Below are 144,179 nucleotides of genomic sequence, written 5' to 3' on the forward strand. Positions count from 1 at the left end.
GTATGGCGCGTCCTCCCTTTTTTCTTTAACAAATTCTTACCATCCTTTATCTCTAGACAAAAGAGTCCAGAAAGAACTATCAGGGAAAAGGAAAAAGAGGGCAGACAAGGTTCTCCAGTATGCAGAGAAGCATTTTAACCTCAAAGACATGATTACAGAAGACAACCTCAAGCTAGTGGGCGCGTTATCACCCCGGGTTGGCTCTATCTGCAAGTTCCGTGAATTTCATAACGGCAAACCTGTTCTCACAACTTCAGAAAAAACCAGGGGCCTCAGTGCCGCAGAAGTGGTCAAGATTGACATTAGTAAGCAATTTAACTTAGAACAAGGTAAGTTTAAGTGAGGGAGGACGCGTCATAAATTTTGGACGCGTCCACAGCTACAAAAATAGGTCCCCATTCAAAAAATGTTAACTTACATAAGAATCAAAGGTGTTTCATGCATATATATCTGCTAAGGGCGCATTTTTTCACAGGACGCGTCCTTCTTGTTCTATATTCCTACAGCTCAAGTTTTTCCATAACCTGTCACAACCAACATGTCTCTAGGAAGGGCGCGCCATATGTGTAGGGCGCATCATTCTTTGCTTGATACATATATGCATTACTCATGTCTTTCATTTTCCTAATTATACCTTTATGCATTTACTCATTTTGGTTACCATCTTTTCATGTACCTTCTTACTTTTAATCTGCCATGCATGTAGAATTCTATATCACAACATGGGCGCGTCTTGCTCCCTAGACGCGTCTTAGAGCCTTTAACTAATATCTTTTCCTGTTTCTATTACAGATATGGCCTCACTCCCCAAAGGATTCGCAATTGGGGCTTCCAAAAAACTAAGGGCAAGGAAACAGACTCCTACAAAGGTCGATCCAAAGGCAAAAACCCCAACTCCTATTGCAACTCCTTCTCCTCCTCCCAAGATAATCGACACCACTGTGCTAGACATTCCTGAAAGCATGGAGGACGCGCCCTCAAAGCGTCAAAAGACTGTCCCTGATGACCAGTCTTTCGTTCTCAGATACCTAGGCGCGTCTTCTGTTGGAAATTTCACAGAAGATGAAGTCAGAGGTTGGACTTTTAGAACGGAGCAGCAAACGAAGGAGGCTATGGTCAAGGCTGCAGCCGAGCTTCACCTGCATGCTAGGCAGAGCGCTAACATGGCTGCCAGGCTTAGGGCGCGTCTTGCTGTTACAGACACTGCAAAGAGCCAGGCCGATGACAAGGTCAAATCTCTGGAAAAACACATTGCCCTGCTTACCCAAGAAAAAGATGCTGAAATCAGACGCCTGGAGGGGGAGAGGACGCGTCTGGAAATGGAAAAAGCTGTGTTGGAAGGCAATGTCTCCGCAATAGAGAAGCAAATGGACAGCGTCATCGCCCTGAATTCCACCATGCAGCTGGAGCTTGACACCCTGAATGATGATAGGCTGCATGGATGGACAGAGGAGAAAAAACTGGTTTATCAGCACGGCTTCCAGGCTGGATTTGAAGAATGGTGCTCTGGGTTCATTGCCAATGACCCAGAGTATACATTCTCAAAGTTTGATGCAGATACCCAGATATGGGTAAATGATTTCAGGGTCAGGGCCGCAGAATCCATCAAGAACAAGAGGATTTTTCTGGGCTTAGAGGCAGAGGACGCGTCCCCTGATCCTGCTCCACTTCAGACTCAGCCTCCCCCTGCAGAAGGCCAAGACAAGCCACAGGACGCGCCTCCTACTTAGGACGCGTCCTTTATCTTTTATGTACTTGAACTATTTAAGGGTGCGGGCCCCTTGAAGCCTTGCAAGTTGTAAAGACTATTTTTGAACATTCACTTGCACTTGTTTTTTTACTCAATCATTTACATGGGCGCGCCTTGTGTTTAGGGCGCGTCGCCTTTGACTAATTTGTTATTATTTTTACTCCCGTCAAGCAAATATCCATTATGGGCGCGTCCTCTCTAGTTGGACGCGTCTTTGTTTGTTTTAGAAAGTGCATGAGCACGGCACTACACTGTACTTGTGTGTTTAACCAATGCACAAGGCATGATGGGGCGCGTCCTAACTATTTGACATGCCTTAATGTTCTCTTAGAAATATTTTCTGGTAGGGACTTGCTTTTATTTTTAAATTAAGAGCATCAACCAATATTACTTGGGCGCGTCCTTGGAAATAGTACACTTCTTAGTTACATTTTTTCTCAAGTTTTATTGTTCCTTTTAGCAGCCACTACTTCAGTTAACATCCACATAGAACTATCAATCAAGACGCGCCTCACATTTGATCCAAAATAAATCATCCTTCACGCAGGACGCGTCTTTGACAAGCACTTTTTCTTTTTTACTTATGTTGTCAATATCATAGTAACATCCAATCTAAAGGAGCATCAATCAAGATAACTTGGGCGCGTCCTTGAAAATAGTACATTTTTCTTGAGTTTCATTTATATAAAACCCTAGTTTAGGGCGCGCCCTACATTTAGGACGCGTCATGAGACTAAGCAAACTGAGCAAATATCCCTTAGGAAAGTTTCAAAATTTTATTTATAATGCGGTCTGATGTCAAAAGTGCACCAGTCCCACGGCTACTATGCTCTGTGGGGAAATTATTTCTAAAAAATGACCCTTCAACTAGTCCCAAGGTAAGTAGTACATGCACTACCCCCTAGGCTAGGAGGAATTTATTTAATTCTAGCCTATAAACTGGGCATAAACCAAAATGATAAAAGAAATATGCAAGGGGCCAAAACCACGCCTTACTGGTAATACTTTCGGAGATGTTCCGCATTCCAAGCTCGCGGAACTAGCTTCCCGTCCATATCTTCAAGGTGATAAGTCCCCTTCCACATGATAGACTTTATTCTGTACGGTCCTTCCCAATTAGCTTCAAACACTCCATGTTGGGGGTTCTTTGTAATGGGCATCACTTTCCTAAATACCAAATCTCCCACCTTCAGCAATTGTCCATTTACCTTCTTGTTATAATACCTTGCGGCGCGTTGCTGATACGCCGCTAGCCTTAGCTGAGAATTTTCCCTCGTCTCCTCTAAGAGATCTAAATGAAGCCTTTGATTAATCTCGGCATCTTCTTTCCTGTAACAATCTCTGCGAAGTGATCCTGATCCAACTTCCACGGGGACCATAGCTTCATAGCCGTAAGTCAGCATAAACGGTGTTTCTCCCGTAGTAGATCGTGGCGTAGTGTTGTATGACCACATCACCTTCGGGAGTTCTTCAGGCCAATTCCCTTTACGTTCCTCCAGCTTGGTTTTGAGGGTATGCTTTATTATCTTGTTAACAGCTTCTGTTTGTCCATTACTTTGAGGATGATAAACCGCTGCAAACTCCTTCTTGATTTTCAATTCCTCACATAATTGTCGCAACTCCTTGCTATCAAACTGCTTTCTATTGTCGGAAACAAGCTTGTAAGGGATTCCAAACCTGCATACGATTGAGTTAAAAACGAAATCCCTGATTTTCTTTGCGATGATAGTAGCCAGTGGCATAGCTTCCGCCCATTTAGTAAAGTAATCAACCGCAACCACTGCATACTTGACGTCTCCTTTAGCTTTCGGCAATTCTCCGATAAGATCAATTCCCCACATGGCAAACGACCATGGGCTTGCCATAGGCGTCAAGAGTGTAGCCGGCATAGACGAGTAGTTTGCAAAGCGCTGGCAGCGATCACATGCCTTGATGAAATTTATAGCATCTTCTCTCATTGTGGACCAATAATACCCTTGGCGCAACACTTTCATTGCCAACGAGCTACCCCCCGAGTGATTGCCACAGATTCCTTCATGCACCTCTCTTAGGATGTAATTTCCTTCTTCTTCTTCAACACACCTGAGCAGAGGTTGGTTGAACCCTCTCTTGTATAGGACTTCATCGTATATCACATATCTTGCGGCTTGATAACGGAGTTGACGAGCCATAAACTTATCCTCGGGGAGTGTTCCCTTGCGAATATAAGATAGAATGGGCGTCATCCATGTTTCCTTGGGAGCCTCATCCACTTGCATAGTTTCTATCTCTGGGATACTAGGAACCTCCTGGATTTCAAGAGGGATGGATCCTAACAATACAGCCTCTTGTTGCGACCCCATTTTTGCCAGAGCATCCGCATTATTGTTTTTCTCCCACGAAAAGCATTCCAATCTAACTTTTTTGAACATTCCAATCAGGCGATGTGTACATCTCAAGTATAATTCTGTTCGCGGGCCTCTCGCTTGAAATCCCCCATTCACCTGATTCACTACCAACTCTGAGTCACTTCTTGCAATTAAGTTTCGCACCCCCATTTCCAAAGCGATTTTCAGGCCATTAATCAGCGCCTCGTACTCCGCATCATTATTAGTTGCATAAAACTTGAAATGAATTGCGCTCATCAGGTGGTGGCCTTCCGGAGACACAAGTACTATACCCGCACCTGCTCCTCCATTGTTAACCGCCCCATCCACATGCAAGATCCACCAAGGATGCGGAAACTCTTCCAAAGACTCCTCGGCATGAGGTGGATGTAGCATTACCAAAGCTTTATCATCAATTTCAGAATCAAATTCCAACAAGAAATCGACTAAGGCTTGCCCTTTTATCGCTGTTCGAGGCACATATTCCAAATCAAACTGTCCCAACTCCACAGCCCATTTCAGCATTCTGCCTGATGACTCTGGTTTGTGCAGGACCTGTCGCAGCGGGTACGCTGTACGAACTTCAACTCTATGGGCTTGAAAATACGGCCGCAATTTTCTTGACGCAAGAATTAGGGCGTAAACCAGTTTCTCCATATTTGTGTAGCGAGTTTCAGCGTCGTGTAACCGCTTGCTCACGTAGTACACTGGTGATTGCTGCCCATCTTCCTCTCTTACCAGAACTGCACTGATCGAATATTCAGACACTGCGAGGTACAGTATTAGATTTTCCCCATCCAACGGCTTTGACAACATGGGAGGATGTCCCAGTTGCTCCTTGATTCTTTTGAAAGCCTCTTCACATTCTGACGTTCATACAAAGTCATTCCCAGCTAATTTAATCACCTTGAAAAACTCCTTGCATCTATCAGACGACTTGGAAACAAATCGATTTAACGCGGCGATTCTCCCAGTCAAACTCTACACCTGTTTCACATTGATGGGTGACTTCATATCCAATAATGCCTTGATCTTTGCGGGGTTGGCCTCAATTCCTCTGTGGTTGACAATGAACCCGAGAAACTTGCCCGACTCCACGCCGAACACACATTTTTGCGGATTTAATTTCATGCGAAACCTCCTCAGAATATTAAACATCTCCATCAGGTGCTTGATGTGGTCACTTGTCACCTCAGATTTCACCAGCATATCATCCACATATACTTCCATAGTTCTCCCGATTTGATCTTTGAACATCATGTTTACCAACCGCTGGTAGGTTGCGCCAGCATTAATCAAACCAAACGGCATTCCTATGTAACAGTATAACCCCCTGTCCGTAATAAAGGATGTATGTTCTTGATCGGGGTCATACATCGGAATTTGATTGTAACCGGAGTATGCATCCATAAAACTCAACAACGCATGCCCCGCCGTCGCGTCAACCAACTGATCGATTCTTGGCAGCGGGAAGCTATCCTTTGGACAGGCCTTATTGAGATCCGTGAAATCCACACATGTCCTCCACTTCCCATTCGGTTTCTTCACCAGTACTGGATTTGCAAGCCATTCGGGGTAGAATGATTCTTTGATCAACCCCACCTCCAACAACCGGTCTACTTCTTCTTTTAATGCTATCGCCCTTTCTCCACTTACTGGGCGGCGTTTATGGCGTATGCCCTTGCAATTCGGGAGGATATTCAAACGGTGACACATTACTTCCGGGTCGATTCCTATCATATCTGAATGACTCCATGCGAAAACATCAAGATTTGCAATTAGAAAGCGGGTAAGACTTCCTCTCATCTCATCATCCAACTGAGATCCCACTTTCAAAACCTTGCTCGGGTCATTTTTATCAACTGGAATGGATATTGTGTCTTCGGCCGGTCCCGCTTTTTCGGTGGGCATAGGGATCCTGGGATCCAAATCGAAATCAAAGTCTCGGGGGTCTTCGACTTCCACTTTTTCATCTGAGGGCGCGTCCTCGTTTGGAGGAGCATCAACCTCAATTTCATTCAAGGGCGCGTCCTTATTTTGAGGAACATCTACCTTGAGGTTATTCCCGAGACCTTGCAAAATCTCACTTCTTCCTCCCAATTTTTTCCCGTTAACCTCTTTCTGTATGATTGCCTCGATATGGTTCACCACCACTTCCTCTACGCTACGGATCCTCGAAATACGCCCCTGCGTCAAAAAAGAATTACCAGAGACATTGGTTTCTTCCTTCCCAGGGCTTTCAACGAAATAGTGGGCATGAACCTCTCCACTTGGTTTGACATGAATATCTTCTGCATCCTCAAATGGGAGACCTTTCCCTTCATACCTTCTTCTACGAAATTCCTTGACAGCCTTATGATAGCAGTCGTGTGACTCATACTGTGACCCTCTCAGACTGCCAACCCCGTTTGGCGTTGGGAACTTTATCATCAGGTGGTGTATCGAGGTTATCACCCTGAATGCTCGCAACCAAGGTCTGCCGACTAGCACATTGTGCGCGGAATCCTGATCTAGCACCTTGAAATCTATCATTTGGGTAACCGACAAGGCCCCTTCCCCGAGTGTGACGGGAAGTCTGACAGAACCCATGACTCTCACTGCTTCCCCAGTAAAGCCATAGACGTGCGCATCTTCGAAATACATGTCACTATCTGGAAAACCCAGCTTTTTGTAGGTGCTGTAGTACAAGATGTTTGTGGAACTCCCATTATCTAAGAAGACTCGATGTACATTCATCGCCCCAATGAGCATGGTAATTACCAGCACATCGTTGTGGGGATGATGCACCCGCCTAGATTCTTTTTCCTTGAACGTAATATCAGCGGACTCCCCCTTAAAGACCTTCGGGGGTCTATCTTCCAAGTTGTGGATGTTGGTGAGCGGTGGATGTCGCGCTTCTCTCGCGTTTTTTTCCAGTGCTCGATTACTATCACCAATAAAAGGGTGTCCTCCAAAAATTGCCCTGATACTGCCAGCCCTCTGAAACTTGACCTCTGCCGTTTTTTCGACATCCTCCGCCCGCGGGGTCAGTTTTTCATCCTTACCTTTGTCGTCAAGTCCCCTGCGTCGTTTCACCTTGTCAATCCATTCTCCTAGGTATCCTGCCTTGATCAATTCCTCAATCTCATCCCGTAAGTGGCGACACTCATGGGTGTCATGGCCAGTAGACTCATGGTAGTCACAATACTTCTTCTTGTCTCTGCTCTGCCATGAAGTTAAACGGTCGGGCTTCTTGAAGATTCCTCTATCCTTATTTACCTCGAAGATATGATCAATGGACGCCGCCAGCGGTGTATAATTGCTCACTCTTCTCTCGTAGTTCGATGGTGGGCTCCATTCTCTCCGCGAGCTCACAGTATTTACCCTGTTAGGGCTTCTGGCGTTTCGCCGATAATCTGGGCTCAAGGATCTGTCTCTTCTCTTGGATCGCCCCTTGGAGTTATGGGTATTGTCATTCTTTTTTATTTCTGCAAGCGACTGCTTGATCGCTTTGAACGACTCCGCCTGCGCAAGCACATCAGCTAGCGACACTGGGTCCTTCCCTTGCAGGTGCTTCCAGAAATCCGTCCCCACACGCAACCCAGCTATAAGCAATATTTTCAATATTTCATCAGTGGCACCCCTCACCAAAGTAGATTCTGCATTAAACCTCTTGAAATATGAAGTCAAACTTTCTCCTTCCTTTTGTTTCACATTAGCCAGCGTGGTAACAGGTGGTGTATACTTCACCGCGGCTTGGAATTGTGTCAAAAACAAAGTTTTCATCTGTTCCCAGGATGAAATCACACCCGGACCAAGTTTTTGGAACCACTGCTGAGCGCCCTCTCTAAAATTAGCTGCCAGGAGACGGCATCGAGCCAAATCAGGTACTTGATATACATCCATTTCAATGTTAAAACGCCCCAAGAACTTCACAGGATCAGAGTTCCCGTGGAAACGCAAGTCATTGGTTGTGTTCCTGTATCCCGCGGGCAATTGCGCCTCCCTCACAACAGCAGCAAAAGGAGAAGGAGTTTGCGCAGTCGCCGTTACTCTTCCTCCCTCAAGATGGTTGAGCAACCTCTTGAGGTCGTTCACATTAAACGTCCCTACCCCAGGAATGGTCTGAACATTAGGCTGTTGGGGTTGCTCTGCGACTTGCTGAAATTCCCCTTAATTACCCCCCGGGTGTGGCGGAGGATCTCGCCGCCCCTCGCCCTGAGGCTGCAGCGGTGGCATGTTACCATTTTGGTCCTGTATATTTTCCCGTACGCGAGGTTCATCTTGACCGCGTTGCGGAATTTCATCATTATTCTGCATTCTTACTTGAATTCGCCCGCCGTCCTGGTCATGAGGACGCGCCCCAGACCCATTACCAATAACGCTGTGGGAAGCTACGGGAATAGCGGCGGGGGCTTCTCCAGCGGAATGTGCTCCACCTCTCCTATCATTGTAAGGGGCTCTTCCGTATTGATATCCCATTCTTCCTCGTCCATTCCTTTGGTATCCCCGGTAGTAATTCCCGGGCCTTCCTCGCGGAGGGGCACGCTCGTGCTCGCGGTGCCGCACCCCGTCATCCCTTTGGAATGCGGGGGGCACACGCGTCGTATCACGGAGCTTTGCTTCTCCGGCGTTTCCTTCCTTTTGCCATTCTACCAGCAACATCCTCAAATCGTTGTCCTCCAACCTTATGCCAAGCCTCCTTTTCAAGGCTGAAAGATCCCTTCCTCCCTCATCTTGGTTTTGAGCGTTCTCCGTACGACGACGCTCGTCCATCGTACGCCCAAACCTATGCGGGTGTGGCACTACCTGGTTGCCCAGGCGAGGCCTTTCTCTGCCTTCAGTGTCCTCATCCGCAAGCTCCACAATAGGTTCTACATCATCAGAATACTGCAAACGCCGTGGAGTGATTCGCGGGTTATCCCCGCTCCCATGGGTATCTCCCTCAACTACAGGGGCTTTCCCCAAGGCATGACCATGACGGGGGAAACGACGACCTCTCCTCGTCTTTCGGCGCTCCACCGTGTCCAGTCTTGAGTTAAAACTGTTAAGAGTATCCCCCATGCGATACAATTGCTCCAATATATCAGCGTTGCTGATGAGAACTGGAGGTGTCCCCCCCACATCCGGAGTCCTCGGTGGATCCGCCATGTTTCTGGGAACGTAAGGTTCGTGGCGAGTATAGCGCCCCCCGCCTTCTCCTTCAGACCTGCTGTCACTTCCATCATAAGAACTTCCATCACGATTGTAAGACATCTTTTCCTCCTAAGATTGCGACCTTAATTAGCAGCCCTCCTTCTAGCGCCAATTTGTTGACGGAGGAATCTGGTAACAACAAAGATTGAGGTTTCTCGCCGGAACTAAGATCTGTGACGGTGGTTCTTTGCCGGGAACTTAAGCGGTGTGTGGTTGATTGTGGTTGTTTTAGGCTGAGATTGATCAGAGTAAGTGGTGGCTCTCTTTTCAGCTCTCAACTTCTTACCCTTTCAATGTGCCTACGTACCCTTTATATAGGGATCAAGCCTGACGTAGTTCTCGTAGAACAGGAAGTCTAATGAGTTTAGACTTCTTACTCCTAAGCCCAGTAGAAGCCTATCCGATATCCATCTTCCGCTAGGTTTAGGAATGTCCAACTATGAGGCCCAACCGCAAAGGCCCAAGGCTCGTCCGTAATCGTAGGACTTCACGGATAGTGCATCTCCCTGCGCAAGGATAACACTCCGCTACAGCTATCTCCCTTGATTTACGAACGCAGGTATAACCACGGTTCACCCCAAATGCCAGACGCGTCCCTGTCCCCCGAATGAGGATAACCCACCAGATAGCAGGACAGGTGATCCCAAGCTCTTGGGTGCAAAGTGCAGGATGACTCCAAAGTTCTCCAACGAGGACACCCGTTGAATACAAGAACAGAGCTCCCAAAGCACACACCAAAGTAAACCCCACATCCCCAACGAGGACACCCGTTGAATACAGGAGGAGGCCTTCAATCATCAGGCATACCCCTGGAGGCCTTCAAGCTTTTCACGGACATCCCCCTCCTTGACCGTCTCAAGGAGGGAATTCTTCAAAGAGTACCTGCAACAAATACATTAGTAAAAATAATCCTCCATTGCTCCTCTCCATGCAAGCTTTGTCCTGAATTCAACATCAAAAGTATATAGATCAAACACAGGACGCGTCCTAACCAATTGGGCGCGTCCTAACCTCCACAAATCCAACCCTGCTTTAATCATTTCTTATAACATGTAAAGTCACAGGACACGTCCTAGAATATAGGGCGCGTCCTTAACCTTATTAGACTTGCACCGTCTCCTCTAAACCATCATGCACAACATTTCACTTTCAACGAAACATCCTTGCTAAGGTAGGCGCGTCCTAGAGCATCCATCACCATAAGATTTCACCTCCCAAGCACTTTCATAATTATTGACGCGTCCATAACGCCTGGGCGCGTCCTTCCTTGACCATGCACTCTTCTCGCCTCGTAACATATCCCTTCCTAAGTAGGCGCGTCTCGAATACTTGGACGCGTCCTCACTTTCACAACGCAATACTAAGTTTGACTGTAATTAGCCCGCATTTGACCCGAGTCAATTCAATGCCAAATTTTGGGTATAACATAGCTTAACAGTTTTTTTGTTATGCACTAGTTTTTAGTTATTTCAAGTACTTTTTTTAACTATTGACTGTGTAGCTAGTACAAGGTAACATCTTCAATTAATTCTGCAGATCTTGTGTTTTCCCATTTTGAAATCTTAATAAGCATTTACCTCAACTGAGTGAAGCTGTGACTGAAATAACTTACAGAAGCTATACATTTTACCTTACTATTCTTCATCAAGAATTCATTTTAGCCGAGTCATCAACTACCAGGGCTAAAGGCCTCTTAGCACAATTATCAGTCCAACTTCTTAGCCCACGAAGATAGTAACGATATATTGTACCCGAGACTGTTGTTAATACCAAATGAAATGAGGACTGCAAGTTTTCAGTGAATGCAGTAAAGAGCAAGTACTGATATGAATGGATGTTTATTGTTGAATTAATACCATTTAACTTGCGTTTTATATTATTGTTGTAATTATTTATTTTCCAGAAAGTTATGTATCAAGCAACTCCAGATTTATAATCTGAGTACAAATATTCTTATTAGTATATTCTTTTAAGTGATTAAGATGTCATTCCAAGCAAAAGTGAAGACCTGCAGATATCGAAATCACAAAACATTCTTGCATAATGATTCTACACTTAGATTTTATAGACATCAAAGGGCACCAATTTCAGTTTAGCACAGTATTACAAAACTTGGCCTATTTATCCACTTGGTTCACCACCATTGCAACAAACAGATTAAATCCGAGTATGATTCTTATTTGGCCGTGTTAGTTCTGAAGGCAGCTACTCCTTTCTACACAAAACCAGATCTATCTGGCTCAGGATGTTTGAAAACAATCACAACAAATTTGAGTCTTGAAATCAAGAAAATGCCACAAGGTAGTAGTAGACAGTTAATCAGATAATAACAGGAATATAAGTCTTCGCGAGAGAACAAGATGGGGAAAGCCGTTCCCAGCAATGCCACAGCAGCAGCACCAGCAATGCTTGTCAAAGATCTATTGTTTTTTTTTTCTTTCAATTTCTTTTCCAAAATGTATAAACTTTTCAGGCCAAAAATGTTGATCTACTACCAAAACATTTACATTCATTTGATATTATTTCTAGAAACTAAAACTTGTCGAGAAACTATTGATTCCATTCTGTTGGACTGATCGTCGTAAAATATTTGATACAGCTGGAATTCGGAAGGGGATCCAATTTGTATGTACTCGTGAATATGTCATGTGACTCATGTCCATCAATATGTGTGTTCCTGGGCAAATCCACATATATCAGGACCCAAGAGGATCTGGATAAGTATGGTCCCATATACTCACCAAGGACCAAGGCAAAAAACTATTCTGTGGCTATATTGAGATTACCGCAATATCCACATATTTGCATTGGTGTCAATGTGGTTCTATGAGTTGTCTTTACAAATTCCAGTATATGCAGAAACAATCATGATATAAATTCAATTGGCCAAGTGGCCAACAAGAATAAATCAGTGAATATAAACAAGGCGCGAGACACATAAGGAATCCAGAACATAATATGTTCTGCTTACAGCCTAGGCTGATAACCGCGCGTTTAGATAAATTTTGGTGACAAATTTGAACCATGAACTCTGATAAACTAGTTCTACCTTGTAGATATGCACAGTTCCATGTGAAATAGCAGATAACTCTAGTTATACCAAAACACGAGGAGACTTCTTGCGAAAGGGATTGTTAGAACTTGACATTATAAATTGATGATGAACTTATGTCAATGTTAGCAAGTGCTGAATTGATTTTAGTAAGCATTATCCCAATGCAGTGCTGCAGCTATAATGCACAAGCTAATCATGAACTAACAATTATATATGAAAAAATGAATAGTAATAAACTTAAATTTTCAAGGTTAACATCTTTGCATATCAACATGTAATCATAAACTTCAAGTAAAAACTATAATTGCATAACTACTAAAGAATCAAAAAAAGTCTCAAGCATTAACCCCAGCCCTTCTTCGACTGGTGATTCTCGACACCTCGTCATCAAAGCCAATGTCAGCATTCAATTGCCGCGGGGAGCTTCTAGACCTGCTAAAGAATGACCTGATATTGTGGAATGCCTGACTGATCCCCCTCCCTCTTCTTCTACTTCCACTTTCACTTCTGGACCAAATTACCCTCCTCTGGCTGCTACCATTAACATCAGCCACATCATCCGTTTCATTGTAAACATCAGGCACCTCATTCTCACCTACTTCCCTGCCACCATTAAATCTCCCAACCGCATATCCCCCACGAGGCAACCTCCAGATAATTAGTCCCATTGATTCCTCACCAGGCGCCAATCCATCCATATCCGCTACCTCACCTGGCAATTCATAACGACAAACAGGGCAAGAATTCCGTTGTTCAAGCCAGGGCATAATACAATCAGAATGATAGAGATGCTTGCAAGGCAATTCACGCGCCTTTGCATTAGCCTCAAAAGGCTCGGTACAAACAGCACAATTCGTGTCACTCTTAACATGGTCCAAATTAATCTCAATTGTAGGCAAAGCATCAACTGCAAGTTTAGATGCTGGAGGATGACTAACTCTTAACATATCAAAATGAATAAAATGTTCAAGAATTCGATCAAACCCCGGTCCCATAACCAACTCAGACATCCCGCGAACTAATCCTCTTAAACCAAGACCACAACCATCATCATACAACAATTCATAAGTCCCGGTCTCATCCGTTCTTCGAAGCACAATAAACGGATAAAAAAGAGGCCTAAAACTGGTCGCATCCGCAACACTCTGTCCTAATGCATGACTAAACTCTGGTGCATGACTTCCAACTCTCATATCAGAATAAGGACTATGACTATGATTATGATAATGGTGGCGGTGGTGATGGCGACGACGACGATGCCTGCGGTGTTGCTGATGATTTATTTCCTCAACAAATCCGCCACCGCAGTCCACGCAAACAACACCATCTTCTTCAACTCTAACAAAAGAGTTGCAACTATGGCACCAATGTGAAGGCTCTGTAAAATCCATAAGAGAGTTGTGAAACAAGTTTTTTCTAAAGAATGTGTGAATAAAACTATGGTTGAAAAAAGAGCAATATATATACATGCAGCATGTCAAGGGTCAAATAAAAGGAAAACGTGTGGGGAGATTGCTACATATTCATGTGCGTGAGCGTGAGAAATTGGTCATACAAGTTTGAACATTAGCTTAAATCTAACACCTTCCGGGAAGGTAACAAATATTGTGAAAATGATTCAATCTTTGTTTATCCGGCATCATTTATTCAGAGTAAGTCTAAATAATGGTACCATTAGTTGTTTTTATTGTTGTGTTATTTAAGGTCCATTATTGGGTCTACTGCGCGTCAGGTTCATATTTTCCATTTTTTAATTTTTGTGAATCAACACGGTCGAAAAATAGTTCACTCGTTTAACTTGATCTTTGCCATGTCTATAACACGTTAATATCATTTTACTCGGTAAGTAGCCTCTTTTGTTACATTTATTTTTACCATAATTTTTAGTAGTATTTTTCACTTTAATAAGTTACATATTCGAAAAATCTTGAGCAAATTTTGTTATTGAAAGGAAATTCAGTCTAAAAATTTACTATGTCTCGAATTACTAAAATTATCTAGACGGGTAAAAGTTATAGCAAGATTTTGATATATCGATAATTTGACATATATATGTTTTTGAACATTCAATTTTTGATTTTTTTGTGATATATCATAAAAAATATTAAATTCTAACTTATGAGTAGGCTTGTCAATGGAGCGGGGATCCGGTCCGATCCGATTTGATTCGGAACTTGATAAATGGATATGGATTGTATAAAAAATGTCCGATCCGCTAAAAATCCGATCCGATAAGGATCCGATCCAGTAAGAAGCAGATATGGATTTTACGTGATCCGATATGTTAAAAACTCGATCTGGCTTATATTATATATATATATATATATATATATATATATATATATATATATTTAAATACAGGTCCAATCAGGAGCCAACGTGGGTTGTGAAGGAAGGGCAGCAACCAACCGCAATGTTTCATTGCGGAAGGGTACAATGTTCCAATGCGGGCCTTGACCTCCGCAATGATTCATTGCGTCAAGTGGCCATGCACAGGGAACATTGTGGCCTCCGCACTGTTTCATTGTTGAGCCGACTCACAGTTTTTAATGACACAACTACCTCTCTCTTTAACTTTTAACGCCCCTTTAGCTTTAAATGTCACACTTTTTAAAATTAAATATAATTTCCTATTTATATAGCTAATATTAATATTTCACTTATTTATTAAAAGTATAAAAATAATATTAATATTCAACAGTAATTAATTTTTTAAAATATGTTAACATTAAATATAAGTAAAAGTAATATTTTAATATTTTATCAATTTTAATAATAAAATTTATCAATTTTATTTTTTCTCTAATTTTTCTTTAAATTATTCTATGAGTTATTTTAGTTTAAAAAATAATATTATTAATTTTATACTTTTTTGTAAATTCAAACTTATTTTTTGTGAATTCAAACTTATTTTTTGTGCAAAAGTTGAGAATTGACTGGTCTCCCCCAATTTATGTGCCAATATTAATAAGAATTGACTAGTGAAAAGTTGAGAAGGTTGACCGACCCACCGCATTGTTTCATTGCGGCAGTTGTTCCTGCCGCAATGTTTCATTGCGACAATTTATTCAAGTCCTACCCTCAGCTTCCGCAATATTTTTTTCTGTGCCTAAATTTAATTTTTGAATTTTAAAATTCAGATTTCAACATATAAATAGCTCTTGTAATCTCATTTCTTTTCAACATTCTCTTCTCTATTTTCATTCTACATTTTCTTTTCAACATTCTCTTCTCTATTTTCCAAAAAATGGTTTTCTACTATGATTTGGACAATAACAAGGTAATTATCGATGGTGTAGCTTACGACGGGTCCGAATGAGAAGAAGACATGGCAATAGCTCTCCGCCGTATTCAAATGGCGCTTGGGCGCAAGGAAAAAAAAGAAAAAAATGAGGCAAAAGCGAAGGCGGAAAAGTTGAAGAAAAAGAAAGACGACGATAAGGGTGATAAAGGCGGTTCTTCCAACACCGTTAAAGCTTGATCATTTTCGTCGGAATAAAATATTTAAGTTATTATATATTTTATTTAAAAAAATATTTGAATGTACTCCATATATATTGGAATGAAATAAATTATTTAATGTTTTATTTTTCTTGTACTTGTCCAATTTATTTTATCAATTTTAAATTTTAATAAACAAATATAATGCTAAAATTTGAAAATTGAAAAACTAAAAAAATGAAATTTTATAGAATTTTCATTACCTATAAAAAAATAATTCTATTTGAATGAAATAAATTATTTAATATTTTATTTTTCTTGTACTTGTCCAATTTATTTTACCAATTTTAAATTTTAATAAACAAATATAATGCTAAAATTTGAAAATGTGAAAAACTAAAAAACTGAAATTTTATCGAATTTTTGTTACCTATAAAAAAATAATTATATACTTTTTAACTTCGTTATTATCGAAAATAAATTAATTCATTAAAATATGATTTTTTGTTATTTAAGAAATTAAATCACTACTTCATTGTTTCATTGCGTTGTTTCATTGCGGAAGGTGCAATGAAACAATGTTGTAGGAAAAAAATGAAAAAATATTTAAATTATTGAATAGTTATTAATATTAATAATTTAATACTAACATATATTAATAAAAAAATAATATTATTTATATATTTTAAGAGAGGTGTCTTTAATATGTATTATTATCATAATTTTTTATATGATTATAATCATTATATTTTAACATCCGCACAGTTGGATCGTCAATTTTTTTTATTTTATAACTTATATGTCAAGAAATATCATCTGACACAACTATTGTGTCAAATATTAACAAAACTATGTAAAATAGTTGCATATTATAATTAAGTTACTCTTATAAACATTTATATTTTGAAAATAAAATTTAACATATTAAATATATAATTATATTTTAACATCCGTATAATTGGATATTTGAAATTAATAATTTATAACTTATATGTCAAGAAATATCATCCGACACAACTATTGTGCCAAATATTAACAAAACTTTGTAAAATAGTTGCATATTATAATTAAGTTACTCTTATAAACATTTATATTTTAAAAATAAAATTTAACATATTAAATATATAATTATATTTTAACATCCGTATAATTGGATATTTGAAATTAATATTTTATAACTTATATGTCAAGAAATATCATCTGACACAACTATTGTGCCAAATATTCACAAAACTATGTAAAATAGTTGCATATTATAATTAAGTTACTCTTATAAGTATTTATATTTTGAAATTAAAATTTAACATATTAAATGAAATATAATAAGTCTATAAACTATTTTTTAATATTTTTTTGATTAATTTTGTAATTTTAAAGAAAATAACAAAAATAAACAACCCAAACGCAATAATTCATTGCGGGTGGTACTATCCACCGTAATGAAACATTGCGGGGGTGTGTTGTACAATTTTTAAAAAACTGTAAATACTTACAGTTGTTGATTTGTGGGCGTTTACAGTTCCGCAATGAAACATTGCGGCTTCCACAATGAAACATTGCGGCCGTGCATTAATTGCACACACCTACCTTAATTTGTCTGTACCTTTGATCTTATACTGCTGTTTTTACTGCTGCTTAACATTCTGCTCAAATTTATTTTTCTGAAAATCAAGGTTAGTATTCAAAATTCATGACTTCTTATTTATTTGATTATTCAAGTTCATATAGTGATCATATCAATTTTAATTATGTAACCCCCCCCCCCACAAAAAAAGAGGGTTTATCGTAAAATCTATAATGATGATGAAGTAATAGATGTTGATAGTATTGAAGATAAAGTTAATGATCCGGGGAAGGGAAAAACGCATAGTGATGATGATGTTGGTTTCGGTTGGAAGAATCACGATGTTCACGGTGATTCCGATGATAGTAATGATTCTTTTAATGGCGATGATGATGATAAAATTAATGATGAAAATTTTATTGGAAACATGACTGATGTAGTTCCTTGTGTTGGTATGATATTTGATTCATTGGATGAAGCGGAAAGTTTTTATCGAGGTTATGGTCGAAATATAGGGTTCGAGATAATTATTCGAAGTAGTCATAGGCATTCAAGAAATGATGGTATATCATCACGTTTGTTTGTATATATGTCGAAAGGGTGGAAGATTGGGCCCAAAACCCTTGGAAGTTGAAGATAGGGTTAAAGGAAAATGACCTCGAGATGTCATTCCTCGAACTTGTTGTCGTGCTCGTATGTGTGTTGCTCACAAAGTAAGCTCAAACAAATGGGAAGTAATCAAGGTTAACCTAGAGCACAATCATGCTATGGTTATATCGGATAAGGTAAAATTCATGCAAAGATCATGCAACATAGATCCGTTTACCCGATCTTTGATTGAGTTAATCAACAAATCGGGTATCGAGACCCCGAAAGTGATGAATTTACTTAGTGAGACGTGTAGTGGTATTGAAAAAGTTGGTTTTCCCGCTCAAGACGTACGAAATGTAATACGTGACATTCGAAGACGGGTTTTTTATTCCGGTGATGCGGAGTGTGGATTGGTTTTGTTACGAGACTTGCAAAAATAAAGTGATGGAAATTTTTTCTACCGAGTGGATGTGGATGAGGAGAATCGGGTTAGGGGTTTGGTGTGGGTTGATCCTCGTTCGCTTAACGCATACAAAAATTTTGGAGATGTGGTAACTTTTGACTCGACATATCGGACTAATAGGTATGACATGCCTTTTATTCCAATTACGGGAGTGAATCACCACTACCAAAATATTTTGTTTGGATTTGCACTTATAAGGGACGAGACTTATAGATTGGTTTTGAAGACTTGGTTGGAAGCGGTCGATAACAAGCCACCTATTACCATTATTACAGATCAAGACATCGCTTTAAGTAATGTCATTGCCGAGGTTATGCCTAACACCAACCATACATATTGTGAAAGAAATATGTCCTAAGTCCAATCATGTATTAGAATTTAGGAATAACTTTTTATGTAATCTGTTTTGATTTCATTGATATTAATAAAAGACTTGTTTTGTTTTTATTACGGGCTTTATCTATTTAAGTGTTTAAATAAGATATACCATAGTTTAAAGTAAAGCTTTTTATGGATTATGATGAGATCATAATAGTGAGACCTAAAAAGATGATAACTCTAAACTTAAATAGTTCCTGGTCATAGGATTACTAACTGGTAATTAATAATCCGCAAAGATCGGTACATACTATGCTTGCTTCATTATGAAGGATGTCTGTTCTCATAGACATTTGTGTGGTGACACTATAGCTAGTATGTAGGTGCTTATTATAGAATAAGTTCACTGAACATGACTCGCACAGCTGAACAACTGATGGAGTTCACTCACGTGTCAGCAGTTGTTCACATAGTGATAGTTGTACAAGTATCCTTAGACTTGAGGTCATCATAGTCATCTTGTGTACACTGAACTATGCTTTGGTTTAGTTCTTAGTCTCCAGGGACAATTATTAGGGCTCTACTGGGTATAGGAATTTGTACACGAAGATAGTGTATGATCAATAAAGGATCTACCCCTTCCAGTGAAGGAAGCGAATGTTCAAGGCTGATCCACTTATGCTAGTTCAGGAATCTCTAGCCAGAGTGAATGAAATTATAAAGGAGTTTCTAATTTGCATAGAACTACGCATAGTAAATGGTAAGCAAGTAATTAAATTAGATAGGCTTGACACGAGATCCATGCCTTGTATTTAATCGGGACATTGTAGGGTAGAAGGAGTTTATTGTACGGTAACTATTCACTGAATAGGTTCTTGGTATTCTAAGCAGTGAATTCATATTATCCGGATAGTCGCGATATGCTGAGAAGTATCCCTCACGATATAGAATAAATGTGATTAATTAATTAATCATATTTAATAAATTAGAGAATTTATATAAATAATGATAAAATAGTTTTATTATTATTTATTTCTACTACCGGCTTAATATTGAACCTACAGGGTCACACCATAAAAAGAGAATGATTTAATGGTGGAGGAATTAATTAATAATGGCTAATAATTATTTATTTATGAAATAAATAATTAATTGGCAAATTTAATAATTGATTAAATGAGATTTAATTGATTATAAATTAATTAAGAAAAATTCTTAATATTATTAATTAAGGATTTAATTTTTGGAAATTAAATCAAGAGAGAGAATTATTTCTAAAGTGTTTAGAAAAAAGATTAATAATTAAAAGGTGTTTTAATTATTAATGAGAATAATAAATGGGATAATAATAATAATATTTATGGGAAAATTTCAGCTGAAAATTTTGCCTATAAATACACTATTATAGACCCTATTTTTATTGGAACCACAAAAAAACCCAAAAAGTTTGGAAAACCCAATTCTCTCCACCTCCTTCCTCCTCCTTAACATCGTTTTCTTGGTGGATACCGGTGGAGTGCTTCACACTTGAGGAGCAACTGCTAAGGATCTCTGATCGTTGTCTCCGAATTATTTTAAAGGTTAGATTCGATCCCTCGAATTTTTATTCATGATCTGTATGCTTTTATTTGGATTTTATATGTGTAAAAAGTGTTTTGTCATGCCCCCGCTGCGATTAAAATCCAACAATGGTATCAGAGCATAGGTTGTATGCATATAGATCTGTGGTAAAAATTTCAGAATTTTATGTGCTTGTATGAATTAATTATGATTTTTACAAGTTATATCATGGATTAATTTTGTCTGATTAGAAATCGTTTCTCAGAATAATTTTGAATGTTGATCTGGGTTCTACAAGTGTTGTAGATCGTCTGGGTATTTTTTTCATATTTTTAGGATGTATAGATTTTTTATTATGAATTTTTGAAATTTTTACAATTAAATTCATAATTTAATAAGTATAAATATATGTATATATAGTATATATATATATATGTTTGTATTATGCATCTGCCTTTGCTGTTTGTCTGCTCCTTGTCTGTCTGCACGGAGATCGAGAATGTCAGGCGCACGAAATTCCGTGCGGGAGCATGTCAGGCGGCTGTATAAAATAATAATAATAAAAAAAATAGGGGTGTCACGCATTCCGGGAATGCGTTACACACCTGTGGCGCATTCACGGAATGCGTTACACCTTTTAATTGGTTAAAAGGGTTGTAACGCATCACCGGAATGCGTTACAGGGCTTGTAACGCGTTCCTGTAATGCGTTACAGCCCGACTATTTACATTAAAATTGATTTTCTGGGAGTTTCGTAACTCCGTTTTAGGCGTGCAATATACTGTTGGATTCGTTTTTCCGAGACGGATCTAATGGAGTGATCAATTTTAGTTTATATAAAATTTTTGAACTATTTATATTTCTATGAAGTGTTTTAAAGCTGTTTTTGACTGTTTTAATTACTTTTAAATGCTTCATGTGATACATAGAGATGTATAATGCTTAGACTAATGTGCTAGATGATATAACATGCCTACCTTGATGTTTATTCATGTTTATATATGTGATATATGCTTAGTTTATCATGCGATGATAGATTTAGGTGAACTTAAATGAACATAAGGCGTTTGTTAGACAACCTAGTATAGTGAAATTGTTTCATAACCTTAATAACAATATTATGAATACAATCATGAGATTCTTGTATTTGTGAAACACGTAATTGAATATGAATTTTCAATATGAGAGAAAGGATGATTCTGTCAACAACAGATTTCTATCTGTAAGAAAGGGTTTTTAAGTGACGCCTCTTGACAATGCTCCACCCGATCTGGGAATCATCTGATTATTGATTATTGATTTGAAATATTTAATTTAAAAGGAAGAATCTATTTATAATATGATTATGATTGTAACGTAAAATAATCCCTCTAAAATTAAATAATATCAAGTAGTAATTGGCCAATGACACAACGGGTTTGTGTCGGTCATAGCCTTCCAACATGATAGAAAAGTAGTTCTTATTTTTGAATCATTGTCGGTTCGTGCTACAGCCGAGGGCTTTGATTTCGAAATAAGAAATACTTGTCTATTACATAGAGATGTGTACATTGAATAAGAATCTAAAGGTCGGTACGTGCTACAGCCGTGGGCCTTTGGGGACTGATTCAACTGTACGGAATGTTGGGTTTGACTTGACTTAGAATATTGAGTTTGTCGTGCCACAGCCGAGACTCAATTATTCAAGAGGCTAAAGTTTGATTAGGGAATAACATAAGATGTAATTGACAAGAGTTGTCTGCCTATTGAACATTACATGGCGGTTCGTGCTACAGCCAGAGTTGTGTAATGGAATGTAGGATCCCTATTCCCACTAGCATTATGAATGCTTAATTTTTCATGTAGAGGGTTGAATAAATTAGGTAAACTAGTGGGAGCCACTTATGAATAAAGACCCGATTCATATAGTGTTTTAAAATGAAATCGAATATTTGCTAAGTGTTGTTATGTGTTTATCATTTACAGATTTACAATATATATTATGTCTTCTGCACTATCACTAAGGAGCATACTGGATGCTCACAAATTGACTGGTCCTAATTATGCTGACTGGCTTCGAAACTTGAGAATTGTTCTTAGGATTGAGAAGCTGGAATATGTGATTGACTCACCTAAGTCTACTGAACCTGCTAGTGATGCACATAATGATGAACATGTTGTGTATCGTAAGTGGATAGATGATGCAAATGTTGCTCAATGTATCATGCTAGCTTCCATGAACATTGAGCTACAGAAGCAACATGAGCATATGGATGCTCACACCATCCTAATGCATCTACAAGAGTTGTATGATGTGGCGGGGAGGACAGCTCGATATGAGATATCGAAGGAGTTGTTCGGTTGTAGTATGTCTGAGGGATCATCTGTGAATGACCATGTACTTAAGATGATCAATTTGATTGAACGTCTTGGACAACTTGGTTTTGCCATGGATGGGGAGCTGAGCCAAGACTTGGTCTTGCAATCGCTTCCGAGTTCGTTCTCGCAGTTTGTTGTGAACTTTCACATGAATAAGTTGGATGTCAGCCTGCCTGAACTCCACAACATGTTGAAGACTGTGGAATCGAATTTTCCCCCTAAGAATAGTTTTGTTCTTTTAATTGGTGAAGGTTCCAATCCTAAGAAAAGGAAGAGGAACTCTTCCAAGAAGAAGAAAGTAGGTGAGAAAACGCCGGTTCCACCAAAAGCTAAAGACCCCAAGAGCAAAGTTGTTTGCTTTCACTGTAACAAGGTGGGGCACTGGAAGAGGAACTGCAAGGTTTACCTTGCAGAATTGAAGAAGAAGAAGAAGGGTAGTGAGACTACCGCTTCTGATTCAGGTATGTTCATGATAGAAGTGAATATGTCATTAAATCAAATTTCTACTTGGGTATTAGATACCGCCTGTGGTTCTCAAATTTGCAATTTGTTGCAGGGACCAAGGAGAAGTAGGACTCTTGAGGAAGAAGAGGTGATTCTACTGATGGGAAATGGAGCAAGAGTTGCTGCTGAAGATGTAGAATCATTTCATTTACATATGCCTACGGGCAAGACTATTGTTTTAAATAATTATTATTTTGTTCCCTCGATTGTGAGGAATATTATTCCCATGTTAGACTTGGCTGGATTTTCATTTATTAATGAGAATAATGAATGTTCTATTCTTAGAGATAATATTCTTTATGGACGTGGTACTTTAAATAATGGTCTGTATAAATGTGACATAATTTACTTCAGATTGAACAAACTAATAAAAGAAAATGGATGATGAAAATCTCACTTCATTGTGGCACTGCAGTCTCCATTTAGTAGACATGGAGAGATGGCTGCAAATTTGCTAGAAATGGTACACACAGATGTATGTGGACCAATGTCTAAGCAAGCCATGTGTGGATTTTCATACTTCATTACTTTCATAGATGATAGATCTAGATTCGGATATGTGTTGGTTGATACACAAGTCTAAGGCCTTTGAAAAGTTCAAAGAATATAAGTATGAAGTGGAGAAACAACCAAACATAGTATTATAACTCTTCGATCAGATCGAGGTGGTGAATACTTTAATGGAGTGTTTCTATATTATCTCAAAGTAAATGGTATAGTCTCCCAGTGGACTCCTCCAGATTGGTATCTGAAAGGAGAAATCGAACTTTGTTAGACATAGTTCGGTCCATGATGAGCTATGCAAATCTTCCAGTATTCCTATGGGGTTATGTATTGGAAACCTCAGCATATTTACTGAATATGGTGCCTTCCAAATCTGTTCCTCAAACTCCGTATGAGATATGGAAAGAAAGGAAACCGAGTCTTAAACACGTTAAGATTTAGGGATGTCCAGCTTATGTCAAGAAAGTTGACCCAGATAAGCTGGAATATCGATCCGTAAAATGTAGTTTTGTGGGATATCCTAAAGAGACTTTAGGGTATTACTTTTGCACCGATCATCGGGTGTTTGTCTCCAGACATGCTACCTTCTTGGAAAAGGAGTTTATCCTTGAAGGAAACAGTGGGAGCAAAATTGAACTTGATGAAGTTCAAGAAGCACAAAATACTATGGATCAAGTGGAAACACCTGTTCTGACTGAACAACCTTTTGTGAAACAGCCCATTCATAGATCAGGGAGAGTGTCTCGCCAACCTGAGAGGTAATATGGCCTTGTCATTGAGAATGACAATGAGTTGTCAATCATTGATGATGACGACCCTGTGACCTATAATGAGGCTATGAGTAGTGTTGACTCAGAGAAATGGCATAGTGCCATGAAATCCAGAATGGAATCTATGTATACGGTATACAAAAGATAGATTATAGCAGATGGCCAGGTGGAGACCTATAAGGCCAGGCTTGTGGCAAAAGGATTCAAAAAAAGGTAATTGATTGACTTTGATGAAACCTTTTACCTGTAACCCTGTTAAAATCAGTTCGGATTTTGCTTGCGATTGCCGCTTACTACGACTATGAGATCTGGCATATAGCCAGATGGTTTTCTTTCCAAAGGAAATAAAAACCTAGTGTGTAAGCTACTGCGAACCATATATGGTTTAAAGCAAGCTTCTCGAAAGAAGGAACATTCGTTTTGATGAGACAATCAAAGAGTTTGATTTTATCAAAAACGTAGATGAACCATGCGTCTACAAAAGGGTTAGTGGGAGCGCGGTAACATTTCTTGTATTGTATTGAATTAGAGTTGACACACATAACAACATAGCAGACTCACTCACAAAGCTACTTTATGAAAGTCACTTTGATCGTCATAAAGACAAGATGGGTATTAGATACCAGAGTGATTGGCTTTAGTACAAGTGGGAGATTGAAAGGAATATGTCCTAAGTACAATCATGTATTAGGATTTAGGAATAACTTTTTATGTAATCTGTTTTGATTTCATTGATATTAATAAAAGACTTGTTTTGTTTTTATTACGGGCTTTATCTATTTAAGTGTTTAAATAAGATATACCATAGTTTAGAGTAAAGCTTTTTATGGATTATGATGAGATCATAATAGTGAGACCTAAAAAGATGATAACTCTAAACTTAAATAGTTCCTGGTCATAGGATTACTAACTGGTAATTAATAATCCGCAAAGATCGGTACATACTATGCTTGCTTCATTATGAAGGATGTCTGTTCTCATAGACATTTGTGTGGTGACACTATAGCTAGTATGTAGGTGCTTATTATAGAATAAGTTCACTGAACATGACTCGCACAGCTGAACAACTGATGAAGTTCACTCACGTGTCAGCAGTTGTTCACATAGTGATAGTTGTACAAGTATCCTTAGACTTGAGGTCATCATAGTCATCTTGTGTACACTGAACTATGTTTTGGTTTAGTTCTTAGTCTCCAGGGACAATTATTAGGGCTCTACTGGGTATAGGAATTTGTACACGAAGATAGTGTATGATCAATAAAGGATCTACCCCTTCCAGTGAAGGAAGCGAATGTTCAAGGCTGATCCACTTATGCTAGTTCAGGAATCTCTGGCCAGAGTGAATGAAATTAGAAAGGAGTTTCTAATTTACATAGAAATACGCATAGTAAATGGTAAGCAAGTGATTAAATTAGATAGGCTTGACACGAGATCCATGCCTTGTATTTAATCGGGACATTGTAGGGTAGAAGGAGTTTATTGTACGGTAACTATTCACTGAATAGGTTCTTGGTATTCTAAGCAGTGAATTCATATTATCCGGATAGTCGCGATATGCTGAGAAGTATCCCTCACGATGTAGAATAAATGTGATTAATTAATTAATCATATTTAATAAATTAGAGAATTTATATAAATAATGATAAAATAGTTTTATTATTATTTATTTCTACTATCGGCTTAATATTGAACCTACAGGGTCACACCATAAAAAGAGAATGATTTAATGGTGGAGGAATTAATTAATAATGGCTAATAATTATTTATTTGTGAAATAAATAATTAATTGGCAAATTTAATAATTGATTAAATGAGATTTAATTGATTATAAATTAATTAAGAAAAGTTCTTAATATTATTAATTAAGGATTTAATTTTTGAAAATTAAATCAAGAGAGAGAATTATTTCTAAAGTGTTTAGAAAAATGATTAATAATTAAAAGGTGTTTTAATTATTAATGAGAATAATAAATGGGATAATAATAATAATATTTATGGGAAAATTTCAGCTGAAAATTTTGCCTATAAATACACTATTATAGACCCTATTTTTATTGGAACCCCAAAAAAACCCAAAAAGTTTGGAAAACCCAATTCTCTCCACCTCCTTCCTTCTCCTTAACATCGTTTTCTTGGTGGATACCGGTGGAGTGCTTCACACTTGAGGAGCAACTGCTAAGGATCTCTGATCGTTGTCTCCGAATTATTTTAAAGGTTAGATTCGATCCCTCGAATTTTTATTCATGATCTGTATGCTTTTATTTGGATTTTATATGTGTAAAAAGTGTTTTGTCATGCCCCCGCTGCGATTAAAATCCAACATATTGTACATGGCATATTAGTAGCAAGTTTCCCGAGAAACTATCTACTTTGTATACTCAATACTCGGAGTTCAAGACAGATTTTAATGCATGTATATACAAGTCATTGTCACCAACGGAATTTGAAGGTAGGTGGGAGGATTTGAAAGAGAAATATGATCTTGAAAATCACAATTGGTTAAATGATATGTATGCAATTAGACGACAATGGGTTTTGGCTTTCACGAAACAACATTTTGCCGCTGGTATGACTACCACCTCAAGGAGCGAGTCTATGAATTCATTTTTTGATGAGTATGTGAAAGCGTCGACCGGTTTGAAAGAATTCATTGAGAATTCACAAAAAGCTTTGGAGTCACAATATATACGGGAGGTTGAAGCCAATTTTGACACCGAGTACAAGAAAATGAGACTATTCTCTAACTCGTCAATGGAGATACATGTCTCCAAGATATACACAAAAGAGATGTTTAAGCGATTTCAAAAAGAGTTTCAAAAAAGTCAATCTTTTGTTGTGAAAAGCATGAAAGGTTGTGGAGATTATCTTTCAAAGATGTATTTGGTAGAATAGTCCACCTTGCCGGAGATTTATAGAAGGAATTTTTTCTTAAAGGTTTCCATCGACGGGAGTTATTCTTGTACATGTAAAAAATTTGAACATTTCGGGATGATTTGTAAACACATGATCCGTTACCTTAACAAGAAACAAAAGATGATGATACCGCCAGATCTTGTCACAATGAGGTGGACAATAAATGGAAACAAAGTTACGGGACCTCTACCGTGTACCCCTCGGATGCTTGGTAATGTTGTAGAATCTCAAACATCAAGATATAGTGGATTGTGTAAAGCTTTCCAAGGTTTGTCCATTGTTGGTAGTTGCTCCGTTCCACGGTACAATTACTTGATGAGCGTGATCGAGAGAGAAAAGGAGTATGTGATTAAGTCTTTTCCGGGAGAAGAGAGAGATAGAAAAAAAAATGAGGACTATAAAAGTGAAGATGAAGAAGATGATGAAGAAGATGATCCGTTATTAGATCCTCCAAGGTCACAAACAAAAGGACGTCCAAAAGCGGGTAGATTCAAAAATGGTATCGAGACGTCAAGTTCAAATAAACAATTTCGAAAGTGCAGTTTTTGTGGGGCGAGGGAAGAAGGCCATGATAGAAGAAATTGTCCCTCGAGATTATTAGGAAAAAAAGGAAAAAAATGATTGTAATTTCTTATCATGTACTTTGAAATATTAATAAATTTTATTTAAATATTTTCAATGTTGTTAATGTTAGTATTGTTGGCATTATTAATAATCCCAAAAAAAGAAGTGACTCCAAAATTTTTTTTTGAAAAAAAGTTATTTTTGAAGATTTTTTTTTCAAAGTTGGGCAGAAAGTTTTCTGTAAAATGGAAAACGTATTATATAAAAAATAAATCATTTGCAAGTGCAGTGACCAATTTGCAAAATTCTGCAAAACTCTATTTACCCCCGCAATGTTTCATTGCGGCATCCGCAATATTTCATTGCGGGGGTTAATTTTACAGATTGGTCAATGCACTTGCAAATGATTTATAGAACGAGCTAGGAGTGCTGTGCATGTGGATCATGTATGTCGTCTTCATAGCACTCTCTAACTACGAATAAATAAACAAGTAAAAACTGTAAATAAGTCCTTATTTTCATTTTTTATCCATTTTACAAGTAGTTATAGGGAATTAATGATAATTCACGGGAAATTAACCAAAATAAGTTCTTATTTTCATTTTAATCTATTTTACAAGTAGTTATAGGGAATTAATGATAATTCACGGGAAATTAACCTAAATAAGTCCTTATTTTCATTATTAATCCATTTACAAGTAGTTATAGGGAATTAATGATAATTCAGGGGAAATTAACCTAAATAAGTCCTTATTTTCATTTTTAATCCATTTACAAGTAGTTATGGGGAATTAATGATAATTCACGGTAAATTAACCTAAATAAGTCCTTATTTTCATTTTTAATCCATTTACAAGTAGTTATAGGGAATTAATGATAATTCACGGGAAATTAACCTAAATAAGTCCTTATTTTCATATTTAATCCATTTACAAGTAGTTATAGGGAATTAATGATAATTCACGGGAAATTAACCTAAATGAGTCCTTATTTTCATTTTTAATCCATTTACAAGTAGTTATAGGGAATTAATGATAATTCACGGGAAATTAACCTAAATAAGTCATTGTTTTCATTTTTAATCCATTTACAAGTAGTTATAGGGAATTAATGATAATTCACGGGAAATTAACCTAAATAAGTCCTTATTTTCAATTTTAATCCATTTACAAGTAGTTATAGGAAATTAATGATAATTCACGGGAAATTAACCTAAATAAGTCCTTATTTTTATTTTTAATCCATTTACAAGTAGTTATAGGGAATTAATGATTATTCACGGAAAATTAACCTAAATAAGTCCCAATTTTTATTTTTTATCCATTTACAAGTAGTTATAGGGAATTAATGATAATTCACGGGAAATTAACCTAAATAAGTCATTATTTTCATTTTTAATCCATTTACAAGTAGTTATAGGGAATTAATGATAATTCACGGGAAATTAACCTAAATAAGTCCTTATTTTTATTTTTAATCCATTTACAAGTAGTTATAGGGAATTAATGATAATTCACAGGAAATTAACCTAAATAAGTCCTTATTTTCATTTTCAATCCATTTACAAGTAGTTATAGGGAATTAATGATAATTCACGGGAAATTAACCTAAATAAGTCCTTATTTTCATTTTTAATCCATTTACAAGTAGTTATAGGGAATTAATGATAATTCACGGGAAATTAACCTAAATAAGTCCTTATTTTCATTTTTAATCCATTTACAAGTAGTTATAGGGAATTAAAGATAATTCACGGGAAATTAACCTAAATAAGTCCTTATTTTCATTTTTAATCCATTTACAAGTAGTTATAGGGAATTAATGATAATTCACGGGAAATTAACCTAAATAAGTCCTTATTTTTATTTTTAATCCATTTTACAAGTAGTTATAGGAAAATAGGTAAAGACTGCAATTGGAAACAAGTAAAGAATATCATACAGCATCACCCATCATCTGCCGAGGGTACCAGTCACGGGGCTGTATGATATCGCCCTCAGGGGGTACAGAACGAGCGATCCTCATCTTACTGACCTGTATATACTACTGCATATACTCGGCGAGAGATACAAATCCGCCCTCAACAATCTCTGGCCCGCCCGTAGCCACATAACTCTCCCACTCGGCAACATACTGCTGATGCATAGCATGACGGTGAGGCCGCTGAAAACAAGACTGTCTCTCCAACCTCAGAACAGTGTGGTCAAACGGATCATCCGGTATATGCTAGCACATCCTAAACTGTCTCAGTACCCTATTAGAATACTGGTACTCTATGATCTCAGATGCCACCAGTGGGATACGACCATGAGCCATATGACTGCACACCAGGAAATGAGTAGCATCAACATCATCAGGATCAGCCTCTCTCTCGTAAAGTTTGGCATACGGCTACCATGTCACCCAGTGTAGCTGTAAACTGTCCAAATCACCCTGGTAGTTACGTGTATGGTGGTGGGGGTTTACTCTACTAACCTTCACTGGCTCGGCCCACGCGCACGCCCTCGGCCACCCAATCTCCTTCTGAGGCGCAATCTCCGTCCTCCCGGGTGCCAATCTCTCGTAAGCCCATAAAATCAATAGCAGACTACACCCTTTAAAGGTGCGAACAGACCTATCAGTCGACAAAGTCAGTGATCTGTACAAGTGTGCCAAAACAGCTGCACCCCATGCATAATCACGAAACTCCGACTCCTCCATCAACAGCTGCATATACCGGGGATGCACCACGTCCCGCGAAGATGTAGGGAAAAGCATGCCTCCAATAATAAATAACATATAAGCCCGTGTATGCACTCTGCACTGCACCTCAATCTGAGCAGCATCCATATCTCTCTGGTATCAGCTCTCGCCCCGTACCGGCTCCTTAATTGGTTAAAATGCAGCCCATCCTTATAGAACTCCCTGCGCTCCTGCTCTGACATAGACGGATCCTCCCAGTTTTTCATGAACCACGCCTTCGGGTGCTCAAGCTCACCGTGGGTGAGAGGACGGCCAGTAACCGGTAATCCCAGAATCATATAAACATCCTCCAAAGTAATAGTCATCTCCCCACACGACATATGGAATGTGTTAGTCTCTGGCCTCCACCTCTCAATCAAGGCCGTAATGAGTCTGATGTCATTCTGTCGAACCACCCGGGGGTTGCCGAACGCCCCAAAACCATATGCATCCAACAGAGCCTGCTGATCTGGAAGTATATGCCACTCACCCATCCTCGCTGTCAGCTGTCTAACATCTACAGTATTCATGTCCCCGCCCTCCCAGATCAGACTGCTAATATGGCAGTCCTGCATAGTCAGCAAGGATCGATCAAGAGGTCCACACTCCATGTCCATAGTATCTACAATATTTTAAACCAAAAAGCACATCAGTACAACTCCAAACAAACAGTAATTAAGAAAAGGAAAACAAACAAATGCGTGGAAATATCATCTCAACATAATCAAATGATTACAACACATGTTTTCTAAATTTTTAAGTGTACTACTTTGCACGTAAATTCACATAAAATTAACAAAAACTATTATATATTTTCCATTTTTATTCGAATTATTCACTCAATAAATCAAAATATTACATATAAAATATAGCAAATTCAAATTAAATTTACACAAGGGGAAAACACGTATTCATTAGGTATATTGCTCTGCAAAATTTTAAAAGTGCGGAACAATTATTCTTGCTTGCATATCTAACTTAAAAGAGTTAGTACAGAAAATTACCGACATTACGATAAATTAATCTCGCAAGCGATCCAATGCCTTAACAGCAGCCTTACATTCCGGCTCGACTCGATATTTATAATTCAGTATAATTCAGATTAGTATAATTCAATATTTATTAAGATTTATGTAGTTAAATACATAAGACAACTTCAAAATGATTTTTACATACTAATTACATAAATTGTGCAGATGTAGGCACTCAGTATTAATACGCATACAAGACTTGTCTATCCTACTCATTCTGCCACTATGCATCGTCTTCCATTGTTCATTTACAAAATAAACAAATGCAGAGAGCATCAACACCTTTTGAATAACAGACGTACAACGTTTTAGTTCCTAATTAAATCCTTAATTCCAATCACCTCGAACAATGTCAGATATGTGTCACACATAGTCTTTCTCTATTAACTATTCAAGCTCAATCATACAATTAAATTTACATATAAATAAAAATGTACATCAAAAGCCACAAAACTAGCATTTTCCTAAAAAACAAATTATAAACACACAATGCGTGTGTTGCCTAGCATATGTTGGTCTCTGTGATTTGAATGTCCCTCGAGCCTTCGCTGGAGTGCACAATGTCTTACTAGGAGAACACAATAAATTCCCTTCTCCATCCTTATAAATGGGTGCTGGAATTGTATAATTTGAATTATCTCTCGATTCAATTGCTTGAATTTTTTTACATCATTTTCTTTTCGAGGAAGAAGATTCAAGATTTAAGTTGCATACTTCTCTTTTACTTCCATTTGTTCTAATTTCAATGTTCCAACTTCCATAAATACTCTTCCACAGATAACTTAAAATTGTCAGCAACAACCTCACTCACCATCTCCATCCAAACATCATCACACGGAGAAGTCCAGTCTTTTAAATAACGAAAATTATTTTTGGCGCGCACATCATACCAAATCTGCTTAACGGACACCATAAGCGGTCTCTCTTCTTTAATTTTATCGATTAATTTAAGGAATTTCCACTCTTCCCGTGGTTTCCAACTTTCATTAACCACATCCCAATCCTGAGTGATTCTCAAATCACTTCAAATCACATATACTTCCACTAGTGTTAACTATGCAACCTCAATCGCGCTACTAAACTTACAGAGTAATCAAAATGTACATCAAACACCACAAAATAATATATCGAATTCGCTAATCCAATCCAAATCCAAGGCATTCCATTACTCAGAACTTCAGAATATTTTTCTGAAACAACTTAATTAACTACCTCAACAAGTTAATTAACTACCGAAATGTAAATTACGATTTCAAACTCAATCACGCTACTTGATTTACACAGTAATCAAAATGCACATCAAAGACCGCAAAATAATATCAAATTCGCTACAAAATGGATTGATTGAGGCTACAAAGTAATCAAACCTGTTTAGATGGATTGATTGAGGTTACAAAATGCCGATTAAAGCTTAAAATTCGACTCCAAAGTGTAGGTCGATTCCTGATTAAAGGTTGATTTCGTGATAGCTGAACGGGTTTACCCGATTTGAATGATGGAACCTCGATTAGGCGTGTGTATAAGCGGAAGAACAAAGCTGCTTGATTAAAAAAGATAGCACGAGCTGTTTCATTTCGTTGAAATCGCTTTCGATCGCCTGTGTTTTGCGTTTGGTTCTGGGTTGGGTCGGGTATAATGGTAGTTTCCGCGTGTCTGTGTGTAAAGGCAAACGACTACCGCAATGAATCATTGCGGATTGCGCAGTGAAACATTGCGGTCGATGATATTTGTTATTCGATATAATATTTAATATTATTAATATTTTCAAATATTCAAATATTTTCATTTATTATTAAAAATATTGAATAATTAAAATAAGTAAATATCAAAATATTTTCATTTATTATTTTAATATTTATTATTAAATATTTGAATATATTAATTTCATTTTAATGTTTCAATACTTTTAAAATATTAAATATTAAATATTAAATATAATATTTAATAATATTATAAAAATATTTATAGTATTGTTTAATATACAATCTTTAATCAGAATTTTTGAGCTCAGGTCATTAAAATATTATGATGAATTTTGCCCTTTATGATGAAAATTTAAGCTTTTAAAATATATTATTATGATTTTAATATTATGTTTGAATTTGAGCTTTCATATTATTAAATATTAAATATTTTAATTATTAATATTATTTTGTGATATTTGATATTATTATTTTCATATAATTTAATTTGTTTAATATCAATAATTTATAATTTGTTTTTATTTTAATTGTTTAATAAATCCTCATTATTAAATATTAATTTATGTTTAATAATGATTGAGATATTAAATATTATTTGATATATAATATTTAATTGAAAATATTAAATATAAATAATATTATTTATTTATAATCATAATATAATTATTTTGAGATAAATGAATAAACATAAAGAAAGGGCAGAAAAGGAGGAAAAGTACTGGACCACTCCCGCAATGACAATGTATTATTGCGGCCCCGCAATGTGTCATTGCGGCCGTAGCGTCTCCAGCCGTTGCTTTTTTTAGATTAACGGCTCAGATCTGTTGGTTAATATAAATATTATCCACCCATGGCTGTGGATAGGCCCCATTTAAATATTTTAAGTTTCTAAGTACAAAATTTTCATTAAATTTAAATTCCTAAATATTTTTTCCTTGCAATTTATATATTGAACCTGGTACATAAAATATTCAAATGTATTTATATATTTTCCGGTTATGCAACTTTCAGAATATATCTATATTTAACCGTAGAAAAGTGAAATTTTACATAATCAATTTACTAATAATTTAATTTCGCTACATGAATCCTCAAAACTGAAGCTATGTACAAATTTTTGTGATGTAACTATATCGGTGCTATATTTTAAAATTCATAAATTTGTGACTCGTTTCAATATGCAAAAATAAATAAATTGAAATTGGATGACACAAGTCTTTGAATGGCTTGCACATTTATCTAAACACACATTGTATCATTTCATATTTTTCTTCGTTCGTTCTTTTTTTAATGTTATTCTCCCGACAAAAAAGATGATATCATGTTTTTTTCTCACATTTTTAGCTTTATACACTTTATTTTACAAATATTTTTCTTTGTTCGTTCATTTTCGATGTTCCTCGTGTGATAAGTTGAATAATTAGTTTATTCCATTTCGAGAGATTTTTTTTCATTAGATGATAAATTGATTTTACGCACATTATACACTTAATTTTACAAGTATTTTAATTTTCTTGAAGTTACTTTTCGTAACTTTTGGTAATTTAAAAAAAACGTATAAAATTATTGTGCAATTAAATTACCTAATTAATAAATAAAAATTAATATTTTATATCATAAATTATTCTATAATCTAATAACCCTTCTAAATTCTAAATAATAATTGAGTTTTAGAGTTCTAACTCCCACCAAATATCGTAATTGCTATGTCATTGCATATTTGCAATATTATATAGCTTTAATTTCCAAATATTTTTTATTTTCATTTTTAGAAATCAGCATGTAGCAAGAATAATTTAATTTATGAAATTTTATATATTTAGATCTAAATGGATTGGAGTTCCTATCCGAAATTCGAAAATCCTAATAAAACGGATATGGATTGAGCTATAATTTATCCGACATGCGATCCGATCCGAAAAAATCCTACCTGTGAGGCATACATTCAAATATTCATATTATTTATCCAAATAAAGTTATGGGATATCCATGTTAATATGTTATATCATGACGAAAGTTCGAAATTGTTTTTTGATATTTTCCAATTTATATATGCATGAACCGTGCATTTTTACATAAAATTCCTAAAATGATGTCAATCAACGAGATCATATCTCCGGTCAAAAAATATAAAAATTGAGATCATATCATTAGATAAACATCAACTAAATAAAGAAACATCGTGCAAAATAATGCAGGATTTGACCCTTGCATACAATGATGGTTAGCCGGTTTGACTTTGAAGTTTCTTTTTTTTTTTTCTAATTATTTAGAGACGAACAGAGAATCGAACTCCTGCTATGCATTCCTTTTTTTCGTTGGGAGATCATCTTTGAAGTTACAATTCAAAGGTACTCGTGATTCAATTCTTAGTTATGTTAAAGATATAATATTTTTTGTATTACAAAATGTTCTAAAATCAGTTCATAAATCACTTCTTTGCTGAATATTTGATCGAGTACTATTAGATCATGATCCAAATAATATTTATAGGAGGGTAGTCTTATTTTGAAAGTCAATAAAACTCATAATCAAGAATTTAATTATTTATTTCATCAAATACGGGGAACATGTTTTTTTAGAATTGATTTTATTATTCAACCAGGTGGTGCAATGGATTTTGTTGAAAAAATGACAAAAATAGCCGATTTTTGAAAAAATTTAACAAAAATAGTCATTCTGAAAAAAGTGGCCAATTTTGGCCGATTAAATACTCCACTGTCAGTTGGGTATCCCACAATTTGTATAAGATACTCCACTGGTAGTTGGGTATTTCATATATGGGATACTCCACTGGCAGTTGGATATTTTATATAAAGTGGATACTCCACTGATAGTTGGGTATCCCATCAGCCAAAGTTGGCCAAATTTTCAGAAATTGGTTATTTTTGTCAATTTTGTGTAAAAATAGGCTAAATTTGTCCTTCATGTTAGGGGACTACATATATAGGCATCTTATAACATTTTATTTTCAATTTTTAAAATATTTATATTATAAACAAAATAACACTAAATAAAATAAATCTTGAACGCGATAATTCAAGTAATTAAGTGGGTTAAAGATTCAGGTTTTTGGGAACAAATACTCAATTATAATATCTAAACCCAATAAGTTAAAAAAATTGAAGCTTTGGATCGGGTCGGATCCTTTTGCCCCTTTCCCACTCCAATAAAAACTCAAAGGTAAAAAATCTAGGGTTTTAAACAAGTCAAAGTGCTAGATTGTTCCAGAATCATCCACCACATTCCCGCGATTGACAACTACGCATTCCAACTTCTTATATATATTGTATAAACAAATTACACTACACCACCAATTTTAAATTGCTTCATAAATTTAAATTGAAAATTAGGGTTTTATATATTTGAAATTTTAATTATAATGGCTAAAGAAGGACCCAATTGGGATGGTTTGCTTAAGTGGAGTCTTGCTCATTCAGATGGAACTCAACCCACTCGTAATCTCAGGTATATAATCATATTTCTATGTATTTATGTAAAAATCTTGAATATTATGATTCTTGTTATAAAGATTTTATCTTTTTAGTGTGTTGCTGAATATTGTTGCAAGATTATGTGAAAAAATAGGGTTAATTAGTGATTAATTTTATGTATTTATGTAAAAATCTTATATGTTTGTGATTTTTGTTCTTAAAGATTCAATCTTTTTACTGTTTTGCTGAATATAATTGCAAGATTATGTGAAAAATAGGGTTAATTAGTGATTTCTTGGTGTTTTATATATAATGGGGTTTGTGTTTTTGATAAAATAATTTGATCTTTAGTTGGTTTGGTTCTAGTAATTAGTGATGTCTTGGTGTTGTATATAATAGGGTTTGTGATTTTGATAAAAAGATTTGTTCTTTAGTTGGTTTAATACTAGTTGTTATGAATGTGTAGTTTGTTTATGGTATTGCTGGTTAGGAAAATTACAGGGTTCTGTGTTTTTTGTTGATTTACTGTTGTTTAGGGAAGTTAATAGGGCAATGATTGGTTTTTGAATGTGAGATTTCGTGTGGATTTGTGAGAGTGGAATCAAAGTATATTTTCATCAACATGATTATGTGTAAGGTGGACTAAGAAGTGGGAAGTTAGTTTCGAATGAGTTTTTATTTAATGGTGGGAGTTGTTTTAGTTTAACGATGTTGCATAATGTAGGGTTTTTTTGATTGATTTGTTACAATTTTGAAATATAATAGGCCAGTAGTTGGTATGCGAATGTCAAGATGAGACTTTTGTGGGAGTTGTGAGAGTTAAAAGGTTTTGATCATATGCTTGTTAGTATAGTGTTATCTTTGTGATATATGTTGGGCGGTGGCTTTCTTTTTTGAAGTGGGAATAAAAGTTGGTTGAATTAGTTTCTTTCTGGATTGAAAGGCATATTAAATTGCTAACGTTATGCTGTTGGTATGGTACTTTTGATTTAAAGTTGTTGCTCAATTTTCATGTGATTTAGGAGCCTGCCTTGAGGGCTCGAGTATTTTTTAATAAATTTCTAGTAGGATTGTTCTTAAATTTGAAATGATTTTATTGTGTGATGGTATAGTGAGGAGGACAAGAAATGGTTCATGGAGGCAATGCAAGCCCAGACCATAGATGTTGTGAAAAGAATGAAAGAGATAACACTTGTTATGCAAACTCCCGAAGAAGTCTTGCAGGAGCATGGAGTGACTCCCACTGATATTGAAGGTCTGAACAATAATATAGAACCAGAGGGAACATAATATAAAATACTAGTATAACCCGTGGTCGGAATATTAAGTTTGTTGGTCTTGATTATTTGCAGATATGTTAGATGAGTTGCAAGAGCATGTTGAGGCAATTGACATGGCCAATGGTGAGTATTTGTTGGCCTATTTTTTTGTAGATAAGTGTCCATTGAGTTAGATTGGAAAAGTTATCTTTTGCAGTTTTGCTACATCTGTTCAGTACAGTATTTAATTTAAATTGTGAAAAGCTTTGACCTAGGCTTTTAGTCTTAATGCTAACATCGTGTTAATAAATATTAATTTAAAACATTTGGTAGTGCGTGTTGTAGATTGAGATAATGTGTAGCGTACTGACTGGAATAAACATTTTAACTAGAAGTGTATTAACACGTCACTGATGGCTTGGACTGTTGATCATTTGGCAGATCTTCACTCGATTGGGGGTTTGGGCCCATTGCTCAATTATCTGAGGAACTCTCATGCTGCTATTCGAGCAAAAGCTGCTGATGTGGTGTCTACCATTGTTCAGAACAATCCCAGGAGCCAGCAACTGGTCATGGAAGCAAATGGTTTAGAATCTCTTTTATCTAATTTCAGTTCAGATCCTGATATTGCTGTTCGTACACAAGCGCTTGGGGCCATTTCTTGTGAGTATTATTTCCTAATTATATATCTATTTATGTGTGTGTGAATTACATAATGTTGTTTATTATTTGTTCTGAATATAATACAATGTGAATTACATAATGTTGTTTATTATTTGTTCTGAATATAATAAAATGTGAATTACATAATGTTGTTTATTATTTGTCCTGAACAAATTGTTGTACTCTTGTGTTGTATTGCAATATTCAGCTTTAATCCGGAACAACAGACCTGGAGTTGCTGCATTTCGCCTTGCAAATGGTTATGCATCTCTTAGAGATGCATTGAGTTCTGACAGTGTCAGATTCCAGAGGTATCTTTTAATAACTACTTAAGAACATGTACAGATAATTCTCCTGTATGCTTATGCTATGTGCATTTAATGCATCATAAATTGAGTCAGTTTACCTTGGGATATAACTCAGCCGTAGAGTGTCACATATTTAAGTAGGACTAATATAACCTCTCTATTCCAGTGTCGTATTGTTATATATAGTAGTCTGTTTACTAGCTAATGTTTGAAATCAACGATCTTTCAGGAAAGCCCTTAGCTTGATCCAATATCTTGTGCAAGAGAATTATGCAGACTCCAATGTAATTACTGAGTTGGGATTTCCTCGTACTATGATGCACCTGGCCTCTAGTGAAGATGCTCAAGTACGAGAAGCTGCACTTAGTGGCCTTCTGGAGCTTTCTAAACACAAGTCAGATGAAAATGGCAGTAGTTCGAGTGATGAAGATGCAAAACTCAAGCAAATTCTTCAAGATCGCATTGAAAGTATTAGCTTGATGTCACCTGAAGATCTAGGTGCTGCAAAAGAAGAGAGGCAGCTGGTGGACTCCCTTTGGAGTGCTCACTTTAATGAGCCATCATCTCTTCGACAGAAGGGGCTTCTTGTCCTTCCAGGAGAAGATGCACCAGCACCAGATGTTGCCAGCAAGCATTTTGAACCTGCTCTTCGGGCATGGGCTGCAAACTCACCAGCTGGTGGTGCCCATAGTTCTAGCTCTGAAAAGAAAGAGGCTCCCTTGTTATTGGGTCTTGGTCCTCCATCCCAGTAGGTCACCCGTGTGTACTAAAATGTTTTTCAGTTTGTATTTGAGCAATTTTATGTGCCCCTGCCTTGTTTTATTTGCAGATATTTTAATTTTTTGTAAGCAGCAAATTGATATTGGTATATGTTTCTGCTTATGTAGTGACTGGCCAAGTGCAATCTTAAGGTTTATTAGTTAATTACTAGTGAAATCAGTGTTGTTATAGTTTAAAAACTGCAGTTTCTTTAAACAAATTGGGGGATGAAACCTATGAATCTTTATTTGTTTAGAGTAGGTGTGTATTAGCATTTCCTTGTGAATTTCAAGAAGATCATTTTTTTTCCCATTCCCATGATCAGGATAAAGAACTAGTTGTATTTTAGTCTCTGGCGAACGATGAAGGTATAAAACAAACCCGAGTTGTGCTGGCCAAAGCTCAAGGTTCTTAACCTGTACAGGACTCATACGAAGCATTAGCGTATCAGACCAGTGTATTATTTTGATCCTTGGAGACAGGGTTAGGTCTACCATAACCTCCTGAAAGCGATCCTTTCTATTAGTGAAAGGTAGAAGAACTTTGATGCAACACTCTTCAAACTTCTAGTCTTCGTCCTGGGATTTCATGAATAATGACTTATAAAATAAAAAAAAACAGGTATTAAAATTCAATATTTGACAATAATAAATCACATTTCTATATCAGATCGACAGATCATTTATTTACATAAAAACATACGATCTTATACCAAAAAGAAGCCCCCAGTACTTGCAGGCTTCATTCAGTAGTTTGTGCTCTTCCGCTTGGCCATTCGATAACAATGCCAAGTCAAGAACTGGAATATTCACATTCAGAAATGCTTGTTGGATACAATATTTTCCTGTCAATATATCTTTTCAGAATGAATGAATGAATTAAGGATTGGGACTAGATATTATGTCTTATTTTCCATATTGCACACTGTTAGCTTATGGATTTTAATTAGGTACATATTTGCCAAAATTTAGATGTAAAACTGCTTTGGCAATTTTGTCTTCTCTGTTTAGATTTGTTTAAAGATTTTTTTTTTTTTTGTCATATAGATTTGTTTAAAGATTATGTTTATTAAAATTCTTAGGTAGTTCTAATATAATATGTGAATGTGGTATGCAAAATAATTAGGAATATCTAATCCAATCCAATATAGTAACATTTACTAGAATTGAACTTGCAACATACTACTACAAGGTTACATGGTTTCAGAATGAAGTTGAGATGTATACATAACTAAAAGACATACTACTTAATCCACTCTGATCTATAAAACCAGTACACTACGAAATGAAAAACACCAGTATCACTTCCACGACATGGCTGGCTAGTTCAGACCGTGACCTTAGTTTCTGTGAGGCACGCACACGCTACTCATTTGGGTGGGCAGAAAGTAATAACATACCGCGTAGCCCTGCACTTGTTAAGGCTAGAAGAATCATCAAAAGCATAACTATACGCTTTAGGACAGATAGCTTTGAACAAATGCGCGAAAAGAGTGGGCTTGCAAGTTTTCGGATTAGCATACTCCCCAGTGCAACAATATTTAGGAGATCCCATGGCTAAACAAGCACTTTTACACCCCACAACTTTGCCATTTACCTTAACTTCCAATGCTGAGGGGCAACATATGTTCAAATCAACTTCACACGCTGCCCTGCCACAACCAATGCCACCACCTACAGGTGCCATCGAAATAGGCAAATTGAAGCCATCAACTAGACTAACATCATAAAAATGCAGAGGAGAAGTGGAGGTTCCAAGTGTCATTTCTACAACTGTTGCTGGTGGGACACCTCCCATGCCCTGACAATGCAATAGGCCAGCACAATCACCAGTGTCACATGAACCTTTTCCATTCAGATCGAATCGACAACCTTGCCTAGCCCATATACGCCCTGACCATTTATCAGGCACATCCATAACTACTTCCTGGCCACTGCTCAGAACAAAACCACCATTGTTTGGGTAAGGATGCCCTGCACCGCCTTGAGTTCCGGGCCATATTGTTTCTTTGCAATTGTTTACTAGTATCAGCTGAGATCCATCTGCATCCAAAACATTGATATATGAAATTAATATATAAAGTTTTTACACAAAAAAAGAATCAAAATAATAGATGTGCTTAGATAAATGTAAGTTGTACCTGTTGCAACCAGGGAAAGGCATATTGTAACAAATAAAATTGAAAAAATACAGGAAATTATCATTGTTGTAGATTTGATGCGTATATTGCAGTAAGTTCTGGAGCAGGGAAAGCTTGTTAGGTTTTATAGAGAGATAAACAGTATCATTAGCCATTGTAATGCTCTCTACTTTATGATCAAATCAAGCTTTTGCACTTTGGCTTTTGTAATGAACAAAGAGCATATATGCATTGCTTCCAATGTTGGGTTTTGTCAATCTAATTTTAAAGATACACATACATATGCAAGTGTTAATGAGGTAGTGCATTCTAATATGAAATCAATCTAAGAAAAATTTACCAATGGTTAGATCCAAATTATCGCAAGGAAGCCAAATTTGCCGTAAACTTAACAAGACTTGCTGATATCATCAAGATGCAGAATTGCTAAGTGTTCACTCTATGGACAAGTGAAAACACTATATTCTGGAAAGATTACTCAAGTAAAACTGATATGGGTTCAGGTCCCCGGTAAACATCTATCCGCCACAAATTTTCGCGATTAGGTTTAATACTTTAACATTGAAAATCAATGTAAATGCATAGATCACGTTGCTCTATCCGCGTTTTTTTTATGCTCGACTCATTATAGTCTTTCTTGTTTGTATATATAAAGAAAACGCAATATCCTATATATTAATCAGAACATAACCCATTCACGCTTCTTACTTTTGCATCCTTATGGGACGATGCGATGCCATTCTTTTTCAACAAATATTCTTGTGAATGCATGTTTTGAGGAATCAAAGATTTGAGGACCAACACTTATCCAAAACAAGAAAATTGAGCACCACTACACCTTTATGCCTATTACTTCCAATGGAGTACTAGCCAACTTCTAGCCCGCGTATACTGTATATGTCAAGCTTACGAGTTACGGTTCTATTATTATCACAAGCTCAGTGATCAGATGGTTGATGATCACCGGAAATCACACGTGGACATTTAAGATTATCGCAAAAAGAATGTATGACAAGGATCATACAAGAAGGGCTCATCGCGGAGTGTCTAGACATTTAACCAAAAGAAGAAAAAAACAGGAATTGGCTTTATGATTTAGCTGTTCAACTCTGCTACTACATGAACTTGCAACCTTTACAAATTATTTTGTTGTCAAGTTCTTCTGAATGCGAAATCTTTTGTCATACGCTCCTTCTCACCTTCTTCTGGCATCTTCTTTTCTCTTTTTTGAAGTGCCTTATGGGCCAACAACAATGGCCTATGCTACTTATAAAGCGTTTGTAATGGCACCCTGTACTCTATAAATATGAATCTTACATATTATATTGAAACTTTTCATAGTGGTTTAAACTTTAAAGTGTAGATTAACATCCCTAATAGTGCTTTGGTGTAGATCCCCCTTTTTTAACACCATAGTAATTACATTATGTAACGATAATCTTCTCCAAGACTTTCTTTAGTCACAATCCATGCACAATGTTTAAAGCACTTAACAGATGACACTTCTGGGTTAATACCAACTTGATCCTGGGCAAGGTCAGACAGAAACAAAGGCAAGGTTCTAGTGAACTAAACAGATTTCACTAATATTAGGATCCATAATAACCACTTGCCTAAACAAGAAAATACACCACGAATAGAAATGAACTGTTTTCCATCAGCATTCCAATGCAGTTGTCTGTAACAGGATCGGACGATAGGTACTTTTCACTAGTGTATATGATGGGCAAAAATTATATACCTATGAGATATGTAAAGTATCATCTACTCTGGATTCTTTTACCAAGTGCCTGCACTAAAAGATACTAGATTATAGTTGCCTATAATTATTTCCCTTGGTACCCTTACGAATTTCTTTGCAAGTCATCTCTCAGAGTAGGCTTCTTTCTACTGAACTTACTAATTTCAGGGTCATATATAGCCTGTTACCGGTGTACAGATCAGGGAATTGACAAGAAAATATCCCACAAGCAAAAAAAACTGTTTTCCTCCGCATTCTAATGCAGTTGTCTACAACACAGAACAGGCATCTGATGGTACTTCATTTGCAGTGAATTTATACAATATGCAAAAGCTGTTTGCCTGGTACTAATATATGAAAATTTAAGTCTACTCTGAGGCTGTTACCACTTGTCATTGCTAGCAAGTAGCAATTAAATTGTGGTTTCTCGGCCAATGGTGCTAGGTGCTCCAATCAGTCTTTCACGCCAACTGCACAGTACTACTTCATTGCAATTGATATGATGCAAAGCTGAAACCTGTATCTTTCTCCTGAGCTGATTGCAATTCGAGTTTCTGAAATGGGCTGGAAACATAATGGAAAATATAACATCATTTACTGAGGTTTATTATAAGTTTTCGCAAATAAACAACATATGCAAATCAGAACAAGTCTGGTGCCAACCTCAAGTGTGTGAATTATTTTTACTTTAACAAGACCAGTATCATGAAAAGGTGCAGTGCACAGGTATAGAACGGAAACCTTAGTCACAAGTTTAAAGAGAAGACAAATAACCTGCTGTTTGGATCATAATAAAAGCCATTAACTGATCCATCACTACATGAGAAGCACACGTAATAAAAACCAGCTATGGTCAATCCACAGTCAGTTCCCACATTTACAAAGTACTGCTCTTTCCACCTCTGCGCATAAGTAAAAATAGCTTCTATAAATTTGATTTAATAGGACCTCTTTGACAATCTATTGAATTGAGTTTCTGTAGATTACCATAAATATGTATGGGTAATTACTCAAGTTCAATGATTTTCCACCGTCAACCTCCACTTGGCCCTGAAAAGAGCATACAAATTTGAGAGAGAATTTCAGATGGAGTTTATAGAATCTGCTTGAGTACATACCAGGAGGGGCGAGAAGGATGGGAACTTGGTCCAGTGTTGAATGTCAACTTCAGATCTGAAAAATGTCAAAAAACAATTTATATGATAACCAGAAGAAACAGAAATTATTCAGCATTACAAAAATAAATCGTACGTTGCTTTCCATTTATTAGTGAAGAAGGTATAGTTCTTGGTATCAACAATCTCTCCCTCCCAAAATGTGACTACCTGTTATTACAGACAATCAGTTAATTTAATAATTAAAAATACAGAGGAAATAAATTCACAAGCAGATAAGCATCAATCCTAGTACTCTGCTCTATATTTAGTAACGAAGAATTAGTAATCTAGTAACAGTTTTGGGTTGGACATGTAAACAGAACTATTAACATACACAAAATTAAAAAACTAATTAATCGAAAAAGTTGTGATCCTTACCGGTTCAATCCAAGAGTTTGGTTCTTATTTCTAAGTTTTACATACCAAATGAAGAAGATAGTTTAGGCAACAAAACAGTATACGAAAGTCACAAGCTAAGCCATAATTCTGCCAGATAATAAAAAACCTAAGAAGCATGGATGCGGGTGAGGCGGTGCGCGGTAAAGGTATACGGCAATTTAGCAAATTCGAAAATATAGGGATATGGGTGCAAGGGGATTCGGAAAATAATAAATAAATACAAATATACATTTTATATGTAATTATTTAAGAAACCAAATGGAACATTCAATTTGAATTAAACCAAATAATCAAATTCATAAGATAGTCAGTCTTGGACCTTATATATATAATAATATAGAATCAAGCATCATGTACATAAATAATGTTTGATTTATAATTTTAAAAACAAACAACATCCGATAAAAAAATTACTAATAAAAGAAACAGTTGTACAATAAAGTAGTAATCGGGTAGGTGGCTCCAGTCAAAGCACAACAGAGGTCGTAGTGCACAGATATCAATCCATATACAAACATATATACGCTTAAGGCTTATCTATATACATCAAGACATCTTACGTCACAATATAAGTATACAACATATGTATCTGAAACCTAAATCCATACGTATATATCATATAGGATACAGCCGCCGCCTCTTCAATTAGGTCACATCTTCAACTAAGGGAAGTTTTACTTGGTAAGTAAAGTCTCATTCTTTTTGTTTGTTTTATTTTTAAACCAAGTGAAATTACTTTATCTACCCCCTCCCGCACCCTAGTGAACTACCTTGCTTTAATAAATAGATATGCCATGCGGCACACTCGGAGCTCGCCCGCATTGCGCGCATATCCCATACGGGATTCTTCCCGCTTTATAAACGGAAGGCAATTACTAGTAAGAAACATTGTAATTTACCTGCATATTTTAATTGGCTTTCAAAAGATTTAAGCTTAAATGCACATATAATAGTTGGTATATGTTACTGAATTACTTGTACGTGCAATTTTAACACATTAGTGAGCAATGTGAAAGACCACACTGTATCTTTCTCTTCATTTCATCTTTAAGAGGCTTCTATAAGATTTCATCATTTAAATACAGAATTCGAGTATCTTCTGCCTAGACAAAGGCTTCATATACACCTATAACACAATCACAACGATCATATACATTTTAAATTTGATCCTAATATTAACTGAAGTTCCTTACTGGTGTGTCTGCCATTGGAACATTGAGCGCCTCCATAGTGCCACAAAGATATCCATGCTCTAGATCAAAACCTTGGATTCGTACATTCACTCTCCATGCCTCTTCCTTTTGTGGACTAGAAACATTCTGGGTCCCAGAGAAAGCCTATGAAGTTGACGGCTTGAATAAATTAGATCCAAGGGAAGAAATGCCAAGGGGTAATTAAGCATAGCTTTATCAAATCTTAACGTTATACATCATAAAAGACATAAATAAAAAAGAACGAAGGACAAACATAAACATAATTACAACGACAATGTCTTTCGAAACAATCTCTACTACGAAACACCCGTTTTTTTAATAAGCACTAAAACTAGAATCAGTAGTTACAAGAAGTAAAGCTAGCTAACGAACATAAAACGGAAAACAAGAAAAAGGGTTCAAGAATCACCTGTCCAACACCTAGAAGTGTACAAGCTGGAGGTGATTTGTTCTCAACATCCGCATCTTTACAATTATTCCAAAAAAGAATTATTTCATAAGCAAGCTAAAACATCTCGAAAATTAGCTTTCGTGTCACTTAAAGACATAGATAGAAGCACATACTTGCAAATTAAAAGTATTACATAACTGATAACTCATAGAGCAAAAAATACTCACATATATAGCAAACTATCATTGACACTACATTAATCCCCAACACATTACTAGTACATATTCGCTATTCGCAACTAACAAAGTACATTAAAGCAAAATTACACTTAAACCTCGGTAGAAGGTAAACCCTCTAAATGATAATTATATTCTGTCGGGACCAAGAAGATATTTTACTTAATGGAGATTTAACTGTATCATTCATTTCTATAACATTAACACACATGTAAGGAATTAAGCTATATACGCAATCACAACTAACACATTATTCACCAACAGATTACATTCATTTTCGCTATTAATGACTAACACAATAAATTAAAGCACAAATACAGTTAAACCTCAGTAAAAATTAACCCTCTAAACGGCAATTTTATTCATTTATCAAGATCATTCATTTACCGAAACCAAGATATAAATTATCTTATAGTATTATGTCGGGACCAAAAAGACTTTATACTTTATCGAGATTATTCATTTATCGAGATTAAACACACGTTTAAGAACATAAAGTATACAAGTAATCAGTGAATTAACACACAAACAAACATTATAATTACATGGGTGTGTGTATAAAGTAGAGAATTAAAAAGGGTTGGGGTTGAATTTGATACCAGAAGCAGAAGCTTGAGAAGGAAGTGAGGTCTCCACTACTCTCACCGGCATTTCTTTGTTTTCTTGATTTTCCGGCTATCCTCTCCCTTGATTTATTATTACAGTTTCGGTTACCGACCCGACCCGATTTCAAAAGAAATGAGTCAATCTGTCGATGACTATAATTTGTATTTTGTCTTCACTATATATTCATTAATATTTTCTATTTGTGTAGTATAATTTTAGACAAACCTCTTTCCTTGCCACCAAAATTACAGATTTTGAAATTAATTGGTTGAGATATTAATTTATTATTTATTAGAATATTAAAAAGTTTAAAATATTTATAAACAATTTGTTAAATTGTTTTTAATCGATTTATCGACAAGATATTAACAATTTTGAATAATTGGTTGATTTGTATAACCATGCTTATAATAAATATTTTATATTTCTCTTGAGTTAGTTGTTTATATTGAAAAATATATATATAGAACAATTGAGCTATTTCTATATTTGTGATATGTATTTTTGTTAATGGCGTTTTTATCATATGTATTTGAAAAAGAAAATATGTATATTATTTAAAAATGAGAAATTATTGAAAATACTAACCTTTTTATGTTTTTTTGTGATTTTACTATTTTCTGAATTTTTTTGCAAAAATATAAATCAACCAAAATCAAGTAGAGATGCAACTAGTTGAATTGAGTTTTTTTTTGTTGCATGAGATTGCATGGATTAGTAGAAATTCGTTTAGATTGCATCTAGTTGGATCAAGTTGCAAAAAACCGTATTTTTATAAAATAAATTTAAAAAATAATATTTTAGCAAAAAAAAGAAATTACATTTTTTTTAAAATGATAGTTTTGTAATAATATTTTTAGACTTGGGCCCTTTAAAAATTTATATTATTTTTTAAAAAATAGAATTTACCGATTTGGGAACAAATTGGGATTATGAAAAGCTTAATAAATTTTGAGTGTATTCTTCTAATCACACTTCAACTTGTTTTGATAAATACATGAATAGTTTGAAATTATATGTATTTTTTGTTGTGCTCAATACTTGAGCACAACAAGCCAAGTTTCAGCACCAACTCCACTTCCTCTACATCATAATCTACCCCCAAACTGCGATCAACTTCCCGAAGAATGTCACCGTTATTCCATAGCCAAAGCACCTGATCTACCAAAAGTGTTTGGTCTTGTACATCAACGGGCCTTCGACCACAGACAACCTCTAGTAAAAATGCCCCAAAAGAGTAAACATAAGTTCTAGTTGTGGCCTTTCCGGTTCTAACATGTTCAGGGGCCAGATAGCCGATTGTTCCAACAACATGATTAGTTTCAGTGTTTGTTCCATGATCATGATCGTACAATCTTGCTAGCCCAAAGTCTCCTAATCTTCCATTCATCTCACTATCTAACAGAACATTACTAGTTTTAACATCTCTGTGAATGACTACTTTCTCCCAATCTTGATGTAGATACTTAAGTGCTGCTGCCACACCTTTCATGACTCGAAATCTTTGTGTCCAGTTAAACCTAATCTTTAGATTGTCATAAAGGTACCTATCCAGACTACCATTTGGCATGTAGTCATATACTATAAGTAATTCATCTTTTAAACGACAATAGCCCAAAAGTTGTACTATATTCCGATGTCTAAGTCTACCCATGGTTACAATTTCCGCTATAAATTCTCTGATTGCTTGTCTTGATTCATGGGAAACTCTCTTCACAGCAACTTGTATATTGGAGACGGGCAAGACACCTCTATAAACCCTACCAAAACCTCCCATTCCCAAGAGCCCCTTATCTTTAAATCCTCTAGTGGCAACATAAAGATCCTTGTACTTGAATCTGTGTGTGCAACGAATGAAACAAATAGAAATAAGCCTTTTGACTCTTTGACCTTTGTACGTAGCCGTTTTAAAAAGAAAGGGTAATTTGGTCAATTGACATAAGAAAAAAAGGGGAGAATAGATAAAAAGAGAAAAAGGGGGAGAAGGGATTTTCATGCGTTGTTTAGTCAAGAAACCCTAGCAGAGGGAATTGGGAGTTATCCGGCGATTCGAACGCTCGGGAATTGTAATCAGTGTTAGGGTTTCGAACAAGTCCTTTAATTCATATTGAGTTCTTTTGTGTTTCATTGTTCTATCTTTGGTGTGAAGTTGAGTAGTTATTATTGTTAAATTGAGTTCATTACAACTTGGTATCAGAGCGAGTGGATCCATGGCTCCTCAACCCGAAACCAGACAAACGCAGAGGCTCGAGCAGATTGACGAATCTGTGACTAAATTACGGCGAACATTACTCGGAGAGGTCGCAGAGGCGGTGAATCGCGTCGCCATTGAGATGCAGCAAACCCTAGTGTCTCAAATCACCACTACCCTTGATCAAGTCACACAAAAGCTACAAATCCGTGTCGAACGAGTTAGAGAAACCAATGAGACCCTAACCGGAGAGATCCAGAAGAAACAAGAGGCCTTTCAATCGGAGATGCTATCCACAGTCTCGCTACTACGATCGTCCACTATATGAGGTATGAGGGGTAATGGGCATCGTATTGTTAATGAGGGTGGAGGGTCTGGTGGCAGGACGAGGCTATACAGAAGTGGTATTGACGGAGGCCAGGGGGAAAAGGGGGTAGAGATGAAGATTTGGGAAAGGGGTTCAATGAAAATTATCGGAATAACTGGAAATACCGTAAGCTGGATCTTCCCCAGTTTGATGGAACAAACCCAGATGGCTGGATACTCAGGGCAGAAAGGTATTTTACGTTCTATCAATTAAATGACGATGAGAAATTGGAGGCGGCGGTAGTAGGGTTTGAAGGGGATGCCTTATTGTGGTATCAATGGGAACACCGCAGACGTCCGATTCGAGGGTGGGAGGATATGCGAAGTTTGATATTAAAACAGTTCAGGCCCTTGCATTCAGGAACGTTGTGTGAGCGGTGGTTAGCTGTCAAACAAACGGGGTCGGTGGCGGAGTTTAGACGGAGTTTTATTGAGATGGCAGCTCCCTTGGAGCAAGTGCCCGAGGCGATTTTATTGGCTCATTTCATAAATGGTTTGAAAGACGACATTAAGGCGGAGGTGCGTATGTTAGGGTTGTATACCCTAGAACAGGCCATGGAATTAGCCCTTAAGGTAGAGGAGAAAAATAGGGTGCAAAATTTTGGGGTTGGAAACAGCAAATCCTCGTCGTTCACAGCTTTACGGCCAAACCCAATCGTACCAACCACAGGGGGTTCAAGGTTTGAAAGTTCCGCTTATTCACCATTAGTCACGAAAGTCTCTTCCTTGGGGGCGAAATCAGAGTCGGGGTCAACGTCACCGAGCTCCTGGTCACCAAGTGGGTTTAGCCAGGCCCCTCCAGACGGTCCCAAACACGCTAATTATAGCATTCCATTGGCCAAACCTTTGGGGGAAGTTAAAAGGTTGTCTCCGAAAGAATTGCAGCATAAACGTGAGTGTGGTTTGTGTTTTCGATGTGACGAGAAATGGGCCATTGGGCACCGTTGTAAACAGAAAGAGCTGAGTGTTCTGTTAACTCAGGAAGATGAAGACGAGTTGGAAGCTGGGGAAGAGGGAGTGACAGTGGCCACAGGGGAAGAACAAACTTGCACACCCGAAGTGTCCCTAAATTCAGTGGTGGGTTTATCTTCGCCAAAGACGCTGCGTCTTCGGGGATTAATTGCTGGAGAAGAGGTAGTTGTCATGATCGATCCTGGGGCAACCCATAATTTCATATCTTTAGCATTGATAGAAAAGTTGAAATTGCCAATGGAAAAAACAAAGGGATTTGAGGTGTCATTGGGGAATGGGGAGTCTATAAATGGCTCTGGAGAGTGCAAGGGGGTACGCGTACAACTGGATGAAGTGGACATTGTGGAGGATTTCTTGCCGTTTAATCTAGGCAATTATGATGTACTGTTTGGGGTGCAGTGGTTAGAGAAACTGGGGGTTGTTACAACCAACTGGAAATCGCAGAAAATAAGTTTCAGGATAGGGTGGGAAACTGTAGTTTTGCAAGGGGATCCCACCCTCACTCACACACACATCTCGTTAAAGGCAATGATTAAAACAGTGAGAAAAACTGGGTGTGGGTTGCTGTTGGAACTTAAACAAATCGAAAGAGCGGAACAGGGCAGGGAGGAACATTCACATAAAAGAGTACCATTATATTTGCAGCCTGTTTTGGGTAAATATGACGCTGTTTTCAAGAACTCCACAAGGTTGCCTCCGTTTAGAGGTCATGAGCACAATATTATAATGAGGGAGGGGAGTAATCCAGTCAACGTCCGGCCCTACCGATACCCCCAAATACATAAAGATGAGATAGAGAGATTAGTACATGAGATGCTCGAAGCAGGGGTCATACAACCATCCACCAGTCCGTATTCCAGTCCGGTCCTGTTGGTTAAAAAGAAGGACGGATCGTGGCGTTTCTGCGTAGATTACAGGGCTTTAAATAAAGAAACTGTGCTTGATCGGTTCTCTATTCCTGTCATAGATGAGCTGTTGGACGAGCTACAGGGTTCAAGGGTTTTCAGCAAGTTGGACCTTAAGGCAGGGTACCACCAAATTCGAGTAAGGAGTGAGGACATGCACAAAACCGCATTTCGTACTCATGAGGGACACTACGAATTTGTAGTAATGCCTTTCGGATTGTGTAACGCGCCCTCAATATTTCAATCTCTCATGAATTCGGTTTTCAAGCCATTTCTCTGAAAATTTGTCTTGGTTTTTTTTGACGACATCTTAGTGTACAGCAGTAATGAACAGGAGCACGCAGCCCATGTATCTACTGTTTTGGACACCTTAGAGAAGCACAGTCTGGTGGTTAATCAAAAGAAGTGCGAGTTTGGGAGTAAAAAAATTGAATACCTAGGTCACATTATTTCAGAAAAGGGCGTCTCGGCGGACTTGGGAAAGGTTCAAGCTATGGTTGAGTGGAAACAACCTAAAACGATAAAAGAACTCCGGGGATTCTTAGGGCTCACCGGATACTACCGGAAATTCGTGGCAAATTATGCTCAAATTGCTCAACCTCTAACCAACCAATTAAAAAGGGATAAATTTGGGTGGAGTTCCGAAGCCACGCAAGCTTTTGAAACCCTTAAACAGGCGATGGTAACCTCTCCTGTGTTGGCATTGCCCGACTTCGAGGTTCCGTTTGTTATTGAGGCAGACACATCTGGTTTTGGCGTAGGCGCGGTGTTGATGCAAAATAAAAAACCAATTGTGTTTTTCAGTAAAGTTTTAGGCCCAAGATCTCGGAACAAGGCTATCTACGAGAAGGAACTCATAGCCATTTGTCTAGCAGTGTTGAAGTGGAAAAGTTACCTGCTTGGACGCCATTTTTTCATCTTCACAGATCAGCAAAGCTTAAAATACATTATGGATCAAAGGGAGATAGGGGCGAATTACCAGAAATGGGTTAGTAAGCTAATGGCCTTCGATTTTGAGATTAAGTATAAGCCAAGGGCAGCGAATAGAGTGGCCGACGCTTTATCTCGGAAAGAAGAAGGAGAGGTGGTGTTAAATGCTATAGTTTCAACCAACAAGATTGATTGGAGCGGGTTATTTCGAGAAATAAACAAAGATCAATTTATTTCCAGGCTTAAAGAAGAAGTTGGACGAAAGAAGGAAGATTATTCGGGTTTCGAACTGAAGGAAGGGCGACTCATGTATAAAGATCGACTGGTAATTCCTAAAACCTCCGTCTACATTCCTATTATCCTTAAAGAATGTCATGATTCAGTAGTGGGGGGCCACTCGGGCGATATGATAACTTACTTGAGGATCACCACCGAATGGTTTTGGCAGGGAATGCGCAAAGATGTAAAAAATTATGTCCGGGAATGTGTAGTGTGCCAACAGAACAAGGCCTCAAATCAGCACCCATCCGGGCTTCTTCAACCACTGCATGTGCCCACTCAAGTATGGGATCATATCACATTAGACTTCATCGAAGGGCTACCTAAGTCGAACGGTTTTGATACTATCTTGGTGGTCGTCGACAGACTGTCCAAGTATGGGCATTTTCTCAAGCTTAAACATCCGTTTTCTGCGATGTCAGTGGCAAAGGTGTTCGTGTCGGACATCGTGCGTCTCCATGGGTTTCCAGTAGCAATCATCTCAGACCGAGACCGTGTTTTCATGAGCCATTTTTGGGGCGAACTGTTTAAACTGCAAGGCACTACTTTGAAACGGAGCTCCGCTTACCACCCCCAAACAGATGGACAGTCCGAGGTGGTCAACAAGTGCCTCGAAACTTATTTACGCTGTTTCGTTTCAGGACATCCACATACCTGGTCACAGTGGATCGCTTGGGCGGAGTATTGGTACAATACTTCTTCCCATATGTCTACCAATATGACCCCTTTCTAGGTGCTCTATGGAAGGCAACCACCTCATTTGTTAAGGTTGGGAGCAGGGCACACACCGGTGGACAGTCTGGAGGAAGAGCTCATGGCTCATGACGCAATTTTAGATGAACTCAAACTGTACTTGTTACGAGCCCAGCATATCATGAAGGATGCAGCAGACAAGAAAAGGCGAGAGCTCACCCTGGAAGTAGGTGAGATGGTTTATTTAAAGCTTCAGCCCTACCGACAAAAATCGGTTGCACAAAGACCGTTTGAGAAGTTAGCACCCCGTTTTTACGGCCCTTTTGAGGTGACAGAACGCATTGGGGAAGTGGCATATCGCCTGGCCTTACCTGAGGGAAGCAAGATCCATCTTGTATTTCATATATCACAGCTTAAAAAAGCTATAGGAAACAAACCAGTTGTCTCTATTTTTCCCACTCGACTTACTGCATAAGGAGAGTTAAAAGCAGAGCCTGAAAGGTTATTGGCTGTGCGAAACAAAAGCAATGGAGAGAATATTATAGTGGAAGTCTTAATCAAGTGGGAGGGCCTGCAGGAGTTTGAAGCCACCTGGGAACAAGCAGAGGTCATCGCAGAACAATTTCCATCTTTCCACCTTGAGGACAAGGTGGCTGTTTTGGCGGGGAGTATTGCAACGAATGAAACAAATAGAAATAAGCCTTTTGACTCTTTGACCTTTGTACGTAGCCGTTTTAAAAAGAAAGGGTAATTTGGTCAATTGACATAAGAAAAAAAGGGGAGAATAGATAAAAAGAGAAAAAGGGGGAGAAGGGATTTTCATGCGTTGTTTAGTCAAGAAACCCTAGCAGAGGGAATTGGGAGTTACCCGGCGACTCGAAGGCTCGGGAATTGTAATCAGTGTTAGGGTTTCAAACAAGTCCTTTAATTTATATTGAGTTCTTTTGTGTTTCATTGTTCTATCTTTGGTGTGAAGTTGAGTAGTTATTATTGTTAAATTGAGTTCATTACAGTGTGGCCCGTATTGAAGTTCCCAATCTTCAAGAACTTCTGCAAATTTCTTTTTTCTCCATGCATTATAAAATATGAATGAAATCGTGATCAACACTATAATCAACAGAATGAACGGTATACCAAATATTAAAAAAATCGATTTCTTTTTTGGTCCATTTCGGGGAGGCTTAGGAAGTTTTGAAAGATCAAGCTCTCTAGCCATGCCATCCATCATTAAGCTTCATCCAAGAACATAATGAGTTGTATAAATTAATACACCCGTTGTGGATGAAAAGCCAACATACATTTCTCCTTTCATAATTGGATCAAGATCGTAATGCAAAGATAAAAGTGGTCTTTTCAGCTTACCAATATTCACCGGAGCTAATGTTACAATCTGTGATTCAAAACTCTTGTTCTTTGTACTTAATTAATGATTGATAAATTGCATTTGATCTCTGAATTGCTTGTGAGATAAAGATGTAAACTAGAGAGATAAAAGAGAGAGAGAGAGAGATCTTGTGAATGTGAAAGTTTGGAAAATGAAGAAGTTAGTTACAACAGAATTGAGTTCTCGGCTATATAGAGCCACAGACTAAAACAATGTGAAAATACTACACTGCCCTTTACTCACTACAAACAAAGTAGTAAAATTAACAGTAATGAAAAAATCCAAATGTAGAATATTCCAACAGCCCCCCTCAAGCTGGAGGAGGTGTAAACATCCCAAGCTTGGACTTGAGATCAGATAGCTGTGCAGAAGGAAGGACCTTAGTGAGCATGTCAGCTAGTTGAGATTGAGTGGACAAATAAGTGAGCTGAAGAAGACCTTCGAGTACCTTGTCACGAGTGAAATGACAATCAATGTCAATGTGTTTTGTACGTTCATGAAATACGGGATTACGGGCAATATGAAGGGCAGACTGATTATCACAGTGCAAGGTCACAGGACAGAGATCAAACACCAAATTCAGTCAACAAATGAACGAGCCAAGTGACCTCAGAAGCAGCAGCTGCCATGGCTCGATATTCTGCTTCTGAGGAAGAACGAGAAACAGTAGATTGCTTCTTGCTTTTCCAACTAATTGGAGACTTACCCAGGAGAATAACATACCCTGTGACAGAACGACGAGTATCCAAACAAGCAGCCCAATCGGAATCCGAAAAAGCTTGAAGAGTAAGCTTAGAGGCACCTTTGAGGAGAATACCTTGCCCAGCTGCACCAGCCACAAAACGAAGAGTGTGAAGTAATGCTTCATAATGAGGTACACAGGGCTGACTCATGAATTGACTGAGTGTTTGAACTGTGAAAGATAAGTCAGGACGAGTATGACAAAGAAAGTTTAATTTACCAACCCAACAACGGTATAAACCAGCATCATGAAACAAAGGACCAGAATCTCCGATGAGTTTCAGATGGAGAGGTAAAGGAGTAACAACAGGAGAAGAATCCAACAGTCCAACATCAGTCAACAACTCCTTTGTAAACTTTCCTTGAGTTAAGGTGATACACTCAGGTATGTAATTAACCTCAAGACCCAAGAAGAAATGTAGAAGACCAAGATCCATTGCGCTAAAAGTGACATCCAAATACTGTTTGAGAGAAGAAATAGCAGGTAAATTGTTACCAGTTAAAATGATGTCGTCTACATAGACAGCCACAATAGTAAGGTCTGCATTAGATCCTTTGAGAAATAAAGAATAATCATTCTTAGGCTGTCTATATCCTTGTAACAATAGAGCATGATGCAGTTTGGAGAACCATTGTCGACTAGCTTGCCTCAAACCATACAAGGATTTATTCAACTTGCAAACCAAATTAGATGGATTAGGCACTCCTTCTAGAAACCTCATATACACCTCGTCATGGAGATCTCCATGAAGAAATGCATTATTTATATCCAACTGATAGAGCTTCCAATTGTTACTTGCGGCCAAAGCCAGAATGCACCTAACAGTAGCCATTTTGACTATAAGAGAGAAGGTTTCCTGAAAGTCAATGCCATATTTCTGTGTGTAAGCCTTGGAGACCAACCTGGCCTTGTACCTCTCAATCGTTCCATCTGATTTAAGTTTGGTTTTAAAAACCCACTTACAACCAATCGCTCTTTTGCCTTTAGGTAGAAGAACAACAAACCAAGTGTTATTCTTGGCTAGAGCATCCAGTTCAAGTTGAATAGCAATATTCCAATGATCATGCTTAGAAGCTTCAACATAAGAAACTGGATCAGTAGCAGCAGCAGAAATAAATGCATGATGTGAATTTGGTAAACATGAAGATGATACCAAATTACACCAGTGGGAAGAAGTCTGAGTAGAATTGCAGATAAAATCATTATATTGTGTTGATTTCTGAGGTATTCTGGTGGATCTTCTCAGAACAGGTGAATGAGAATGGTCAGATTCATTTGAAGGTGCATTAGAAAAATGAGAAGAAGATTGATGAAAAATGTCAGGAAGTGGAAAATCATCAAAAGTTTCAGGAGTTGGAGAATGAACTGGCAGAAAGAAAGACATATGGAATTAAAGGAATGAACTGGCATGTGAAAAGGAAAATTATTTTCATGAAAAATTACATCTCTGGAAACAGTGATCTGATTTGTGGAAAGATTCAAAACTTTAAAACCTTTCTGAGATAAAGGATAACCAACAAAAACGCCAGGTTGAGCCCTAGGTTGTAGTTTGGTTCTATTCTGATGAATGGTAGAGACAAAACAAAGACAGCCAAACACCCTCAATAAAGAATAATCAGGTTTCTTAGAATAGATGATCTCATAAGGAGACATGTTATGAAAAGATTGCATTGGCATTCTATTGATAAGATAGGCAGCACATTGCACACAATCACCCCAATACTTGAAAGGAACCTTTGACTGAAAGAAAAGAGATCTAGTAACTTCTAAAAATGCTTGTGTTTCCGCTCAACAATTCCATTTTGTTGAGGAGACTCTACACAGCTAGTTTGATGAGATATACCATGAGAATTATAAAAATTCACAATAGAACCATAACATAGCTCCTTAGCATTATCAGTTCTGATATGAGCTATATTAGCAGAAAATTGATTCTTTATAATCAAAGCAAAATTTTGCAAACTGTCAGCAGAATCAGATTTATTAGCCGTCAAATATACCCAAGTTGCTCTACTGAAAGCATCAACTATAGTGAGAAAGAACTTAAAACCTTGATGTGTCACAGTACTGTATGGGCCCCACACATCAACATGAAGCAGCTCAAAAATTCTGGTTGTCTTAGTAACACTTGAGTAAAAGGGTAATCTATGTTGTTTGGCAGCAGGACAAATAGAGCATATATAATTGCTAGAAAAACCTTTCACATCTAAATCAAGTTGTATCAAAGACATTTTTGAAAAAGCAATATGTCCTAATCTCAAATGAAGCAATTTGGCCAATTTAAGAGAAGGTGATTCAGTATGTGTACCAGAAGAAGAATCAGATCCACAAGTTGCCATTCCTGCATGATGACCTGAAGATGAAAGAGACAAAGGTAGTGGTCCTTTGATAAAGAGAGCAATGTATAAACCATTCCTCAATTTACCAAAAACTGTTGACAAACCCTTTGATGAATCTTGTAGGAAACACACGTCAGGAGTAAATTGAACCGAGAGATCACTATCTTGACACAATTTAGTCACAGATATCAAATTGAACTCTAACCCTTTGGAATCGAAGCCATTAAGGGTGAATCCAAATTCTCGATTGGCTGAGGTATGCATGAAATGAATTAAAAGGAATGCAAGTTCAGCTAGCATGTTTGTAGTGTGTTGCATCTTAGTAGCAGCAGTATATAGGAAATATTATATTCTTAAATACACATTTGAGTTTGAAAAGTAGCCCAGTTCAGTTGAAGAATGAAGTATGTCGTATTGAAATTTGAACACTGATATGCCATGATCAATTGATGGTGCAAAAGAGAACAATAAGATTTAGAACAGAAAAAAGACAGAGGAGAAAGCTGCTTTCATTCTATGGAAAGAGTAGTCTCTAATCTTGTCTCAATCATTACAGCCTTAACCTTAAAAGGTCCAAATAAACATTAAATAGCAAAATGCATAAAAACAGCTCATTAGTCTAACAAACTTTGTCTCATATGTGAGTCATACGCTCCATCTGGGAAATGCCATAATAGCCCTTCTATACGCCCCTTCAAGCTGGAGAGTGAGGTGTGTCCGAAGTGCCCAGCTTGCCGAGTAAGTACTGATGCTGCTGAACTGAGATGATCTTTGTGAGGACATCTGCAATCTGCTCACTGGAAGAGACATGTGAAGTCTTCAAGTGACCAGCTTTGATATGGTCCCGTATAAATTGGCAGTCTACTTCAACATGTTTTGTACGCTCGTGAAGAACAGGATTAGCTGTTATGGCCAAGGCAGCTTGACTGTCACACTTTAGTTCTGTTGCTGGTAAGTTTTTGATGCCCAAGTCTTTGAGAAGGGTGGATAACCATAGCACTTCACATGTAGTTAGCGCCATGGCGCGATACTCCGCTTCTGCAGAGGAACGAGCAACTACATTCTGCTTTTTTGATTTCCAGGAGATGGGTGATTCACCAAGTAATACACAATAGCCTGTAGTAGAATTCCTAGTGATTGGGCAGCTAGCCCAATCACTATCACAGTAAGCGGTGAGAGTTGCAGCACTTGAAGAAGCTAGCAGAATACCCTGTGATGTTGTTCCAGCCAAGTAGCGAAGCAATCGCTTAGCAGCCTGCATATGCACAGAAGTTGGTCGATTCATGAATTGACTCAAAGTGTGTACTGTGAAAGAAATGTCTGGGCGACTGATGGTGAGGTAAATCATTTGGCCTAGTAGACGCTGAGAAGAAGCTGGCTGTGGTAGAAGATCTCCTTTGTCAGCAGTGAGTTTCATATTTGGGTCCATGGGCAGATTCACTGGTTTTGCCTGTGCCATATTGTGTTCCTGCAGAATATCCAAGTCATACTTCCTTTGTGATAAAAAGAATCCAGTGGGTGATCGATCCACCTCCAAACCCAAGAAATACCTCAGTGGGCCTAGGTCTTTCATGTGAAAGACAGATGATAGCATGAGTTTTAACTGATCAATCTCAGAAGTTGAGTTACCACAGATTAAAAGATCGTCCACGTAGACTAGCACAACAGTAGTGAAGGAATTATTGTTTCTAATAAATAAACTGTAGTCGGTTTTCAGTTGAGTAAAACCAAGTTCAAGAAGGGTGGATGACAACTTAGAGAACCAGAGTCGTGGTGCTTGTTTGAGTCCGTATAGTGACTTCTTTAGTTTGCAGACGAGAGATGATTTACCAGACTTTGTTGAGAGAGCACCAAGTTGAATTCTGCAACCTTTATGAGTGTAGCCCTGGGGTAATGTCATATAGACGTCTTCAAACAAATCCCCGTGTAAAAAGGCGTTTGAGACATCCATGTGGATTGTGAACCAATTTTTAATGGCCGCAACAGCAAGAAGAGCCCGTACAGTTGTCATCTTGGCGACGGGGGCAAATGTCTCTGTGTAGTCTTCACCATATTTCTGTCGACATCCCAATATAACCAAACGGGCTTTGTGTTTTTCAATGTTTCCGTTTGGGTTGTATTTGGTTTTGAATAACCACTTACAACCAATAGCAGCCTTGCCAATAGGCAGTTCAGTAACTTCCTATGTGTTATTGAGTTCTAAGGCCTCGAGTTCATTATTGATGGCTTGAACCCAACACTGGTGATTTACTGCCTCTTTAAAGTGAACAGGGACTTGATTGTTAACCAAAGTTGACATAAAGCAAGAGAAGGCAGGGGCTACCAATGTAGAAGTGAGATGTGATATTGTAGCAGCATTGTTGGTTATGTAATCATGGTGCCAAAGAGGCTGGATGTGTTGTCTGGTAGATCTCCTTAGATGTGGAGATTGATCATGAATGGGGGATGAAGAGGAGGTAGAGTGGTGATTTGGTGATTCTGGGGTTGGTTGAGGAGAATCAAAAATGGGTGAAGGTTAAAATAGGTCATCAGATATAGTGTTAGGGGTTGGATTGCTCATGGAGATAGGGGTGGGTTTTATGTATTGTTCTGCAGAGGTTGGGTGAAAAGGGAATACTTCTTCAACAAAAGTGACATCTGTTGAAACAAATTCTTGTCTGTCTTGAAGGTTGAGCAACTTATACCATTTTTTAGTAGCTGGATAGCCTAACAGTACACATGGTACCCCTCTTGGATGGAATTTATCATTGGAGAACTGAGGGTTAGTAGCAAATGCTAAACAACCAAAGACTTTTAAAATTGAATAATCAGGAGCATGACCATGAAGCACTTCATAAGGAGTTTTAAAGTTAAGAACACTATTAGGGAGGCGGTTTATGAGGTACACTGATGTGAGAACACAGTCCCCCCAATAGGTAATAGGGATATGAGAGTGAAACCGAAGTCCACGAGCGGTTTCAAGGACGATCTATGTTTTCTTTCGACACGTGCATTTTGTTGAGGTCTCCGAGTACATGAGGTTTAGTGTAAAATGCCATTAGATGAAAATAATTGTTGACATTGCTGAGAAGTGAACTCAAGAGCATTGTCAGATCTAATGGCTTTAACTGTGGTTTGAAACTGATTTTTAATAAAAATGCAGAAAGATTGGAGAATTTTCAGAGAATCAGATTTAAAAGCAAGTAGGTACACCCATGTATATCTAGTGTTATCATCCACAAGGGTCAAAAAGAATCTGCAGTTACCTTTAGTGGGTTCTTTGTATGGCCCCCATATATCCATGTGAACAAGGTCAAAAGGGTGAGTAGCATGTGAAGAACTAGGTGGTAAGGTGATTTTAGTGAATCTAGCCATAGGACAAGTAATGCAGACTTTCTTGAAAGGTTTATTGACTGATGGCAGGTGAGGAATCATTTTGACTTTAGGAATAGGTGTGTGTCCTAGTCTAAGGTGCCACATTTCGAGAGTGTGATCAATGGAGGTTTGAGTATGGTGAGCAGAGGGGGTTGGTGCAGAGTCTGTGCATAACTAATAGAGCCCATTCTTAGCTATGCCTTTCCCTATAATTTCTTTAGAAGCAGTGTCTACTATGTAGCAGTGTGTTGGGAAGAATTGAACCTTATATTTATTATCCTTGATAAGCTTTTGCACAGACATAAGATTATGCTTAAAGTAAGGCACACAAAGCACTTATCAAGGAACAGGTTATTAGGTAACAGAGCAGTACCTATATGAGATATTGCAGCAGTGTCTCCATTTGGTAGATTGATTTTTGGCAGTTGAGTAGCTTGAACATCATTAGACAGAGTTGACAAATAGGGAGTCATGTGATCAGAAGCTCCCGAACCAATAATCCAATCTTGATTTTGCACAGATGTCTTTTGTGATGACAGCATACCTGAGAAATGAAAATCAAAGTCTTCTGCAAGTTCTGAGTTGGACTGATTGATCTGCAGCTGAGGCATCAATTGAGCTAGTTGTTCCAACTGTTGAGGTGTGAATAGAATTCCACTTGAGTCTTGTGGTGAAGGAGATGTTTGAACCACAGCTTCCATCTTTGGGGTAAATGTAGATGCAGAAGGCTTTGAGCTAGTCCATCTGGTGCTGGTTGCAGAGTTCTGTGCAGTAAAAGGTGCCCTTGATCTATTGTTGAAGATTGGAGTGGCATTGCCTCTGTGTTTTGGATGCCATCGAGGATAGCCAATGACAGTCCAACACTTGTCATTTGTGTGGCCCCTTACTTTACAAACACTACAGATCATGGTTCTGTCTTTGACCTCCATAGTTTTACTATACATTACCATCAATTCAGTGCTATTTCTAGAGTTCTGTAACAATTCCCTTTGTGCTTCTTCCTGTTGCATGGATGCAGAAGCCATTTCTACTGTGGGCAAGGGATTAGTCATGAGAATTTGGCTCCTCAAGGGACTGTATGCTTCATCCAATCCATTAAGGAATTGGAATAATCTAGCTTCCTCTTTTTTGTTGTTCGATGGTATCTAATAATTTATGTACTTCTGCAGATGGGTTGTTAACAGTAGGAAGCTGGTTCATTGCATTCAGTTCTTCCCATAGAGACCTCATAGAGGTATAGTACTCATTAAAAATCAATGAATTTTGTTTGATTTCATACAGATCTTTATTAATCTTGTATTTTCTAGAACCATTTGTTAAAGCAAATCGCTTTTCAAGATTTTTCCAAATATCAGAAGCAGTTGACATATACATTATAGATTGACGTATAGTAGAAGACACATTAGAGGTGAGCCAAGCGATTACCATATGATTGCAGGTCTCCCACATTTCTACCTTGTTGTCGTCATCGGTTGGTTTATGTACTGTACCAGTTACAAAACCCAGTTTCCTTTTCGAGGCTAAATGAATTTCCATGGATCTGGAACAAGGCCTATAATCAGCTGAGCCTTGCAGCTTTTCCACTTGAATAGACGTTGCATTGTCGGAGGGATGTAGGAAAAGAGGGTTCAACATTTCTTGATACGTTAAGCGAGCTGGAGTGCCCATAATAGTAGAGAAGATGGCAAAAAGACAGTAACCTTAAGGTTTTAAGAAGAGTTTTGAAAGTAGATCTACAGATCTTGAAGAAACATAAGAAGGGTTTCAGGAGATGAGAGGATTAAGAAATTGAGAGGTTATAGAGAGGATTTCATTATTCCCTGTTGCACGCACCTTAGCTCTGATACCATGAACACTAATATGCCATGATCAATTGATGGTGTAAAAGAGAACAATAAGATTTAGAACAGAAAAAAGACAGAGGAGAAAGCTGCTTTCATTCTATGGAAAGAGTAGTCTCTAATCTTGTCTCAATCATTACAGCCTTAACCTTAAAAGATCCAAAAAAACATTAAATAGCAAAATGCATAAAAACAGCTCATTAGTCTAACAAACTTTGTCTCATATGTGAGTCATACGCTCCATCTGGGAAATGCCATAATAGCCCTTCTATAAAATTGATTACGTTGAGACCAAATTTGCACCGTAATCATTGATAACTACGTCAAGGACCATGACTGCGAGTCATGATACACTGGTTAAATTACGAGGAGGCAAGAATGAGAGGGTTAATAAGTAGTCCGTTTGTCAGAGACTTGTAAAGTTATATATAAATCAGAAATATACATTTTTTTCAATTATAATTAAGTTTCTTATAGAATTTTCTAAATTAGTCCAGAATTTTACCACGTTTTCTTTAAAACTATTAGTAACAGCAAATATGAAAAAAAAATGATCCTACGTGCTGATACTAGTTGCTATTGTATTGCATCTTCTGTCATTTACAAGTTGTAAGATCATTAGGAGGCAAGCAAGCTGGGAAGTGAAAGTGTAGGTTTAATCAAGATTCAAACAATTTGTTATAGAAAATATGGAAGAGCTGATCAATGAGTTCGTTTCATACCAATATAGTTCGGTGTCAATGTTATTTTGTTTTGTTGAAAAAACTGAACTCATTCAACAAGAAATTGAAAACCTTATAATGCTTATATCGATCTTATTCAGGTTTGTAAGTGCTACAGCCTACAAGCATTCGCATGTTATTTTATAACCAAGTACACAGAGATGAACTCTATATAGTACAACTTGCAATTTATCTGCCACTAGAGAGAAAGGATTCGACAACAGAATATGGTTGAGTAGACGTGGTAGAAACATTAACAGTGTCATTTCCAGATGTAAATCCAGTCTGAGAAGCCCCGAGATCAGATAATTCTGGCAATTGTTCGTAACCATTCAAGTACTGCACAACTTGTTGCATACTTGGCCTAACATCAGGATCAGCACAAGAGCACAACAAGCCAAGCTTCAACACCAACTCCACTTCCTCTAGCACATAATCTACCCCGAGTTTACAATCAACTGCTTGAAGGATTTCACCTTTGTTCCATAAAGAACTAACATGATCTACCAAAAGTATTTCTTCTCGTACATCTATAGGCCTTCGACCACAAACAACCTCTAGTAAAAAAGCCCCAAATGAGTAAACATCGGTGCTAGTTGTGGCCTTGCCAGTTCTAGCATGTTCAGGGGCTAAATATCCAATGGTTCCAACAATGTGAGTAGTTTGAGTGTCAGTTCCATGATCATACAATCTTGCTAGCCCAAAGTCCCCTAATCTTCCATTCATTTCAATGTCTAATAGTACATTACTGGCTTTGACATCTCTATGAATCACCACTTGGTCCCAATCTTGATGTAGATACTTCAGCCCTGCTGCCACACCTTTGATGACTCGAAATCTTTGCGACCAGTTGAGCATGATCTTTGGGCTATTATAAAGGAACCTGTCCAAACTACCATTAGGCATGTAGTCATATACTAGAAGTAATTCCCCTCTTCGACGGCAGTAACCCAGGAGTTGAACTATATTCCGATGTCTAAGTCTGCCAATACTAATGATTTCTGCGACAAATTCTCTCATTCCTTGTCTTGATTCATGTGAAACTTTTTTAACTGCAACTTCTATTTTGGAAGTCGGCAGGACACCTCTGTATACCCTACCAAAACCTCCTATCCCCAGGAGCTCTTTATCATCGAATCCTTTAGTGGCAACATAAAGATCTTTGTACTTGAACCTATGCGGCCCATATTCAAGTTCCCAATCTTCAAGAACTTCTGCAAATTTCTTTTTCCGCCTTACATAATAAAATACTCCTGAAAATGTTAGTAACAGCGCAACTGCCAAAATTAAGGGTAATCCAATTGTCAAAAAACTTGATTTCTTCTTGGGTCCAATTCGAGGAAGTGTGGGAAGTTTGGAAAGATCAAGCTCTTTAGGCATGCCATTCAGCATAAAGCTCCACCCAAGCACATAATGAGATGTAAAAATTATCGTACCCGTAGTGGAAGAAAAGCCCACGTACATTTCTTCATTGATAACTGGATCAAGATCATAATGCAAAGACAAGAGTGACTTCTGTGGCTTACCGATTCCTACAGGAGCTAATGTGACATCAATTTGCTTCTCCAAGCCATTATATTCTACCCATAGTTGCATTATTTGTCCACTGAAAAGTGACAAATTCCGGAACTTATTAGTATCATCAAAATAACCTGCTTGCCTAGAGATAGTTGAGTTTAGGCCATTGATATCTATTCCAATATGGTCAAAATTAATATCTCCGAATAGGTTGTTTTGAATTGTATCCAACTCCACAGCAAAAACATGATTGGTGGCATTTTCGTTGTTTGTGGAGTTAAAAACACCAAAATACTCGTATGAAGGAGTATTTGGAAGGTTTTTTGTTGGTGTGATGACAAAAACAATCCCGTGAGCGCTCAATCGGGAAACTTCAGGAACTATAGCAAACACGAAAGTGGTAGAGAAAGAAGAAACAGAAGGAGTTTTAGTACCAATTTTTGATGAGTAGTTGTTTTTAAAGTTGATTTGGTTGGAGTAAAAGGCCCGGCCTATTTGAGAAGTAGAATTTGTTAGCTCTAACAGACCATTGGATGTGAGAATAGCTACACCGTCAAGAGTGATGTTTTTGGATTGGAAACCATTGAGGATGAATCCAAATTCTTGATCAGCAGAAACTAGTATACACATGAAATGAATTAGCAGGAATGCAAGTGCAGCTAACATGATTATGAAGTGTTGTTAGTGAGTACGAGGGAACCAAATGCATGTATATATAGGTACTGAAAAGTATTAGCCAAGTCATGGTGTCAAACTAGCTAGTGCCGTGGCTAGACTTCTACTGATATCTGCCTCAGAATTGCGGTCTTCATGTTCTTTTTTGTTTTTCTCGTAAGATATGAAAAGATTCAAACCCTTATTATCCGCTGCAATTTTCCACCACACGTACTAGCCGAACCTTATAAGATCTATCGTCACATGCACGTCACATGCATGACGCACATATATATAGTGTACGTTTGAATTACGAGATTTAAAGCTGCTGGTTAGCTGGTAATGTAGTATTAGGTCCTCGTTTCATTCCGATTCACCATTTTAGAATCCCATTATCCAAATAGCCGTATAAATTATTACATTTTTTCTGCAATTTTGTGAGATTAAAGAACATCATCCGTGGTTATTTAGTTATGAGCTGGTTACCTTACTACTCGACTTCTTACATTTTGTAACTATATTTGCAATAGTGTACTAGATTAATAAATTATTCTAGAAATTCTAAAATTCAGATTAGAACCTTCTCAATAATAAATCACTGAAGTACTGATCTTGTAGGTCAATAATAACGCAACTTTTGAAGTTGACGACGACAGAGTCATCTCGCGGTGCCTGTGCCCTGTTCTTTCCGCCATTTCTCTTTCATTTTACCCTAGTTTATAGGGTACGGCTATCTAGATGTAAGTAGGTACTCCAATTTACGGGGTCCATGGCCCCTTACAATTATGATATAATTTAGCTGCTTATGGGTTAAGTAACTCACAAAACCCAACCCAACCCTAATGTGAATCGTTTAAATCCATGAGTTAGTTGATTTATTTTTTACTTGAACCGTTTATAATGGGCTGGGCCAGATTTTACCTATTTGAAACCCTAAACCAACCCAACCCGATTCTATTATTATGTCCATCTAATTTCAAATTTATTACACCTGAACCCATTTTAATTTCATTACATTCCTAACAAAAAAACCTAGAAAATTATTCATATAATAATGATTTTAGTATACAACTTATAATCTTAGTAATGACAATCGCACTCATCATTTTGCAAATGCTTGAAACTATATAACTCGTATAATTAGCCTTGCAAAACTCTACTTGAACTTAAAAAGGAAACCTGAATCATAGAGCCGAGCTAAATAATATATATAGTTCACTACAAGAAAAGGATGAATAGACATCACCCTTTAGACATCGTTGTCATTAATGACCGATGTTAAAAATATTTTTAACATCGGTTTGTTCCAAAATGATGTTAAAGACCAGTTTTTACATCAGTTAAAATCAAAACTGATGTCTAAACTACATTTTAAAAAAACACGGGAAATATTTCCCCACTTTAGCTAAAAACATTTCCCCCCTTACTAAAAACATTTCCCCCCTTTGCTAAAAACATTCCCCCCAGAAACATTTCGCTGCCGTCTCTCTCTCTCCATCCTCTCTTCCTCTCTCCCGATTCTCTCTCACTTACTCACTCTCAGCCTTCGACCCTAACTTATACTACCTAAAACCCCTAATTTTAAACCCTAACTTAAGAGAAGCAAGCCTGAAACGTTACAAATAATTATCAATTAAGATAGTTATAAATTATGGCATGTTATTTAAGATCCGTGAGAAAGCTTTGGTCTAACTTTACTCGTATATCCATACATATTTTTCTAATTCGAACCCTAATTCGAATTAGAAATCAAAATCGTAACTTACTAAACCCCTAATTCGAATTCGAATTAGCTATAACTTTACTCGTATATCTGTGAAATCAAAATCGTAACTTACTAAACCCCTAATTCGAACCCTAGATTTGAAATTTCTAATTCAAACCCTAGATTTCAATTTATCAAAACCTTGGTTTCGACAAAAATGGTCGATTAGCTGCAAAAGAGGTTGAAGATTGGTCGATTTGTGCAAAAAAGGTTGAACCATAGCTAAAACCTGCCCTCAATTAGAAAGTTTTATTCTAATTTCTTTTCAAAATTCAATTTTTGGTTTTTAATTCATCTTTTTTCACCTTGTCCTTGTCGCCTTGTATTGCTCCGACATGCTCATAGTCTTTACCCCAATGCTTCTCTTCGAGGTATTGAAATTCTAATGTATTTTCTCCTGTTATGTATTTCTTTTGATTTTACAGAGCTCGGGTCTGATTAGTATGATTTTGACTTTCAGGGATTTAGTAATATGAATTTGTATGTCGGAGCTCCTATTCAGAGCTTAGGGGTTTAGTAAGTTTGAATTTGTATAAGCTGACATATTCTTAATAAGAGTATATCTTCAGCAAACAGGCAATTTTTTATGTTTCTAACATACAACTAATATGATCATGGCTTAATTTCCCGTGGGGCCATTCTATGTAGTACGAAATCTGTAAAGTTACAAATACCATTCGAGGCTATGATAAGGTATTGTCTGATGTGTTTAATGTTATGTATAAAGATTATTAGTTTAAAGCTCGCCAATATGAACAGATATCCATCTGGTTAAATTTAAAAATTATTTGTTATCTTTGCACTCAGTTTTTCCCCTCCGATGAGTAGCCATCTTAGCTCTGGACTAATTAGGCTTTAGTTAATTCTCTTGGTACCTCTTGCTTTTCCCAGTTAAGCACTATAAATTACCTTATGACTTTAGAGGGTTATCATATTCAAAGTTAAAAAAATTCTTCCTCATAGAGAGTATGGCAACTGCTCTAACAGTAAAGCGAGAGCTATGTATTAAGAAATTTTACGTGTTTATTGTTTATGACTTGATATTATTCTGATACATTTGAAATGGATTCATAACTAAATAGTTAGTTTTGCAACACTTGTATAATTCATAACATGTGGGGCTACCACTTTCCAGGTTGACTCGTTGAAACCTGAGAAATCCATACCATATGTTATATTGAAGCAAGCAAAAGGGCTTGCAATTCTTTCAATTGCCAAAGTTGGAATGATGGTGACTTACAATATTGGTACATGGATAATTTTTTTTATGTGTAGCTATGTTTCTTTCTTAAAGCTTACTGCTTGACAGTATCGTCGTCTATTGATACATTTGTTCATGCAGGATAAAAAGGGTAAAGCCAACAGATATATAAAACAAAGGACATATTTCCCACATCTTAGATTGTAAAGCTTACTGCTTGACAGTATCAAAGGCTATCTAAATTAGAGATACAATTGAAGAAAAAATAATAATTTTATTTGTTTTAATTTTATGTTCTATAGGGAAAGTATTTCGTGTTTATTATCCTTTAATTATGATTACTGTAGTCTATACATGCATTATCAGGTTTTTCTTAGAATGTTATCTGTGTGGAATTTCTTATATATTACCTAGCAAGGTTTTAATATGATTTGTAGGCATCTGTTGTGTTGAACTCAAAAGTGCTATGTATCTTGTGTCAGACATTCACCTAGCTGCAATTCATATTTTCTTCTTGTATATTCGGTCACTCCAGTTTAATATCCGGAGTCTCAGCAAATAATAGATTATAGCCTTCTACTCGGGTTACATTTTCGAGCTCCAGAGCATCTGAAAGCCTTCTTGGAAACTGCCAAGTCTATGCACCAGCCATAGCACACATTTTCTAGTGACGGTAAATCTTGTATGTTAACCACTTTTAATTCTGCTAGTTTTTCTCTCAGAATACTAGCATATACTATTTGTAACTCTTTCTTGATATGAATGTAATGCTTAAATTTCTCAGAAATTATTAGGCTTGGATATATATATGGATATATATATACTACTTTAGTCATGTGATTAGAGTATTTTGTTACTTGATTAGAGTATCTTATGTATTTCGTTCATTAATGTAAGTTTCTCTCTTCTCTTTTATTCTTTGGCAGCTTGATGATGGTTTGAAGCTATATTTTACTGATAAGAGACGTTTTGAAAAAGTTTGCTTACTTGAAAATGTATCATAAATTCCTTCTCCAATTTGCTGGACTTGTATATTCAATTAATGCTTTTAATGTAGGTTTATAATTCTTAAATTTTTACTAATTTAATTTATGCATCCAATCTATGTGCTTTCTATATCTGAGCTGGGTCTGGATGCACTCTTTAAACCTATGACGGTAGAAGACTTCTTCAAATCTCTAGCAATAAAAAAACCCGGAATTAAAGCTCTCTTATTGACCAGGTAGAAACTGCCTTTATTTAAGACTTATTTAAGTGCTATCGAACGATAATGGTTATGCTAACAGATGCAAATCACCAGTTTGGAAGTTCTGGTAAAAGAAAGTAACAAAAGATATTTTAGATTAACATATTATTTTGATAATGTATGATGCAACTATTTGGATATAAAGGATACTGTGGTCGGGTGTATGTGTTTGACAACTATTTACAGTTTTATGAAATGATCGCATGTGCTTGTGAAAGTCTTATGTTGATGAATATTTGCAGGATGATCATGGAGTTGATGAATATTTACAGGAGGATTAGGGACGAGTGAAAAGCAGAATGGTGTCAACAGAGGAAATTTTCCTCCTTCTCAGCATAGCTTTTTATCTCCCACTTGACTTGATAATGTTTTATATTTGAGAATTAAATTTTTGATTTCGACAATGTTATATGTTGGGATGCTATGTATTAGTTTGATAATGATAAATCAAAGTTTTGATCATTTATATGTGATTGATTTTGCTCATTTTTTTGGTATTTTTGTTATATATATAATGGGTAAATATGTAACCACAAATATCAGTTAATGACTGATGTCTTAATATGTCAAATACATCGTTTCTATGTACAGAAACGTTGTTGTATAAATACAATTGATATCGTTTCTTTTTTTACACATCAGTTAGTGACTGATGTCTTAGTATATCTAATACATCAGTTATTATTTAGAAACAATATATTATACTGTCTTTCACATCGGTCCAGAATCGATGTGAAAAACAGGGACCTTTTACTACACTCACTTAGACATCGTTTTTTTTCCATTTTTCACATCAGTGCATAACCGTTGTTTATTGATGGTTTTCTTGTAGTGGATATAGACATTATTAGAGATCCGTTCAATGACAGGAATCAAAAGTATATTTTAAATGTCCCTGTAAGCCAGGACCGAGAGATTGATAGAAGATTTTGGAAAGGGGAGGTATTGTGACGCTCTCCAAACTCGGGTCAGAAGTTTGGGGCTCACAACACACACACACAATATATAAACCTGTATATAAAATATAATATCCATTGACCTACACAACCACAGATCGCAACAGGTTAAAGTATGAAAACAAGCCACAACCTTAACTTTTATCACATCGTACCAAATCCCAACTAGTTCAACTTACAACTGATAATGGTATTATTCTTACAATCTTGCATGACTCATCTACAATATAAAGCTCCTGCTAGCTCGATCTAACTTAACCTGGAATCCTAGCGCGCACACTGGACTGGGAATCCTCGCTACCAACAATTTCCTTTTCAACTGTTGAAAACATAACCCTGTGACGCCCTCCAAACCCGGGTCAGAAGTTTGGGGCTCACAACACATGCACACACAATATATAAACCTGTATATAAAATATTATATCCATTGACCCTTCTTTACACAACTCCGGATCGCAACAGGTTAAAGTATGAAAACAAGCCACAACCTTAACTTTTATTACATCGTACCAAATCCCAACTAGTCCAACTTACAACTGATAATGGTATTATTCTTACAATCTTGCAAGACTCATCTACAATATAAAGCTCATGCTAGCTCGATCCAACTTAACCTGGAAGCCTAGCTCGCACACTAGACTGGGAATCCTCGCTACCAACAATTTCCTTTTCAACTGTTGAAAACATAAAAAGGTTTGCAAGAGTGAGTTCGTTCAGCAAGTCATAATAGCAATAACTGAGGTTAAACAATAACCAATTGAAATGATTCAGAAGAATCAAGTTTCTGGATAAACAATCATTATAATTGGATATTCACTTTTCATTTAAAAAAACCAAGGTTAGGCTGCTGATCATTCACGCACTAACCCCGAGTAAGGCACACAACTCTGCTCTCTATAATGGATCCAAGGCACGCATTGGCCTAATATGACCACGAATCTGATCCACATTTATAAAACCATCCAATTCTAAAATAATTCAATATGATAACCATTGTAATTCAATAAAACAGAATCATAATTAACATTGATAAAGCATTTATCTCGGAGCATAAAACATTCATGAGTATCACCAGGGTATATCAAGGTATATATATGAAGAACGGCTTCAAGCCTGTTGAAGAATCAGGTATTTGATGAATAATTGTTCAATGATGATACATGATATTAATCTTTGATGTTATAGGGTATTATAGGGTATATAGGTTTTTGTATGCTCAAGTAATTCTGTTTCAATATTTTATTTATATTGGGTGTGTATTTGTGGAGTAGTATTGTATTTGTATGGTTTAATAACTGGGAAATCAACCGTCGGTGATTTACAAGAAATAAGGCTTACAGCTCAAGTTCAATAATATGATCAGGGTTCAAGGTTGAATAGTTTAAAGCGCTTGCAATATAAAACAGGACTTACTATGAATACTAGCAACATGTTATGAGAAAGTTCAAAAATATTTGTAATTTATCTCAATAAAGGTTCAGAAGTACTTGCCTTATCTCAGATGATTTCCAACTTTACTTGAACACATCTAACAGTTTTACTCATCAATCACTTTCCTTCTTATTCTATGTCTTGCTTCTATTCATCAATCACTTGCCTTCTCTTTCTACATTTCAGTTCTATTTACGGATCATGGGCTTTCTTTTTCTATGCCTCGCTTACTCTGATAGGTATCACAAGTATATTTCAATATTCAATCTCATATTATTCTAATAGTCACATAGACGTCATAAGCTTCTATCTACCCTTCATTTTACCAAACCCAATTTACGGATTGAACGTTATGACCAAAATAGTCAAACAATAACCACATAGGCATATAACACATCAATCAGATAGCACATAGCACATAACACGCAAGATATTCAATCAAAATAATTTTTCAAAGAAGATTCGGGGTCAAAATAATTTTCTAGATATTTAATACGAATTTTTGAACATTTGTCGGAATTAAAACGGGTCTCCGAATCATTTTATAATTAAATAATAGGGTTCGAACACCCGAATCTGACTTTAAAACAATTTAATAATAATTATCGAACCTTGAAAATAATTTAAAATAATATTTTAAATCTCGAAACTATTTTTCGGAATGTTTAAATTCAATTAAATAATTAAATCTAAATAAATAATTAATTAAAATTAAATAATAACTAATTAAATTAATTAATCAATTAATATGCAAATTAATTGACTAATTAAATAATTAATTATGAAGTATAATTAATCAATTAATTAATTAAAAATAATTTTAGAATTAAAAATAATTTTCAGAATTAAAAATAATGATTTTTGGAATTTAAAATAATAAAAATCTAATTTCTGAAAATTAAATAAACAGAAATATCAAATTTGAAAATTTTAAAACAGAAATACAAAATTCAGAATTTATGAAAATTGTAAGGACTGTTTTGTAAAAAGGAGGAAAGAACGATGGCTAAACTGTAGTTTGCCATCGTCTTCCCCGATTTTATACTGCGGTGGCCGGCCGCCACAAACGGCGGCCACCAAGCTTTCCGGCAAGCTTCACAGCGGTCCAGAACTCACTCACGGGAAACATTCTACACGCTTGCAGGAACTCATCTACAACAACCAATCATCCAAACAATCGACGAATCGATTTGAAAAGCCGGTGGAAAAATTTGCCGCCGTTTGAATCATTTTTCCGATCAACACTTTCCAGAAACCGTCTGTTAATTTTAAATATACCATTCGATTCGTCTCTTCACGATCTACATATTGGTACAATCAATTTCATCTAATAACCCATAATAAAGAAACGCCTAATTTTCAATTAAGAACATTCAAACACATAAACCCTAATTTTTAATTTCGAGAATCAAATATCAATTTGAACATGTTATAGAAAAATATTATGTTCAAATTTTAAACTACCTAACTTGTGAGTCAATATTTTACTCTAATTGCAATTAATGGAAGAAATCTCGTACAATTTAGAATAATAGCTAGGAACGATGATAATATATTTATTAGAATATAAGATAATTGTTGTTGTTGATATTTATTAATTTCAAAAAATTGAGAAAAATAGAGACGCCATCTCTTTTACATGAGTATAATTGATTTTAATTTTTAAAATTCCAAAATTATTTGCACGCACTTCGATGATGCCATAAAATATAATTTTATAAATTTTTTTTTTAATTTTTTTTTTGAATAAAAATTTAAACATAAAACTTTTATTCAGAAAAAAAATTGAAAAAATATTATGAATTTATGTTTTTAAGAAATATCGAAAAGGTGCCCAAGTATAGAATTTAATGGGAGAGGAGGAGTAGAAAAAAAATGCACATCTAAAAAGAAATATTTGACAAGGACAAAAGTATATGTATAATACCTCCCTCTACAAGTAAATACAAATGAATGATTTTAGATCAGGATCTTTATTCCGAGTAGCTACAAAAAATCTTAGCTGCACAATTTTCAACACTCAACCACCCATTTGTAGTTTTCTACAACAAACATGACTCATGTGCTCCCTACAATAAGCATGAATCATTGGGTCTCTTACCGAAACTTGAGATCACAGTTTTTAAAATTCATAAATCCTGCTCCGATTCGGTCCACAGGCATCATCTGCTGCATATTATTCCCTCTGTACCTCCCAATTATTGTCATTTCTGGGAGAGTGTCCGGCACGTATTTTAAGATGAAGAAAAAGAATAGTTCTTTAATTTTTTTTTAAATTTTTATTTTTCTGAATAAAAGTTTAAACATTTTATTTTTATTCAACAAAAGAAAATTTTTAAAAAAGATTATAGAACTATATTTTCTATTAATCTTAAAATGTGTGTCGGTCACTCAACGAGAAACGATAACAATTGGGAGGGACGGAGGAGGGAGTACATGAATTTGTACATAAAAAGTAATATAATATTTTGATATCCCAAAATTTTGGAGTTGATCGCTTTTAGTGGTACAAATTTAGTACAAGGTTGTGTATGTCAGCCTATACTTCAAGGTTGTGTATGTCAGCCTAATTTCTTGATCCTAAATGCAGTCATAGATTGCAAAAGCCCAAGACAGAGACTAGATTTATCTTTAGGAGAAATGATTGTTATAATCGTTTATCTTGTTATAATTTTTGGCGAATAAGTTTAGCGTCAAAAATTTTTATCAGAGAAAAATTATAATACACAAATGATTATCGATTCTTTAAATACGTTCAATTTTTGCCAGGGACGCAGCTAGTACCTTTCAACTTATTTCAGTGGCCAGATAAACAATCCCTTTATATTCAGTAAAAGTTAGCCATGAACACAGTTAACACCTTACTAACTATATTCACTAGCCAGATACACAACCCCTTTATATTCGGTAAACTTAATGAAGATCAAAATACATACATTTAGAGGCACAAAACACAAGCCCTCAACATTACTTAAGATTATTATGGTGTAGTTGATGTGACTTACAAACTGATAAACCCTTTGAGATGATATTGATCACACCATAATTTCACTAAACTACCTTGCCTCCCCTTTTTTATATAGTAATGCCATTGGTGAAGCAGAAACAGAAACAAAACTAAGATCAGCATCTGCTTGAGCCCCATCAGAATATAAACTTCCCTTATCAAAAGAAGATGATGCAAATGAATTGATATAGTCATCAAACCCTTCTCCACCACCCTTCCCATCATCATAGCACCCTCCAGGTGGTCTTACCATCCCCGGTAACCCAACCTCGCCTTCCAAATACCTTACAACCTGCCTCATACTAGGCCGCGAGTTTGCAACATGATTCGAACACATAAGTCCTAATTTCAACACTATCACTACCTCATTCTCATCATACTCACCCTCAAGTCTTTTATCCACCACATCAAATGGTCTCCCTTGTATCCACTTATCCCATACCCAATCTACCAACACAAATTCCTCTGGAGGCGCCCTGTTCTCGATTGGCCTTCTTCCACAAACAACTTCTAGCAACAATGCTCCAAATGCAAATACATCAGAACTTGTTGTGGCCCTTCCTGTGCGAGGTAACTCAGGTGCAAGGTACCCTAGAGTCCCCACAACACGCGTGGTGGTTGGATTCTCACCGTGCTCGTATAGCTTAGCCATCCCAAAATCACCAACTCTGCCATTCAAATCAGCATCGAGTAACACGTTACTAGCCTTAATGTCTCTGTGAATCACAATCTGCTCATACCCTTCATGCAAATAAAATAGCCCCGACGCAACACCTTTAATGATATTAAATCTCTGCTCCCAACTTAGTACTGATATAGGCTTCTCAAACAAGAATCTATCCAAACTTGCATTAGGCATATAATCATAAACAAGTAGTAAATCACCACGAAGACGACACCATCCTTGTAACTGAACTAAATTCCTATGACGAAGCTTACCAATTGTCGAAATTTCAGAAACAAATTCACGCAGACCTTGCTTTGATTCATTTGAAATCCGCTTCACAGCCACTTCCAATTTCGAAGACGCAAGTGTGCCTTTGTAAACTTTACCAAATCCACCAACCCCGAGTAACTCACTTTCTTTAAAACCTTTAGTAGCTTTCTTTAACTCTTTATAAGAAAATCTATGAGGCCCAACTTCAAGCTCCCAATCTTCAATTATATCTCTGTTCTTGTACTTCTTGACAGCATGCTTAGCCAAGAAAACTGAACCTATTAAAACCAAAACTGAAAGTATAGAGACAATAATTATAAGAGCTGGGCTTCTCTTTTTATGACCAGGAAGTGATGGCAATGACTTGAAGTTCAAAGTCTTTGCATCTCCATCAACCTTAAAACTCCATCCTAATACATAGTGAGAACTTGCAAGCAAACCAGTGGAAGCTGAAAAACCAATAAACATGGTCTTTTGAAAAATTGGAGTAAGATCTAAGTGGTAAGATATGATTGGCAATTTTGGTTTCGAAAAAGTTGGAGAAAGAGTAACATTCACCAAATTTTTAATCGAATTGTATTCGATCCAAGCTACAATAGTCCTACCACTCTTGAGATTCAAATCTTGCTCAAATAAATCATCAGAAAAGTATGCAACTTTAGCTGATTTATTTGATACTAAACTGTTAATATTGATCCCAACATGATTATCATTTATATCACCGAACTCAAAGTCTTGAACTGTATCGAATTCGACTGCAAAAAGATGATTAGAGAAGTTACCAACTTCTGTTGCATTAAGAAGGCCTAAGTACTGACTTGGAAGAGCTGATTTGATGAAATCTTGAGATGGTGCAACAGCGAAAGCCAAGCCATGGCCTCCTAGTCTTGGATACTCAGGGACAATATTGAACACAAAACATGTAGAGAAAGACATAACAGGACCAGAATCTGAGTTCTTGAACTGTACTGGTGATGGAAAAAGAGCATGACCCATTAATCTTCCAGTGTTGTTTGTTAACTGCAGGATGCCATGTTTGTCAACTTTTGCAGTTCCACTCAAGCTTAAATTTGTGTTTGGTTGTTTAAATCCATTGAAAATGAAATCATCTAGGCAAAAAGCTTGGATTGTCAAGAAAATGAAACAAAAGAGAAAGATGAAATTTTCAAGCATGGTTTAGAAAAGTGTGACTAGATTTTGTGACAAGTTTTGCAAGGATAATTTTTTAATGTGATGAGATTCTGGCTAACATGGAGGGGAAAATGAGATTTACTATCAATTGTAAGATGTGAAAATGATAGTTTAAGTGCAACAGAAGAATGCATGAAGACACAAGGAGTGACATGTGAAGGTGACTCTGTAACGTTCACACAACTTTATCAAGAAAACACTACTCCTGCTCAATTTACATATCTATCCAGGAGATGTATAGTTCAAGTTTCAAGAATGAATTCATTGTATTTTGGTATTTTGTGTGGAACTTATATAATCTGTGCCAAACATGTTTGTGCTAATCAATATTTTGGAAATGAAAGAGGACTAATTAGATATTTTGGTTTTTAATCTACTAGTATCTTGCAAATTGTGGTTAAAAAAAAAGATAAACAATGCTATTGCAACTATAATATAATTCTCCAATTGTGTAATAAAAAATGTTGTTAACAGAATAATTTTTCTTTTTTTTAACAAAACTAAATTTGAAAGATAAGGATTTTTTGACAAAAAAGTTAAATGCAATATCAACTTTTTTACAAGAATCAACCATGATTAGGGGAACCAACTAGTCAAGATGTATATTACTAGTATATCGTTTCATTTTCTTGGACCTCATGTTGTTTAAATTTACTAAATGAAGTGAAGAACGTCAACACCTGAACCAAGTTGATCAGACTTGAATCAACAAGTTCGCGTTATTGGTATGCAATTAAGTCATGTGGTGCTCCCACCAACCTCGTGCATAACTCACTAATGAATCATAGAGTAAATAAAATAAATATAGAAAAAACCCTTTTAAGTTGTTTCTCAGAAAGTTTAAAGATTGGTATTGAAAACAACAGACTGACTTGAGTACAGCAGACTGCAAAGTGCTAGTCTTCTAGATGAACCAGGAGCATATTTCCATTATTCCATATTACCATAATTTTGGGCTTTATTTTTGAGATAATTAAAAAAAACTTAATTGCATTATAAAAAAATTCAAATCAAAATTTAATTGCAAATCATCGTCATTGTTGTCGTCATTTTTAAAATTTGATTAGAATATAATTCAAAATTTTAAAATAAGCGTCACAAATAAAAAATTGAGAGTTAGATTTTCACACGCTTACCTTCTTACTGAGCATATTAATTTTACAGTCAGTCACTGCATACGTCATTCTGTATGTCTAGATATGAAAAAAAAATTCCCAGATTTTTTCATCATAACGAAATATTTGTTCTGATAAGGTTTACAAAAATTCTTGCATAATATAAACGATTTTTCTATCATAAGTCCATTCACACATAATAAATGCAAAAATTCATAAGTGTAAGTAATTTTGATTGGTTCTTTCATCTTAATAGCGATAAACCTTCTTGTATACACAAAAACTACACAAATTAATATGGCCAAAATTTATAAATTTTCCTATTTATTATGTGCATATAAATACATGATAAAAAACAGTTTTTTCACTATCACTTTACCACTTGTTTATATACATGATATATTACTTAATATGTGAGACCGTGAGCTTGCGCAGAGAAAAAGAGAACTAGATTTTCACAGATAAAAAATTTAGAAATAATGCGTCACAAATAAAAAATTGAGAGTTATATTTTCACACGCTTACTTTCCTATTAATTTTACGGTCAGCACATACGTCATTCTATATATCTAGATATGAACAATTTGTTTCAGATTTTTCCATCATATGTGACGAAAGATTTGTTTCGATAAGGTTTACAAAAATTCTTGCATAATATAAATGATTTTTCTACCATAGGCCCATGAACACACAATAAACACAAAACTTTATAAGTTCAAATTATTTTGATTGGTTCCTTCTTTTTAATAGTGATGAATTCTCTTGAATATATAAAAATTACACCAATTTATATGTCTAATATTTATAAATTTTCGTATTTATTGTGTGCACACAGATACATAATAGAAAACGGTTTTTCACTACCCTTGTTTATATACAGAATATAATACTTATTATGTGAGGCTGTGAACTAGTGGTGTGGAGAAAAGGAGAATTAGATTTTTACAAATAAAAAAATAGAAATAACGCGTCACAGATAAAAAACTGAGAGTTAAATTTTCACACGCTTACATTCTTATTGAGCATATTAATTTTACGGTCACCGCATATGTCATCATATATCTAGATATGAACAATTTTTTTCAAATTTTTCCATCGTAATTGTAACGAAAATTTGTTCCCGTAGGGTTTATACAGGGCGCATCCGAAGGGTAGCGGCTGCGGGTTACCTACGATAAAAAAACATTCTTGCATAAGATTTTTCTACCATAGGTTCATGAACACAATAAACGCGAAAATTTATAAGTTTAAATTATTTTGATTGGTTCCTTTTTTATAATAATGAAGGACCCTCTTGCATATATAAAAACTACTACAATTAATATGACCAAAATTTATAAATTTGCGTATTTATTATATGCACGTGGATACATGATATAAAAGCGGTTTTTTCACTAGCACTTGTTTATATACAAAAAATATTACTTATTATGTGAGGTTGTGAGCTGGGGTAGAGGAAAGGAGAGTTAGATTTTCACAAATAAAAATTTAGAAATAACACGTCACAGTTAGAAAATTGAGAGTTAGATTTTCACACGCTTAACTTTCTATTGACCATATTAATTTTACGGTCACCGCATACGTCATTCTGTATATCTTGATATGAACAGTTCATTTCAAATTTTTCCATCGTAACGAAAGATTTGTTCCCATAAGGTTTACAAAAGTTCTTACATAATATAAATGATTATTCTATTATAGGCCCATGAATACACAATAAACTCGAAAATTTATAAGTTTAAGTCATTTTGATTGGTTCTTTCTTTTTAGTAGTGATAGACCTTCTTGTATACACAAAAACTACACCAATTAATATAGCCAAAATTTATAAATTTTCGTATTTATTGCGTGCACATAAATACATGATAAAAAACAATTTTTTCACTACCACTTTACCACTTGTTTATATACATGATATAGTATTACTTATTCGGATTTTCTAGTATGTGTCAAAGGGCATATATTAATAAGTTAGGTGGCAAAATTTGATTGACTCATTTTCATTAATAATGATGAACCCCTGCATACACAAAAATCCCCACAAATCACAATGAACCACATCATCAAAAGTGCATAAAATTTAGTGTATAGAGTGTGCCCATGGGCACACACTAGACAAACCCTTACTTATTTGGTGAGGCCGCGCAGAGGAAAAGAGGGCTAGATTTTCACAAATAATTTTTTTAGAAATAACGCGTCACAAATAAAAAATTGAGAATTAGATTTTCACACGCTTACTTTCCTATTAATTTTACGGTCACCACATACGTCATTCTATATATCTAGATATGAACAATTTGTTTTAGATTTTTCCATCGTATGTGATGAAAGATTTGTTTCGATAAGGTTTACAAAAATTCTTGCATAATATAAATGATTTTCCTACCATAAGCCCGTGACGACACAATAAACGCAAAACTTTATAAGTTTAAATTATTTTGATTGGTTCCTTCTTTTTAATAGTGATGAATTCTCTTGCATACACAAAAATGCATTTATTGTGTGCACACAGATACATAACCTACATAATATATTACTTATTATGTGAGGCGGTGAGCTGGTGGTGCGGAGAAAAGGAGAGTTAGATTTTCACAAATAAAAAATTGGAAATAACGCATCACAAATAAAAAACTGAGAGTTAGATTTTCACATGCTTACCTTCCTATTGAGCATATTAATTTTACGTTCACCGCATACGTCATCCTGTATCTAGATATGAACAATTTTTTTTAAAATTTTCCATCATAACGAAGATTTGTTCCGATAAAGTTTACAAAAATTCTTACATAGTATAAACGATTTTTCTACCATAGATTCATGAATATACAATAAACACGAAAATTTATAAGTTTAAATTATTTTGATTGGTTCCTTTTTTATAATAGTGAATGACCCTCTTGCATATATTAAAACTACAACAATTAATATGGCCAAAATTTATAAATTTGCATATTTATTGTGTGCACGAGGATACATGATATAAAAGTAGTTTTTTCACTACCACACTTGTTTATATACAGAAAATATTACTTATTATGTGAGGTTGTGAGCTGGGGCGCAGGAAAGAAGAGTTAGATTTTCACAAATAAAAATTTAGAAATAACGCGTCACAAATAAAAAATTGAGAGTAAGATTTTCACACGCTTACCTTCCTATTGAGGATATTAATTTTACGGTCACCGCATACGTCATTCTGTATATCTAGATATGAACGGTTCATTTCAGATTTTTCCATCGTAACAAAAGATTTGTTCCGATAAGGTTTACAAAAGTTCTTGCATAATATAAATGATTATTCTTTTATAGGCCTATGAATACATAATAAACTTGAAAATTTATAAATTTAAATCATTTTAATTGATTCCTTCTTACTTCTTTTTAATAATGATGAACATTTTTGCATACACAATAATTATATCAATTAATATGATCAAAATTTATAATTTTTCGCATTTATTATGTACATTTGCATTACATGATAGAAAAACAGTGTTTCCCTACCACTTGTTTATATACAGGATATAATACTTATTATTATTATTATGTGAGGCTGTGAGCTGGTGCGGAGGAAAGGAGAATCTTTATCATCCCACCAGCAAAACTGGGTCTACCATTACTTGTGCTGTTCAATTATTTAATTCAAGGACACAAACCCAACCAAACATTTGAAAGTTACAAACATTTGAAAGTTATATATGCTCAAACAAAAGAATAACACCACTAGCTCTACTTTTGATATTTTATTTATTTGATTATTATTTTTAACAGCATCAACTTTTTTTGGATGAGTAGCAGCTTCAATTATGATTAGGGTATTACCTATATACGACACGTGAACACAGTACGAAATGGTATGAATAATTAGTGTCTGGGTTCGAAAATTTGGTATACGAACACGAAAAAATACGAATATAATTAGTACCGGGTTTGAGTTTCCAATACAGGTACCCGACACAGAATGAAAGTACACGAAATAAATAAAAAATTAAATTTTTAAAAATATATAATATACATATATATACTAAATACCAAATATGAATTTATCTATTGTAAATAACATATATATAATTGTAAATACTAAAATATATTTTATTGTTCATCGACTACGTGAGAGCACCTCACCCTTTAATTATCTATTGTTTGACTACGTGAGTGAGCACTTCATCATTTAATTCTATTGCATTTTATAACAATTAATATTTTTCATATATAATCCGTGTACTTTAGTGTACTAAAACGGGTAAACATGAATATATTAGTTCTGGGTTAGTGTCACCAAATTGGTACACGAATACAAATCTGGGCCGGGTTCGTGTTTAAGATTTGGTACACGAAAACACGAAAGTACACCGAACGTTTGTACACGACATGAAACGTTGTCAGGTATAGGTATAGTATTAAAAACATCAAGAATATTAGAATAATTTCTTACTGTAATAATTTTGAACAACACATTATGTGACAACAGATTAGACTTATACCAATAATTAGGTAGGGGAATTTTATTTTAGCATGTCTAATTATAAAAAAATTGCTGCCTAAGACCTACGCAGATTGCCAGATTATGATACTTGGACGTGAGAAAAGGCCAATTAATTATATACATAATTATATTTTACATAGAAAAAATTTAAATGATGGTTGCATTAATGAATTGGCCTAATTAATATGTGTAGGTCAATCTTTTAATAGATTTGTGTCGTCTTTAATTGAATTACTATCCTCCAAAAAAAAAACTCTAACGCTGGATCTTGTAGTCGATAAGATATTAATTCTATCAACTCATCACTTGGTCCTATTAACTCCTTTTTGGTTTCTAGAAAATGGGTAATCTATCGATATTTTATTCACTGTGGACAAAAAATACAATAAATCTTCAATGGATTCTCCTGGTGCAAGTTAATTATTCGAGTGCAGGTAGTTAGAAAATGCAGTCAACAAAAGATTCACGGAGGAGACCTAATAATCTTTTATGGCTGCCAAGTGCCTATAAATATAATGCTCTCAGTCCACATTTTAACTTGTTTATTTCTTTAGTGTCTAAGTTTATTGACATCTGGGTCAAGCATACACTTGAGCAGCCCAGGATGATACAAGAGCTTCAGGATGTAGTTGTATGATACCAAGTACTAACCATAGAAAGTTCCTCTTTTTATTGCATCATCATTGGCATTTCCCAGGGCAGCCTCCTTTAAGTACTTCTCAGACAATTGTACTCTATTTACATTTTCCTGCTCTTCTACTAGCATTTTCCCATACTCAAGGAGCTTCTCAATGCTCATCTTTGGTTGATCCAATTTCGGAGGTTCTTCCTTCGAGTTCACCAGCCTTTTTCCTACATTTTCGACCCCAATGCCCGAAACAAATTTCCTAACTTCGTCGTCGTACACCCTTGCCCTCAGTGCACCAAAGAAGTCTGACAAGATAAAAACATTGTGATGGTTAATATGTTGTTCACTATCGAATCGGGGCACCACACGAAAAATAAAAATTCAAAAATTTGTTGAGGTGAAGCTTACCAATTGATTGCCCTGAAAATCTGTCAACAAGCTTGATAATGTCCTTCTTAGGAACATTATCAGTTTTAAAGATTCCGATGCAGATCCCTATTCGGTCTTCTCTAGTAGGTGCCCAGTAGAACTTTTCCATACGACCATCACGGATAAGAGGAGCATACAATGTAGAGAAATCATTACCAGTAACAATGACAGGAACACGAGGATTATCCTGCTTGTTGTACATTCCAGGAAGCTGGACATTGGTTGGATTGTCAGCAATATTCATAAGAGTAGCATTCACCATCTGGTTGTTGACAGTGTACTGTGTTGTGCCTCCCATTCTACCAGCCCCTGCATCGAGATCATTGATGAAGAGAGCGCACATTTTCCCTTTCTTGATTATATCTGCTGCCTCGCGGTACCTTTGCCTTATTAGTTTTGCTGGCTCTCCTGCATTACCACTCTCCAATTCTCCAGCACTCATCATTATTGGACTGCAATTTACAATCATAAGAATATGTTAAACTAAAAAGAACCTTAATAATAAAACATACGTGTCAGAGATTAGTATTTACACATAACTTACTTGATTCCCATTTTTGCGAGAACAAGCTCACACTGAAATGATTTTCCTTGACCTTTGCCTCCCCAGACACCGAGGATTAGAGGCACCTACATATATAAATTTAAACACGTTGGTTTTCTTCTACTTATAAACTAAGAAGGTGAGAGTAAATGATTAGTGAAGAATTACCTTGATATTAGGCAGGTTGAGGAAGTTCTTGGTGACGTGAATAACAAGCTTGTCCATAAAAGCCGGAGCAATATATAATCCATCCATGTAATTGTCGATATTATATCTAGACATGTCAAAATTACCAACATAAATAAATGGAAGGTGATAATAATGTTAGCACAACATAGTATAAAAAATGTAACAACTTCTTACTGTCGAATACCGGCACTGAAGTAATCATAAGAGCTCATGACTGCATTATGAGTACCAGAATTCATGGGAGCTTGAAAGAGCGAATCCACCATTCCCTTTCCTCTGGTAATGTCTTGTTGATCATCGGATATATCAAACGCCAGACCTTTCCATCTATCCTTGCTACTCTGCTTTTCTTCATCAACTTCTGCCACAACCTTGAGATTGCTACAATAGTTCTTAAGGCAAGAATTTTTAAACCTCACTTTTCTCAAGCTTTTGCCATTGAAAGTTGAACGAAGAACAGAGGTTCCAACATTAGACCTATTCTGCAACACATAATTTCCCTTGTACATGCCCAATGAGCCACATAATTTAACACAAATTACCGACTCCATGATCTGTATTCGATAACTACACAAACTACACGAAAAACTAATCCAAAGTAAGTTACACTAACATCAATCTTAATATTGAAGGACACAGAAAACAGGAGAGACGAACGGAGAACCCTAAATTTAGAAAACAGACAATGTATTCGATGATAACGAAGAAACAAGTACTTAAATACTTTTGGCTTACGTACGAAAAACCAAAGTACAAATTTAAATAAATATTTTCAGTTTCGAAAACAAGAACAAGTATGTCAGCACACGGGAGCTAAGTTAGCGGCTTGAGGGGAACCACCAGTATTGTAACCATTGTGTTGGTGTCAACAGAATGAGATGAGGCGGTTTTGTCATAGTTAAATTACAAGGGGGGGGGGGGGTGCGATGAAATTAATAAGAAATGGACATAGATATTGAAGTAGCATACATAAAAAAGTCAAGTAACGTGTGTGCATACATCAAAATGAGGTAATCAATCAAGTGGGATAAAAACAATAAGTGGGGAACAATTGAACAACAATAAGTGGGGAACAATTGAACAATATGGCCTTCATTTGAACCTTCTTCCCATAGATGATCAGTATGGTTCCTAGAAAGAAGAAAAAAGTATGGCAGTTCCATATGGTGGCACACTTATATGTAATTTTCATGACGTCTTACTTTATCTTCAATTACCTATTTTTTTCTTCTTTTTTTTGAGTTTCGGTCTGGGACCGCATCTCGTCTCTTTAATCAATCATTTTTTAATATAGTAAGTTTACACCTCTTCATTAAAAGCGTGTTTGGATTTACGGTTGGGCCTCCTCAAAACCAACTTATTTGGGTAAAAACCACCTATGAACTTATTTGTACACGTTTAAATATAAAGTGGATGCTCATTTAATAGATTTTGGTTGAAAGTAGAAAGATTAGAGCACTTAATTTGTCAAACAACATGAAATGTAAATAAGTATAAACATCCCTTAATTTATGAAATGTGAATTATTAGAGTCCTTGTAAAAATCAATAAATCAATTGAGGTAGAGAACAAAAATGAGAAATTTCATTTGAATGCCGTTTAATTACTTGTCCGATAGAAAGCAATTGAACTAGAGATTCACAAGATGAACAATTTCTTACAAATGCACTTTATCCGAGGGTCCGTTTGATTTCTTAAAAAACATAATTTATAATTTAAAATTGGAAAGTACAATATAAGTGATATGAACTTATTAATTTATAAGTTATTTCGGTATTTGGATAATTTTATATATAAATTACTTATAATTGATAATGTGTTTAATAAATCGTAACTTATAAGTTAAAAAATTTACTTTGAAAAGTTAAAATTTTAACAATTTTTTTAATCCATAAATATACATTTGAAAAGACAAAAAAATAAATACATAAATATTTGATTTTTTATGATGATTCGCATTTGTGCATGTATTTTAAAATCCACCGACCACATATTTAAATTTTTATAAATAAAAATTATAATTATTTAAACTTTATTTAAATACTAATTTTAAATATATGACCAAAGAAGTTTAAAATATGTGCAAAAAATTAGCAATATTTGGTTAACTCAAGTAGTTACGAGTTTATCTTTTATCGTTTCAGATCTGGGTTCGATACGCGTTAATACTGACAATTTCCTCGAACTACTCATTTATAATATTATAAGTAATATTTGTTAAAAAAAGTATGTGCAAAAAGTATAAAAGGAGTGAGTACTATGCTTAGGCACAATTGGATAATTCAAGTTGTTAAAAATTTATCCTCCGTCATCCTAGGTCCTGAATTAGATAATACGCTTACCCTCAAAATTTATGAGAATAGATACTTATTTATAAGGTTAAAACCATATTTGTCAAAAAATAAAGAGTGAATACTTAGTAATGAGTTGTTCCGAGGTTGAAAGCTTACTAAAAAACCGAAAAAAAACTAGAAGATCCACAATAATATTTAAATTCTGTTGCTTTTTATTACAATTTTTAAAAAGGCTAACGTATGAAATATTTTTTTTTTCAGCAAGATTATTAATGCAAGACAAAAAGCTTTAAAAGAAAGGCCTAACGTGAAAATATCGGGAAGCTAACTTTTTAATTTCTCACATTTTTATGTAAATATGCACGTTCTAAGATTTAACCAAACAGTCTGCTCAATACATGTACTGTATGATATTTATGCCCACATAAGTTTATTTACATTGCACCCAAACACACACTAAGTGCCTGATCCTCAGCTACTTTCCGGAAAGCAATTGCATTGGACCTCCTCCCTTGCATGCTAGCCTAGTTACTTACATCATTTCTATCTTCTGCGGTCGAGCATCTTCCATCTTCACAGATGTGCCATAATAAATCAAGAGATGGCCCAACATGTATACCATAGTTATGACTCGAGCCACTGGTAAGATAATCTTAATAAATTTAAATAAGTTGTCATTGAGTTTTGAGATGCCTATCCTCTCTCAAAAAAATTTGCCTCCCAATTTTTTTGATAAGATATGTTGTAATTTATAATATATATAGCATAGTAAAACAAAGCAATATTATAAACAGCCTCGATTTAAAAATTATCATCCTCGCATTTTTCTAGCAAAACCTTCGATCAAATCTTTAAAATAAGAATTTGTTTGCATCTCGATACATCTTTTAACCCCCATTTTTTGACATAACAAAATTTAGATACAACCTAATTGATAACTCCGGTGAGCGGGCGGCTCCGTCCGACGCCGTTCCTAGACCTTCTGGGTAAAAGCGAGGTGTAGCTGCTGGTTGGGCGCCTGCAAAACAACACCGGAAGGGGGGTTTGGCTCCCACGGCGTCTCCGGTGTAAGAATAAGAACATGGTTTTGGAGAAGATGAAGATGTATGTAATGTAGAGGCTGCTGTGTGTGTATGAATGTATGAGAGAGAGTGAGTGTGCAAGAGTTTATATTTTCTAACCCCTAAACCCTTCAGCCTTGGGGGTATATATAGCCCAAAGGTAGGGTTTAGGGGTGGTTACCTCTAAATCAGGGCCGTTGGATCTTGGGAGTAGAGGACGCCTGGCTTGGGTGGATTGCTTACACGTGTCCAGGGGAGGACCACCTCCAGAGTGCCCTAACGGCCTTCTGACACGCGCCGTGCTTGTCTGGTGTGTTGGTTGTTGATAGCTGTCATAGTCACGTGCCCACGTACCCTTCCTTGGCGGATTGTGGGATGTGCATGTGTTTACTGGGACCCCCTCATGGTTGTCTTAGCCTTGACCCGGATCCGGGTAGGAAGGTGGTCCGGGTCCCGGGTTGGGTCCCGATCCGGGTCGTGGGATGGACCCGGGCCTGGTCTCTCCATCTAATTGTTCTGGGAGAGGGGGGTCTCGGTCCATCGATCGTGCCTGGCATCCTTTAGGTCCAGGTTGAATCATAGCCGGGTCTCTTATACCCTATCATTTGCCCCCACTCCCTTATACAGATTTTCTGGATGAGGGAGTAGAGTAGGATTACATAGTTGCCTTAGGAGAAAATTTTCTGCTCCTGGTTGCCCCCCAATCCGAATTTGGTGTAGTAGATGCCAGTCCGGATTGAGGTAGAATGGTTGCTTTAGAATAATTTTCTGCTCCTGGTTGCCCCCAATCCGGGTCTGGAGTAGTAGATGCCAATCCGGATTAAGCTAGAATAACTGCTTCAGAATAATTTCTGCTCCTGGTTGCCCCCCAATCCGGGTCTGGAGTAGCGGATGCCAGTCCGGATTGAGGTAGAATAGTTGCTTCTGGTTGCCCCTCAATCCGGGTCTGAAGTAATAGATGTCAATCCAGATTAAGGTAGAATAGTTGTTTTAGAAAATTTTCTGCTCCTGGTTGCCCCCCAATCCGGGTCTGGAGTAGTGGATGCCAGTCCGGATTGAGATAGAATAGTTCTGCTTTGAAAAAATTTGTGCTCTCTGAAGACCATCCATCCGGGTCTGTTAGGAGCAGGATAGGTCTTACTGATCCGGGTCGAAGGGTTTTGATTCTGAAAAATTTGGGAATTTCAAACGGTTTTGGTCATTTTCCCCCCTTCGATTTTGAATTTCAGGCAGTTACCTCCTAAAAAATCGTCCCATAATCATTATGGGTTTTAATGTGCTTTTATGTGCACATATATATATATGAATTTATATATATATTTGGCTTTAATATTTTTGTAACTGCTGCCCGGACCAGTCCTGTCATGCCACGTGGCAGGGGAGGTTTACCTCCCAACTCTCTATAAAAGGCTTGCTCCTCCCCCCTTTTTACTTTTTATTCACATCAAAAAATTTCAACAGTCTCTCTCTCTCTCTCTCTTTTCGAAAATCATTAAAGGGTTGTGCTGTTTTCTGAGTTTTCTCCACCGCCGTCGTTGCTCTTTGTTCGTTGGCTCTTGCTTTCTCCGATTAATTTGTAAGTCCTCTTTGCCTTGCTTTTTAGTTTGTCTTCTTGATTTGTCACTGCTCTCCTTCAAGTTTTTTTATGCTCCGATTTGGGTTCTTCTTCGTGATTGGTAGTAAAAATCAGCCCTTCTAGTTTGATTCCGTGTTGGATATGGTTGTTTTGGGGCTATGCATGTTTAGATCTGTGGTTTTTAGGTTGTTTTTTATTGGCTTTTGTACGATCTTTCTGGGTTTGGTTTCGAATTTTTGAGTTTTCTCCGTGGCTGTTCTTCGTGTTCTTGGTTAAAATGTATGCGTGTATAGGCAAAAACTTTAGGTTTTGCTCTTTGATTCTCGAAACAACTGTTTGTGGGTTAGGGTTTTTGTTTTGGACCCGGGTAGGAGGTATCCGATCCGGATCCATTTTAGTATATTTGGGTAGAATTGCATGCCTTAGGATTTGTAATGTGTTTCTTGTTGCTATGGGTTCGGGTACATGGGGGTTATTTTAAGCTTTTGTCTGTTATGGATCTGGATTTGGGTATTTTCCGTGAAGATCCGGGTACATGGGGATTTTTATTTTTGGTTGCTACAGACCCGGGTCTTGGTATCTGTTATCAAGATTCGGGTCTATGGTGGTTTTGCTTTTTGGAATATAATTAACATGATCCGGATCGTTGATGTTTTTTCGGGTTGGACTTGCATTAGGGGTCCGGATCATTAGGTTATGGTAAAATTGACATAATGTACCTGATCCGGACCGCTTAGCAAAACAAATAAAATCTGTAGGGCCCAGGCTAACTGACCTTCATTTTAATAGGTATATGGTCCGGACCAAGGAGCGAGCTAGGAAAGTATATAACTGCTACCCCAACTTTTCCGACGAAGAGAGCGACCCGGATTCATCTGGGAGGGAACAGATCCGGGGCGAGATGGTGAATAAAGGGTCCGGATCTGTGGGGACAATCACGAGCTTCCGCTTCAAGAGGCTTCCAGAGAATTCAGTTATCTTCACACCAGAGGGCCGCTGGTCCGATATTAAGTATCATTTTGTCAGGAAGCCACCCGGGTTCGAAGATAGCATTTATTATGCCTGGATCAGATACGAGAGGCACGAGGATGGGCACCTGGGTGTGTACGACCAAGGTGCTTTGGAGGCAGCTTTTGCTTCGTTTGGGATCAGCCGGGATCATTACCAGCTGAAGGATTTCTATGCTGAAGCCGACCCAGATGACAAGTTAACCCCTGATATCGCTTGGAGGTGGCCCGAGCCCCATGAGAGGATTTTCCATCGCCCTTCAGACGGTTTTGTTCCGGTCTGGCTGGAGCATCTAAGATCCGGGTGGGGTCCTCGCTGCCACATGTTTATCAAGCACTTGTGCAAGTATGTCTACAGGATATCCCCAATGCAGATAACTCCAAACGGAATCAAGTCTATGACCTGGTTCATAGCCTGCTGCAACAAGGCCGGGCTCCTGCCCACCTTCAAGTTGTTCCACCGGATATTTTATCTCTCTAGATCAAGCCAGAAACCATTTTATGAGCTCAGGTTCCGGGCAGCGGAGTGCGGCTTTGGTCTGGGTAGGTCCAAACCGGTTATGCACCAGACCTCGTTGAAATACTGGAACGGGGAGATTTTGATGTTGAAGGGATTCGACTTGGAGTTTCTCCCTTATTTCACGACCGGGGAAGTTAAGACCAAGTTCAATCCGAAGATCTTAGAGGGGGAGGCTGTAGATCAAATTAGGAAATTTTGTGGTAGTCTCGGGTTCCAGCCGACTCGGGATACTTTCATGAATCATAAATTGCTCTTCCAACTCGGATGTAAGTTTTTTTTTAGCTGTGCTGCTTGTGATCCGGGTCCCTATCCCTGCTTGGTGATCCGGATTACGGTTCCTTTTTCTTTAAGCTGTGCTACTGTCTTTGCTTGGCCTTTGATCAGGGTCCTTCATTTTTCTGATGACCCGGATCAACGTCCATTCTGCTTTCTTATTTGTAGCTTTTTTGAATCGAATGTTTTGCCATGGTCCGGATCTCGGTACATTTAGCTTTGTTCTCCCTTGACCCGGGTTTACTGTAGTATTTTCTTTCCGGATTTGGTCGTCTTTGCATATATATTAATCTTGTGCTGATAGTTTTCTTTTCCAATCTTTCAGGTTTGCCGCATTACAACCCTGCATCCAGAGCGATAATGTATTCTTCGGCTTATGCAGCAGCTTTCAACTCTCTTGGCCTGGCCTATAAGACAACTAAGGGGCTCCTAGGACCGGATCCGGATCTGTAGATGCAGAGGGTGGAGCCGAGTCTTCTGCCCCCCGGCATGTGGCTGATCCGGTCAATGCGCCTTTGGCCGAGGATCCGGACGTCCAGGAAATCTCTGACGAGGTCCCTACTTCGAAGAAGAGGAAGTCCGCCCCGGGAAAGCCTCCCCGCGGAAAGGCTGTTGTTGCTGACCGGGTCGTTTATGATTCAGAAGGGAAGGGCCCGGACGGGGGTCTCATCAAGATAGGGACATAGAGCCTGGTTGACCTAGCCGGGTTCATGTCTAGCATTCCCTCCGAGGAAGACTGGGAAGAAGTTGAAGGCTACAACATGGCCGCTTCCTTGAAGAGGGTAACCGGTCAGTGGGGGCAGGTATTAAACTTTCCATGGTTTTAGTTCCGGGTTTTGTCCCCCAACTTATTATGTAAAATTTTTCTTTGTCTTTTCTCAGCTCGGGAGTGCCATTTCTATTTATTCGGATGTTGCTTTCACGGAGATCCGGGAAGCAAATAACCAGACCAGGGCTGAGAAGTTGCGGGGTAATAATTTGAAGGATGAGCTGGATGAAGCCCGGGAGAGCTTCCGGACAGTGGAATCCGGGTTGAATGATAAGCTAAAGGATGCAGAGGACCGGGCTGAGGGATATTCCAAGGAGGTAGAGAGGCTCAAGGCTGAACTAGCTGCCAAGGAGAACTTGAACAAGGAGGCTATAATTTCTAAATTCAAGGCCAACGATGTTTATGATTTTGAGGTTGCTCAGGCCGGGGTTCCTGAAGTCCGCAGATCCCGGGTCGTTGCTGAGCGCCACATTAAGATCGACCCCTTGGCATCCTGGGAGAGCTTCATCCAGGAGTTCCTTGCTGCGAAGGCCACAGTGGAGCAGGGTCAGGGGGAACCGGAACCCTATGATGGTCCGAGCCCCAGCTTCCTCTAGATCCAGACCAGAATTGATAGGCTTCTCGGGCCCAGCCCTGTAATTTTATTTCTACTAGGATTTGCTATTCTCGTACTTTGATTTGAACGATTTGTAATGAATGGATTTGTTCCGGGTTGGTGGAAATCTGGATTATGTTTTTAATTTTGCTTTCATCCCCTTGACCTCTGAAATTACAAAAAGTTCTTGCTTTAGTTTCCATCTACAGTTTTTGTTTTTATGAGCTGCCCGGATCCTTGCGCAAACGCTCTTGATCCGGGTTGTGGCTGAGGCCTCCAATCCGGGTTGATTTTGTTTTTGTTGTAGTATATCAATCCGGATTCGAATGCTTTATCATTTTTGATATTTGCTTTTGAAGTTGCTTTCAATCCGGGTATGATAAGCACCCGGGTTGATGTTTTGTTGTTTGCTTTATGTACTTAGAAAATATTTGTACATAATGGTTGTTTTCGACTCGGATTAGAATGCTTATCCGGGTTGCTGGATGCTTTTGAACTTGCTCTCAATCCGGGTATGATAGCCACCCGGGTTGATGTTTGCTTCTTTGATTTATGTACTTAGAAAATATAAGTACATAATGGTTGTTTTAACCCGGATTCAATTGCTTATCCGGGTTGCTGGCTGCTTTTGAATTTGCTCTCAATCCGGGTATGATACCGTATCCGGATTGATGATTGCTCTATTTACTTAGAAATTTTCTAAGCAAATAGTGGCTGCTTTTGTTTTATGGTTTGAATTCGGATATTAGACTATATCCGGACTGTTTTTGCTTTGTTTACCAGTAATTTAAAAGTAATAACATTCTAAGGGAAATTCTTTTCATTGAATTGAAAATTTTCTTCGTAAAAAATATAGTATCATAGATTGGTTGCTTGCCATAGGCTACAAGTTTTGGCTGCTTTTGGTTGCTTCTTCTACTGATAAAATTTTCTGAGCCTGATTCCATGCCATGTATTTGGTATCTCAGATTCATCCATGTTCATTAGCTTATATGTTCCTGGCCTTAGAACTTCCTTGACTTTATATGGGCCTTCCCACCTTGGCATTAGCTTCCCAGTGTTGGTGGGATCTGAAGCTTCTGTGTCTCGAAGGACCAAGTCTCCAACTTGAAAGTTTTTGACCTGGGACTTCTTGCTAAAGTGCTCTTTGGTTTTCTCTTTATACTTTTCCATTCTTGCCACCGCCCGGTATCAGACTTCATCAATTAGCTCAATATTTGTCCTGAGCCCCTCCTCATTGGCTATCTCATAAAAGTTGATTGCTCGATGGGAGGGGGATCCCACTTCAATTGGTAGCATAGCTTCAGTTCCATAAGCCAGTTTGAAGGGGGTTTCTCCTGTGCTTGTTCGGGGGCTTGTTCTGTATGCCCATAGTATATTTGGCAATTCTTCTGGCCATTTGGTTTTGCTTTCCCTGAGCCTCTTTTCTATCCCCCTGAGAAGTATTCGATTTGTTACTTTAACTTGGCCATTCCCTTGTGGGTAGGCTACAGATGACTTCTTGTGCCGGATTCCCCGTTCTTGAAGGTAGGATTCGAATTCTGAACCAACGAACTGCGGACCATTATCTGAGACTAGTACTCTCGGGATCCCGAACCTCATCAGAATGTTGTCCATGAATTTGATGCAATCTTGCTGGTTAATTGTTCTCATGGCCTTTGCTTCTACCCATTTTGTCATATAATCAATTGAGACTAGTAAGTACCTGAGGTCTCCTCTGGCCCTGGGGAATGGTCCCATGATATCAATGCCCCATACAACAAATGGGATTGGTGACAAGACAGAAGAAGGTAGGACTGGGCTCATTCGTGTCACATTACTGAAAAGTTGGAATTCCTTGCATTTCTTCACGAATTCTTTTGCATCCTGGTGGATAGTAGGCCAGTAGTATCCTTGTCTTATGATTTTGTGAGCTAGGGCCTTTGCGGACATGTGATCCCCGCATATTCCTTCATGAACTTCTATAAGACAATACCGTGCCTCTCCTGGGCCTATGCATTTCAAGATTGGGGAGGAGAAGGTCCGGCGATAGAGTATACCCTCTTCGATGAAGAATTTTGCAGCTTTAGCTCTTAACCTTTGAGCCTTCCCTTTATCCTCTGGGAGTTCTCCCTTTTCCAGGTAATTGATAAATGGAGTCATCCAATTTGGGCTGTTATCTATTTCCATGACTTCTTCAGACTCTATGCTCGGTTTCTGCAATTCTTCGAAGTAGATGGAGCAATCCAGGTCTGATGAATTTTGGACAAGTTTAGATAGTGTATCGGCTTCTGAATTTTCCTCTCTGCAAATTTGGATGACTTGGGTTTTTGGTATGGAGGCGAGGTAGCTTTGGACCAGAGCCTGGTACTTGGCTAGAACTGGATCCTTGGCTATGTACTCGCCGTTTGTTTGCTTTATCACGATCTGGGAGTCGCTGTAGATTTTGAGATCCTGGATCCTGAGTGTTCTTGCTAGCTTCAACCCTGCAATCAAGGCCTCGTACTCTGCCTGGTTGTTTGTTGCTGAGAAGCCAAAGGAGATTGCTGTTTGGATTGTGAATCCTTCTGGGCTCTTTAGGATGAGCCCGGCTCCTGATCTTTCATTGGTTGAAGAACCATCAACTTTGAGAGCCCAGGCTCCTATGTCTTGATCATTATTTCTTCCAGGGTCAATGCTCATGGGAATAGGCTCTTCTTCCGGGAAATTGTACTCTATGATAAAATCAGCTAGAGCCTGGGCTTTGATTGCGGTTCTTGGAATGAAACTCAAGTTGAACTGACTCAACTCAACTGCCCAATTTACCAATCTTCCTGAGATATCTGGCTTGTGTATTATCTTTCTTAAGGGTTGGTTAGTTACGACCCGTATCTCTCTTCCCTGGAAGTAGTGCCTGAGCTTCCTAGATGTTGTGACCAAGGCAAAAGCAAACTTTTCTAGCCTTGGGTATCGGTTCTCCGCATCTTTTAGCACTTGGCTCACATAATAAACTGGTTACTATTTGCCGTTCTCTTCCCTGATCAAGGCTGCTCTGACTTCCAGGGCCCCTGCTGTTAGGTAAAGGGATAAGGGCTCCCCGGGTTGGGCTTTGGTTAACACAGGGGGTTGAGAAAGGTACCTTTTGATTTATTCAAATGCGCTTTGGCATTCTGGGCTCCAATTAACTTCTCTCTTGTTGGTTGCTCCTTTTAATAGGTCAAAGAAGGGTAGACATCTTTCAGCTAGCTTTGAGATGAATCTTCTAAGTGCTGCCAGTGACCCTGCTAGCTTCTGTAAATCCTTTTGTGTTCTGGGAGGCTTCATCTCCTGGATGACCTTTATCTTTTCTGGGTTGGCTTCAATTCCCCGGTTGCTTATCATGAATCCAAGAAATTTTCCTGCCCCTACTCCGAATGTGCACTTTTCTGGATTGAGCCTGAGTGAGTATTTTCTCAAGTTGTCAAAGCATTCTCTTAAGTCTCCTATGTGACCGGGGATGCTTGTGGACTTTGCAATCATGTCATCAACATAGGATTCCAGGTTCCTTCCAATCTGGTCTTTGAAGATTTTATTCATTGATCTTTGATATGCTGTTCCCGCATTAGTCAATCCGAAAGGCAGCATCACATAGGCATAGACCGCCCTGTGGGTGATAAAGGCCGTCTTTAGGATATCCTTGAGATTCATCTTAATCTGGCTGTACCCTGAGTAGGCGTCCATGAAACTTAGCATTACGTGCCCAGAAGTTACGTCGATCAATTGATCAATATTTGGCAAGGGGTAGGGGTCTTTGGGGTATGCACTGTTCAAGTCTGTGTAATCGATACACATTCTCCATTTTCCGTTTGCTTTTTTCACCATCACTACATTTGCCAGCCATTCCGGGTACTTGACTTCACATATTATTCCAGCTTTGAGTAGTTTCTCAATTTCTTCATCGATTGCTTTTTGCCTTTTTGGGGCAAAATTTCTTCTCTTTTGCTTGACTGACTTCCTCTCTGGGTTGACGTCCAAGCTATGCATTGCTATGGATTCATCCAACCCGGGCATGTCTCTTGGGGTCCAAGAAAATATATCAGAGTACCCTTGGAGTAGTGATACCAGGTCTTTTCTGAAATTAGTCTCGAGCCCGGACCCTATCTTTATCTTCTTAGAAGGATCGTTTGTACTGATCAGAATAGTTTCCGTTTCTACGACGGCCTCTATTTTGGATTGATCCATATTTGATACCAATTGCTGGATCCGGGCCTCTGTATTCTTCTTCATATAGATTTGACCCTGGGTTGTCATCTCTTTTTGGTTGCTTTCCCCTACTTCAATTATTTCAGGGTTGGTTGCTTGCACGGTAGGGTTGGTTTGGCCAAGGCCTAGGCTCAATTCAATCTCTTCTGTGACGTGGTTGCTTTTTTGCTCTTCTGAGCTTGATTTGGTTTCTTTCGGATCTGAGAGGGACTCTATGATCTGAACTTCTCTTCTAGCATCGTCCCTTGAGTGGGGGCGATGTTTCTTAATACTTTGCTGTTTTCGGAGTACCACGACCTTTCTCTTGTTGTCTTGATGAGTTTCAGCCATTACCAGAGCTTGGATGTAACATCTTTCAGCTACCTCATAGTCTCCCTTGATTTCTCCTACCCCGGTTGTAGTTGGGAATTTGATTTTCAAGTATGATATGGAGGTGATTGCTTTGATCCTGGTCAGGGCTGAGCACCCGATTATGCCGTTGTAGGAAGAGGGAGTATTTATCACGTAGAACTTTATCACATGGGTAACTTGGTTTGGGGCCGATCCAAATATGACTGGCAGGTATAAGGTTTCCTGGATCTGGACCAAGTTGTTTCCGAACCCATACAGAGGGTCTTCTTGGCATTCATTGGAGCGTACACTCCCAAGTTTCATCCTATCCATAGTATGCTTGAAGAGTATGTTTACTGAAGATCCATTATCTATCAGCATCCTTCTTACTTCGTTGTCAAAAATATCAAGTGTTACCACCAGGGCTTCGTTGTGATTCGGGTTGACCCCTTTACTGCTGAATGAGATCATCACCTCCGGGTAGGATTGGACGAAAAACACTTCATCTCCTGAGCCCGGGCTCCTAGGGGGAGAGTGTGAACCTCCTAGGACCATATTTACCATATTCTTACCTTTTCTTTGCCTTTCTTCTCTCTGATTCATCTCCCTTGAGATGTATTGATTCAAGTTTCCTTTCTTGACTTGATCTTCAATGAAGTATTTTAAAGAGAGATAATTTTCAGTCTTGTGCCCATGGGTTTCATGATAGTCACACTGCCTGTTGTAAGGCCTGCTCTCTGGGGGAGTCTGCATTGGCTTTGGAGGATAGTAGAATGGCTTTCCCTTGATCTCCTTCAATATTTCTTCCCGGGTCCTGTTTAGTGGTGTCCACTCTGGCTCTTTCCTAGGCTCCCTTGCCTGCCTAGGTGGACCAGGATCGCTTTTGGATTCTGTCTTAGGACCCAATCTTTGAAATATTGGAGTGTTTTGTACAACATTTATCTGCTGGGTTTGGTTGCTTTGTTTGAACTTATTCTCCTGATGGTAACCCCCTTTCGGTCGGTCATCAGAAGATTTGTTCCTGTTTCCTCCATTCCGAGTCATTCTCATCGCCTGAGAACGTCTGTTTCTTTTATGAACCGGGCTGCCATAGAGTAAGCAACGGCCAGGCTTTGTGGCTCTTTGTTTATCAACTCTACAATATATCTTTCATTGTGTTCTGGATCCAGGTTCCTTCGAAATATGCTCAGAGCCTCCCTTTCATCAAGATTCGAGACTTTGTTAATGGCTTCCAGGAATCTCCGCATATAGGTTGAGAGTGTTCGTTATCATACTGGCGGATTGTTTCCAGGTGACACATGTGCATTTCATGTGTCTTATTCGCTCTGAATCTTCTAAGGAAGGCTCCTCTGAATTCTTTTCAGGAGTGAATGCTTCTTGATGGGATCTTGCTGAACCATCTTTGAGCCCCCCTTTGAGGGTCGAGGCGAAGAATCTGGATTTGTTTAAGTCATTGTAATAGTATATCTGAGCTATCTGTTCGAAGTAGTTGAGGTGCTCTTTCGGATCCCCCAGTCCGTCGAAAGAGTCAAAGTTGTAGTGTTTGAGATTTTTTTGTCGAGGGATGGCTTCTAGGGAGTGGCTGAAGGGCGTGAGGGTCTCCCCAACTTCCAACCCGGAATCTTTTTCCATTTTTCTCTGGAGCTCATAAATCATGTCTTTAAGATCCTTCTGGCCTTCCTCTTCGTCGTCAGAAATGAGCTCGGGGGTAGGGTCCCTCCGAGTTCTTTTTCCTCTTGTTTTAGCTAGGAGCCTCTCCTCCTCCAGCTGCATTCTTTTCTGAATTTTTTGCTCCAGCTTTGCCTCTTCTTCTTTTCTTATATGTTCTCTGATTTCTTCTTACTTTTTCTTTCTGGTTGCTTCTGTCTCCTTCTTACTAGGCTCTTTTTGATTCTTTTTTGCCTTAGTTCCGATTCGGTCAAAGACAGATCTCCTGGATTGCTGAGAATCCCCAGACTCTTCTTGCTCATCGTCTTGTTCAAATTCTATCTGAGCCCGGGCTTGTTCGTCTCTGTAGAGCCTAATTGCTTCAGCAAGTTCATGGCTTGTTAAATTAGCCATATGCTCCTCTGCAACCAGAACATTGGTGTACTTGTACTGATTGAGTTCTATGACATTTCTGGCATCCTGGGGTGTTACTAGCCTTTCCAAGACCGGGGTGTGCTTTGTCAATGGTTGCTCCTAGAGGGTCTCTCGATCTCCCCCAGGTTCATGAGCCTGAGAGTGGTCCTGATCCTGGACCTGGGTACTGGCGGATGGCCTACTAGCCGTGCTTTTTCCTGCTCTTGCCATTACCGCAATTGTACAAACAACTGACCAAGATTTGAGGCTAAAAATGTGGATCTGAGGTTGCTTTTTGAAGATTACAAAAAAAAAAATTCCAGAATAACAGCAAACAAACTTTCTGGGCTTTGCTAACAACAATACCAAACAAGAACAGCGGGCTCTAGAACACAAAAGAAAATATGCAAGCTAAAACAGTTCTGGGTTTTAAAATTACCAAGACTATTAAACCCCAGGCTTCAAGACTATCAAGATTATCAAACCCTAAACAACCAAAATTTAACAAACAAGAGCGGGCTCACACAAACGTGGCCTAAAGTAACGAGCTCACACAAACGTGGCTAAAACTAACATTCATATTTAAGAAAGGTTATGGTTGCTTGTGTTCTTACAGGCTTAAAAGTGGACTCTCCCAAGAGTTTGCTGATGAAGATGAATCCAGGAGCACCGAGACCCAAGGATGGAGCGCCCCTCCTTCTAGCGCCAAATGATAACTCCGGTAAGCGGGCGGCTCTGTCCGACGCCATTCCTGGACCTTCTGGGTCAAAGCGAGGTGTAGCTGCTGGTTGGGCGCCTGCAAAACAACACCGGAAGGGGGGTTTAGCTCCCACGGCGCCTCCGGTGTAAGAATAAGAACAGGGTTTTGGAGAAGATGAAGATGTATGTAATGTAAAGGCTGCTGTGTGTGTATGAATGTATGAGAGAGAGTGAGTGTGCAAGAGTTTATATTTTCTAACCCCTAAACCCTTCACCCTTGGGGGTATATATAGCCCAAAGGTAGGGTTTAGGGGTGGTTACCTCTAAATCAGGGCCGTTAGATCTTGGGAGCAGAGGACGCCTAGCTTGGGTGGATTGCTTACACGTCCAGGGGAGGACCACCTCCAGAGTGCCCTAACGGCCTTCTGACATGCGCCGTGCTTGTCTGGTGTGTTGGTTGTTGATAGCTGTCATAGTCACGTGCCCACGTACCCTTCCTTGGCGGGTTGTGGGATGTGCATGTTTTTACCGGGACCCCCTCATGGTTGTCTTAGCCTTGACCCGGATCCGGGTAGGAAGGTGGTCCGGGTCCCGGGTTGGGTCCGGATCTGGATCTTGGGATGGACCCGGGCCTGGTCTCTCCATCTGATTGTTCTGGGAGAGGGGGGTCTCGGTCCATCGATCGTGCCTAGCATCCTTTAGGTCCAGGTTGAATCATAGCCGGGTCTCTTATACCCTATCACTAATCAACTTCAAATTTAATTTTTTTTCGTTCTCAAGTTATTCTCTAACACTATTTAAAAAAAAATGATCTTGAACAATAAATACCCCATGCCATGACGTGTATTACTTATCTCTGGCCTACAAACAAGCTTATCCCTAAAATTTAGGTTAATCTGTCTAACTTAAAAATTGATTGGACAAATTTAATACACTTCACGAAATAATACGACGGAGACGAAGAATTTTAGTTTGAAGGCCACCGTCTTCTTTCTCTCAAATATATATGATACAATTGAGGGCCGATACTAGTTATTGTGAGGCCTAGTGCTAAACTAAAATAGAAGGCCTTAATTTCAAAAAAAAATACTTAACTATATATCAGTTAAATGAAATATTGTTAATATTTTATTATTAAATTTTTAGGTTGATTTTTATTTAAAATTATTTTCATATTATGGATTAAATTTTTATATTTGTTATATTTTAATTATTTATATATATATATATATGTTTTTTGTTCAAATAATTTAATATTAGGGACCAACTTATATATATATTTTTACACACATATATATATTTGTAAAATTATTTACGATTTTACCAACTTCCGAAATATTTACAAATTACAGTTTTGTTCTAAAAATATTTGCAAAGCACATTTTTGCATAACAATTTACATTTAATTTTAACCGTGACTATTTTAGGTTATAATTTTCACAAATATTTTAAAAAAATCTGGTTGCAAATGTAGTTGTAAAACATTTTTTTGCAAATATTTTTTAAAAATGATGATATTTTTGTGATTTTTTAAACTTGGATATTTATAAACAAAACCCCCTTAATGATGTTATAAGTTTAAATTCAACAATTATTTTTAAAAAAATTAAGTATTTAGAAATACTTATCAATTGAATGTGACATTAAAATATAATAAATTTAAATAAATTTTAAAAAATATTTTTATATTCTTTATTAAAAGATTGATATAAAATATTATAATAACTACAAATTATATTTTTTGGACTTAAAATATAAGTATGAATATAATTTTTTAACTTTTTAATTGATGAACTAAATAAATTAAATATATAATTATATAATTTTATGAGGCATTCAAATGTTTAGGGCCTTAGTCGACCGCCTAAATGGTCAACTATCAAATAAAAATAAAATAAAATAAACTAAAAAATGATCGCCAATAATTCTGTAATTTATTTTGGCTCCGTCAATTCAACCCTTGAGTCATTTAACAAAATTTACACTAACTGTTCATTGCTATCAATTCTGGAAATATGGTCTTCATTTTTTTTAATGAAGGTAAGATTACTTATATTATACAAATCTAAATCATGCGAAATCAAGATATGTTAAGTACGTTTGGTTGGTCATAAGGATTTTTTTAATCTTTCCATTTTTTAACCTATAACATTTATGTGAATCCAATTTTTATTTTTTTTTCGAAGAATCTTATCATTTCATAATTTTTTTCGTCAATATCTAGGATTATCTAATGATTATGAGCTACAAGAGGTAATTGTTAGAATAATAATATAAAATTTTGAAAAGATCTATAATCATTTGATACCATATTATTTATGGTATAAGAGCTGTAATTGAAGATTATTAAATTAATGTTGTATCATCTTGTAGGAAGATAACGAGTCATCTTCACGATTGTTTACTAGAATTGTTGTTGCAATCAAACTTTTAAACTCACAACAATGGTGTATGGAAGTCATTTTTTGTTTACAAATATGTAAAATCTATTATTCTTTCATCAGAATGATGGGCATACATCAATAAGTGTCTCGAAGCTACAAAGTGCAGGAGAGTTCCGAACCTGAAAGCGATCTATAGAGATTCAATTATCTTCGAAGAGAAAGTTAGGGTTTGTGAAAGTAACAGAAGTGTGATGTGCAATTGATAATACTGAAGCTGTTCAATGGGATACTTGTATAATCTCATGGTTTCATAGTAATATTTCTGACTTTATTAAGAAGTCTATATTATTTGTTGATTCTGCTGTTGAGATCTGGAAATCACTTAAAACGAAGATTTCAAGTTACTAATGGATCACAAAAATATAAACTTAATGTAGAACTTTTTAATCTGAAACAGAATCGATTATCTACTGTTGAGTATTTTACTGTTGTGAGTACTATTTGAAAGTTTTGTATGTTTCTAAATTTAATTAAAAACTGATTTTTATTCACAAACTAGCACACGATAATGAATGTTATGTGTTATTTCATCCTGATAAATATTTGATTGTCGATAAGATAACTTAAAAATTGCTGGGAACTAGACATCTTAAGGATGAATTATACTATTTGACTGATCTGCCAGCTGTATCTTCTATGTGCCATAATTCTGTTATCTCAGATGATGGTTTAGATATTGGTATTGCATCTGTGAATGAGTATAATATCTTACAATAGATTGGGACATGCTCCACCAGACAGGATCTTGCTGATTTACCTCATTTGTGTGTCACAAGTTCAATGGCCAAGTTTACAAAAGCCCTTTCTTATTGAATACATCTCATGCTCAAAGTCCATTTAATCCGCTGCATGCAGATATCTGGGGGCCTTACAGAGTTCTGACAAGATACAAGTACATGTTCTTTTTTACACTTATGGAAGAAATTCTAGGATGATTTGAATTTATTTGTTACAACATAAATTTGATTTTATTTCTACAATAAAATTATTTTACAACTATGCTATTAAACATTTTAAAGGATATATAAAAACTCTGAGTACTGATAATGTACTAGAGTTCAAAGATATTATCTGCTTGAACTTTTATGCTGATAAGGGTATTGTACATCAGACTTCATGCCCATATAAACCACAGTAGAATGTTAGGGCTGAACGCATGCATATAAACCAAAGCTCTGAAGTTTCAATCTAGATTATATATTGTATACTGAGGAGAATGTGTCTTGACATCAGTGTATGTGATCAATAGGTTACCTTCTTCAGTACTACTGAACAAGTCACCTTATGAGGTTCTTTATAATAAATTACCTGATTACACAAAGCTTAAAGCATTTGGTTGTTTGGCATCTGTTAGGGCTAGAACACGCACTAATATTTCACGCAAGTATACGCGTTCGCAAGTAATATTGAATTCTTTCTAGTTCGTTCCCACATGGACTAGTTTATGTTAACTTTGTGATTTATGCACTTATGCAACAATGATGTGGTTATTATTCAATGCTAAGATGAATAAAAATTTGGATTTCGATTATATTACGATTAACTATTGAGAATTATACTAAAGAACATTAACTAAGAGATTAAAGAGAGTTGAATAATATATGAAACAAATATAGGATTCTAACTTCATTAAATACTTCATTCAATAGCCTTTTCGTTCTTAACCTTAACATGTAATGGTGATGACACTAATCAGATAACACGAAACTGATAAACGCCAATTTTCGTTGCACGAATAACATACTACCAGATATCCAAAAAAGAGATAGAAGCTGAATAGACACCAATTATGTTGAGACCCTATATATCTATAGAATTTGACAACATAATGGTTTAATGCACAAGTTATCTCTCGTGATCATATGGCAAGTAAGATGATTAAAATTACCTACGAATCATGCATATCACATACATGAACCTATGCTAGCATGGCAAGTTCTAAATCCTTAAATTCACTGTCGCTTCATTAAATATTAACACACTATCTTATAAGTTCGCGACGCTCATAAGACGAATAAGCACAAGTAATACTAGATTATCATACAATCACCACACACTAAGGCATCAAAATAAAATTAACTAAAGAAATCCATAAATAAATCCTCTAGAACCCCACGATAACGATTAGCCCATAATCGGACTCATCATCAACATGGGTTCTGATGAAAGCATGGTATAATAAACGTAGTCTTTATACTGAATAAATAATAAACCAAGTACGAAACAAGAGTATAGGTTCATGAATAAGAAAACTAGCATCCAAAGTTATAACTTAGAACAAAGAATCACAAGTATAAAACTAAATCTTCTCCGCCTTCATGTGATTGTGCTATACGGTCTTCTTACACCTTCTCCTTGATCTCTGGTACGTTTCCTTATGAAAAACGACCTTTATTTATGTATATATAGTAGCCCACGCATAGTAGAAGTCCATCCAATCAAAAGTCCACAAGAATTAGGATTTTAATTCCCGACCTAGCGCGGCCGCACGCTTGACCAGCGCGGGGGTGCTGTGTTTTTGCTCCTCGGGCACGGCCGCGCGCCGCGCTATCACAGCGCGGGCGCACCGGTCTTTTGAAAAAACTTCTATTTTCTTCTTTTCTTGCTGCAATGAGTTTGTCTTTCACGAGCCTTTATTCTTAGACACCATCCTAACACCATATTAGCATCAAATCAATGCTAATTCAGCTGTATTCCTGATTAATGTCTGAAATGCAAAAACACTACAAAACACATTAAAGCATAAACAACTTGAGTACAAAAATACCAATTCAGAGCTTTATGGGACATTATAAAGTGTCATAAATGCCACTCAACATACCCCCAAACTTGAATCGATGCTTGTCCTCAAGCATAAACAAACTCAAAGAACAAGAAACAAAAATGCAACTATATGAATGCAACGATCCCCATAGAATAACTAAACCAATCAACAAGCAACATCTCAATAAATGCAGTTATTCGCATAAAGATCAATCAATCCCCATAAATCAACTTACAAACCAGAGACGTGCGTATGTGCAAATGCTTACAGATATACCATCGTAACTAGATCAATAATCATGACTCACTACTTATCAAGACAATCGCAAGGTTATAAATAATATAAAAGCTAGACTCAAAATAACTTATAACACTTCAATTCTTATATTAGAGTTTTATTTGGATTCATGCTTTTATTCATAACAAAATAACATAAATATGCTTATTTGACCGTGCAATGAGTGAGGTCCACAAAAGACTTATACAATAGTACCCATGTAGCGAGCGTTAGGTTAGCGGATCCCAGATTATAAAAGCCTTAGGTCACTAGGCACAAAATCTCCTAAGAACTTAATAACTCGAGTACTAAAGAGCCCACTCGTGATAAATTATACATAACACTTATTATTTATTTATTTATTTATTTTTCCATAAATTTCTGAACGAGTGCGTTTCGCTCCATTTCGCTCAACCCTAGACTACTCATATAAATATGAGCCGGCTACTAGCCATTTGACACCTAACCACAACAACTAGCAATGAAATCCAATTTTCTCCAATTTTTAAAAATCCATGTTATTTTATTATTAAGAGAATATCCTAAATTTTAAATATAAACAAGCGATTAAACCTCGACAAACACATAAATCATGACCATGATCTAGCACTCAAACAACCTATAAGACTTAGTGAAATACAATTATCTCTAGCATGCAAATTAACTCAATAAGGCTTAACATTACTAAATACGACATCACTACACTAGCATCAATATCACAAATCAATCGGAAAAATCATCTACGGGATCATGTTATTATGCAAATGCATGAACTATATGAACAAACTATCATAAAAAAACTACAAAAATAATAAAATAAAAAAACTACTACATGGAAAACATGCAACTTTATGCACTAAACTATCATGAATATGCAAACTATATGTGACTCACACAAAACATATTCCTTCAACTACTACCCCCAAACTTAAAATTTTCACTGTCCTCAGTGAAGGTAATAGTAAGGAATAAGGCATACCTACTCAGAATCAGGATTCTCACCCCAACGGGTGGAGTGTCAGGCATATCTGGAGGTGGATACACCGAGTCCTCACCGAATACTGGCCACTGGATGTCAACTCCTGTGGCTCTGAAAGCAGTCCTTAATGCTTGGGTGAGATCATGTGTAAACCGACTATGGAAGTCATGCATCGTATCCATTCTCCTCGCTAGACGCCTATACTGCGCCACGCTCATATCAACTCCAACCTCTGCTTCCGCTTCCTCCTACTGCTGCGCTGGACCAGCCTCTTCACCCAACTGAGATCTTCAAGCTGTTCTGCTCGTCTGAGTCGCCCCAGCTGCTGGCCTTCCACTTGGAAGATAGTTAAAAGAGTACCCAAGCCCTTTCAAATCAGGCTTGCCTCCATCCCACTCTTGCATCTTCAACAAAGTGGTACTATCAATCGGAGCACTCAGAATCTGGAGCTGCTCGTATGCTTGCCAATGAACACCAACTGACACACACAACTTCGTCACAATGGACGCATAGGGTATAGAACCCGTAGTACTCCCTCGCAAAAATCTCAGAATTCCCTGGTAAATAACAATACCAAGGTCCACATAGTCCCCCTGCAGAATTCCCCACAATAAATGTGCACACTCCACAGTAACATCATGCACGTGAGAAGATGGCATGATATTAGCACAAATAAAAGAATTCCATGCACATGCAAACCTGTTCATGCACGAAGCAGGTAATGTGGAATAATCGGTCGTGCCCCTCTTGAACTTCCAGTGAGTCTCAGGCACACACAGAGTAACAACTATCAAATCCAAATCAAACTCCTTCGGAGTCTTCTCGTTCCAGATATCCTGACCGGGCTTCCTCTCGGGCTGATCAATAACCCTCCGTATCGCTTCTGCACTGTACTCCACCGTCATCCCCCTAACCACAGTGAAACCATTCTTCTCCGCCTTTACATTAACATAAAACTCACGAACCACACTCATGGGAACAGCAACGGGTGCCTCACAAAAAGCAACCCAGCCCATCTCCAAGATCATCTTCAACAATTTACCATCTTTCCCCGATGGCAGAAAACCACACTCCTTGGCTATCGGCTTCGAGAGAAGCCTCGTATATTCCGCTTCAGCCTCGGGAGTTGAAAACCTGGGCCTCACACCACCTGCACTCGAAGAATCAGTGGTGCTGCTGCTTACTTGAGTTCGTTGTCTTTTGGGTGCCATTGGGATTGAATAAGAGAGAATAAAAGATAAGTGTTTGAGAAAGAATTGTGCTTGAGAATTTGAGAAGTGATGGAGAAGTTTGTGTATAAGTGTGTGTATATATTGGAGGTTGGGAGAGAATTAGATATGGAATAGAAGTGGGAATTGATTATGGGAATAGTGGAAATAATGGGTTTGATTTGGAGAGGGAAATTTGGGATGTGGAAGAGTAAAAATCGGGTAGAAATTGATTTTGTAGTAAAGTCCCCGATTTTCTCTTCTTTTTTTTTCCTGATGTTTTAATTTTTTCGGATTCAGGCGGCAGCGCGCTACCTCAGCGCGGGCGTGCCGTGCTTCTGCCTTTTCAGCGTGGCCGCCCCGCCAGGCAGCGCGTTCTATTTCTGGAAAAGTGGCGCGGTCTCCCCACTTCCACAGCACGGGCGCGCCGAGCTACTGAAGTTGGCCCTGAAATTTTTTATTTTTTTGATTCTTTTTTTTGCTTTTCTCCTTTTTTTCTTCTTCCTCTATCTACTAATGTACAACAAACTTAGGTTGCCTCCCAAGAAGCGCTTGCTTTATGTCGTTAGTTTGACGTAGACATGCGAGATCAAAAGGACAACAAAACGGCACTAACCACTTCGCGGTTTGCCATGTCACCATAGTAATGCTTCAACCTCTGACCATTTACCTTGAATGCTTGGCTCAGATTATTCTCAAAAATCTCCACCGCTCCATGTGGAAACACAGTTTTAACAACAAACGACCCTGACCACCTCGACTTCAACTTTCCAGGAAAAAGATGGAGACGAGAGTTAAACAAAAGAACTTGTTGCCCCGACACAAATGATTTGAGCACTAGGCCCCTATCGTGCCACCTCTAGACTTCTCCTTATCGATTTTGTTGTTTTCATATGCTTGATGCCGAAATTTGTCGAGTTCATTCAATTGAAACATTCTCTTCTTACCAGCTGCATCCAAATCGAAGTTCAACTTCTTCAAAGCTCAATACGCTTTATGCTCGAGCTCCACAGGCAAATGACACCCCTTACCATAAACCAACTGATACGGTGACATCCCTAGCGGGGTCTTGTATGTTGTTTGATATGCCCAAACAACTTCATCAAGCTTCAAAGATCAATCTTTTCTCAATGGACACACAACTTTCTCTAAAATACGCTTGATCTCTCTGTTAGATACCTCAGCTTGACCATTCCTCTGAGGATGATAAGCCGTAGCAATGTGATGATTCACATTATACCTTTGCATCATAGCAGTGAACTTGCGATTGCAAAAATGCGACCCCTCATCACTGATTATGACTCTTGGAGTTCCAAATCTTGTGAATATCTACTTGTGAAGAAAATTAAGCACTACCTTCGCATCGTTAGTTGGAAACGCCTTGATTTTAACCCATTTTGAGACATAATCAACCACCAACAAGATATACTGATTGTTACAAGATGAGACAAATGGCCCCATGACGTCAATTCCCCAAACATCGAAGACTTCAACCTCGAGAAGCACATTAAGAGGTATGTCATCCCTCTTGGACATATTAACCACACGTTGACATCGATCACATTTCAAAATAAACTGATGAGCATCTTTAAACAAAGTCGGCCAAAAGAAACTTGCTTGAAGAATACGAGCTGCTGGCTTTTCTACACCATAATGTCCTCCATAAGCCGTTGAGTGGCAATCTCGCAAGATCCCCCCCGTTTCGCTGTAAGGACTATATCTCCTGATGATTTGGTCAGCTCCTTGTCGAAAAAGAAATGGGTCATCCCACATATACCACCTCACTTCATGCAGAAACTTCTTCCTTTGAGCGGAAATCAAATCTGGAGGCATAACGTTACACACACGGTAGTTCACAATGTCGGTGAACCACGGTTCTTCTGCTTGCACTCCAAATAATTGCTCATCGGGAAAAGATTCGTTAATCAAAGACTTATCTTGTGAAGTTACAATTGGATCCTCTAAACGCGAGAGATGATCGGTGACTTGATTTTCAGTCCATTTTCTGTCCTTGATCTCTAATTCAAAATCCCGGAGTAAAAGAACCCATTGAACCAATCTAGGCTTCGAGTCCTTGTTCGAGACGAGATAGCGAATGACATTGTGATCAGTGAAGACTGTCACCTTCATCCCAAGTAGATAAGATCGAAACTTCTCAAAACCATAGACAATAGCTAAAAGTTCTTTCTCAGTAGTGGTGTAGTTCAATTGAGCACCATTAAGAGTCTTACTATCATAGTAGACTACATGGAATATGTTACTCTTTCTTTGCCTAAGAACTGCTCCAACTGCATAGTCACTTGCATCACACATCATTTCAAATGGTTCAGACCAATCAGGTGCAGTTATGACATGTGCCATAATTAAACTCTTCATTAGTGTCTCAAAAGAAATAAGGCACTCGTCATCAAACATGAAAGGAACATCTTTCTCTAGCAAATTGCACAACGGCTTGGAAATCTTAGAGAAGTCCTTGATGAAACGCCTATAAAAACCCGCATGACCAAGAAAACTGCGAATTTCCTTAACTGAAATTGGTGGAGGAAGATTTTCGATAACCCCCACCTTGCCTTTGTCCACCTCAATACCCTTAATCGAAACCTTGTGACCAAGAATGATGCCTTGGCGTACCATAAAATGACATTTCTCCCAATTGAGAACCAAATTGGTCTCAACGCACCTTTTTAGCACTAACCCAAGATTGTGCAAACATTCATCATAAGAAGTTCCAAAGACTGAGAAATCGTCCATGAATACTTCTATACTAGTACGAATTATATCAGAGAAGATATCCATCATGCATCTCTGAAAAGTGGCTGGTGCACCACATAGCCCAAAAGAAACTCTCCGGAATACAAAAGTACCAAAAGGACATGTGAATGTCATCTTCTCCTAATCTTCTGGAGTGATACAAATCTGATTATATCCCGAATAACCATCCAGAAGACAGTAATAATCATGCCCAGCCAATCTATCAAGCATCTGATCAATGAATGGGAGAAGGAAGTGATATTTCCTTGTAGCTTTGTTCAGCTTTCCATAATCCATGCAAACTCTCCACCCCGTGACTGTTCGTGTAGGAATAAGCTCATTTTTCTCATTTGCTACCATAGTGATACCACCTTTCTTTGCAACACACTGAACTGGGCTCACCCATGAACTGTCAGAAACAGGATAAATGATCCCTGCATCTAGCCGCTTGAGGATTTCCTTCTTCACAACCTCTTTCATGATCGGATTTAGCCTTCTCTGTTGCTCAACAGTAAGCTTGCTTCCTTTCTCTAGTAGAATTTTGTGCATGCAATAACAAGGGCTGATTCCCTTGATATCTGCTATAGTCCAACCGATTGACGATTTGAATTCTCTAAGAATTCTCAGAAGCTTTTCCTCATCGCTACCTGAAAGTTCATATGCAATAATAACAGGAAAAGTAGATGCATCACCTAAAAATGCATATCTCAACTGTTCATGTAAAGGCTTAAGCTCGAGAGTAGGAGCTTCTTCAATAGATGGCTTGAGGCGCTTTGGAGAACTTTTCAGCTCCTCCACCCAAGAGATTCAAAAGGCATATCCATCTTTCGCTTCCAGGGAGAAGCATTCAAATATTATAATTGCTCATCAACTTCATCATCTTCACTATCGGAGTTCCCCAACAAGGCCTTTTTTAAGGCATCGGACCTTAGCAATCGATCAAGTTCAGAAGTAACTACAGAATTGACCATCTCCACCTTAAAACACTCCTCATTTTCCGTAGGGAATTTCAAAGCATTGAACACATTAAAAGTGACATCCTGATCCAGCACTCGCATGATGAGCTTACCTTTATGCACATCTATCAAGGTTCGGCCAGTAGCCAAGAAAAGTCTTCCCAAGATTATGGGAATCTTCTTATCCTCCTCGAAATCAAGAATTACAAAATCAGCAGAAAAGATGAGTTTATCCACCTTGACCAAAATATCCTCAACAATGCCTCGCGAATATGCAATAGAACGATCGGCCAACTGCAAAGTCATATAAGTAGGTTTAGGATCAGGTAAGTCCAACTTCTTGAAGATTGATAAAGGTATCAGATTGATGCTAGCTCCCAAGTCACATAAGCATTTGCCAAATGACACTTTTCCAATGGTGCAAGGAATAGTGAAGCTTCCAGGATCTTTAAGCTTCGGAGGCAACTTCAATTATAGCACAACACTGTATTCCTCCGTGAGAGAGACTGTCTCTAAGTCATCAAGCTTACCTTCCGAGAGAGTATACCTTTCATAAACTTCGCATAACTAGGCATATGTTCAAAAGCTTCATCAAAAGGTATGTTGATGTGAAGTTTCTTGAACACTTCCGGAAACTTCTCAAACTGCTTATCCAGCTTTTTCTTCTGCATCCTCTTAAGAAAGGGAGGTGGAGGATAGATCTATTTCTCCCCTGTATAACCCTCAGGAGGAGTGTGTCCAATAGTAGTCTTCCTTGGTCCCACTTCAGCTTTCTTCTGCACTTCTTCCTCAGCCACAGCTTTTTCATTTGAAACCTGAGAGTGTTCAAGATTTGCAACTTTCCCAGACCTCAGTGTAATTGCCTTTACCTGCTCCTTAGCTTCCTTCTTTCCTGGTACTTCAATGTCACTAGGAAGTGTACCAAGTTGACAATTCGGCAAGGCATTGGCAATTTGTCCAATTTGATTTTCCAAGGCCTTGATAGAAACCGCTTGGCTCTTGTACATGAGCCTTAACTCCTCCAATTCAGATTTTTCATTAGACTGTTGCGGCTGGAGTTGTTGCCTTGGTGCATATTACGGTTGTTGAAAACCAGGAAGTTGTACTATTTTGCTGGATACTGCTGATAAGGCTGCTGAACCGCATTCTGAGTGTTCCTCCAGCTAAAGTTAGGATGATTGCATTTGTTAGGATGGTAGGTGGTTGGTACAGGTTGCTGCGACCTCTGAAAGTTTCTCACGAACTGAGCTCATTCACTAGAAACGACACACTGATCAGTCTCATGGGCACCAGCACAAAGTTCATAGACACTAGTGATCTGATCAACTCCATAATTAGACAGAGAATCCACCTTCATCATCAACGCCTTAAGTTGAGCAGCTATAGCAGTAGCTGCATCCAACTCCAGAATTCCTGCTGATATTAGCCGACAAGGCTCCTCCTGATGCTGCATCAAGTATGGGTCTAGAAGTAGCACCCAAACCATTATAGAAACAGTTAATGATCATCCAGTCAGGCATCCCATGATGAGGACACTTCCTCAGCATCTCCTTATATAGATCCCAAGCCTCGCATAAAGATTCTCCAGATTGTTGAGCAAATTGAGTAAGTGCGTTTCTGATTGCAACAGTCTTCGCCATCGGAATGAATTTAGTTAAGAACTTTTGAGCAAGATCCTCCCATTTGGTGATAGACCCTGGTGGTAGAGAATGTAACCAGCATTTAGCTTTATCCCGCAGAGAGAATGGGAAAAGCCTCAACTTAATAGCATCTTCAAAAAATCCATTGAACTTGAAAGTATCGCAGATCTCGATGAAATCTCTGATGTGCATGTTGGGATCTTCTGTTGGAGAACCCCCAAACTAAACTGAGTTCTGTATCATCTGAATAGTGCTCGACTTGATCTCAAAGGTATTAGCCGCGATGGCTGGTCGAACAATGCTAGACTGAATGTTATTGATCTTTGGTTGAGAGTAATCCATCAAAGCCTTCAGATTCGCTTCTGGTTCTCCTATTATAACAAGAGCTTCTTCTTCTTTCTCAACTAAGATCTCTTCACTGACTTTCTCCTCGACTACAACTTTTTCCTCAGCTAGATCCAGTGTTCTCTTACGAGACCGAGAACGCGTATGCATACACGCTCGCTAGAGTACCTGAAACACGACAAGAAATTACTTAAGTAACAATGTCCGAGTCACTGAACTTTAACGACCAATGATGATAAACACATAAACTAAAAATTAACACCATAGTCCCCGACATCGGCGCCAAAAACTTGTTAGGGCTAGAACACGCACTAATAGTTCACGCAAGTATACACGTTCGCAAGTAATATCGAATTCTTTCTAGTTCGTTCCCCCAGGGACTGGTTTAGGTTAATTTTGTGATTTATGCACTTATGCAACAATGATGTGGTTATTATTCAATGCTAAGATGAATAACAATTTGGGTTTCGATTATACTACGATTAACTATTGAGAATTATACTAAAGAACATTAACTAAGAGATTAAAGAGAGTTGAATAATATATGACACAAACATGAGATTCTAACTTCATAAATACTTCATTCAATAGCCTTTTCGTTCTTAACCTTAGCATGTAATGGTGATGACACTAATCAGATAATACGAAACTGATAAACGCCAACTTTCGTTGCACTAAAAATATACTACCAGACATCCACAAAAGAGATAGAAGCTGAATAGACACCAATTATATTGAGACCCTATATGTCTATAGAATTTGACAACATAATGGTTTAATGCATAAGTTATCTCTCGTGATCACATAGGGTAAGTAAGATGATTAAAATTACCTACGAATCATGTATATCACATACATGAACCTATGCTAGCATGGCAAGTTCTAAATCCTTAAATTCACCGTCACTTCATTAAAGATTAACACACTATCTTATAAGTTCGCGACGCTCGTAAGACGAATAAGCACAACCAATACTAGGTTATCTTACAATCACCACACACTAAGGTATCGAAACAAATTAACTAAAGAAATCCATAAATAAATCCGCTAGAACCCCACGATAACGATTAGCCCATAATCAGACTCATCATCAACGTGGGTTCTGATGAAAGCATGGTATAATAAACGTAGTCTTTATACTGAATAAATAATAAACCAAGTATGAAACAAGAGTATATGTTCATGAATAAGAAAACTAGCATCCAAAGTTACAACTTAAAATAAAGAATCACAAGTATAAAACTAAATCTTCTCTGCCTTCATGTGATTGTGCTATACAGTTTTCTTACACCTTCTCCTTGATCTCTGGTACGTCTCCTTATGAAAAATGACCTTTATTTATGTATATATAGCAGCCCACGCATAGTAGAAGTCCATCCAATCAAAAGTCCACAAGAATCAGGATTTTAATTCCCGACCTAACGCGGCCGCGTGCTTGACCAGCATGGGCACACTGTGTTTCTGCTCCTCGGGCGCGACCGCGCGCTATCGTAGCGCGGGTGCGCCGATCTTTTGAAAAAACTTCTATTTTCTTCTTTTCTTGCTACAATGAGTTGGTCTTTCACGAGCCTTTATTCTTAGACACCATCCTAACACTATATTAGCATCAAATCAATGCTAATTCACCTATATTCCTGATTAATGTCTGAAATGCAAAAACACTACAAAACACATTAATACACAAACAACTTGAGTACAAAAATACCAATTCAGAGTTTTATGGAGTGTTATAAAGTGTCATAAATGCCACTCAACAACATCTGCCATAAATCCTATTCTTATTTCAGACAAGTTTAAAGCCAGAGGAAAACCTTGTCTGCTACTGGGATATCCCCTTACTCAAAAAAGCTACATATTGCTTGATATGGTAACCAAATCTATTTTTGTCACAAGGAATCCGTATTTTCGTATAACAGAAAATCTTTTGCCCATGTCTTGTCTCCATTACTAGTTGATTTAACACCTCCAACATCATCTTTATATGACTATGATTTTGAGTACGCAAGTGTTTCTACTGCTACTCCATCATAAGAAATCGCTGATGACTGTGATAAGAATTGCACAGAGGAATCTGATGAGCATGTTCCTGAAACTAAAATTATTTCTTGGAGATCATCCAGGACCAGAAAACCACCGGCCTGGATGCAATCTTATGCTTTCAATTTGACTGCATCTGAGATTCAGCAAGTACAAAAAGTGAAAAGTGGTGGATCAAGAAATTCCACATATTTTTTCTTATTTTGCGACATCTGTTATTACAGCTGCTGATCGAAATTCTTCTAAATAATTACTTAAATCAGCTCATTGGATTGAGGTTATGAACTGTAGATTGGATGCACTGGAAATGAATGTCACTTGGGCCATCACAGCTTTACCTACGGGCAAGCATGTTATTGGATGTAAATGACTGTATAATACAAAATACAAGCCTAATGGTGCCATTGATAGATTTAAGAGTAGATTGTTTATTTTAACCTGTAAACAAGTTCTTGGTATGCACTATGGAGAGACATTTACTCCCGTAGCAAAAATATTTACATTCAAAACATTGTTGGCAGTAGTTGGAGTACAGAAATGGATTATGTAAATGGATGTAACAAATATTTTTTATGGTGATTTAAATGAAGAAGTGTTCATGAAGTTACGTCAAGGTTATAATGGATGGGGAAGCAGGATTAACTGTGAGTCTAAATCTGATAAAATTCATACAGGTTCTGCTAGACTAGTCTGCAAGTTGATAACAAGTTTATAGGGTCTAAAGCAAGCCCCGAGTTGTTGGTTTATTAGGCTTTTTACTAGCTGATTGTTTTGTTCAATTTAGGGAAAATTATAGCTTGTTCACAAATCAGAAAGGTTACATGATAACATATTACACTGATTCTAGTGTATGTAAATGATCTTTAATTGCTGGTAATTCTCTTGTTGACATTGATGTGCTTAAAATCTATGCTATCTCATAATTTTCATATGAAAGATTTGGGAGAGGTCAAGTATTTCCTAGGCCTAGAAGTGAATAGATCAGCTGATGGATTCTTTGTATCACAAAAGAAATATGTGCTAGATTTACTCAAGGAATATAATATGAGTACATTTGCATCCAGTAAATTTTCTATGAAGACCCATTTGAAATTGAGACCTGATACATGAGTTACACTTAGGATGCACAACCTTATTGACAGTTTCTAGGCAAGCTTATATATCTGCCAGTCACTAGGCCTGACATTGCTTATTTAGTCCATATTCTTCCCCATTATATGCACAATCCTATTACTGCTCATATGCAAGCAACCAAACATTTACTAAGGTACTTAGCAGGAAATCCATGACAAGGAATCTTACTTGCTAGCAAATCAATAACTCAATTGATCGCTTACTGTGACTCTGACTGGGCTGGCTGTGCTTTTTCAAGAAGACCAACCTCATGGTATTATATTATGTTAGGGGATTCACTTATAAGTTGGAAAACTAAAAAGCAATCATTAATTGTCATATCAAGTAGGATGAATATAGATCAATGGCTTTGGCTAGCTGTGAGGTAAATTAGCTTACTACTCTGCTGAAGGATATATGACTTTCAAATTTGCCACCATCTGTTCTTAATTTGTGATAATCAAGCTGCACTTGCCATTGCAGGTAATCCTGTTCTTCATGAAAGAACAAAATATGTTGAGATTGGTTTATTGTCATTATATAAGGGACAAAGTTGCTACGGGGGATATTGTCAATCGTCATATCCCTTCTTATGCTCAGGTTGTAGACATGTTTACTAAGTAGTTGACTGTCCAGCATCATCAGTACCTTATGTCCAAGCTTGGTGTTTTTAATCCTTAGAAAAATTACAAGCTTGGAAAGAGTATTGGGTGGAGTGGTTAAGTCATAAGTCAACCAAAGATCAACTATCAATAGTGTTAGGAATATGTTGTGAACTTGATGATAAGTCAAACAAAATACCTTAGTAGATTTAACTTAGTGATTTGTAGCTTTTATTAGATGATCACTTTCACTATCCGTTGAAAGAGTAGCTTATGTGAATAAGTTTAGAAGCACATTTCTGCATACTTGTATAAGCTTAGTGAACTAGATTTCTGAGAAATGTTTAGGTCATGTTAACTACTAGATTGATATGCAAGATAGGTTGGTTAATTGTAAATAGATGATGCCTTGTAATCTTGTATAAGTGAAATGGAGTTAACTGTCAAGAAAATAGTCTCAACGGATGTTTCACAAAGCTTCAACGGATGCTCAGATAAAGCTTCAACGGATGATCTACAAAGCTTCAACGGATGATCAACCAAAGTATCAACAGATGATCACCTATAGCTTCAACGGATGATCCAATGAAGTTTCAACGGATGTTCAAATTCAAAGAGTAGTTGATAGTGACATGACAGTCACATGCGTTGATTGTATGCAAAAGGAATGTGACAGCCTAATTACTGGTTTCAGAGAACAAATAAGCATTACTATTTTCATGCAACTAAGAAGATGTTCAAAGATGCTGGAATAGAGTAATGGAGTAGCATGGAGTTAGACTAAATATAGTTTTGTTTTATTATCTTGTCTTACTGTCATGTAAACTTGGTGATATATAAACTAAGTGTAGCAAGTAGAACAATTAACTAAGTAAGCACATTTTTCAGAGAGATAGAAAAAGCTGCATTTGTTAAGAATTTCTCTGTAGTTTGTTTGTTCAACTTGTAAGCAACTGTGTGCTATTCAAAGCATCACAAAGTTCTTTATTTGATATATATATCTCTGGTGGATACTTTCAAATCCACCAGAAAATTTTAAAACTTGTGTTTTATTACTTAGTGTTTTGATTTCTATCATTCTTTCATTCCGCATTACTGCAAATCAAACACTGTTATATATATTAAGTTAGAACATTTGTAAAATCTTAAAAAGAAGCCAGAATTATATTCAACCCCTTCTGTAATTCTTATTGTATTGTTAGGGAATAACAAATAGTATTATTGTAAATACAACTATGTCATTCAGGATATATAGGCCATTTCATTGAATGAGTTTGTTAGAAAGTTTGTTACAGAGTTTGCGCTGATATATTAGCTAGCCTACTAGCATCTCTAGTTCTTGAGATGATATATATAACAATGTGTTTATGATCTTGAGATGTTAACAATGATAAATGTTCAATTGCTTTCCATTTTTTAGTCAACCAAGGGTCAACTATCAAGTGATATTATTATAAATATTGTTGTGTCATTTAGGGTATATAGGTCGTTTCATAGAAAGTTTGTTACAGAGCTTGTGCTGATATATTAACTAGTCTGCTAGCATTTCCGGTTCTTGAGATGATTTACAATGTGTTTGTTATCTTGAGATGTTTACAATGATAAATGTTTAATTATTATTTTATATATTTTACTGCCAAGGAACTGGTCGCTCTAAAAACTCAAAGTTGTTAGAGGAAGGCCCTTTACATGATTTTATATTATTATTATAATACCCCCTCACTCGAGAGCCAATTTATGGGTTGAAGATACCCCTCACCCGAGAGCCCATTTATAGGTCGAAGAGTATTAAAACCATTATTTTAATACTCTTTTCCTTACCCGAGAGACTATTTATGGGCGAAGATACTACTTATCACTCGAGAACCCATTTATGGGTCAAAAATATGATCATTCACGATAACATCACCAATTTGTATTTGACCATTAGAGGGAACAAAATACAAATCTAGGGGTCATTCTTAAAGAGGGTACATGTCTTAGGTCTTTAACATCAAATTTCAGGACTGATCAATTATTGAAAAGAGTCTCGATCTTTGGCAAAGATGCAAGGAATGTCATAAGCTAGCAAAGACGTTATACCAAAAATAACTTTTCTCAAGTACATAAGATACAAGATATAACACTTAGCTACTTTCGTCAAGCGAAGCTTCAAGTAATTGTACAACAGATAGAACATTGCCTCTAAGTTGGCATCTCTTTGAAGTTGAAGAGTCGGTCAGGGGCTCTAATACTACCAAAAAAGGTCATGTAAGCAAGCATGCATGATATCTATTTGAAAGATATATATTAATAATTTGTAAGATACATCGAGTGAATGAATTCAACAAATCCTAAATCTACAAAAAGATTATAAAAGAAAGTTGGATGATCCTACAGCGAAATATAACATGTAAAACTTACTTGCCAATAAGCCGATTAAAGGACTGGGTAAGTATATATATAGTACAGACATAATCCTTTATAATATCAAGAGCTGACAAATAATTGTTCCCGATCACCATACGAGTGGAAGCATAATAAAGATGTGATCGATCCATGATCAGTTTGCAGGAGGAGATGCGATTGTTAAAGAATATAGAGGAAAAGATGATAAGAAATATTGCTCTTACGTACCCGCCTGATCGTTTTTTTTTACAAAGTCAAAACTAGGACGGAAGCTTGTATTGACGAGGCTAATGCTAGACGCGAGGTTCCGGTCCTAAACGAAGCTCAAGGTCCAATTCGAAACTTGATGTCCTTTGTACTGTCCTCTCGACATCTCGATCAACAATGATAGGGCTCCTCGAATCATTGCTTGGGGATGACCTTTCTAAAAAAAAAGGATGTTGCTGGCTCCTCGAATCATTGCTTGGGGATGACCTTTCTAAAAACAAAGGATGCTGCATCATCTCTTTAATACCAGCTGTTCTTCTACGACTCTCTTGATCATCTGCTTTCACGTGAATTAAAGGCCTTTTGTGCGTGCAGTTCTTCTCCTGATCACGATGACGATCGCTTGAACCCGACTGCAAGAAGTTGCCATAATCTGGAGAAGGAAGCTGATGCGTCGAATGAATATCTGTGGAAGAAGGGATGTCTAATTCTTTCATCCTAGCCCTATCTCTTCTATGAATATTCATATGTCCTCCTAGTGCTTGAGCATTTGAAAAGCCTCGTCCGCAAAACGTACACTTGTATAATCTAACTTCACCTATTTCTAGCTCATCCGAACTGCTCCATACTATTTTCTGGTGATTTTCTATGTTGCTCCTGCTTGATTCCATTCTCATCTATATTGGTATACGAATTATCAAGTGAAAATATAAAGATTCGAATTGTCAATGTTCTTTCGAAATGGATAACTCTCAAAATGGATGACTGATATAAACACTTGTACATATCCTATAAACACAACACAAATAAATAAATATATATATTATATATACAATAACCCTTTGATGAGATGGCCGAAACGTTGTGCCAAAAGTTCTATATAATAATAATTCAACATCTACGGGTGGTGGATTAATAGATTATACAATACAATTAGCTAACCGTCAGCTTTTAAACAATGTTATATATATTTGTCTTAGTTGTCCGAAAGTAAGAGATACTGTATACGGGAGATGTACGGTTGACAAAGCTTTCAAAATAATGTTTGAATAAAGCACTAACCGCAATTTTTAGTAGAATTAGTTAAGATAATTGTGATTTGTGAGCATGTTTAGTTTCTAATACTCTAATCAGACGCATGGGAAAGTCTAAGTATATATTTAAACTTTTGAAGTCCACCTGCTTGTTTTTTGTTATGGGGTCGAATATTTGGTGCCCTGTCCTTGGGACAAAAGGGTGAAGAAACTAAGTCATTTATATGAGTTTTATATGGTCCGCCCCATACATTAAGACTCTAAAAAATATTTGGTACTATACATTAGTAACCTTTAGTAATAAACCAAACCCTTCTTAAATGGTGCTATTAATTTGAGTTTCACCAATTCTTGTACCATCATTCACGTATATCTTATAATTTATGTATTTTAATTCTACTAAACTTTTGATTACACTATTTATTAGGGGGCGTTTGGTACAAGGTATTCAACAAAGGGAACGGGAAAGAATTGGGGTCATTCCCTTTGTTGATGTTTGTTTAGTAAAAACAATCATTCCCTTTCCCCTTTTTTAGTTGTAGGTTTACCCCTTATTCCTCAAACTCTATTCCCCACCTCCCACTAGGTATTTGAACACCCTTTCTCACTTTTATTTTCTTATTTCAATTATAATTTAAATTTTGGACCAAAAAAATACATCAGTATGCAAAATTAATTTTAAAAATTAAAAATGATTTATAATTTAGTTTTTATAAATTAAAAATAATTTTGATATAAATTTATATGTTAATTTATTAAAAAAGTTAATTGTGCTATTAAATAATTAAATTTGTTTATTTATTATAATGTTAATATATTATACTGTTATAATATAAATATATTTGACTATATTGAGATTGTTTAATATTAAAAAATCAAAAATAAATGTAATCATGTAAATTTTCATTCCGTTTCCGAATCTGAACCAAACACGTAAAACAATTCTGGGTCTTTACTTTCCTTTCTCCTCCTTTCCCTTTCTCGATTCCATTCCGTTTCCCCGAGATGAACCAAACGCCCCCTTAGTGTAATAATTCTACATGTATTATGATATTATTAAGTTTGGTTTTATTTTTGTTATCTTATACTTCTATATATCGTATGATTCTATTAAATTTAGTTTTATTTTTGTTTCCTTATACTTCTACCTATTAAGTTTGGATTTATTTTTTATTTCACCCTTTTGGCTTTAATTCTTATTGCCTTATGTATTGCTAATTCAAGTATTTGGTTTCATCAACTTTGCTAAACCCCTTTTTAAATAGTATTATTAATTTTAGTTTCACCAATTTTTGGTACCACCAACTTTTGGTTTTACTTATTCATTCACGTATATCTTATGTCTTTTAATTCTACTAAACTTTTGATTACACTATTTATTCGTATTATACTTCTACATATATCATGATTCCATTAATTTGATTTTATTTTTGTTATCTTATACTTCTACATGTCTTATAATTATATTAAATTTAGTTTTATTTTTATTTTCTTATACTTCTACCTATTAAGTTTGGATTTATTTTTATTTCACCATTTTGGCTTTAATTCTTATTACGTTATATATTGCTAATTCAATACATTATACGTATTTGGTTTCATCAACTTTTGATTTACAATTCTAAATTTCATTATAATTCTAAATGTATAATTTTATTCCTTTTTTATTTTTATATAACTTATAATATTATATGTATTATTTAACCCATTTTTTAATTGCACTTCTTATATTGATTTATTTTTAACTCAGTAATCCTATTTCTCATATGACTTAATAGTATATTTTAATGAAATAATAATTTTTTTGAAAACATATAATAAATATAATGTTTTTATTATAATCATAACAAGAATATCGTACTTAATAGTTTGAGTTGAATTTTCTGAGCAAAAATTAAAAATTTTGACATGACACTTATATTATTATAATTTTTAATAATTATTTAAATAAGTTAACTAGGCTCGTGCTTCGCACGAGTTATCAACCAGTATAGTATAATTTATGACAAAGATTACTAAAATTTTAGAGTCGGCAAATCATTTCTTAGTTAGTAATTTAGCAATTATTGCAAAAAGAGATTTGGTTTAGTTGCTTGGTTGACGGTAAGGTAAATAATAACCATATTTAAGACATAGGAAATAAAAATCATTTAATATATTATTAAAAGTATAATTTCCTATCATAAATTCAAAGTTCGAATCTGTTCAACAAAATTTATAGATATTTTTATTATTTATTTTAAAATTGCTTCTTCGTAGATTTAAATTCAAATCTCATCAAAATATATGTTTAAAGTAGATTTTTATATTTAATTTTAATTTTAGACCAGTTTATATTATCAATAAACTAACAAAATTAATATTATAATCTCAGCACACACTTTGCACACATTGTTTCTTAGTAAAAGTAAAGAAAAACTAGAATAACAACATTTGCAGAAAAAAATAAGAAAACTTACAATATTTGATTTTTACCGTTCTTTAATTTTTAATTAGTTTTAAGGTTGTATACGCGTGTGTTTATAGCAAAAGGTAGGTTAAACCAAGTTAAATTAAATATTCTGAAAGTGACATTGATTTAAAACATAGCATCTGGAGGAGAATGCGTAGGCGGCATGTAACAACTCCGCATGGGAGGTAGCTAGGCTAGCGTGTGGCATGAATAAGCATTCCGCATGATGTGGTGACGAGTGACGACGTACTAAATTACTACATCGATTTCGACACTCCTTTGTAAGATACATAAATAACTGAACGGCGACACTCTTTTGTACTAATTAAGTGATTAATTTTTTTTTTTTCAAATTAAGAGCTTAGTTTGAAAGAAATTTAATTGGCATAAAACTCCAACTTATCATATAATTAGGTTGAAAATAAATAAACGAGATAAATAATTTAACTCTCTGTACTAATTAAAATACTGAATTAAACTCTTGATTAGTTGTAAGATCCATAGATAATTGAACGGAGATACTCTTTCATCTTGTCCAATTATTTATAATTTTTTATTCAAATATTACTCTCATTTTTTTACCTTACAAAAATTTTCAAAACTAGTAAAAATTTATATTATACTAATCAATTTATTCATCCACTGTTTTTCTATACTATACTCAGTTTATATATTAAATATTAATTAACTCTATATTACGTGCAATACACGACTATGCTTAATATTGCCTAAATTGAATTTTATTCCAATTATAATTGTTAACAACATATTTATGTTCTTGTCTGAGAGATAAATGATGTATTTATTTGTGTACATGAGCATGAGTATTGTGGTGTGGTTACAATGTTGTTGCGAGTTTTTGTTTTAACCGCAATTATTGACAGTATATGCATGTCGTTGCCCGGTGAATTGAGAATGTATTTATATGCGTTATTTTTGGGGTGTAGTGATATTTGGGTTGAACGTGTTCTTGTAAATTAGACATTAAACTGAATTAGTGGAGGTCAGGAGTGGTTTTTTTGTTGTCCACCGCTAATGGTGATCCATGGAGGTTGTCCACTAGTATTGCCGATCCATGGGATTTGTCGTAAAAATGTTTGTGGTAGTTTTTTGTACACGGTGATGCATGGGGTTGCTGTAAAAGTATTTGTGGTTGTTTGAGATACTGCTGAATATAGTAATTTGTAAGCTTAGAATTTTATTTTTGATTGTTATTTGAATATTTATTCTTGACCTTAGTAACTTTCCACATTACAAAACAATGAGAATGGGTTTAGAGAGAGAAGCTCCTCCTTCTCACTGGACTCTTTTTCCCGCCTAGCTTTTCACATTCTTCGGCTGATTCACTTCTTCACCATTCCCTTATCTTTGATCCATTGTTTACACACTCATCTTTTATGTAATCCTTATTTCTTTCCTTCCAGATCTACTCCATCCCTGCCTTCACTTTTCTGCCTTGTTCTTTTATCTGATGGGTTCAAGAAAGTCTGAACACTCTGGTTTCATGAACTCAGAAGAATTCTCTCATATGCTAGGGCATCATTATGCTAACGTTAATATTCCAGCACATCAGGATAATTTTGCTTTGTAGTTACATCTTGATAAGTCATTTAACACTAATGAGGTTGCCGATGCTCAATCCTTGTCGCCTAGACAATTGGTGAGAATAAAATATGCTCCTAATTAATAACAGTTGATCTGCAAGGAATGAGGATGGACCAACTATGTTGGCTTCAGATAGCTCACAAGGTAGTCACAAGGGAGGGTCCCCTGCTGAAGTTACCTCACAATTTGTCATTGTACTAGGCCCTGTAAACTTAAGACCTCATTTTTAAGGTAATGACTCTTGTACTCAACCTACTTTTGAAGTTTTAAAAGATAAGGTCAATGTTCATAATGGTGTTTTGACTGTGTTTGAGACTGGAGCTTAGTCGTAACTCTAAGAAAATGGTTACTTGGAGTACCTTGGTATCTAAGACCATACTGAGTACAAGTCCTGAAACTAACAATACTGAAAATGATAATGTCTTATATACTTTTAATGATGATGGCTCAGCTACTTTAGACATTCTTAGAGACATTCTCATTAATGCCCAGAAAAAGTGGGATACTAGCATCATTGGCCACTACATTGGAGCCAACTTTGCTTTCAAATTTGTCCGGGACCAAGCTTTTAAATTGTGGCACAATAATGGTTTGTCCAGAGTTTATTATAGTTCGAAGGGATACTACACCTTCAAATTCAATACTGTTCGGGAAAGGGATATTGCTCTTTATCTCAATTCTGTTCAAATAGGTGCTCGAACTCTCTACGTACTCCCTTGGATGGAGGGTTCCACTTTCAAGCGTAATATCATTCGTAGGGTCCCTTGATGGATTAAACTGGTTGACGTCCCTCATTCATAATGGTCCCAATAGGGATTAACTCGAATTGCTAAATTGGTGGGTTCCCCACTTAAGTTTGATGAGATAACAAGTCACTTTGAGCCTTTAAAATTTACAAGGGTACATGTGGAGCTCGCTTACTCTGCCCCGAGACCTATAGATATCTGGGTACCAATTATAAATGGTGATGGGGTTGAGGAGAATATGAGGGTGGATATTATCTATTCACCGTTACCCTATTCCTGTAGTCTTTGTAAGGCATTTGGCCACTCCTTAGCCAGATGTCTTGACAACCCAGAGGTGCAACAGAATAGACAAGTACAGACAGAAAAAAAAGCAAGACCAACAACAAGAGCATAATCTCTACCAAGAGCAGGAAACAGAGCATGAAACAGAACATGGACCCAATCAAGAACAACAACAGCAACACAACCATAATGAGGATGTTTTTGAGCCAATACTAGGCAATGGGCTTGCAATTGTAACCAGCAATGAATAGAACAATGATATGGTACCTACAATAATTGGAGAGTTTTTTGGTTGCGATGTAGTTCGGGATGAGGATTATAACGACTCGTATATTTTCATATTATTTAAATGTGTTTATGGAATTATTAAATAAATAAAATATGTGTATAGCTTCTATCAACTATGTGTTGTTTTAGTATTACCTATGTGTGATTTATGGTGTTCCGGGTTGTTCGCGTAATTAATTATTGAGTTGTACTGAATTATTTTCTCTAAAATTGTTTTTATGGTTTTATAATTGCAACAATTATTTTTGGGATTTTATAAAATTTAGAAATCAATATTTTATTAATTATTCATTCCTGAGTGATTTTCTGATGATATTTATTAGTAAAATCAATATTGAATTCAGAAATTCTTTAAAAATCATGAAACTCATATTTTATTAAGTTTGGATTATTCCAAGAATTTTAAAGTTATTTTGGGAATTTTTGGGATTAATTTCACCCGTGCGTTGAATTGTTTAATTGTTAAAAACGGGTACAAATTGCATTTCAGAAATTGTTTTAAAATTATGAAAACTATGTTTTTATAAACTTCGGGATATTTGTGACATTTTAAGACTATTTTCGTGATTTTCTGAATTTATTTTAAGTGCAGCTCGGTTCTTTAATTGTGAAATGCGGGCGTGATGCGTGATCTAAAAATGGTTTAAAAATTATGAAAATTTTATTTTATTAGTTTTTAAATATTCAGAAAATTTTATAATTATCTCGGTAATTGTTCGAGTTTTATTTCCACGCATCTAGTTCGTTAAAATGATAATCTCGGATCAAAATTAGGCTGAGAATCTTAAATTAGTACACGTGTTCGATTTTTAGGGAATTATCAGATCGTGTCAAATTCATAAACTCTCCCCTGTATCAATTTTGGGGCAGCCTTTTTATCTTTCAATCTTATACTCTCGATCTCTCTTCCTCTTTTCTTTCTGTCTTCCCGTTCTTGCCCAGTTCCCCGGCAAGTCGCTGTCGCGTCTTGCTGTTCCGGCTGCTGTCTTCTTCTCCGATTATTTGCTGCGTTTCTGTCTTGTTTACCAGTTAATCACTGGATTTCTTTTGCTCTTGACCCTTCGATATGTATATATACATACGTATATATATGCTGTGTGTGTATTGTATTATTGTGTGTGTGTAGCAGTTGAGTGTCTGTGTTGTTGCCATGCCTTGTTGTCGCCTGTCCTTTTTCTTTCCGGCTGCCGCCGTGTGTTTTCCGGCGTAGTAGCCGGCGTAGTAGCCGGCGTGCGTGTGATGCACGCGTGCATGTGTATTGTTGATTATTGCTGTAATAATGATTAATTCGAAAATTGCTTAGGGGAATTTGTTCGAATTAATTTATGAAAAATTCGAATAAATTTCCTATCATTATTTCGGATTATTTGATTAGTAATTTATTCGGGATTTTTATTATTATTATCGGTAGAACTTGTGATTGGAAACCCGATTTGGGGTAACTCCGGGTTTTACCGCCGTTAGGGATGAATTTCGATGAGCTGACGGTGTACTGTGATGATTTATTTTGAGTCCTAATATTTTAAAATAAATAAATATAAAATACGAATAATAATTAATAATTGTAATTAAGTTAGAATTTGGAAATTTAAGGAATTTTGACTGTTATGCTTGGGTTAAAACGGAGGTTGGGAATTGTATTTGGATTATTGCTGCGATTGGTTGTTGTTGTTGAATTGACGTCGATTGTATTCGACGGGTAGTCCGATAAGCAAAGGAGACGCTGCCCAATTTTCGGGAGTGTATCCTGTAAAATATCGGAACTACCAGTCGAATGTAAATAGTTATATAATTATAAATTAATATTTTGTAAAATATAACTGACAACTTGTTTCCTAAAATCACGAGTATAGGCATTTTCCGAAAATGATAATCGAGTCGAGTTTTGAGTATATGAACCCTGATTGTTGTATGTATTATAATAGCACATATAAGTACGAGTCGGGATTTGACATCGAATGGGTAGGTTTGTTATTGAGGATATGTCAAGCATACCTGGATGTCTAACATAGAGTATTTCGACCCTGTAGGTCCTAGTCGGGAAACCGAAAGTGGACGTTGGACTAAGGATAACCTAGTGGATAGTCGATGAACTCAGTAGGGTTTCAACCGAAGAACCTGAGTATTGAAGTCGAATCCAAGGTGATATAGTGGGTAGACGATAAAACCTGAGCGTTCGAGTCAGCTCAGAGTCGATCAGTAATAGTTGTAAAGCTCTGCAAGGCAAGTACCCTTGAACAAATCTTTTACGGTTTAGTATATATGAATAACTGCTGATTTAAATTGTATAGTGTAACATAATGTTTTAAGTTACGTATTCCCCGTTTTTAAATATGTTTTATTAACTGATGTTTTGGGGAAAAAGTAACTTCTGAAAATGCCTATCTCTAGATTGTGATTAAATTGTAAAGATTTTAGAATGTGTGCTGTGAGATAATTTTTTAAAAAGAGATAGGTGTAATTGATTTTGAAAACTGGATAAAAATGGATCAGATAGTGGATGGTTGCGTAAGAGTCCCGTAACGGCCCAACAGGTTGCGTAAGAGGCTAAGTCGGTTGCGCGCCCTATTTAGACCGCTTAGTCCGGCATGGCAGAGACCTAGCTAGTCTCTGAGTTCCGGAACAAATTGTGGTGGGATAGACTGATCAGCTGTCCCTAGGATTCGTCCAATTATATATTTGATTTTCGTTTAGTTGTTCCAGTAACGGAACAAATGGTTTTGTGGTTGTTGTGCATATGTTGTGTACTTGATGATTTCATAAACAAAACATCTAAGTAGATTTTACTTAGTGAAATTATGTAGCACTCGACGGATAAGAATTATAGTCCCGACGGATAACTCATTATAGTCCCGACGGATGATTAACTTATTATCCATCGAGTGAGTAGCTTATGTAATAATAAGTTTGTAGCACAGTTATGTATGCACCTTTGTATAGAATCTGTAGTAGCATATAAGTCATGTTGACTCTAACTAGATATGCAGAATAGGTTGATTAATTGTACATAAATGATGTCTTGTAATTCTGCATAAGTGAAATAGAGTCAAGTGCCAAAATAGCTACCGACGGATGATTAACAAAGCCATCGATGGATGATCAAATGATTATCGATGGATGTTTAATATAGCAGTCGACGGATGATCAATTAAACCATCAACGGATGTTCTGAGAGTCGACGGATGATCATATGAAGAATTCAAACAGCAGTTGAACAGTGAAAGCTGACACACAGCCGTCGAGATGTATACAAACACACTGTGGAAGCCCATTAACTGGGTAATAGAGGACGAAAAACAGCAAAGCTTAAGACTGATAGTTTTTATATTTGTTCAGTCTTTTTGACTTTGTAATCTTGGCATTATATAAACCAAGAGAGTAGCAAATAGAAAAATAACTGAGACAGCTGAGAAACACAAAAACGGAGAAATCTTTGTAAGCAGAATCATTAGCATTTCCTGTATTCTCAGTAGTTCCATTTGTAAGCAGCTGTGAGCATTCCTGCACATAGAGTCCTCTCGATATATTATATATATCTCTGGTGGAATTGTTTAAATCCACCAGAAAGTTTTTAAAGACTCTTGTTTTTTAATTACTTATGTTTTGATTCAATTAAGTTTCTATTCCGCATTGTGCTAATCAAAACATTATATCTATATTCGAGTTGAACATTTTTATTTCGAGAAAAAGGTTCAAGAATTCCATTCAACCCCCCTTCTGTAATTCTTGCTATATTGTTAAGGGACTAACAATTGGTATCAGAGCAAGCTCTTAATCTACAAAGAGTTTAAAGATCAAAACAATTCAGCAAGATGAACAAGAAAGATGTTGGAGTCAAGATTCCTTTTCTTGATAAAGATAATTACCATCATTGGAAGGTAAAGATGCATCTTCATATGCTTTCCCAAGATGAGGCCTATGTGGACTGCATAGAAAGAGGCCCTCATGTTCCAATGAGACTGCAACGGGAAACGAGCCATCTGTTCCAAAGCCAAGGCATGAATGGTCTGATCCTGACATTGAACAAGTCAGGAAATATAAAAAGGCCATGAACATTCTGTTCAATGGAGTTGATGCAGACATGTTTGATAACATTATCAACTGCAAAACTGCCAAGGAAGTTTGGGACACAATACAGATAATTTGTGATGGTACTGAGCAAGTAAGAGAAAATAAAATGCAGCTACTCACTGACATATTTAGTAGATTCCAAAGACTACTAAATGCTCTTAAGTTGCATGGAAGAGTCTATCAGACTAAAGACTCCAATCTGAAATTTCTCAGATCTCTTCCAAAGGAATGGAAACCAATGACAGTCTCATTGAGAAACTCACAAGATTATAAGGAGTTTACTTTGGAGAGACTGTATGGCATTCTGAAGACCCATGAGCTTGAGATAGAGCAGGATGAAAGAATGGATAGAGGAAAGAAGAAAGGAGGATCCATTGCACTAGTTGCTGATCTGGAAAAGGAGAAGGAAGTGAAGATGGAAGCTGTAGAATCAACTTCAAAGGTATGTGAGAATAAGGGTAAGGGGCTTGCAGCAGAAAGTGAAGATTCATTGAGCCAAGATGACATGGAGGACATTGATGAGCACGTAGCATTTCTTTCCAGAAGATTTGCCAAGCTCAAGTTCAAAAAGAACTTTGGAGCAGCCAAGCCAAATAGAAACATGGTGGATAAGTCAAAATTCAAATGTTTTAAATGTGGTTTGGCAGGGCATTTTGCAAATGAGTGTAGAAAGTCAGATTCCAGTAAGAAAAGGTTTGAGTCTGTGGATTATAAGCAAAAATACTTTGATCTACTCAAACAAAAGGAAAGGGCTTTTATTACACAAGAGAATGACTGGGCAACAAATGGTTTGGATGAAGATGAAGATGTCAGCTATGTCAATCTAGCCCTAATGGCCAAGTCTGATGAAACAGAGACAAGTTCCTCAAGCAATCAGGTAATCACTACAAACCTTGCACATTTATCTAAAGCTGAGTGTAATGATGCCATAAATGACATGTCTACAGAATTGTATCATTTGCGTGTTACACTTAAGTCTCTCACTACAGAAAATGCTAAAATCAAAGAAAATAACTTGTTTTTAAGTGAGAGGAATAATGTGCTTGAGTCTCAGTTTGTTGAGTTGGAGAAACTAAAAATTGAGTGTAAGATTGCCAAGGAGGAATTAACTGAGTCCTTGAAAAAGGAAGAAATTTTGAAGAAGCAGCTCGAGCGTGAACAAGAGGTGATTAAAGCATGGAAAACATCCAGGGATGTTCATGCTCAAATCACCAAAGTTCAAGGAATTGAGTCTTTTTGTGATGAAGCCTGGAAGAAGAATAAAGAGAAAATAGAACCTATTTTGGTAGATGGGTTATTGACAGATGTAGACTCGACGGATGATGAGAACTATCCGTCGGATAACAAAAAGTGTTATCCGTCGAATGCTGAAAATCCTCATCCGTCGGCTGTAAGCAAACCCATTAGCAAAGCCAAATTAATCAAGCTAAATGAAAAGTATGGGTCTGTTTCCAAGAACTTTGTTTCAGGTGAGTCAAGTCAAGCTAAGAAAGGGAAAAAGGCTAATGTTGGTCACATGACTGTCAAACAGTTAAGTAACAGACTTGAGAAAATTGAGGTAAAAAAACAGAAACTAAAAGGAAAAATAATAGGAATGGTAATGTAGGGATTAACAAACACAATAACTACACACCTGATAAATATGCTCCTAGAAAAATCTGTGTCAAGTGTGGTAGTGTAAATCATTTGTCTGTTAATTGCAAATCTGCCATGCCTACTCCCATGTCTGTTCAGTCTCAATTTCCCAACATAAATGCCATGCCTCCCATGCCTGTTAACACTATGCCTACACAGAATATGAATGCACAGTTTGCTAATATGCCATTTGCACCTAATCCATATTATGCAGCATACAATATGCCTCAAATGCCATTTAGCATGCCTTACTGGAATAACATGTTTGCACCAAACATGTCATTTCCTGTTAGCCATAATATGCATCACAATTCTGTTGCATTAAATGGTTTCAAAGGCCCAACCCAAATGACTAAGGAAGAATCTGAAATTCCTAAGTCAAATGAGTTAAGACCTAAGAAACAGAAGAAGAAAGCTAACAAGGCAGGACCCAAGGAAACTTGGGTACCAAAATCAACTTGATTTGATTTTGATGTGTGCAGGGAAACAGAAGGAATCTTTGGTACTTGGATAGTGGTTGCTCAAGACACATGACTGGCGATTCTACCCTGCTCACAGAGTTTAAGGAGAGAGCTGGCCCAAGTATTACGTTTGGAGATGACAGCAAGGGTTATACTGTGGGATATGGCTTGATTTCAAAGGACAATGTCATCATTGAAGAGGTTGCCTTAGTGGAGGGTCTCAAATACAATCTGTTGAGTATCAACCAACTTTGTGACAAAGGCAACTCAGTAACCTTCAACAAAGAAGCCTGTGTTGTGACTAATAATCAAAACAACAAAGTGGTTCTCACTGGTGTGAGAAGAGGAAATGTGTACCTAGCTGACTTCAACTCATCTAAAGCAGAATCTATAACTTGTCTTCTCAGTAAAGCAAGTCAAGATGAAAGTTGGCTATGGCACAAGAAGCTATCCCATTTAAACTTCAAGACCATGAATTAGCTAGTAAAGAAAGAACTAGTAAGAGGCATTCCTCTAGTGGAGTTTACAAAGGATGGACTGTGTGATTCCTGCCAAAAAGGGAAGCATATCAAAGCATCATTCAGGAAGAAACTTGATTCAGCAATTGAAGAGCCTCTGCAATTGCTTCACATGGATCTGTTTGGACCAGTCAATGTATTGTCAATTTCAAATAAAAGATTTTTCCTAGTAATTGTAGATGATTTTTCAAAGTTCTCTTGGACATATTTCCGAAAGTCTAAAGATGAGGCTAGTGAAATCATCATCAATCACATAAGGCAAGTTAACAATCATCCTGATTTCAAAGTTAGAAGAATCAGGAGTGACAATGGAACTGAGTTCAAGAACTATGTCATGAGAGCATTTTGTGAGGAAAATGGAATCTTACATGAGTTCTCAGCAGCAAGGACTCCACAACAGAATGGAGTAGTGGAAAGGAAGAACATATCACTTATTGAAGCTACAAGGACAATGCTTGAAGAATCAAAATTACCAACATATTTCTAGGCTGAAGCTGTAAACACTGCATGCTACACTCAGAACATCTCTCTGATTAATCAAGCAAGATGCATGACTCCTTATCAATTGTTCAAGAACAAGAAGCCAACTCTAAACTTTCTTCATGTCTTTGGCTGTAAATGCTATATTATGAGAAATCAAACTGATCAAAATGGGAAGTTTGATGCTAAAGCAGATGAAGGAATTTTTGTTGGATATGCTGTTGGTAAAGCATATAGAGTCTACAATCTAAGAACCAACATTGTTGTGGAATCTATACATGTTGTGTTTGATGATAAAATGATTGAGGGACTGAAAGATGAAGATTACCATGAGAGCCTCAAATTCGACAATGTTGAGATGGTCAGTGATGAAAGTGACGGTGAGAGTGATCAAGAAACAGTGTCTAAGGATAATGCAGGTAAATCAACCACCAATGAAGCATAAAACTCAACATCCGTCGAGTTGCATAATACTTCATCCATCGGAAGGCAATCTGTGTTATCCGTCGGAAGACAACCTGCCTCATCCGTCGGTACTCAAAATTCACCATCCGTCGGGTTATCAAAAGAATCAGGAAGTCAAGGTAGATCACCCATAGAAAGTACCCCTTTCTCAAATCAAAGATCCACAAACTCAGGGGGAGTTTCTAGCAATCAAAACTCAATCACACATCAAGACAACATTGAGGTATCTTCATCTAGAGCTAATCTACCTCAACCAAGGAAATGGACAAAAGATCACCCATTTGAACTGATTATTGGTGATGTTTCTTCTAGAGTTCAAACAAGGAGAGCAACTCAGGAAGAATGTCTATACAACAGCTTTCTGTCAAAGGAAGAACCAAAGAAGGTAGAAGAAGCCTTGTTAGATCCTGATTGGATTTTAGCTATGCAGGAGGAGCTAAACCAATTTGAAAGGAATAAAGTATGGAAGCTGGTACCCAAGCCTAAAGGAAAGAATCCAATAGACACCAAATGGGTATTCAGAAACAAGATGGATGAAAATGGCATAATAGTAGGGAACAAAGCCAGATTGGTTGCTAAAGGCTATTGCCAGCAAGAAGGAATAGATTTTGATGAAACATTTGCTCCTGTTGCAAGACTTGAAGCCATCAGAATCTTCTTAGCCTATGCAGCCCATGCCAATTTCAAGGTCTATCAAATAGATGTCAAAAGTGCCTTTCTGAATGGAGATTTGGAGGAAGAAGTGTATGTTAGTCAACCTCCTGGCTTTGAAGATCCAAATTTTCCAGAGTATGTCTATTATCTACTGAAAGCACTTTATGGACTGAAGCAAGCACCTAGAGCCTGGTATGCCACTTTATCAAAGTTCTTTTTGGAAAATCACTTCACAAGAGATACTGTAGATAAAACTTTATTTTTCAGAAATGTTAATGGCTCTAGCATACTTGTTCAAATTTATGTAGATGATATTATTTTTGGCTCTACAGATGAGAAACTTTATAAAAAGTTTGCCAAACTGATGCAAAGTAAGTATGAAATGAGTATGATGGGATAACTAACTTACTTTCTTGGTTTACAAGTTAAACAAGTTAGTGATGGAATATTCATTAGTCAAACTAAATATATTTTTGATCTTTTAAAGAAGTTTGATCTAATGGATTGCACATCTGTAAAAACTCCCATGGCCACTGCAACTAAGCTTGAATTAAACACTACTGAAAAGTCTGTGGATATTTCAAGCTATAGAGGCATGGTTGGCTCACTTCTGTACTTAACAGCTAGTAGACCAGATATAATGTTTGCTACATGTTTATGTGCTAGATTTTAAGCTGATCCTAGAGGATCTCACTTGATAGCTATTAAGAGAATTTTCAGATATCTCAAGGGAACACCAAAACTTGGCATTTGGTATCCTAGAGATTCTGGTTTTGATCTAACTGGTTATTCAGATGCAGATTATGCAGGTTGTAGAATTGACAGAAAGAGCACAATAGGAACTTGTCAATTTCTAGGAAACAAGCTTGTGTCCTGGTTCAGTAAAAAGCAAAATTCAGTTTCTACTTCTACAGCTGAAGCTGAATATATTGCTGCTGGCAGTTGCTGTGCACAGATTTTATGGATGAAAAATCAATTGCTAGACTATGGTTTGCAAGTTGAGAGGATTCCTATTTTCTGTGATAACACAAGTGCAATTGCCATCACTGAAAATCCAGTGCAACATTCAAGGATAAAGCACATAGACATCAAGTACCATTTCATAAGGGAACATGTAATGAATGGTACTGTAGAGTTACATTTTGTTCCAAGTGAGAAGCAACTTGCAGATATCTTTACCAAGCCACTGGATGAATCCACCTTTTCAAGGTTGGTAAGTGAGTTAGGTATGCTTAATTACTCTTGAATTTATCTGAGTTATTTTGCAAGTTGAAATGTAGCCAGAAATTTAACTGATTTTTAGTCATGGATGAAATTTTGGCCAAGTCAAAATTGACATCTCGACGGATGACCATTATCCATCGAGTTGAGTCATCCGTCGATATACTATTTGCAAATAAAAATCAATTACTTTTCTGGAATCTTTTAAAACTCGACGGATAACAGTTTATCCTCATCCGTCGAATTGTCTAAATCTTAACTGTTAATTCCTTGAACATTATCCATCGAGTATACTAACAGTTTATAAGCATTACACGACGGATAATGGGTGGAATCTTTACAGTTTATTTTTAAACGGCTATTTTAGGCAATTTCTATTGGGTAATTTACTTTTCTTTATTATTTTCATCCGTTGTTTTTGAGATAGTATAAAAGCTTATTTCATTCCAATTATTTTCTTTTATCATTCTCAAATTCAACTGCTTTTATTTCATTCTCTCTCAAGTAAATATCCTCTTTCTCTTCAAGCTTTCATTTTCTAACAATGGCCCCTGTAGTAAAGATTATGTCTCAAACTGGGTTCATTTATGAGAAGAACAACTTCACTGCTTTGGTCAATAAGGATATTCAGCAATCAGAAGACTAACACAAGATGATGGACTTTGTGAAGAACTGCAAGTTAAGTTATGCCATGCTTGAATCACCCACAATTTTCTGTGAAGTTGTTGAAGAGATGTGGACCACTGCAATCTACAACTCTACTGACAAAACCATCACTCTAACTATCAAAGGTAATGAGTTCTGTATCAATAGTGATGTGATAAAAGCATGTTTCAAAATTCCTGATGATAATGTAACTTCACCACACAATGACACTGATATTATCAATATGCTTAATTCCATGCATTATGCACTTCCTACTACTAAGCTAAGTGATATTAGAAGATTAGGTTTTAGGAAGGAATGGAGTTTCATGTGTGATGTTGTGACTAAAGTTTTCTCTGGAAAAATCAGTAATTTTGATTCTGTGAACATTTCCATGCTTAACATGCTATACATACTAGTTACAGATAAATTTTATAATTTCAGTGACCTTGTCTTGTATGAGTTAGGTTTTAAACTATGTGAGTTAGCCAAAAGGGGAAAAAATGTATATTATGCTAGATTTTTCATGCTATTGGCTAACCATCTTTGTCAAGAGATTGTAATTGAGAACCCAAATAACAAATTGGCTTGTTGGGTTCAAGAGAGAAGAATCATTGCAGATTTGAACAGAGCCAACCATCATAGGGATGTGCCAATATTCTACTTTCCTGTAATGCAGACACCTCAGGTAAGTGAGGTAAGTTCATCCATACCTTCAACTATTCCAATCTCCTCAATTTCTTTGAGTTCAGGAGTAGCTATGGCAACTGTGATAATGACCAAACAGTTGCCTACCAAATCTCCCAAAACAACTATAATTTCTAAATCCAAGTAAAAGAAAACCCCTCTGGTATCTCTCAAAAGGTACCAGTTGAAAAATCCACCAAAGCCAAATAGGGGAGTGTGAAGGAGGGTCAGTTAGGTGAGGGAAGGGTGAACATCAAAGAAACCCCAAGGATAAGGTTGGAGAGTTGAGAGAATCCCAGCCTAGCCACACTGCAGTTTCCCACCAAACTGCAGTGCTTAAAAAGGACAAAAGTTCACTTCTAGCTACATCCTCCCAAAAGGATGTGGCTATTGAACAAAGCTCTCAGCCAAGAGCACAGACCAAAAGGGTTAGGGACACAAGCTCACCCCAAACTTACACAAGAAAGAAGAAATCCAAAACCACTGGGGATGCATAGGGCATACACACAGTGCAAACTGGTGCTAAAGACACAGTCCCTGCACTTTCTCAAATTCAGTTTGATGTGGCTCCAATAAATGTGGAGTCACAACCAAAATCTCTTATAATAGAAGCCTCTGAAACACCATACTCACAAACAAACTCTCTGGAAGTGGATATGATAAACACTTCAATTCCTGATTCCCCTTTTTTAACTCTGTTGGGGAAGCCAAATTCTAGTGCAAGTGAGCATCATCTTCTAGATGATTTGTTGGCTCACTTGCCAATTCTTTCAGATACTATTGTGACATCTGTGCCTCAAATAACTTCAATCAACACAGAGTCAACAATAGTTTCTCTTCCCACCTCATTCATCCCTACTTTCTCGATGGATATTGCTCATCCGTCGAGTAGTGATTGTCTCCCGACGGATAAGCTTAACAGCAGTTATCCGTCAGATAGCTTTACCACTCACCCGATGGATATCACTTATCCGTCGAGTGTCTCTGCACAACTTCAAACATCAATTATTTCTAGTGCAGAAGATTTAGTGGTAATACAGTCACTCTTTGGACTGAGAGAGGAGAGTGCATTGAGTGAGAGGCTGGGTTGCTCCCAGGCAAAAGGAGAGGAAAAGAGTGAATATCAGCAATCCATTTATTCAGGATTGGCAAAAGTGAGTGAGAGGAGTCCCACCTTAGTAGGTGAAGGTGAGGGTGTGAGGGTGGGGAGCCAGGGTGAGACCCTGATGCAACAAAAGAGAGATTATGAGAGAAAGGCAGGTATAGGAGAAATAAGGGTGGATCCAGCCATTGCTAGTGAGTCAATGATTGTGGATGATGCTGAAAAGGGAAGACAATTTCAGCAACATTACAAAGCTGAAATTGATAACATTTCCTTGGATGCTGACACTTTTACTCATCCTGTGTCAGCCTATCAATTGTTGGCTGCTCAGGGCAATGTGGAGGTAGAGCAGACTTTGAATTTAGTACACACCTCAGAATCTCTTCAAAGAGATAAAGCTGCTGTCAATAGGATGCCTTCTCAAGCTGGTGAGCCATCTGAAGAATTTAGAGTAAATTCTAATGATGACGACTCTGTTTCTTTGGATGGAAGCATGAACTTAGGGGGAGATGAAGGCCCAAGTTCTGTTTCAAATTTACCTGGATGGGCATGGACAAAGGAATCTACACCAGGACAATTTGGTGTATCTTTGGTCAAGCAAGTGATGGCTATTCAAAAGGCCCTTCAGGAAACTTCAGATGCTGGTACCAAGGCTATTCTTCAAGCTCACTTAGACTCTCTACATCTCATGAAGATCCAGCACTTAAGACAGAATCTGAGTGTGGATGAACTAAAAAGAGATATAGCTGACTTGAAGATATACAATTCTGAGAAGCTGGATTCAGTAATGCCATATGGTACCATGCAAGATCTATTACTAAGATTGAGGAGAGAATCAGATTCTGAAAAGAAGCTGGCCAAACTAGAAGACAGAGTTTAAGTTATTGAGAATTCAGTGGCTATCTTTCTTCAAAATCAACAGACTCAGACAAATCTTCTCATGCAACTGGCTAAAGCACAAGGCCTAACTCCTCAACTTGATGATAACAAAAAGGGGGAGAGAGAATCAAGTAAGGGGGAGAAGGGACCAACTGAGGGGGAGAAACTTCAAGTACAAATCAGCAAAGTAATTGTACCTTCAATTACTGTCTCCAAGCCAACATTACAGATGGTATAGATCTAATTAAAGCAGCAGCAGCAGATTTGAAAGTTACTGAAAAAGGAAAGTTGAGTTTGATCAACTGTGATAAGATTGATGAGGAGATATAGAAAAAGTTTGAACTAGTCAAGGAGCCAGTTAAGTCAGCCATCCATCACTCTCATGTCAAGCCAATCAGTGTGAATGAGATGAGCATGAACTATCTAGAAAAAGGACAATCTTCCTGCATCAAGTCTCCAAAGGCTGAAATAATTCTTAAACCAAGGGCAAATTATCCAAAATCATCTTGGAAGAACCCTATGGACACTGTGTATGAGACACCCAAGCCTGATGAAAAGAAGCTTCTGTCAATATCTATTGTCTTCTATAAAGATCCAGCTGATTCAGCTTCAAAAATGAGAATTGCTAAGATATTCAGAAATGGAAAGGAAATTTGTGTGGTAGATGGACATCCACAATTTGCTCAAGCAAAGAAAGAAGAAAAAGTCAGATTAAAGCAGGAAAAGAGGCAAGTTGCTCTAGATGCAAAGAAGTCTAAACAAAAGAAAGAACAGATTGCTATCTTGGCCAAGCTACAGGCTATAAACTCTTCTCAACAAATTCCCTCTCAACCATCTGAAGCTGCTGAATCAAAGAAGAAAATTGAAGAACAGAAGAAATCGCCAAGGAAGAAAGAATTGGCTAGAAGAACAAAAAGGAAACTAGATGTTGTTGACAAGGAATTGGAAGATCAATTTCCTAAGGAATCCACACCAACTACAACTCAAACATCAAAGCCCTCTGTGGTATTTGAAGACATAAGGGTGGTGGATCCCTACAGGAACATACATGGCGAACCTATTATGCCAAAGGATGAGCCAATAGATTGGGATAACATACCAATTCCTGACTTCAGCTTACCAATCCTTAGCAAGCCAAAAAGGACAAAGTCAAGGGCAGTCAAGAAAGTAAAGCTGTCACCTCTCAAATCCAAGTCAGTAGTTAAAGCTCAACCCAAGGTCTACAGGGGAGACTACTTGTACTTGTGTGACATCAAAGAATTTTCAGATCTAAATCTTTATCTGGATGTACTGGATGAAGTAAGGGCAATTGATGCATACAGAAACTTACCCGAAAGGTTGGTGTTCAAGTACAAAGGAGGAAGGGAGATTCAGTGGCCACTTCACAGGATTCTTCAAGAAAGCCAAGATGTGCTGATTAAAGTCTATTCATCCTTCAAGAAAAACTTTGGGTTCAATATAACTGCAAGAAGACTAGTATTGAAGAAGATTGAAGAGCTGAGGAGTGTTAGAGCTAAAGATGCACTCCCTAAGACTCTAATCATCCCACACACAGGAGAAGATTCTTCAGATGGCCCTACTGGCTGATGGAGTTCATGGATAACAATGGTGTGAGAAGATTCTTCAGATTAGAAGACCAACTGAGTATCTCTAGCAATGAGACTCTCTTGGAAATGCAAGAAAAGCTAGATCTCTCAGAATCTGATGAACTGGAATTCCACAGGCAGCTCCAGAATCAAATTGAGGAAAATAACAGAAAGCTTGGAAGAAGATCCAGACCTTCAAGGAACTAGAAAAATCTGCTCAGGCTAGAGGAGCATCTTGAATTGACTTTGAGTCAAACCTTGTACATTTTGTTTAATTGAAGCACTTTCAGTTTATCTACTTATCTTTAAAGATGTATATTCAGGATGTTTTGTTATCATCAAGTATGTCTTAATTTATGGCTACAATTCCAGTAGACATAAATTGGGGGAGATTGTTGTGCATATGTTGTGTACTTGATAATTTCATAAACAAAACATCTAAGTAGATTTTACTTAGTGAAATTATGTAGCACTCGACGGATAAGAATTATAGTCTCGACGGATAACTCATTATAGTCCCGACGGATGATTAACTTATTATCCATCGAGTGAGTAGCTTATGTAATAATAAGTTTGTAGCACAGTTATGTATGCACCTTTGTATAGAATCTGTAGTAGCATATAAGTCATGTTGACTCTAACTAGATATGCAGAATAGGTTGATTAATTGTACATAAATGATGTCTTGTAATTCTGCATAAGTGAAATAGAGTCAAGTGCCAAAATAGCTACCGAAGGATGATTAACAAAGGCATCGACGGATGATCAAATGACTATCAATGGATGTTTAATATAACAGTCGACAGATGATCAATTAAACCATTAACGGATGTTTTGAGAGTCGACGGATGATCATATGAAGAATTCAAATAGCAGTTGAACAGTGAAAGCTGACACACAGCCATCGAGATGTATACAAACACACTGTGGAAGCCCATTAACTAGGTAATAGAGGACGAAAAGCAGCAAAGCTTAAGACTGATAGTTTTTATATTTGTTCAGTCTTTTTGACTTTGTAATCTTGGCATTATATAAACCAAGAGAGTAGCAAATAGAAAAATAACTGAGACAACTGAGAAACACAAAAACAGAGAAATCTTTGTAAGCAGAATCATTAGCATTTCCTGTATTCTCAGTAGTTCCATTTGTAAGCAGCTGTGAGCATTCCTGCACACAGAGTCCTCTCGATATATAATATATATATCTCTGGTGGAATTGTTTAAATCCACCAGAAAGTTTTTAAAAAACTCTTGTTTTTAATTACTTATGTTTTGATGCAATTAAGTTTCTATTCCGCATTGTTCTAATCAAAACATTATATCTATATTCGAGTTGAACATTTTTATTTCGAGAAAAAGGTTCAAGAATTCCATTCAACCCCCCTTCTGTAATTCTTGCTATATTGTTAAGGGACTAACAGTGGTCCCCGTAACGGGACAGATGGTTTATGGTTCCTGTAATGGGACAGTGGTTTGGAAAGGAAATAGCATGCTAAAAATTAAACTCTGGTATTTATGCACAACACACGATTGTTGTTTTGTTTTATAGAGCATGCTAGTTTTGATATCCAGTTTATACATGTTTTACTTGTTTTGTAACAAGTTATGAATTCTGTTCTTAAATCATTTTTACTTGTTATTCATATAGTATTATTGCTGAGCAATTGATTGCTCACCCTTGCAGAATATTTTATATATGTATTGCAGATGCCTAGGAGTTTCTTCCATGGTAGTCAGGGCAGAGTTCCAGTTCCTTCCGTGTCAGGCTCCTCTGAGGTAGTTGTGTCTGACCAAAGATGGTCTATTGAGTTGCTGTACTAAGATAGTATTGTTCATATTGGTTGTAGTAAGTTGGTTGTATAATAGATGTAACCTAAGTCATACTTAAACCTGGAAACTGTCTTGGTAAAGGGGTCGTGGTTAGGTATAATTAGTGATTTGAATTATATTATGTTTATTATTATTGTTGTTGGTGACGTCAACTCCTGACCCCGGGGTTGAGGCCATCATAGTTGGTATCAGATCTACAGGTTTGAGTCCCTGATTTAGGTTAGGAGTAGAGTCAAAAGAGTACAGGAAGGTTTATATATAGATGTGAGTCAGCAACTCAATTAAAGGAGCGAGTCTAAGAGTTCAGTCAAGGGTTTCAGAGACGTAACCCTGACGTCTATTGAGGATTGGCTGGAACTGCCCTAGCTTTTAATAGGTCTCCCTCGTATATATGTATCATTGGCAACGCCGATAGAGTTATGGATATTCCTCTCGAGAAAATGAGTCTGATCACAAGAGTTCAGTATTTGAGTGGGCTTTTGATGTGTCAGTTGAAGAGACACCAACGTTATTTCCAAATATCGCATTTTCTATGTTAAGCAATGTTGCTGGACCCAGTGTGCAACTTCGGTGAGTTTAGATGGAATGGTAATAGTTAGTGTCTGCTATGACAACCAAGTCTCATAGTGAATGTGGATCAGTACCGTGGGTTGTATATCTGAACCCTTATACTTCTTCCTTGAAATGTATTTTGTTCCCAGAATACTTGATTACTATCCCATAAGTTGCTTATTTTTCCTGTGAGAAAGCTAAGAACGCGAAGTAAGCAGCTTA

The 144,179-nt window shown here is 36.9% G+C and overlaps 11 protein-coding genes, 1 non-coding gene and 1 pseudogene across 12 annotated transcripts; 3 read left to right on the forward strand and 10 right to left on the reverse strand.

The window, feature by feature from the left end:
* Nucleotides 1–2,742: 2,742 nt before the first annotated feature.
* LOC141691485 (uncharacterized) lies at nt 2,743–4,932 on the reverse strand. Its single transcript, XM_074496223.1, has 6 exons — nt 4,647–4,932; nt 4,036–4,415; nt 3,833–3,945; nt 3,306–3,427; nt 2,959–3,131; nt 2,743–2,826 (listed from the first exon to the last, which is right to left on the reverse strand). The coding sequence occupies exons 1-6, from the start codon at nt 4,930–4,932 to the stop codon at nt 2,743–2,745; spliced, it is 1,158 nt and encodes a 385-aa protein (XP_074352324.1).
* A 7,604-nt stretch (nt 4,933–12,536) lies between these two features.
* On the reverse strand, nt 12,537–13,964 carry LOC141692966 (E3 ubiquitin-protein ligase RDUF2-like). The gene has a single exon (XM_074497939.1). The coding sequence runs from the start codon at nt 13,813–13,815 to the stop codon at nt 12,682–12,684; it is 1,134 nt and encodes a 377-aa protein (XP_074354040.1). The 5' UTR covers nt 13,816–13,964; the 3' UTR covers nt 12,537–12,681.
* A 13,488-nt stretch (nt 13,965–27,452) lies between these two features.
* LOC141691486 (uncharacterized) lies at nt 27,453–27,953 on the forward strand. The gene has a single exon (XM_074496224.1). The coding sequence runs from the start codon at nt 27,453–27,455 to the stop codon at nt 27,951–27,953; it is 501 nt and encodes a 166-aa protein (XP_074352325.1).
* Nucleotides 27,954–36,559: 8,606 nt separating this feature from the next.
* Nucleotides 36,560–39,951, forward strand: LOC141690357 (uncharacterized). Its single transcript, XM_074495152.1, has 6 exons — nt 36,560–36,819; nt 37,898–38,040; nt 38,138–38,188; nt 38,486–38,707; nt 38,916–39,018; nt 39,245–39,951. Exons 1-6 carry the CDS (start codon nt 36,734–36,736, stop codon nt 39,765–39,767), a joined length of 1,128 nt encoding a protein of 375 aa, XP_074351253.1. The 5' UTR covers nt 36,560–36,733; the 3' UTR covers nt 39,768–39,951.
* Nucleotides 39,952–40,906: 955 nt separating this feature from the next.
* On the reverse strand, nt 40,907–42,080 carry LOC141692329 (thaumatin-like protein). The gene is made up of 2 exons (XM_074497126.1): nt 41,915–42,080; nt 40,907–41,816 (listed from the first exon to the last, which is right to left on the reverse strand). Exons 1-2 carry the CDS (start codon nt 41,976–41,978, stop codon nt 41,143–41,145), a joined length of 738 nt encoding a protein of 245 aa, XP_074353227.1. The 5' UTR covers nt 41,979–42,080; the 3' UTR covers nt 40,907–41,142.
* Nucleotides 42,081–43,874: 1,794 nt separating this feature from the next.
* Nucleotides 43,875–47,809, reverse strand: LOC141692330 (uncharacterized). The gene is made up of 8 exons (XM_074497127.1): nt 47,652–47,809; nt 46,835–46,890; nt 46,405–46,548; nt 44,907–44,980; nt 44,774–44,828; nt 44,643–44,705; nt 44,430–44,557; nt 43,875–44,219 (listed from the first exon to the last, which is right to left on the reverse strand). Exons 1-8 carry the CDS (start codon nt 47,701–47,703, stop codon nt 44,141–44,143), a joined length of 651 nt encoding a protein of 216 aa, XP_074353228.1. The 5' UTR covers nt 47,704–47,809; the 3' UTR covers nt 43,875–44,140.
* Nucleotides 47,810–48,670: 861 nt separating this feature from the next.
* On the reverse strand, nt 48,671–58,759 carry LOC141691487 (uncharacterized; annotated as a pseudogene).
* A 4,167-nt stretch (nt 58,760–62,926) lies between these two features.
* On the reverse strand, nt 62,927–63,481 carry LOC141691488 (uncharacterized). The gene has a single exon (XM_074496225.1). It carries the CDS (start codon nt 63,479–63,481, stop codon nt 62,927–62,929), a length of 555 nt encoding a protein of 184 aa, XP_074352326.1.
* Nucleotides 63,482–64,440: 959 nt separating this feature from the next.
* On the reverse strand, nt 64,441–66,621 carry LOC141693650 (L-type lectin-domain containing receptor kinase IV.2-like). The gene has a single exon (XM_074498804.1). The coding sequence runs from the start codon at nt 66,558–66,560 to the stop codon at nt 64,566–64,568; it is 1,995 nt and encodes a 664-aa protein (XP_074354905.1). The 5' UTR covers nt 66,561–66,621; the 3' UTR covers nt 64,441–64,565.
* Nucleotides 66,622–76,033: 9,412 nt separating this feature from the next.
* LOC141690054 (L-type lectin-domain containing receptor kinase S.4-like) lies at nt 76,034–78,545 on the reverse strand. Its single transcript, XM_074494639.1, has one exon. It carries the CDS (start codon nt 78,262–78,264, stop codon nt 76,204–76,206), a length of 2,061 nt encoding a protein of 686 aa, XP_074350740.1. The 5' UTR covers nt 78,265–78,545; the 3' UTR covers nt 76,034–76,203.
* A 5,864-nt stretch (nt 78,546–84,409) lies between these two features.
* Nucleotides 84,410–86,755, reverse strand: LOC141693350 (ribulose bisphosphate carboxylase/oxygenase activase, chloroplastic-like). The gene is made up of 5 exons (XM_074498424.1): nt 85,845–86,755; nt 85,650–85,755; nt 85,482–85,567; nt 84,917–85,389; nt 84,410–84,813 (listed from the first exon to the last, which is right to left on the reverse strand). Exons 1-5 carry the CDS (start codon nt 86,219–86,221, stop codon nt 84,527–84,529), a joined length of 1,329 nt encoding a protein of 442 aa, XP_074354525.1. The 5' UTR covers nt 86,222–86,755; the 3' UTR covers nt 84,410–84,526.
* Nucleotides 86,756–113,951: 27,196 nt separating this feature from the next.
* LOC141694962 (small nucleolar RNA R71) lies at nt 113,952–114,058 on the forward strand. The gene has a single exon (XR_012564239.1). It is a non-coding gene; the product is annotated as a small nucleolar RNA R71 (small nucleolar RNA).
* Nucleotides 114,059–120,851: 6,793 nt separating this feature from the next.
* On the reverse strand, nt 120,852–121,442 carry LOC141691489 (uncharacterized). Its single transcript, XM_074496226.1, has one exon. It carries the CDS (start codon nt 121,440–121,442, stop codon nt 120,852–120,854), a length of 591 nt encoding a protein of 196 aa, XP_074352327.1.
* Between the last annotated feature and the right edge of the window lie 22,737 nt (nt 121,443–144,179).

The sequence above is a fragment of the Apium graveolens genome, chromosome 10 (genome assembly GCF_009905375.1).
Source record: "Apium graveolens cultivar Ventura chromosome 10, ASM990537v1, whole genome shotgun sequence".
In the NCBI taxonomy this organism is placed as follows: domain Eukaryota; kingdom Viridiplantae; phylum Streptophyta; class Magnoliopsida; order Apiales; family Apiaceae; genus Apium; species Apium graveolens.

Bases quoted from the DNA above. Each gene is read 5' to 3' on its own strand.
- LOC141690357 (XM_074495152.1), top strand. From the start codon at position 36,734: ATGGCTAAAGAAGGACCCAATTGGGATGGTTTGCTTAAGTGGAGTCTT. The intron at 38,708-38,915 runs GTGAGTATTATT...TGCAATATTCAG, and splicing joins AGCGCTTGGGGCCATTTCTT to CTTTAATCCGGAACAACAGA. The intron at 39,019-39,244 runs GTATCTTTTAAT...ACGATCTTTCAG, and splicing joins GACAGTGTCAGATTCCAGAG to GAAAGCCCTTAGCTTGATCC.
- LOC141691486 (XM_074496224.1), top strand. From the start codon at position 27,453: ATGATGATACCGCCAGATCTTGTCACAATGAGGTGGACAATAAATGGA.
- LOC141690054 (XM_074494639.1), bottom strand. From the start codon at position 78,264: ATGCTTGAAAATTTCATCTTTCTCTTTTGTTTCATTTTCTTGACAATC.
- LOC141691485 (XM_074496223.1), bottom strand. From the start codon at position 4,932: ATGTTGTCAAAGCCGTTGGATGGGGAAAATCTAATACTGTACCTCGCA. The intron at 3,946-4,035 runs GTTCCTAGTATC...TATATTCGCAAG, and splicing joins TCCCTCTTGAAATCCAGGAG to GGAACACTCCCCGAGGATAA. The intron at 2,827-2,958 runs GTAAATGGACAA...ATCATGTGGAAG, and splicing joins CAAGGTATTATAACAAGAAG to GGGACTTATCACCTTGAAGA.
- LOC141693650 (XM_074498804.1), bottom strand. From the start codon at position 66,560: ATGTTAGCTGCACTTGCATTCCTGCTAATTCATTTCATGTGTATACTA.
- LOC141693350 (XM_074498424.1), bottom strand. From the start codon at position 86,221: ATGGAGTCGGTAATTTGTGTTAAATTATGTGGCTCATTGGGCATGTAC. The intron at 85,756-85,844 runs GTAAGAAGTTGT...TGACATGTCTAG, and splicing joins TTCAGTGCCGGTATTCGACA to ATATAATATCGACAATTACA. The intron at 84,814-84,916 runs GTAAGCTTCACC...TTATCTTGTCAG, and splicing joins ATTTTCAGGGCAATCAATTG to ACTTCTTTGGTGCACTGAGG.
- LOC141692330 (XM_074497127.1), bottom strand. From the start codon at position 47,703: ATGCCGGTGAGAGTAGTGGAGACCTCACTTCCTTCTCAAGCTTCTGCT. The intron at 44,558-44,642 runs GTAATCTACAGA...ACTTATGCGCAG, and splicing joins ATTACCCATACATATTTATG to AGGTGGAAAGAGCAGTACTT. The intron at 44,220-44,429 runs GTTATTTGTCTT...TTATGTTTCCAG, and splicing joins TATTATGATCCAAACAGCAG to CCCATTTCAGAAACTCGAAT.
- LOC141692966 (XM_074497939.1), bottom strand. From the start codon at position 13,815: ATGTATATATATTGCTCTTTTTTCAACCATAGTTTTATTCACACATTC.
- LOC141691489 (XM_074496226.1), bottom strand. From the start codon at position 121,442: ATGAGAATGGAATCAAGCAGGAGCAACATAGAAAATCACCAGAAAATA.
- LOC141691488 (XM_074496225.1), bottom strand. From the start codon at position 63,481: ATGGGCACTCCAGCTCGCTTAACGTATCAAGAAATGTTGAACCCTCTT.
- LOC141692329 (XM_074497126.1), bottom strand. From the start codon at position 41,978: ATGATAATTTCCTGTATTTTTTCAATTTTATTTGTTACAATATGCCTT. The intron at 41,817-41,914 runs GTACAACTTACA...TTTTGGATGCAG, and splicing joins CCTTTCCCTGGTTGCAACAG to ATGGATCTCAGCTGATACTA.